This window comes from Saccostrea cucullata, unplaced genomic scaffold (genome assembly GCF_032062105.1).
Source record: "Saccostrea cucullata isolate Sc308-1 unplaced genomic scaffold, CSIRO_AGI_Scuc_v1 ctg1429, whole genome shotgun sequence".
In the NCBI taxonomy this organism is placed as follows: domain Eukaryota; kingdom Metazoa; phylum Mollusca; class Bivalvia; order Ostreida; family Ostreidae; genus Saccostrea; species Saccostrea cuccullata.
Window position 1 is genome coordinate 1 of NW_026930191.1, and position 110,354 is coordinate 110,354.

The 110,354-nt window shown below is 34.1% G+C and overlaps 8 protein-coding genes across 9 annotated transcripts; 4 read left to right on the forward strand and 4 right to left on the reverse strand.

The window, feature by feature from the left end:
- Positions 1-13,689: 13,689 nt before the first annotated feature.
- LOC134283198 (ceramide kinase-like) lies at positions 13,690-16,652 on the reverse strand (the record flags this gene model as incomplete). The annotated part of the gene is made up of 7 exons (XM_062765647.1): positions 16,010-16,652; positions 15,683-15,862; positions 15,401-15,526; positions 15,225-15,288; positions 14,916-15,061; positions 14,028-14,249; positions 13,690-13,908 (listed from the first exon to the last, which is right to left on the reverse strand). Coding segments are annotated over exons 1-7 (1,033 nt in total), but the record flags the coding sequence as incomplete, so codon positions are not given.
- Positions 16,653-26,191: 9,539 nt separating this feature from the next.
- On the reverse strand, positions 26,192-31,391 carry LOC134283202 (uncharacterized). Its single transcript, XM_062765651.1, has 7 exons — positions 31,344-31,391; positions 29,939-31,088; positions 29,563-29,708; positions 29,122-29,312; positions 26,973-27,127; positions 26,716-26,821; positions 26,192-26,349 (listed from the first exon to the last, which is right to left on the reverse strand). The coding sequence occupies exons 1-7, from the start codon at positions 31,389-31,391 to the stop codon at positions 26,214-26,216; spliced, it is 1,932 nt and encodes a 643-aa protein (XP_062621635.1). The 3' UTR covers positions 26,192-26,213.
- Positions 31,392-41,898: 10,507 nt separating this feature from the next.
- LOC134283196 (arrestin domain-containing protein 3-like) lies at positions 41,899-46,581 on the forward strand. The gene is made up of 8 exons (XM_062765645.1): positions 41,899-41,949; positions 43,033-43,152; positions 43,410-43,577; positions 43,941-44,164; positions 44,863-45,042; positions 45,408-45,710; positions 46,012-46,177; positions 46,421-46,581. The coding sequence occupies exons 2-8, from the start codon at positions 43,035-43,037 to the stop codon at positions 46,573-46,575; spliced, it is 1,314 nt and encodes a 437-aa protein (XP_062621629.1). The 5' UTR covers positions 41,899-41,949; positions 43,033-43,034; the 3' UTR covers positions 46,576-46,581.
- Positions 46,582-52,032: 5,451 nt separating this feature from the next.
- LOC134283203 (uncharacterized protein K02A2.6-like) lies at positions 52,033-71,380 on the reverse strand. The gene is made up of 3 exons (XM_062765652.1): positions 67,342-71,380; positions 66,207-66,978; positions 52,033-52,070 (listed from the first exon to the last, which is right to left on the reverse strand). Exons 1-3 carry the CDS (start codon positions 71,378-71,380, stop codon positions 52,064-52,066), a joined length of 4,818 nt encoding a protein of 1,605 aa, XP_062621636.1. The 3' UTR covers positions 52,033-52,063.
- A 4,230-nt stretch (positions 71,381-75,610) lies between these two features.
- LOC134283199 (cholecystokinin receptor type A-like) lies at positions 75,611-77,063 on the forward strand. Its single transcript, XM_062765648.1, has one exon. The coding sequence runs from the start codon at positions 75,794-75,796 to the stop codon at positions 77,018-77,020; it is 1,227 nt and encodes a 408-aa protein (XP_062621632.1). The 5' UTR covers positions 75,611-75,793; the 3' UTR covers positions 77,021-77,063.
- A 1,416-nt stretch (positions 77,064-78,479) lies between these two features.
- On the forward strand, positions 78,480-79,850 carry LOC134283197 (cholecystokinin receptor-like). Its single transcript, XM_062765646.1, has one exon. The coding sequence runs from the start codon at positions 78,518-78,520 to the stop codon at positions 79,712-79,714; it is 1,197 nt and encodes a 398-aa protein (XP_062621630.1). The 5' UTR covers positions 78,480-78,517; the 3' UTR covers positions 79,715-79,850.
- A 3,559-nt stretch (positions 79,851-83,409) lies between these two features.
- LOC134283200 (cotranscriptional regulator FAM172A-like) lies at positions 83,410-92,507 on the reverse strand. 2 transcript variants are annotated; one of them, XM_062765650.1, is made up of 12 exons: positions 92,365-92,452; positions 91,901-91,985; positions 90,639-90,678; positions 90,246-90,299; positions 89,729-89,829; positions 89,399-89,464; positions 89,071-89,195; positions 86,511-86,649; positions 85,663-85,782; positions 84,969-85,085; positions 84,628-84,712; positions 83,410-84,375 (listed from the first exon to the last, which is right to left on the reverse strand). In XM_062765650.1, exons 2-12 carry the CDS (start codon positions 91,919-91,921, stop codon positions 84,128-84,130), a joined length of 1,116 nt encoding a protein of 371 aa, XP_062621634.1. In that variant the 5' UTR covers positions 91,922-91,985; positions 92,365-92,452; the 3' UTR covers positions 83,410-84,127. The 2 variants fall into 2 exon arrangements, with proteins under 2 accessions (XP_062621634.1, XP_062621633.1); XM_062765649.1 differs by lacking the exon at positions 91,901-91,985 and having other exon boundaries at positions 92,365-92,507.
- Positions 92,508-93,874: 1,367 nt separating this feature from the next.
- LOC134283204 (uncharacterized) lies at positions 93,875-96,598 on the forward strand. The gene is made up of 5 exons (XM_062765653.1): positions 93,875-94,400; positions 94,601-94,778; positions 95,009-95,118; positions 95,244-96,022; positions 96,239-96,598. The coding sequence occupies exons 1-5, from the start codon at positions 94,022-94,024 to the stop codon at positions 96,596-96,598; spliced, it is 1,806 nt and encodes a 601-aa protein (XP_062621637.1). The 5' UTR covers positions 93,875-94,021.
- Positions 96,599-110,354: the final 13,756 nt, after the last annotated feature.

Genomic DNA, 110,354 nt, shown 5'->3' on the forward strand with positions numbered 1-110,354 from the left:
ATATATTGGATACATTGCATAATAGATATACTGATTTATCATTACATGATGGTCAGGATGCACTCTTCACCTCGAGAATAACCAAATTAATGTAAAGATGTCTTTTTTTTAAAGCAAGAAAAATTGAAACAAAAAATATATCAGTGATGTGACACTTTTCAGACGAGGGAAGACATATGAACCTCTAATAAATATGGTGCACATGCATATGATCATATGATCGTTGGCAATCTAAATAACATTAATTCTTCTCCTTATTATAACTTCAAACAGCACACCTATTTTTTAGAGAATGTTTGTACAATAAAGAAAATCTTTTAGTGCCTCTATCGTCGAAGAGTTACAGTATCAAAACTCGCATGTTGTGTCCCCGCACTAACCACCTCCCCCCCAACCCCACCCCAGTGACCCCACCCCACATCCCAGAACTTTATTGAAATAAATTAAAAATCTTCACTACTTGCAAATGCATGCTTACATGTCAATTTGACTAAACTAAACTTTACTGTTCTGGAAGAGATTTTTACCTATGTATTCTTCTGAAAAACTTTGATCCCTTTTTCTGAACTCACCCTGACCCCGGGGATCATAATAGACCATTTCATGGTAACTGCGGTACTGCTCTTTTGCAGGGCAAAATGATATATTTTGGTGAAATATGATGTAAAAGTAATTGTTTAAAATAGGTCATTTAATTATCTATCAATAAAAACTCTGCCAAACGTTATTATTTTGCCCTGCAAAAATGTAGTACCGCAGTTATCGTGAAGCGGCTAATTTCAACAAACTTAAATCAACACCACCTGATCGGAGGATGCTTCGATCTAAAAATTACTAATAATAGAATTGGGTGTTCACCAGAGAATTTTTAAAGATATTTTAGTACTAGTATATATTGTTATGTAAAAATTAATCCCACATTGTGTCCCCGCCCTAGCATGAAGAAATCTGATATGAAAAATCTGAAAACTACAGTACCTAAGGATGCTTTCACATTAATATGATTAACCATGTCATGGCTTTGCTGTTGTTGGGATGAAAATTTTCAGATTTTTTCCTATACAGCATATAGGTCACAGTCAAGGTCAGAAGGTCATTGACCTCGCTGTCATCTGAATGACCTTTATTAGTGCAGTGTGCATACTAAATATGAAGTAACTATCTCCTATGGTTCCAAATTTATGGCAAGAAGTCAAAAAAGCTATTTTAAGCATATAGGTCACAGTCAAGGTCACAAGGTCATTGACCATGATGTCATTTGAAAGAACTTAATTATTGGAGTATGCAAACCAAATATGAAGTCTTTATCTCTAATGGTTAAAAAGTTATGGTAAAGGTTAAAGTTGACAATAGACAGACAGACAGATAAACAGACAAACGGATAAACAGACAAACAGGACAAAAACAAAATCAACCTGGATCTATCCATCAGGGTGCTTAAAAAAATTGGTTGAAATTGGCCCAGTGGTTTTTGAGACGTAGATAAATATGCAAAGTTTACAACGCAATGACACCAACAACAATAACGACATTGACAAACAATGTAGAAGATTAAATCAGAAAAGCTCGCTTGAGCCTTCGGCTTATTAGAACCTATGGTTCCAAAGTAATAGCAAAAAGTCGAAAAAGCTATTTTTAGCATATAGGTCACAGTCAAGGTCACAAGGTCATTGATCTTGATGTCATTTGAGAGAGCTTTATTAGTGCATACCAATGCATTCCAAATATGAAGTTTCTATCTGTTATGGTTCGTAAGTTATGGTGAAGGTTAAAGTTGACAACAGACAGACAGATAAACAAATAGGACAAAAACAATATACACCCTGGATCTTTTGATGGGGCACATAAAAATTAACAGCAATTCCCTATTCTCTGTTTGACTTTTCATTTTAAACAAGTTTAACTTCATATTATGGACCAAAGTCCACTCCAAAGACAGTAAATGTTATGATTAAATCAGTTACTTGTATTTACACCTCACAAGGACACTTACATTATTTAAACTAATTATTTCTTCTCCCATCCTTACCACAGGACCAATTCATTCTTGCGGCCCCATCCTACCTTTGGGAGCAAGACTTCAATCAATTTTAAAGTACAGTACCTAAGGATACTTCTATATATTATTATATAATATATATGTCTAATTATGGCTTTGTTGTTCTTAAGAAGATTGGGTTTTTTTTTTATTTTTCATAATATATTCCTATGTAAAACTTGATTGTTCATTGTGGCTCCATCCTTAACCCAGGGGTCGTGTTTTAAACAAATTTAAACCTACACTACCAGAGGATGTTTTAAGTTTCATCAATACTCTGATAAGAGAGATAATTCTTAATGACATAAACGTTTATTGTTCCTTTAGAGATCTGCCAAGTTAAAGTCTTTTCTGTATAAATTTGTCTCACAAGCTATGCTATAATTGTTTGCATTTCACTAATAAACTAAAAATACATTTCTTTTATAAAACCATAATGGTTCAAGATTTTGAGCAGAGAGGTCTAGTGTCAGCACTGGACCTGTTATGACATACATATACAGAACATGCCCAAGAACTGGGTTTTCAACTAATTTGTAATCCTTGATCAGCATGTGGGCTACTACAAAACCTTGCAATTCTGGGGCCCACATCAAAATTTATCCGCTTACAGATTATCACCTCTTCTATTGATTAAAAATACAACAAACCCATTTTTCGTTATTTTTTTTTTCTATCAATGCTTCGTGTTTCTATTCTATCCGTAGAAAGATTATGCACCACTTATCTAAATTTGAAGTTGAACTCTTTTGTTTAAAAAGTTTTACATGGTTATTAAACATCATATATTCAAAGAACATGGCAGATACAGCAAAGATACTTTTTGGTTTGTTGGGCAGCTCACTGACGCGTCTATGCCACATTGTGTCTGTTACAATCACTCAGATGCTTTATGTATAAGTACTACTCAATGATACATATAAAACACTTTACTTATTGTGAAATTTTCCAAAAGGAAAATACAGAACCTTGGGACAAAATTGAACTAGAGGCCCATGGGCCACATCGCTCACCTGAGTAACTTGGGTGATGCAGATCTCTTTTAAAGATTCGTTCTATATAGATATTTTTATGTAAAACTTGGATTCCTTACTGTGGCCCCGCCCTACCCTTGGGGGTCATGATTTTAACAATTCAATATCTACACTACCCAAGGATGCTCCCACATAAGTTTCAGCTTTCCTGGCCCAGTGGTTCTTGAGAAGAAGATTTTTAAAGATTTGTTCTATATATTCCTATGTAAAAATTTGGATTCCCTATTGTGGCCCCGCCCTACCCCCGGGGGTCATGATTTTAACAATTTAATATCTACACTACCCAAGGATGCTTCCACATAAGTTTCAGCTTTTCTGGCCCAGTGGTTCTTGAGAAGAAAATTTTTAAAGATTTGTTCTATATATTCCTATGTAAAACTTGGATTCCCTATTGTGGCCCCACCCTAACCCCGGGGGTCATAATTTTAACAATTTAATATCTACACTACCCAAGGATGCTTCCACACAAGTTTCAGCTTTTCTGGTCCAGTGGTTCTTGAGAAGAAGATTTTTAAATATTTGTTCTCTATATTCCTATGTAAAACCTGGATTCCTTATTGTGGCCCCGCCCTACCCTGGGGGTCATAATTTTAACAATTTAATATCTACACTACCCAAGGATGCTTCCACATAAGTTTCAGCTTTCCTGGCCCAGTGGTTCTTGAGAAGAAAATTTTTTAGGATTTGTTCTATATATTCCTATGTAAAACTTGGATTCCCTATTGTGGCCCCGCCCTACCCCCCGGGGTCATGATTTTAACAATTTAATATCTACACTACCCCAGGATGCTTTCATATAAGTTTCAGCTTTTCTGGCCCTGTGGTTCTTGAGAAGAAGATTTTTTAACGACCCCACCCTATTTTTGTATTTTCTTGATTATCTCCCATTGGAAGGGGTCTTGGCCCTTGATTTTAACAATTTACATTCCCCTTCACCCAAGGATGCTTTGTACCAAGTTTGGTTAAAATTGGCCCAGTGGTTCTTGAGAAGAAGTTGAAAATGTGAAAAGTTTACAGACGGACGGACGGACAGACAGATGGACGACGGACAACGGTGATCAGAAAAGCTCACTTGAGCTTTCAGCTCAGGTGAGCTAAAAAGAAATATTCATTATCATAATTCTTTTTAATCCCCATGTGGACTACTTGAACATAATTGTAATTAGTCACCCATAAGGAATATGGTGCAAGGAATATTGGATGCAAATTGCGACTAGGCAACTGTTAATTTCAAACCGGCCTAATATCTACCTTATTTTCACTGTATGGTATGTGGCATTTACCCTGGGAAAAAATGTCCAAATACAACACAGTATCGGTGAATAGAAATCACTGTTGTTAATACTTCCATAGAGAAAATACATGTAAATAACATGATCAATTAATTAATCTAGGCCTTTTAAAATGTAAAGAATATTAGCAAATCTGCAATGATTAAAAATTAAATAATATACTGTAAAATAATTTTTTTTTCAAAGAATTAGGATCTAAGGGCTGATCACTCTAATTGCAGAAAAATAGCATAGAATTAGAACTCTTCAGTTTGCAGTGTAGAGAGGGTTCTTAAATAAATTCATTCACATTCCCTACCATTGAATGGTTCTTTTAGTCTGTAGGTCTGTTGCAATAACTACATTTAGCTACACAGCTTGAAATTACATACTTATAGATTTATGCTTTAGGCCATAATACAAAAAATTGCTAGATTCTCATCCGATTTTTCTAAAATAAACAAGAGGCCCACGGGCCTTATAGGTCACCTGAGTATCATGTAACAACTTTCCAGCGATTGTATTTGGTTCATGTTTTAATCCCAAAGCCATGAAATTCACTAATTTTGAAGGAGGTACCATTGCTTTTCAAAGGACAGATTTCAAAGCATTAATTTATTTTTAGTCAAAGTACCCCCCTGGTACCCCTGACCCAACGGCCCTGAAATTATCTATTTTGAAAGAGGCCCCTTTCTTCATTATAAGGCCAGCACTTTTTTTAATGTTCAGGTTTAGTTATATTTTTTTTTAAATATGTGTTAGGTAAATGTGTAGACATTGTTCTAAAATTTACTTGATGCCTAAAATTATCATTCCTATCATAAAACAGACAGGGAGAATTGGGGAGTAGGGTGAACATTTTGTCAATTAAGTGTAAAATAATTTTTCTGGCTGATACAAATGATACTACATGCCTGTATATATTTGTATATTCTTGCCTTTTAATAGTTGAATTTTTTTAAATTTCTTCAGGTTATTGTTTATTTCTTCCTCAAATGGACTTAACTTCTCCCATAGTTTTATTCATTACATCTGATGCATAAGCAACCCTTTTCTGAAGAATGATGCTTAGACTGTAAGCTATAACAGAGTCCTAAACAATGTCGCTGGCAATATGCAATAGCTACCACGAGCAGTTTAAAACCTGGGGGAGGAAAATAATTTACAGACAGATACTTTTGAAACGAATACATAATTATCTCACCAGCATGTCATTGTGCAACAAAGTCGTCAGCATTTTATTTGTCCTTTGAACGGGTGAAACGTTTTGAATGGCACTCGTATTGAAGAATTTTACACTAAACCAAGCTATCTTCTAGCTTTATTTACCTGCCGTTTCATCTTAAAATCGGAAGTGCGAGTTCGTAAATTTGAAATCTCGATCCCGACTCAAATTTGACATCGGAAAGAAAAAAATTGTTTTATTTTTTTTCTGAAAATTCAAAACCTTGAGCGGAGGGTTTATAAAACTCAAAATAAAATAAATCCTGGCTTTAAATATGTAATTAGATCATTAGTATTTTAACAAGGAGCAAAGGATAAGATGTTCAAAGAATTCATGCATTTCACTATACAATCATTAGAGCCCCCCCACCCCCCCCCCCCAAAAAAAACAAGAACCCCCTGGGGCCATAAAATTCACAATTTTGGTAGAGGCACTCTTGCTCATCATAACTATGTACTTAGTTAGTTTATTTAATACCCAGGAGCAGAGAAGATTTTCAAAGAAATCATGTATTTTCACTATATATAATCAATAGAGCCCCATCCTAACACCAGAACCCCTGACCCTGGGATCATAAAATTCACAATTTTGGTAGAGGCACTCCTGCTTATCATAACTATGTACTTAGTTGGTTTATTTAATACCCAGGAGCAGAGAAAAAGATTTTCAAATAAATAATGCATTTTCACTACCTACTTATTTAGCCCCGCCCTAGCACTAGAACCCCTGACCCCAGGGCCATGAATTTCACAATTTTGGTAGAGGACTCATTGCTGATTACAATCATGCAAAAAAGTTTGACTGCTTGATGTCCAGGAGTAAAGAAGATTTTTAAAGATTGCATTAATTTTAGTGGTTTTGGTCCCACCCCTCAAACCCCAGGGGGGCAAGGATCATGAAATTCATAATTTTTGTTCATCTTCACCCCTAGATGCTTTGTGCCAAATTTGGTTGAAATTGGTTCAGTGGTTGCAGAGAAAAAGAAAATGTTCAAATGTTAACGCACAATGGAAGACGCACGGCGACGGACGAAAACAGATAGCAATAGGTCACCTGAGTTTACTAAGGTGACCTGAAAAATGAAGGCGAGCGGGCGTCTTTTATCTTATAATTGTTATTTTTTCAATTTTGCATTTTTCTATCGACCTGGTCAATCGGTGTAATTTTATTTACAATACCCAAATAAAAATCATAGTAAAGGTTCAATTATCTCTTACTTCACATCATCACCAATCTTTTTTAACCAATGACCCTTGTTTAAAATATATATTCATGTATTACAGCAATTATCATCTTTTCAGCTGTCAAAATTAAATCCAAAAGTAGTCCCAACCATTCCATAAAGGTGAAAGGGTATGCACAAACTTGAATCTACACTACCTGATAACTTCCATATAAATACATGTATCACCAATCATGATTTTGCTAATCTTGAGAAGATTCTTAAAGAATTTTCCTATGTATTTCTATGTAAAAATTTGGTCGGACATTGTGGCCCAGCCCTACCCCCGAGGGGTCATGATTTGAACAAAGTCTAATCTACATTACCTGAAAACGCTTCCATATAAATATGACCAATTGTGGCTTTGTTATTCTTGAGAAGATTTTTTAAGAATTGTCCTATATAATTTGTCCTATGTAAAACTTTGGTTGGTCATTGTGGCTCCGCCCTACCCCTGGGGGTCATGATTTGAACAAACTTGAATCTACACTACCTGAGGATCCATAGAAATATGATCAATCATGGCTTTTTTTATTCTTGAGAAGAAGATTTTTAAAGACTATTCTATATATTTCTTTGTAAAACTTTGGATCGCCATTGTGGCCCCGCCCAACTCCCGGGGGTCATTATTTGCACAAACTTGAATCTACACTACCTGAGGATGCTTCCATATAAATATGACCATCCATGTCTTTGCTATTCTTGAAAAGAATATTTTTAGAGAATTTTCCTATATATTTCTATGTAAAAATTTGATCAGCCCCGGGGGTCATGATTTGAACAAATTTGAGTCTACACAATTTGAGGGTGTTTCCATATAAGTTTCATCTTTCCTATCACAGTGGTTCTTGAGAAAAAGATTTTAAAGAATTTCCCAATATATTTCTATGTAAATCTTTGGTTGGCCATTGTGGCCTCGCCCTACCCTTGAGGGTCATGATTTGAACAAATTTGATTCTACACTTAGTCTACCTGAAGATGATTCCACATCAGTTTCATCTTCCATATGGCCCAGTGGTTCGTGAGAAGAAGATTTTTTAAAAATGCTGTTAATTTTTTACTAATCGAGGTGGGGGTATAAAATCGGGGCGAGTGGGGATGAGAATCTAGATATATTTTTATTATGGCCTAATTCCTACCTGAAGTAGCTTTATTTAGATACTAAATCAAACATTTCTTTAAAAAGATTTTTTCTGGATGTGCACTCGTTACATATTGATACTGATATGCATACTTGCCAACCTCCAGCATGTAAAAATCTGGTCATGACCAGATTAGGAAAGTAAACAAGAGATGTTTGTAAAACACTTATGCCCCACTCTCCCCAAATTGGAATTTTTACAAGTCCAAAGGGCATAACTCTGTCAAAATGGCATGATCATACACAAAACAGAGCTTGACCAAAATATTTATCTGATACATTTGTATACCAAATTTCATTTCAGTATGTGCAACCTCTGCAAAGAAAATGAAAGGAAACTGCAAATAATTGAAATTTTTTCAAAATCCAAGGGGCATAACTCTGTCAAAAATGGTGCAATCGTACCCAAAACAGAACTTGACCTAGATATCTATGATAAATCTGTATACCAAATTTCATTTCAGTATGTGCAATGGTTGTGAAGAAAATGAACGGAAACTAAGTGGACCGACAGACCGACGGACAGCAGCAAAGCAATATGCCCTCCCTTCTTCGAAGGGGGGCATAAATATATGGTCATAACGCGTAACGACATTCACGACATATTTACCATGATTAAATTTTATACATATATATACAAAGTATTTCTGTATTGAGAATTCTTTTATTGAAAAAGGATTTAATTTACTATGACAAAGAATTCATACATAATTTGATTTAAATTCACATGTTAAAAATGAGAATTGAAGGTTTCATGTATCAGTATTGACCTGAAGTAAGCGTGCATTTTTTTTTAAAGCCTTTTCAGTTTCTGCTAAATTTGAAAGTATACCATTTTCAGTTTTGAAGTTATTTTTCCTCTCTCTTAATTAATTAACTACTGCAATATGTTTTAAATGTGAAGTTAGGCCTACACTGTCTTCGATCACTTTATTTTATCTAGAATGAAAGGTTTTTTTTCCAAGATTCCTTGATATGTACATAAATATCGTTTCTCTTTTTCTTGGTTCAATCAGAGAAAAGTGTTTGGTTCAATTTGTTCCTGTTGGCCCTGATAACGATCTAGTTCTATTGGAAGCCATTTTAATTGACTTCAAACATTGATTTGTTAAAACAACACCCAGTTAATTGTTTACACCTGCACTGATAATTAATCCATCGGCATTGTTTACGTAGATCTAAGCTTGGGTTGTAACTGGAAGTTAAAAGTGCAACCTAATTTACGAACCAAATCCGGAAAATCGGGACATTTTCGGGTTGATCGGCAAAAGTCTGGTGATAAGCATGACCCGCCGGGTCAAAAAAAATAATCGGGTTACGGGTTGAAAAATCGCGTGTGACCCAACGAAATCGGGTGAGTTGGCAACTATGCTGATATGTGATAATTTTGAATTTTTCAATGCTTGTCTCATCTGAAAACAATTCATGGATAAATCACTGTGGAGTATGTGCCTTTTTCTGAATAATTGCCTTTAGTTTTAAAAGTTCAGTAGCTATATCAAACAGTTTTAAAATTTTGACCATGCAGTTACTTCGTCAATCTCAAATGAAAATAACAAGACCAGTTTTAAGTAACTTAATATAAAATAAAATCAAATGATTGATTATTAATTAACACATGAAGTACAAAATTTTAATCCAGACCCCACCACACACAAAGTGGTGCACAGTTATATACCCAAATAAAACAAATACTTCTTGTGCTTGTTTAAACATCTCTCTTTGGATTGCTTTTTAAATAATCCCTAAAATAATTATTCAAAGACATGAACTTACGATTCTTTGTCTTTTTTAAATAAAATGCATAATGTATAAAAATAGGAATAGCTAAATTAAGCAACCTGAAGTAGGTAAATAAAGCTTTAATACCTAGTTCTAGCTCCTTAACTAAACGTACTGATTGGAGTACCACTAAACAGAGTACGCTAGAGTATGATAGAGTACGATAGAGTACTCTAGGAAAATTAAGTTATTTAATGCAATAAAATTGTTTATGGATGTAAACATTCTCATAAACGTGTATTGCAATATTTGTTTCAAATATTTGTTTTTAGCGATACTTTGACAAGAAACTAACATCCATAATTCAACGCATTAAAATTACTAAATAATACCCCAATTTCGATTACTATTTTGTTTCCGACATACTTACTAAAGACTTGCATCTAAATTTTATCAGATATTAAATTAATTTCAGGTGTAAATATTTTGCACACTCATACATTTCAACATGTTTAAGTTAAATTAGATCGGGATCAAACGATAAAGCGTAACCCGAAATAAAAAATTGAAATAACTACTAAAATAAAGAAAACATACAAATTTTATTTATAATATATATTCAATATGTTTAAATAAAGTGGAAAAACATACAAAGAGTAGTTGAATTGCATTAAGTCATAAAACATTACTAGCGTACTCTAAAGTACTTTATCATACTAGCGTACTCTGTTTAGGTACACCCTCTGTATAGTAGGACCGCATTGATCGTACAGGACCTGTCTATGCATTTATTCGTTCCCCTTAAAACGATATGTACATTTCTGTATTTACGAAAACAAAGCACTCAAGTTGCAAAAACAGATTTATTCACTCACAGTCAAATTTGATTTTAAATAGAACACGTTTTCAACAGAGAACTGTATTCCTCTCGATTCTCCACACACTGAGGTACTGTACCATGAAAATGGCGCGAAGGAAAAAAACCATCGTAAACTACGAGGAAGAAATACACAATATATACTTACAGTGACTGTTACCCGTCTCGTCTCAATCTTTTCCGCACTTTCTTTGTGATGGTGTGAATAAAAGCAGTATTTCGAATCGATGAATGTCTTTATGAGAACTGTAAACAACTCTGCTGCGAGAAAGCCAATGTAGGTCGCCCAATAGTATGTAAACAGTATGACGTATGTTTAAACTGGTTCGCTATAAAGGAGTACCAGTTCGGTGCGCATATTTACCCAATAGGACCCAAAAGGAATTAAAAACAACCCAAAGGGACTTTAAATAAAGAGAATAAATGGAAATTCAGTGAAAATTTTCTTATTTCTTTTAAAAACAAAACTTATTTGGTGTGTGTATGTGTGATATATGTGTTTGGGGTAGGGTGGGGTGGGGATGGGTCTCCCCACCCAGGCACGTAGCATCGTTTTTGAAGGTGTGGTGGTGGTAGTGGTGGGGGGGTGGGGGGTAAGTGCAAATTAATATACTATATTAATAGCCATTGTCCAGAAGTACTGAAAATAACAAAATCATTTATTAATAAATGTATTACATCTAGAAATGACTGCATAACCTAATTATTTAACAAATGATGTGCAATATAGAGGTCTATCATCATTTAGCCTTATATTCTAAAAAGTTACCAAATTATTGTTTAAATATAATGAACAATTGATGATGTTGTAATTGTGTTTGTGCCAATTTTTGACCAGATTTTGTGTTTGATGTGCTATATAAGGCACATATTATGATATAACATGTTGATTCATGTTTCAAGATTAAATGATTTATTTAATGGTAAACATTTATTTCTGAATGGAAAACACAGCATGGATTGGGTGAATCATACTTATTATACAGAAAATCCCTAATACCGTGTATTTCTGTGTATTGCTCAAACGTCAACAAACATCGCATTTACTCCCCAGGAAAGCAGAATGAAAGATTCTCGGTATTAAAATATATCAGAAGATTTTAGTGCAACTAAAACATTTAAAGAAATGGGTGACAAAAGCTTATAATGTGACATGTTTTATTATTTGCACTGGAGATTTCAATAGCGACAAAATTAAATGTTCATGCCGTAAAAATTGATAATTTCTGTATTCCATAAAATCACGCTGTGAAACTCCACAGAAGATATTGCTGTGGTCTGTTCTACATGTTCATGAATATTACATGCAAGTCAATCGGGATTTCGATTTGGCCTGAGTTTAAAAGAAATATTCTACGTTGCTGGTACGTCGTTCCAGGTTTGATTTTTTCTATCAATTGCCAAGAAAATTTATATTTTGTATATAATAATGTGAAGAATCATAGTAAAACTTTAAATACACTTTCTTTGAGGTCTCTTTTCCATGTTTCCGAAGTTTTATGTGGATCCCAGCTATGTTAATTAATACAAAAAAAGAGTAATTTTTTGCTACTTCCGGTTTGACTGGAAGTGACGACGACGTAGGGAAAATTAATTTTTATGCTCCACATGATACATGTTACCAAAAAACTTGTCAAGACTGGCCAAAATACACGTTTCCCGACTACTTCCGGTTTGGCCGCAAGTGACGTCGTTGGTGGTATTTTGACGACGCCAGTAGATTAAGATTGACATTTTGAACAACTTTGCTTCTTTGACGTATTACAAATTCTCAATACTTTTTGAGATATAAAGGAAAAACTTTCGGCCCCAGTACTCCCTTTATTTTAGGGGCAAGCCCTTTCTTTTAGATATCATTTGAAAGATCTTGGAATTCTACACTTCTTTTGTTCTATATGTCTTAATAAAATATTTCCAGGTAAAAAGATAACGTAGAAAAGGTGTTACAAATTTTGAAATCTTCCGTCCTGTTTGACCGGAAGTAACCGGAAGTAACTTTCATTATTACAAAAATGAATAAAAACGCCCAAAAAAGTATAAATCACCTTAATTTATGTTGATTAATGCTAAAATAAGCCATTTTTGCTACTTCCGGTTTGACCGGAAGTGACGACGATGGACGGAAAATTAATTTTTATGCTCACAGAGAGATATGTTACCCAAAAACGGGTTCAGAACGACAAAAATACGCGTTTTTCGACTACTTCCGGTTTGGCCGGAAGTGACGACAACGGACGTTTTCTAATGGCTTCTTTAGATTGAGCTTGACATTTTGAACAACTTTGCTTCTTTGACGTATTACAAATTCTCAATACGTTTTGAGATATAAAGAAAAAACTTTCGGCCCCTCTAGTCCCTTAATTTTAGGGACCAGCCCTTTTTTCGAGATATGATTTGAAAGATCTTGGAATTCTACACTTCTTTTGTTCTACATGTTTTAACAAAATATTTCCAGGTAAAAAGATATCGTAGAAAAGGTGGTAAAATTTTTGAAATTCGCGATAGGACTATTTTTGCGCCATACCGAGCGCCGACGTGCGGCACTTCAGATAAAAATGAAATCAATTTTACATATCTATACACTTTGGACTATCATACCTGAAATTTTCACGTTTCTATCTATAGCCATTTTTTAGAACGTTCGAGGACAATCTGACCCTTCAAAAATCATAAAATCGACAATATCTCCGAACCGGAAGTGACGTCATCAAATCGGAAAAAAATGCATAAGGTTCAAGTAATGTTACATAAGTCCTGAAAGTTTCATGGAAATCCATCGAGCCGTTTCCGAGAAATCGCGTGCACAAAATCGGTAAGAAAAAAAAGAATAATAATAATAATAATAAAAGTGAAAAAGAAACCTAAGAATAACAAGAAGGTCTTCCGCTGAAGACGGAAGACCTTAATAATAAGAAACAGTAGAATCACTATAAGGTCTTCCGTGAAGACGGAAGACCTTAATGATTTCCTATGATCAGATAGAACTCTGAATCAATGAAAATAAAAAATTCTAGTGAACTTCATTATGGCACCTGATCCCACCTCTGATGTTTCGGAGGTCCGTGTTTGCTCTGCTTCTATTTTGTATTGTTTTATGGACTTTGAAATTGAATACTGTTCGTTATCTCCATATCCTTCCTTAAGAATTTATGTTAATACCTGAAGGTGCTTCAAGAATGTCAGAGGTAGAAAATGTTCTCTTCTTGAAAGACTCTACAACGGTTTTAGATCTGGGTGGAGGTACAGATGTCTGGCGATGAAATTCTGGTTTGGGAGCTCTTTCGTTCCTGACCTCACTGTTAACGTTAGATTCGGCGGGAATGTAAGATATTGCTACCTTCACTGGTCGTCTGCTCAGCACTGTACCAACCGGAATCACTATTAAATGTACAACAAAGAATTTTTAAAAATTATTTTCAATTTACTTTTTATTTACATGAGTGCCAGAAGACTCAACCTTTAAAACAGTTGGTGAATGTTATGGGTTTTTTTTTTACCTTTGAATCGGCTTGTTCCCATCCACCTGTATTTCTCACAATCTCTCATGACGTCTCCAAACAACCCGAAACCGAGAATGAGACTGGAGTAGCCCGCGCACCTGTTGCCTTGATGAAGGCTTGCAACATTGGTAGCAACACAGTCACCCATCATGATTCTTATCGCAGCAGTTTTTGGACATTTTGTTCCATTGAGGTACCAAGCTGTATAATTTCCTGATCCTATAAAGAATGTTTATATATGTATTCATTTTTTTCTAAACACGAACCTAGAGGAAAAAAAAAAGGAAAAAGAGTATTGCATATGTTCCGATTCCTTTTAATTTATTGGTTTATTTCTATTCATGTTTCGCCTTGTGAAATGATAACGCAAACATAAGAATTTCTTTCGAAGGATGTGTGAACATAAGAATACTAACTAGTATCCCTCGAGAGATCCATGTGGAGACAGTCATACTCTGTGTTCTCAAACGAACAAAATAAACAGTCATAATTTTCTGTTTCACAATAAGAAGTAGAGGCTCTTAAGATAATGTCAATTTCATTGTCGTGTTAAACTTCCTGCTGTGCTTAACACTTCAATTATGCTGTAAGTTGATTTAACACTCCAACAATTTAAAATAGGTCGTTCATTGAAGGCTTGCATTTCCGTCTAATCGTTTTAGAAATGATGTCTTGTGCTTTTGCTTCTTTACACTTTGTGGCTTTTAATCTTACCAACTTCTTAATTTCGTTATGAAAACAAGGTAATTTTTTAGTGTCATAATTAACGCATGGAGTCTTATGTTCTTAAGGGGAATAATTGTACAAGTTTCATTTTGTTTAAACATGTTTTCTAGTAATGTATTACTCTTCAATAATAAAACTAATTTATTTTTAATGTTTTACCTGCTGGAATTATTCCAATAGGAAGGTTGAGTTGTGGAAGTTTGGACTCTGGATCATCTGGGTTTAGTCCAACATCCCGCATTTGTCTATCTACTAATCCAGATAAAACCTCATTGTAAATTCCATCCCCACCCACGGCTATCACCCTGAAAAAACGAAAATTTTTAATCAATATTTATTACTAATTATGACAATTTCTACATTTTTCCATTTTGTACTAAAGCTCAAATGTGCCGTACTATTAGTGTTATTGGGAGGAAGAGAGATGATTGGTGGGTAATTGATGTGGACAACTTGAGAAACACTTACCCGTCATATAAATCCAATTTTTCACTGAGTAAACAGTCCCTCACTTCGTTGGCTCTGTTTGTCACTAAAAAAGAAGAATAACCGAGAATAAGGAAATGAAAAGTCTATCGGAAGTCATGCTTTCCTCTCTTCTTAAAATTTGCAACATTGAAGAATAATAATTATATTATGCTTACCATATTTGTTTATTTCAACTTTACACAGCTGAAAAATAGGTAGTACTTTCTTCTTGTAGATTTTTTCAGCTTCTCTGCTCCCACTTCTAGGGTTTATAAAAACCAGTAAACGCTTTGGTGTCTTTCCTGCAAAAAAGTTAATAAAAAATGGTTAATATTTTTTTTTAAATAGAAACTTCAAAATTTTTATATGAAAAAACAACTGAAAGCAATAGGTGAATTTTTTTAATTTTATTTTTAAAAATCTGGTAACAATGCAATTTTGAGAAAGAAATTATAAACCTCCAATTGATGATTCAAGAGCCTTTTGAATTTCGAGACATTTTTCTTCGGTTCCTGGAAGTCGAATCGTTCCCACGGCCAGTTTCGCGTCTTTCTCAATGACGTAAACGATTTCCAAAGAAGCACTGCCGTTATGTCTTTGTACTTCACTTCGCAAAATTAATCTTTCCTCAATCTCCCCTATAAAATGAAAGAGAAAAAAACATTCACATTTTACAAGTTCTTAAGTTTATACCAATATTACATTGATATTTCATGTCATTTACACATAGTTATTGCATTCTGGTTTAAAAAAAAAAGAAAAGAAAAAGAAAAAACTTTGCCTACAGTTTAAAGAAGACGATTTGTAACATAAACGAGCGTTGCGGAAGGTGAACCGATCATCTGCATCGTTCAACCACATTTTTAATACTATTACCAAATAATTTGTAAAATACAATTATAAACAAGTACATTGTATTTGGTTTTTCCCATAATTCACTTCAGCCATATAGTGCCCACTTGATGAGTTTTCATGGATTTTAAGCTTTGAAAATTATCATTATATGTTCTAATGATGACTCTATTGATTAAAAAAGAACGGAGGTTTATTTATCAATAATCCCACGAAATCAATATTAATCATTACCTATGATACTAGATATGCATCTTGAAGAAATCCCTTTTCTTGTTTTCTGCGTAATCTAGCCATGCATGCTGAAAATTTTTTAATGCGAGATGTATAGATTATTAGATAGATTTCAATAGTGCAGAATTTGACATATTTTCGACGTTGAAGTAAAGTTCTCTTCAAGTTAATATCAAAATTTAGTCAAAGTACAAGACATTCATTTCTGCATTAAACATTGTTTTCTTCGTTTTTCTTCAAGTAGATGAATTATTCGTCATTGAGTTTCATATACCATTTTTCCTCAAAAATCATTTGTCGATTACTGTCAAACATAAATTGACTATCATATAGAGTTTCATTCACATTAAACTACAACATTTCCTTGTTTTAAATTCTCTCTTGTATTTATCAATGAAAATATAGAAGGAAATTAAGTTTTAATAACATCAAGGCCTAGTATAACATTTTACACAAAAGCGGCTCTAAGAGTCCTTCATTTTTTTCTACCCTTGTAAGAATTTTTATCTTTTCAAGAATACATTTTTTTCTTTGCTCACTTGAAGACATTACTTATATATATCTATTCATAGTTCGTATTTCTAGTTGTTTTAAAGCAGAAGGAAATATTAATGGGAACATAACAGATAACATTCAAATTCAGATTCAAATAACTGTCCTCTTATGCAAAGATAATGCATGAATTTTTGATGATTAATTTTTTTTTTATTTTTATTATTATTTTGGTGAAAAGTATTTGATATTTTTCTACTTCCTGCTCCTTGGATTTATTGATTTAATTATTATTTCTTCCACATCTTTTTTTTAATTAGAAAGCTCTAATTAAAAACAAAATTATATGTATTGACATGTAATTGAAACCTTTATGGTCATTTAGACTTTTTAAGTATTATATTGTTTAGGAAAAAATACTTCTGTTCAATCAAAGCTTAAAAATATTTCTTCCATCGCAATTATGAACTATAAAAGTGTGTAAATGTTCTTTTTTTCCTCGCATTGAAAGGAAAAATTACAATTTTGCTGCAAAATTTTTTTTTTAGAAAATTCCTCTATTGCTTTAACATATCAGTAAAATGTTACCTAAGCTCATTAAAAGATAACTGTAAAAAGTTTTAAACTCAACAAATGATGATGAGATGTTACGATCATTTCATTGAAAAGGGGATTTCTATCGCCAATGTTATTTTTAAAATTAAGACTTATTCCAGCAATTCTTCTTTCTTTTAATATAATCATTTTACTGGATTTGTATTTTAACTTCTTGTCAATCATGTTTTCTTCGCTCTACATTTTTTGTATAATCTTTTCCAAAGAATCACATTTTATTTCTTAATGAAAAAGTAGGATTTAGTATCTTTATAATATTCACTTCTGTAGATATATTTTGACTTTGAACGTCACTTTAGTACAAATAATTGTCCATCAATCGAACTGCAGATGATAAATATATTTTTACTGATGTATGCAGATGATACTGTTTTGATATCTGACTCATCTGAGAGTTTACAAAGAATGTTAGATGCATTATATACATACACAACGGAGTGGAATCTAACTGTTAATGTTGAAAAAACAAAAATATTAATTTTTCGCAACAGTCATAAAATACTGGAAAATGAACGTTGGACATACAACGGTTGCAATGTTGAAGTTGTTAATCAGTTTAATTATCTAGGTATGTTATTTAATTAGAATGGAAAATTTGCTGAAATACAGAAACATTTTTCATGTCAAGGTAAAAAAGCTATGTACGGTGTAAATAGTAAAATCAGGGATCTGCATTTTAACGTAGAAACACAATTAGCTGTATTCGATACTTATGTTAACAGTGTTATGAGTTATGGAGCTGAAGTATGGGGATTTCACAAGGGTCAAGACGTAGAAAATGACTTAAATTATTATTTCAGACAAAGCACCAGTAATGATGCAGTTTATTGTGAATCAGGTAGATTTCCACTTATACTTGAAAGGAAAAAGAAAATTTTGAAATATGAAGTTAAAAAACAGTGATAATTGTATATTACAAGCATGTTATCAAGATATGGTTGAAAATAATGATGAATGGATTGTAAACATTAAGAAGGAATTCCAAAGGCTTGGTTTAGCTGACATGTATAGTAGTGATTGTATTGATAATAATACTCTGAACATTATATTTCAAAGAATGTATGACTGTTATAAACAAGAAATTATGGCAAGAATTTGTAATTCTCCTAAATATTTTCTATTCAACATTTAGTGGATAATGTTGTACTACAGACTTATTTAAGAAAACCATTGCATTCTAAGTATAGAATACCTATCAGTCGTTTAAGGCTATCAGCTCATGATTTAAGAATAGAAAGGGAAAGGTATAGTAATATAGAAAGAAAAGATAGAAAATGTGAAATATGTATGTCAGGTTAGAGGACGAATTTCATTTTGTATTAAAATGTCCTCGATATGAAGAACTTAGAATTAAATATATTAAGTGTTATTATTTTAAAAAACCATCAGTATTTAAATTAGTACAGCTACTGAGTAGAACTATGTAACCTGGGCAAATATTTGTATTTTTCTCATCTGTTCTAAATAATAATTAAATGATATTGTTATGTAATTAATACATGTATATCGTATATAGCCTGTACAAATCTTATGTATGAATATTGTATACCTATGAGATGTAATGTCTCCGGTTCAAATAAAATACAAAAATATTTGCTTCTACACATCATTATATTTTCCATAAATGTAGGATGTGATAAGGATGTGATTACTGGCATAAATCTAGGAGAAAACTAATTAATCTTTTAAATATTGTGCAATTTATATGTAATATTGTGCAATTTTCTCAAACCTTTTGAATAAACTGCTCTAGCAATTTCTTAATTAAAACATCAACTTTATAGAGGGAGTTGGGACAGGTGATTTTTTTCATTAAATATTAATAAAAAATACACTCTTATATGAAGAGGTTGACAAAAATCGTGAAAAAACATGTAGATTATGTTGAAAAATAATACATTTACCAAAACATTTTGCACCACATGATTTGTATCAATATTTAAAGAATTAAACCACAATATTTGAGAATTGATTACAGGATAATTTAGCTTTAATTTAGCTTTAAAAATTAATGACACTCCACGGATTTAGATAACATCTATTTTTGAATTTAATTATGAATGTGAATATAGGTCATGCTTTGGATAATCCACTGTGAATGGGTTTTTTTTCCTATCATTGTGATCATTTTCCTTTAAATTGATAAAATGCGAACAAAGGAACAATATTTTATTGACAGAATGGTAATGATAAGAAAATTACCCTACTAAAACTCAATAAATCATTGATTTAAATGTAAACCTTTCAAAGGTGTAGGTATATTACATCTATTTGCCTCTGTTTTAAATTAAAATGAGGGGGATATGTCCCTCAAAAATAGAAGAAATTGATATTTGTAATGTCAGAAATATTGAAACATCAATTTTTTTTAATCTTACTAAATCGCATACTAGAGACAGCTTATCAAACGTGTATTGCTTCCATTTATTTTTTTATTCCTTATCTTACACTTTTTTTTTTTTACAATTAACATATATGGACTTTATTCAGTTTTTGGCAATGCCAGCGTCATCAAATTAAATCAAAGCACTCTTATTTAGCAGAAAGCGTGAAAACCAGTGAAATGTTTTCAAAAAAAACACTTGTATATCTTTGCTGATTTATTACTGATTATGCAGTGCAGTATTGTATTTTTTAGAAGTGAGATTCCATTGGTAATTTCCTTCCAGGTACTCTTAATACAATTACCATAAAAGTGTAAATCTTCATGTTTCTTTTTTAACCTTTTTGAAATTAGATACTTGTCTTAACTTTTAAGGGTTGGCTGTAAGAACATCTTTTTCTGAAAAAGGAAAATGTGTGCTTCTTTTGAAAATGAATTATTCAGTGATGTTTTGAACCGTTTTCTGAAAAAAGTAAAGGAGCTTCTTCTTAAGTGCTTGTATCCGTAGCTTATATGCGTACACTCAGATAAATTTTCAGAGAATTTGAAAGTATTTGGTGACATTTTCCTCTGAAAGGAGTTCTTTGTATACTCTGTATTTCCATATTTTCAGAAAACAAATTAGTATAGAGGTCTAAGATGCTTTATATTACCCCTTAGGATATCGTTTACTCTGTGGGTTTATAATAATTATACAATAAGAGCTATAAAGCTAACAGACAGTAATTGTGCTCAAAGTACATTAAAACAATACGAATTTATTTAGGAGAATATCAAACACAGAACTTTAAACACACCAGAAGAGGGATTAGGTGCTATGGAGGAGTATGCATGCCCTGTCAACTACTCTCCACGTGTGCATCTTGTCATGTTCGGGTAAATAAAAATTTCATGGACAATACCTATAAAGCTAGTAAATTATCTAAATATGAAACAAATCTTCCATATTCTGTGGTGTTTTTATTTTCAAGTTCACTGAAATATATTGAATCGACATACGAATGAAAATAACTACTGTTAATTGATAAAACGTCGATATGTCTTTATGGCAATTTGAAGGTAACAGGTTTTCCTCTTCTCGTGTATATTTTATTTAAAAATAAATTCTGCTTTATATAAATATAAAACAGGTCAGCTTAAAAACTATTTCAGCGCAGTACATGCACCTGTTCAACATGAAGTTAAACGAAATTTCATGGAAAATTTTGCACGAAAAATCTCGCCGTTTGACCATGAAGAAATTACATTTGACAAAACTCTAAACTTGCGTATGCTTTGAATATTTTAAAATACTGTTTTTAAAGTTTGATGGAATACTACAATTCAATGCGATTTATTATTTGTACCTGGAAAGAAATAAACTTGATTTGCAATTTAAAATACCACCAGGTTCATTTGGAATTGTTAATATTACTTTCATTTATTTAATCTATAATAGTTGAGTGAAAATTATCAATCGGAAAATTCACATCCGGTAATCAATGAAAACCTGAATCAATAAGGAAATTGGATATTTGAAATTGGAAGAAATTTCTCTCCCTCGCATATTTGGCATATTGACATCAAAAAAGGGAAAAAAATATAATAATTTTACGTCGATTTTCTTAGTATTTGCAAAACAAAGAGAAATATTTCATTTCTTCGTATGCTTGCAATACAATTAATTCGAGCTAAAATATAGATTTGAACTGAAATTGTTCTTATAAAATATCTCAACTTTATTTCTACACAAAAATAGGTTGTATCAAAGCAACTAGGTCAACTGTTTGAGGAATAAAGCATTGTTTTAACCTATGTCAGACGATATAGCATAACTTGGGGCAGTTTGCGCTTTAAAAACCGCGAAGTGGTTCATAAAAAGCGTACATTGTTATATGTTATATCGTATAGCATACTGCACTCATAATGATTTAATTTCAGTGTAGATAATGGCTTCATATTGAGCATAATTTAAAAGTAACGTCAAGCGGAGTAATACGTTTTGACGTAACTCATTGTGGCGTAGGCAACTTACTAGTATGTTATACGATATGATGTACGATATATTCTAAATCTTTTATCCAATCAAATGACGTGTTACAACTAAAATTAAATTATATTATAATGAACGCTTGAATCAAGTTCCATGTAAATACGTTGATTCCCATTAAAACTCCCCCATTATTTCCACTTATTTATATAGTTTTATAAAGTGAATAAATGGGTAAATTTACAACTGATGAATTAATTAATGTTTTATCCCAATTGCTGATGTTATTCAGTGTAAGTCAGAGTTTCGATTGAGATATCAGCATCCGTATGTTTAGAGCGTTTAATGTTTATATACAAAAACAAAATTTTCTGCCATGATTAAAAATATTTTTTTCTTTTAATTTGTTGTGAATCATTAGATGGAAAATGGTCTAGAGAAGATATTTCCCTATATTTCAATAAACTGCCTCATACGTATAATTTACCATATTACTTTGCGTAATAAAATGTAGATCTTATTACAAATTAAACACCACCCTCCCCCCAAAAAATAATAATAAACAAAATAAAAACAAGAACAAGAAGAACAACAAAAGAAAATCTAGTCATGAGAAGCCAGTGATAAAAGTGGATTTTTTACTGTAACCAAAAAATCTGCTTGCGCAGAGTGAATCTTAATGAGGTCATATAGAAAATATGACCACTTGACAAACCAGTTTCCGTTGCTATTCCCATCCAGAGAAGTGTCCAATCATCCGGCTTTATAGCAAGAGACACTTTCCTTGATGATATTAGTGAATTTATTTTCAAACAAGAGGAACTGTGATGTCACATTGCTAAGATTATTTCTGTGAACTTTTGAACTTAACTAATTTTCAATGTAGACTCTGCGAGTGTAAAGAATAAATATTACGCCTATGTACACCAATAATTCGGTAATGCAAAGAATTGAAATAAAAATTGAAAGAATAAATTTGAATTACAATATATGTTTATGTAAGTTTATATAACATAAGAAGCATGATACAAACAAAAACACTATATTTCTCCTGGAAATGATTTTTTATATTCTATAATTTTCCATTCGTGTTGTATATTTTTTGTTGTTGTATTTAAAATTTATACGTTTCCATTTGTAAATTTTTTCATTTGAATTCTGTATTTTCCATTTGCATTATATAATTTCTTAATTATTTAATTATTTGTATTGTATTTTTTTTTATTTGTATTCGATAATCTTTCATTTGTATTGTATCCAAATGTTAAATACAAATAAGAAATTTTATAATACAAGTAAGAAATTAAAGAATGCAAATTAATAACAATACGATTCAAATGTTTTTTTTTTTTTTTTTACAATACATAGAAAATTATAGAATACAAATGGAAAAATATATAATACAAATAAAACTTATTCATGAAGGATATGGAGATAACAAACAGTATTTATTATCAACGTCCATAAAACAATACAAAATAGCAGAAGAGCAAACACGGACCCCCAAAATATCAGAGGTGGGATCAGGTGCCATGGAGGAGTGAGCATCGCCTGCCGACCAGTCACACCCGCCGTATGCTCCTTGTCATGATCGGGAAATAACGGGAAAATCCGTCGTCAGTTAAGTGTAAAAAATAATGGACTAACAATTAGTATGAAAAAGTCAGTCAGCATTTGACTTTATGATAAATTGTATTTGCTGACAAGGTCATTGTATCGACCATAGAACTTACGAAATGATGACTTTAAACGAAACTGCTGAAATCAACTTGTTTGTCAATAATTTACCTCGTTTTAGAAAGGCTCTTGCGAATCGTATCAACTGAGATATATAAACTCCGTATGCAGGTGATAAAGGTTTTATTAGAAATGAAAAATTATAGAATACAAATAAGAATTATATAATATAACTGGAAAAGATTGAATATTTCAACGTTTTACATGCCATACATATCAATTCAAATGTAGTCAGTCACGTAGAAAAAAAATTCACATAATATAAATTTCTTGTCAAGTTTGAAAAAAATAATTGTTGTTGATTTGCAGAGCAAAGATGAACAACTCTTGCGTGAAATATATGGAGATATCGAACAATTTTCAAGCTCCGAAGTCCATTAAACAATACAAAATAGGAGCGGAGCAAACACGGACCTCCAAAAAGATCAGAGGTGGGATCAGGTGCCATGGAGGATATGATGAAGCCCAAAGGTGGTAAAACACTTGATCGGTTGCTGTTTAACTATATTAAACACTAAGACAAATTAAAAGAAGCTTCTGTTTTATTTTTTATATATTGTGCATGCAAGGAAGTATAACATATATATGCGTAATACTTGATATGACTGGAACATTTTTTATTATGTAATAATTACATAAATGGATTGGGCAGCAGGCATAGCCTATATAAGCCCTCTCCACATGCATAATACTTCACTATCAGTCCGCTGTCTTGGGTTTGACATAGGTGCCTGAGCAGAGAACCCTACTCCAGACCTTCTCGACCTTTTTTCAAAAAATAGATTTGCTATGAAATGTTTGGGATTTAATCCATATGATGATCTCAATAAAATCTAAATACTCTCATTAAAAAACTATTTTTTTTTTTACTCTTTCTAGTCAATAACGCTATTTCATATACACTTTGAAAGTAAATAAATTGCTTGTTTTTGGTGATTTTTATCGGATCGATGGTAGTTTGAACAATTTATGATTATCACTTAGCCTAACATTTTACAGTGTTCAATCAACTGCAAACCATAACTGTCCTATCAACTTTTGATAATGGAGTACTGTACTTTATTAACATTTAATGTATGGTACCCGGAAAGAAAAGGTCGTGATTTGCAGATGAAATACATCAGGTTATTTTTGAATGGATGATTCAATGGTCTATTTTTCAGGTTTTTTTGCAATCGATGTGTGAAGATTGTCAATCGAGAAGTCCGCAACCAATAATCAACAAAACTTAGAGCAATAAGGAAATTCGATAATTGAAAGGTCAAGGAATTTCTCCCCCTGCATACAAGTAAAAAAGAGTAAAAGTATTTTCACTTGCATTTAATTTATACTTTCAAAACAGATAGACATTTGATTACATGTATTTGTAATTTATACTTGCAAAACAATTTTCATCAACTTTTATATTTAAACTCTAAAAATAGGACACCTTCCTCCTCACAACAAAAATAAATGAACGCATGATCGGATTATACCTTAATTTCCATAAAAAAAAATTTCCCCAATATTTACATTTTATCAAAGAAATACAGAACTTGGTTCATTTTATGCATTAAACTTTTGGGAAATTTTACAACTGACAGATCAATAAAAGTTTTCATCATAGAGATCTGGTTTTTGTCACACTTTTTATTGTCATACAGAATTAATAGAACGCAATAGACGATAACATGTATTTTTATATCAACAATTTTCTTGCCAACCTTGTTTGAAATCATTGTGCATTTTTAAAATGTTGTTTTTTAAAAGTTCAATTTCTTTTTAGAGTGTGATATCTTTAAAAAATATCACAACAAATGTATTTTATACATTATTAGTTGGCTGTATTAAACCACATAAAAATGGAAATTAATGCAGTCATGTGCTTTGAACCACGATATTGTGCAGACGGAGATACATTTATATTGCCATTGCCTTTTCAATTCCCGGTGAAAATACCGTAAAATCTCCGATTTTATTTATTAAGTCTGAAGGATTGGTTGCTTGATTGTCTTCGTCACCCAACGCATTAGGAATGTTTTAAAAGGTTTCGCTTCGTTTTGTTTTTCTTTCTTTTCATAAGTATTTGAATGACTAATTTAGCAATTACACCAGGGATCGCTATTCTGTGTGTATTGATAATTAGGAAAAGAAATACCCCAATAATGTTGGACGCTTGTGTTTCGAAGAAAACCGGTTCGGGTTGATGAAGTTTCTGTATTACTTTTACATAGTTGATATAATGTTATATAAATTTTGTCTAAAAGGAGAAGCGCCACTATTAATGAGACTACACTGTATCTTAGTCTTCTTTGACGGGCTTTATACTAACTTTGTAAAGAGATACACGAAAAAGATGGAACAAGTCTTTATTATTTCATGATCAGGTGACATATAGCATTATCTAAAAGAGATACTAGTATTTGAAAGAGTCCAAGTCCTTTTCTTTTTTTTTTATTTTTGAATCACAGGTGAATAAAAAATGGAAGTGCTTTGGTACAAATGATAATACAGTGTACTAGGAAACTAAAATCTATATAATGTTACATTCAAGGTGCATTTCTCAATATAAGAGTTGATCAGAATGAAAGAATTGAGAAATAAAGTCAACTCTTGCATTATGGCACAGAACTGGTCAAGCAATGTTAACATATCTATTGTCATTCACTGTATGTAAGTTCACAAATCATCCCGTCTCCTTCTTTTCCAATTAAAATTCGAAAATATTTCATGATTTTATTGTCAAATAGACGTCGTTTTTGAATGTCGGATTCTCTGGATTTTCGTCAAAAGTCACGGATCCCATCTTTAATACGACATCCTCGTCCTCGTCATCTTTTAACCAAAGAGAGGACTGCATTAATCTGAAAAATATATAATATTATATATGATTCGTATGCATACATATATCATTAATTTGAATATTCATATTTTCCTTGGAAAAACAAAGTACAATGTGAATTGAAATGATTCAATTGCAGTCTATTTATTTGATATCTAGAAATCGAAAATAGCAATACACATATAATTGCTTTAAACGAAAGCCCTTGAACTAGAGGTAGAGTAAAGTGCCTTCGGGGAGTAAGCATCCCCTGTTAATCGACAGACCCAACCAAAGGTATAATCTTATTGTGAGTCATGCAATACTTTCTTATTTAAATCCTTAATTCATTAAAACTTCTTTTTCACTATTCTAGAGAACTATGAGAAATATGTCAAATTTTATATACTTTATCTGTCGTTGCTTATGTTTAATCATCATGACGACGAAGAAAACGATGACAAGGAACAAGGCCAGACAGGACATCACTACTGCTAAGGTCATCTTCACGTTATCTGAAGAAAAATATTACTGTGTAGAGAAAAATAAATGTATAAAAAATCAGAATTTTCATATCTTTAAACTTGATTTCTTTTTTAGAATAACATGTTTTCATTCTCTTGTGTTTAAGGCTAAAATGCTTTCGTTCCTACGAATTTGATTTACCGAATGAATTACTGCTGGGTGTTGGGATGTTTTTAGGGCATCTCATGTTTCGGAATCCTCTTGTTGCCTTCGGTCTCGATAATTCCATAAAGTCCTGTGTGTCACGAACATGGTTTTCCGCACAGCGACTGATTGAACCACCATTCTTTAATGCACTGAAAAGTTTTTTTTTGTTTTTAGAAAATATTCAATAAAAAGCATTCCCTTTAATACGGAAGCGTAAATGGCTCTACACTTGTTGTGTTTTAACTTTGTATATAGTCTTACATTTTATCGACTTATCAACATATAATGTGTTTTACCTCCTTATTTATACACATATTTTGAATTGTGTTGAGATGTATTTACATACTTGAAGGCAACTTCTTTTGGTCATTAGATTTTATTGCTTAAAATTTTATCGACTGAGATATTATATTGATTTTCAGATATCAATCGAAACAAGATATTTTATCAAATCGATATAGTATTGTTGATATGAAAAAATAAAGATATAGTTATATCGATTTTAATTCATGAATATTTGCGATAAAGAAGTCAGAATACAGTTTTTTTTAAATAAATAACTTGGCGGGGGCGGGAATTCTAATGAACCTTCACAACACTCGGGATTCAGTGAAGGCTTATGTACCATGTATTTGCCAGCGTGTGCAGTTAAAGGCTGAATCAAATTAAATAGTATATTGTAAAAGGGGGATGGAGACACATTAAAAGTTAGATTCATGGGGAGGGGGGGGGTATTGTACCGATCACCAATTTGAAAAGGGGAAGACAAGGGTACCTTTTGTGTCTCTCATCCAGCTTTTTTCAAAAAGTTATATTTAATTTGTCTGACACTACACTTTCCTCTTTTATACTTTGTGACTAAGCTTTTACAGATTGGCTGAAATCACAAATTATTTTATTTCTTATGTATACCACAGAGTGAAACAACATCAAACATTTACAAAGTACATAATCAGTGTTACTTTTATAATATTTATTGGCGATTTACAATCCCCCACTGAACTCTAGAGATATAAGCAGTGAAGCAGGATAGAATATATCAGATTCCCTCTTCAAAAGGGGTGTTGGGTACAATAACTCCCTATGACAATGCATATAATCTAACTGTTGATGTCTCTCCCTATTTCAAATATTTATACCCCCGCTTGAAAAGTGGGAGGGTATATAGTAATCGGTATTTCCGTCCGTCCGTCCGTCTGTTACTCTTTGGGGTACCCATCTCTTATCCGCAACTCCTCTCATACCACTGAAGGAAATTTAATGAAACTTTCACAGATTCTTAATTACATATTGCCATTGCGCACCTCCTATTTTACTTTTTAATCTGACATATATTTTTGATTTTCCAGAGCAAAACATGGACACTGCCATTATATTCATATGGGAGGAGGGGGGGGTATCATTTTGTGAGCTCATTGCTCACAGTACCTCTAGTTATACCCCCGCTTGAAAAGTGGGACGGTATATAGTAATCGGGATTTCTGTCGATCCGTCCGTCCGTCCGTCTGTTACGCTTTATCTTTTATCCGCAACTCCTCTTATACTACTGAGTGAAATTTAATGAAACTTTCACAGCATCTTTATTACATATTGCCATTGTGCACCTCCTATTTTACTTTTTTATTCGACACGTATTTTAGGTTTCCCATAGCAAAACATGGACATTGCCATTATATATGGTACATAATATCTCCTAAGTAAAGTGAAGATTCATTAGATTTCCCGCCCCCGCCAAGTTAATTCAAAAACACTTTTTTTTCTAAATTCTTCTCGAAAGTATTCATATCTCTATATCGATATAACTATATATTTAATTTTTCATATCGACAATACTATATTGACATGATTTAATATCTTTTTTCGATTGATATCTGAAAATCAGTATGATATTTCAGTCGATAAAACTTAAAGCAATAAAATCTATTGAACAAAAGAAATTGACTTCAATTATGTAAATACATATCAATACAGTGTGTCAAAATATGTGTATAAATAAGGACTGATATAACACTTTATATGTTGATAAGTCGATAAAATATAAGACAATATACAAAGTTATAACACAACAAGTGCAGAGCCATTTACGCTTCCGTACCTTAACATTGTCATTTTTGTAATTGTAAGATTCCATCAGAATCCTTACCTTGAAGATACATGAAATGGTGACACATTGTCATTCATAAGATTCTGCATCAGCTGATTGGAAGGTTTGCCGTCATAGGCAGTCAGAACAATGGCGTCCATCACACCTTTACTGTGCATTGTAATATCACTGGATACCGACTCTGACCGGTGGTAAACAGCCACTGCAAGGCTCTTCCTTTCTTCTAGTTCCTAGAATTCAATAAATGCGTTAATAGTCTATAGTCTATGCTTAAACAGTTTTACTCCTCTTAGGCACCTGATCCCATCGCTGAAATTTCGTTGGTACTAGTATGTACCCTTTTACAGATTTGTATTTTTGATATGAATCACTGTACATTTTTGTATCGACATCTCTACCGACTGTTTTTAGTTAAAAAAGCAAAATAGCTTCTCGTTATGATTAACAAATTAAAAAAAAAATAAGTTATTCAGTAATTACTTTTCGAATGTTGACATGAATATCTTCATTCGCCAGGATTTTGTACTGTTTTCCGGTGTTGCCATGCATATCAATGGTAGATAGCACTTCGCCCCTTCCACTGAATACCACAACCTTATACGATCTAAGATCGTGAGTAAAATCACCTACAAATGTAAGTATTTGGTTTAGATACGAAAGATATTAATGCAAGTTTAATTCAAGATCTTCATAAACAATTATATGCGGCAGGTGGTCTTAAAACTTCATGGAAAATTCGGGATAATGATGCTGTAAAAATACTTTGAATAGGAAGAAAATGCTTTCATTTAAAATGGCTAATATATCAGAAGGTCTTGATATTCTTTTATTTGTATGAATTTTCAAGTTTCCTTACTTGAAATCTTAAGCTCGATGAATTGTTCGTTTGGTTTTGTCTGAGATATAACGATTTCGTTAATCAGAATCTTAGTTTCTCCACGGTACTGAGGCCTTAATGTCGTAAGAAAATCCTGACGATTTGTATGCTTCTGTGATCTGGTGACAATGCTTGAGATTGACTTTGTCTCGAAGTGTTTTCTCGTGCTTAAGATGTGAGGAATTCGACTTTTTGATGAAATCTTCGTGAAAACAACTGACGAATTCGAAGATACCGTGCGTGGCATTATTGTTTTCATGGTTGAGTAAACATGCTGTGAGTCTGGATGGGAAGTTTTCTCTTTTGATGTAGTTTTTTGTTCAAACTTTGGAGAAGTAGAAGAAAATTTGGATGTTAAGGATGTTTTGAAATGTTTTGAAACGTGTTTTTGTTTAGGGGTCTCTGTTGGGCCCCAAACTGTTTGCTTTCTGCCCCCTTTTGTAGTTTTTATCTTCTTCCTTGATGTAATTGTCAATGTTGAAGGAGTTCTTGTTCTTGTATCTGATTTGTGGTCGATTACTGTTGGCCGATATTTACCAGGGGTATTCTTCTGGGGCTGATTTGACGATGTGCTTGTGGTCGATCTTGTCTCCGATGTTTTACTTTTAGTTGGGATAACTGTCGAAATTTCTTTTGAACTTGGTGAAGAGGTTGTTGATTGTTCTAAGATATTGTTTCTTTCTTCAGTGTTATTTGCCTGCACATGGAGTGTTACCTTCGATAGCAAAGGAGAGGAAAATAATGTACTTAAAGGTTGACGATTGTTTGTATATTTCTCGATATCTTCTGTTATAATTTTTGAAACGTCAAAAGTTTTACCATGAACAATTGTCGTAGAAGAAGCTTTAACAATTTTGGTCAGTTGTACAGGGGATATATTAACGACCGAATGTGACAATGTTCCTGTACTGTCTTGAGAATTCACAGCTTCTGTCTCTTTTTGACGAACTCCTGAGGAAAATATTTCACTCACTGAGGCATGTGATGTTGAAAGTTGCTTAGGATTGTCTGTAATAATGACTCTGTCACTGGTTGATTTTGAAAAATTCTGTTGAATCAAATCTTCTGACGTAAAGGTAGTGACATATTTCAGCACACCATTGTCTTTCCAAGATTCATGGTATTTTTCCTTTTTATATGAGAAAAATATATAATTATTTAGTTGAAAAAAAAATTAGTAAAAATAGATTTGTACGATTTGATGTTTTTTTTTTTGTTTTGTTTTGTTTAAGTTTTGACATATTTTACTATTTTCGATTAGCAGTTTATAGTACGTGTAATTATTTCTTGAAATTAGTGTAAATTAAAATAAGGTTTGAAATTTTTTTCAAAAAATGTCCAGAAATAAGCGATACAAGTACTAGATATATGCCTAAAATATTACCCCAGAGACTTTAATTGTGATAAAGATGAGGTAGATTGCAATCTTCATTTTCATATATTTGAAAACTCAGGTAGCTAAAAGAAAAAAAAAATAAAATACAATGTACAAGGTCATGGTAAAAACTGTTGGTTCAATGAGTTTTCAGTCATCAATTCCTGAGAAGTGTCCACGGACGTCAATCGAATGAAACGAGAACGGTGGAACTTTATTCTCTGTTTATGCGTTGATGAAAGTAGTCTCCGGTCGCTTTTATATATAGGTTCTTGCATTTAAAGTGCAGACAAAAACTAAATGAGTATCAGACTAACAGTCAGGAAACGAACTTCACCGTTTAAGTAACGAGTGAATACTGTTTTAAATTGAATGCACGATCCAACATATTAAAAACGGACCGAACGTTTTTTAATCATAAAAGGCGATATCCAGAGCACTTCTGGATTATCCGTTTCACGACTGGTAATTGTGACAGGTCCAAAGGACAGAAGTAGAACGGTCAAAAGCAGAAAAAGACGAAACACATGGATTCCGTAAAAAAATAAAGGTGTATCTCCTTTAAACACAGGAGACTATTTTCAGCGACGTGTTAATTATCAGCGAAACGCGTTTTGTCTCCGTTTCTACACCAGTATGTCATTCTTAATGCTATCTTTGGTGTTAAGGTATGATTGAACCCTAATCGCCGAATAAAATGAGCATCATGGACCCTCTCCGGACAAAAAAGGCGAGAAACGTAACCGAATGAGTTGAAAACTTCGACTTCTGTTATCTCTGCGCTATCCAGTAAGGTGTGTTAAATACTTAAGATATTAAACATTTCAATTTGATGACCGACTAGGTTTGGCTGTATAAGGATAATAATAATTGTATTGATTCACAGATTTTGAACAGATCTTACTATGAAATCTATGGAGATAACGAACAGTATTCAAGCACAAAAGCCCATAAAACAATACAAAATAGAAGCAGAGCAAACACGGATCTCCAAAACATCAGAGGTGGGATCAGGTGCTATGGAGGAGAGAGCATCCCCTGCTGACAGGTCACACCAGCCGTGTGCTCCTTGATCGGGAAATAACGGAAAAAACCGTCGTCAATTCAGTGTATAAATAATGGACTAACAATTAGTATGAAAAACGTCAGTCAGTATTTGACTCAATGATAAATTGTATTTGCTGACAAGATCATTGTTTCGACCATAGAACTTACAAAATGATGATTTTAAACGAGACTGCTAATATTCTTGCTTCATCAACTTGTTTGTTAATAATTTACCTCGTACGTTTTTTGAAATTGTTCATACGTAGAGCATGCCCTTGCGTATCGAATCAATTGAGATATATAGACTCTGTATGCAGGTGATGAAGGGATATTGCTGCATAAGTAAGGGAAGTTGACAATTGTAAAGTCATCCCATTTATCATAGAGCTTGGTTGTTAGATTACTATTAACGTCCTTTTCAAGTAAAATATTCAAATATGAAACTGATGTCTCAGACAATCTAATAATATTCTACGTGTATATATATACACTCTCAATTGTGAACTATGTTTATAGAATTTTTGGATTTTTTAATATATTGTCAGTGCATTTTTTCAAGATATATTACTGTAAGACTCACACAAATTGTTCAACAGAAAATAGTTCCATCGTTAATAAGTAGGTACAACATAATTGTTCATGATAAGAATAATGTTGTGTATGTCATACGTAAAAGAAACAAAATTAATGTTATTTTTTCCAAAGATCACTTTCCCCCCTAAATTCAAATAAAAAATGTTAATTTTATTTCAGCCCTTTTTTTTTTTTTACATGTTTGATAACAGAGAATATATCACGGTTGATATTTTTTCACTGATGAATTGATTATACTATATCAACAACTGTAGTAAAATCATGTTAATTGTTCGTTAAATCATATAGTTTCCTCTTAGAGAAAAAAAATCATTCTGTGTGTGTAGTATGTTAAATGACGGAATTTTATCCCTAAGATTCCTGCACGTGTGTAGACAAACTACACATAGGGGGAGTACCTGTAAAATGTGTAACAAAACAACTGGCGGGGATTTCTAAAGTGATATCGTTTAATTTTTATTAATCAGAATTTGTATTCATGTGATCTAATTAAGAATGAAATCTTGCCATCGAAATGACAACTCCAACGTGTGTTTACTTTTGCGGACATAGGAATGTGTACTGTTTGTTAGCATGGTTACTGGGTGACCGTAATGCTACAGATCACGAAATTTACACAAGTTCTATATCTAGACAGTGCAGTTTTATTTTTATAAACGTCATTAAACACTGTTAAACATATTAAATCAAAAAGTCGAATATCTTTGGATATGGGGTAACCCATATCTATTCTTGTTAAAATGAAGATCAAAAACACATACCTTCCAAAACGTTATTGTCCACTTTTATTTGCATTGCAATATACAACGTGACGATAACAAAAGTTGCAATTTACAACGTGACGATATTAAAAGTATTATCAGCATGTAAACAATGGCTCTGATATCTTTATTTATTATCAATCAGCTGATAATCTTCCAAAATAAAACTTTATTTTCATGGTTAATGCAAGGTTATTCAGTGATTTTCTCACACTTGGAATTCGTTTTTAAAAGAATTTCTTTTTATTAAAAAAAGATTTGAAACATAACCTTTCAAGAAAGTAAGTAACATAAATATGAGATTGGCACGTTTTTTTAAATATGTCACAATCTTTTAAAAAATCTTAACTGGCAGCCAAAATGAAAAAAAAATGATCTACTTATATTTACTTTTCTTGAAATAAAATTTTTAATAGATCAAAAGTTATAAGGTCTTATGTTATTTGCCTTTTCTGAAAATTAAAAAAAATGAAATAGGAGTGTGTGTCTCTTTTTACTCCTTGAACGAGGAAATGTCCAATTGCAGAACTATGTTGCTTTCATTTTAAAAGGTTTTCAGCAAACATGTCAAAGCATTGGGGTTTCAAAATAGTTAGGCAGTATTTATGGAAAGAACCTTTGCAAATATGTAAAGAACATTAATAACCATATGATTTTACCAATATGATCCTTGTTCAGTGTAGTTTAAATAAAGCTTGATGACTTAGTCTAAAAGCGGACATTTTTAAGACATACTAGTAGATAAAATAAGTCAGTAATGCGTCTTTTTTAAAATGCTGATAAAAGAGATCTCTCTATTGGTATTGTTAAACTGTGCAGAATCAATAAAAAGATCTCTTCTGTTTTATCACCATTTTAAAAAAGACAGATTACTGGCGTTTTATAATGTAATTTTAAAAAATCAAAAGAGAAACAGTTATGACATTGTATATGTTGTTGATATTTTAATATGTGTTAAATATTTGCCCAAAATTACTATTACCAAAAGGAACGGTAAAAAAATTATTATCAACAAGTGAACAATAGCACAGATATTTAATAATTTTTGTTGATTTATTTTAAGTTCCTGTCATGTTGTAAATTTTGAATTTACCGGGTGGCATTAAATACAAAATTAACAACATGACAAGTTGTCATGTTCTTAATTTTGTATTTACTGCCAGCCGGTAAATTCAAAATTTACAACATGACATTTCTTTCTATTTATTTTCCAATCTAGGATTTCTAAGGCATCTACAGTAATTCTTCTTTAAAGACCTCACTTTAAAAAAGGTATAAATAGTCATGTACATGTAACTAGTCGTGTGATGGATATTATTTTCTATTTCTAAATTAAAATAGAAATACAAACATACAAGGGGTACGTAGGTGCAAACAATTTTAAAACAATGAATCTTTTTTAAAAAGGCTCTATATTGTGATTTTGTGGTGCAAGGGTGAAGCTTCCATAGTTTAAGCGAACAGAAGCTGATTTAAGTTAAGAGAAAGATGACAAGATTGTTTACTTATTAAATATGAAGATTACAATCAGCAATCAGGCAAACAGTCAATTTAAATACATGTAATACAAATCAAGATCAGAGCAAACATGGACCTTTAAAGACAATAGACGTGGGATCAGGTGCCAGGTTCTTGTCAACCAGTCACGCTCACGATATACTCTTTGTCATGATTGGGAAATAACGGAGAAATAGGAAGACAATTAAGTGTGTAAATAAATAACAATTTCATTAAAATCAGATCCTCGATGTTCCTTTTTTAACGATATGTCGCCTCTTAAGCGACATATCGTTAAAATAAAAATTGTATTGACCATAGAATTTGCAAAATGATGACTTTAAACAAGAAATTTTATTCTTATTTTGTCAACTTGTTTGTCAATAATTTGTCTCGTTTTAGAAATTATTCGTACGTAGTGCATGCTCTTGCATATCTAATCATCAATACATAAACCCCATAGAGATTACCTGCAATTGATAGGGGTATATTGCTACATAAATAAGAGGGCTGACGATAGAAAAGTTTAAAATATTTTAAGTTTTGTTGTTATCTTGTTATATCGCTTTTTTGTGAAATATCCATGTATGATTCTAGAAGAACTTGAACAGGCGGTATCATGATGCAAATACCAAGCACACTGTGTAGCTTTCGTTGAAGCGCGAGGTTAGGCCAGAAACGGTTTTTAAACTAATCAATGAAACATTGTGGTAGGGGTGAATAGTCAAGATCAATTGATCTAAATAACTGATCAATTAACTAATCAATGATTATATTGATCTCAAAGACATACGTAAACAGTTTGTTAAAAATGGAAACAGGAAGAGTGACATGATGAGACTTACTGAAGAAAAGACATATTAAGCCAAAATAGAGTACCTTTTGGGGAACAATTTTTCCAAGCACATAAGAAAAAAGCAGATAAATTCAGAAAGGAAGACATGATTATTGCAGTTAATTCAAATTTGCCGAAAGACAAAAATGAGTCACATGAGAGAGGAAAAAATCAGAGCTTGAAAAACTAGCATTGTTCCAAAAATGGGCTTTTAATTTCCTCTGGGCTCAAAAGGCCATCTGCAATTGATACTAGGGTATTTTACAAAGGAATCAGAAAAATGAAGGATATACTCTTTGTTTTCTAGTGTAGTAAACCCAAAATAGCTGGTCAACCTAGATAACCCTAGATAATTTCCATATTTATGCATACATATTCTTCATCTATTGCTGAAAGTGTCCTATGGATCATTCCAGTACAATACGAACTTTTGGTCCACAGTGCAATAGGTGCGGAGTCTATTCAAACGGAAAAGTGAACATGTGTGTTTAATAACTGTGCTCATAATTAACTTGATAAGTCACGAAGAAACATAATATTCCACAGAATATTCTACTTTTATTTATGGAATTTGAACGTAAACCATTTGCTCTCTTGACTGTCTCGAAAATTGTGTTTACCTTCAACGTCGCATAGACGCTTTCTTCCGAAAGGGAAAATCCAGGTCTATTTTTAGTACACGGAAAACGTGAACGTGTCGTATGTATGAAACTTAACACTGACTTTATTTGCAAATCTATCCTGAAATTTATAGTAATTTACTGACTCTCTCAATACTTATATGCTTAAGAATCATCTTAATCCTTTTGTGTGTATGTTTAATACTGGAGTCATGGGCTAGTAATTGTTGCTCGAATTTGTTTTGGAAACATTCAGCAATTCTTTTTGGGAAATTGCTTGCTTGGGTTTAAAACCTGTGAAATTTTACAGTACTTAAACAATAAACTATTGCATCCCAAACATCTATATGTGATATTCCTACTACAACTGTTTCAGACTCCAATAAATGCAGTGTGTGTACATATGTTAACACTTTTTGTTACAAAGTTTGTTTTTCATTTGCATATATTTTTTGTTCATTTTTTGTTTACTCAAATTCCATTTAGTTTTGTTTTATTTTTCTCCATTTAGTTTTGTTCCAGCTTATTACTTGCACACTATATTTCATTTCATTATTATCCTCCAGTTACATGTAGCTAGAGATGTCAGTTCAAATGTTTTTTCATTGATTAGTAACAAATACCAAAAATGTGAACAGTATCCTGTTTACTATATATAAAAATATATAATCACTTTAATGTTATTGTGATTACAATATTACTAATATGTGGATGTGTGGAAACAAACCCAGGTCCAGCAGATTATAAAAAACACATAAGTATTGTGCACAACAATGTATGCAGTTTACCCCCTAAACTTGATATTATTAGAAATGAATTTTCAGGAAATGATATAATTGCCATTACTGAAACTCACTTAGATCAGAGTATTGACAATAGTAATCTTTCACTTGATGGTTATTATCAACCAGTTAGAAAAGACAGAAATAGATATGGTGGAGGAGTTGCACTGTATATTTCAACTAGATTAAATTTTAAAGTTAGAAATGATTTAAATTTTTCTGATATTGAAATTTTATGGGCAGAGATCCAGTCACAAAATCAAAAGTTTTTGGTTGGAGTCATCTACAGACCTCCCAAGTGATTTTTGGAATAAGTTTACAAGTACTGTAGAGAGAGCTCTAGATACAGAGATGACATTGTTTTTGTTAGGCGATTTCAATGTAAACATGTTAGCTCCTGGGAATAATACATTTAAAAACCTACTACTACAACTTAATTTAAGTAATGTTGTCTTAGAGCCTACCAATTTTACAACTGATATTGGAACTTGCATAGACCTAGTGTTAACTAATGATCCATCCAAAGTTTCGATGAACCCATTTGTAGTTCTCATGCACCTGTCTCTATAGAAATCTCATTTCAAACATATAAGCAACATGCCTTCAAACGCACAATTAGAAATTATAATAATGCAAATTATCAAGGCCTAAACAATGACTTACAAAATGTTAATTGGGATGAAAAAGTGTTTACCTCTAATAATATGAATGAAGTCTATGAAAATTTTACATGCACTTACCTAACCTTAGTAGATAAACATATACCAAAAAAGCAAATTACAATTCGTCCATCAGATAAACCATATATTACCACAGAAATTCGTAGGAAAATGAGGCAAAGAAAAAGAATTCATAAAAAGGCAAAGCATACTAAAAATCCATTACACTGGCAAAAATTCAGACAAGTCCGTAACGAAGTAATAGACTTAGTACGGAAAAGTAGGAAGGAGTACAAAATTAAACTTGTCTCTCAAATCATTGACAAATCTATTCCACCAGGAAAGTGGTGGCGTATAGCAAAATCTGTTGCAAGGTTAAAGAAACAAAGCTCTATCCTCTATCAAATCACAAGATGGTAGAATATTGATTCATCCAATTGATAAAGCTGAAGAATTTAATAATTTTTTCTCTAATATATCACATATTGAAAATGAGCCAGATTTGCCCGAACATGGAGCTGGACCTCCAGACTACTTCTGTGATTTTGAAATAAATGATCAAGATGTTCTTGATCAGTTAAGCATACTTGATCCCTCTAAACCATGTGGACCAGATGGAATTTCTCCCAGAATATTAAAGGAAACCCGTTATTCCATATATAAACCTCTATGTAGATTATTTAACCTTTCACTTACAAATAAAGTTCTTCCATACATATGGAAACAAGCACATATTTCACCTATTTTTAAAAATAAAGGCTGTCCCCAACAACCTAATAATTACAGACCAATATCATTGACTTGTTCTATATGTAAACTAATGGAAAAAATACTTTTTAAATATATGTTTAATCATATTAAGGAACATGACTTATTGTGTAAATACCAATCTGGGTTCCAACCTGGGGATTCTACTGTTAACCAATTAGTTGAAATATATGACAAAATTATGTCAAACCTTGACAGAGGCAGAGATATACGCTTTATATTTTGTGACATTTCCAAAGCTTTTGATAAAGTATGGCATAAGGGAATGATTTTCAAACTTAAAAACTTTGGATTTAGAAATAATATACTGGGTTGGATTGAAGACTATCTTACTGAAAGACAACAAAGAGTGAATTTAGAAGGCTTTTCATCATCATGTAAAACAATAGATGCTGGGGTACCCCAGGGGTCTGTACTGGGTCCCTTCTTGTTTTTGTTATATATAAATGATATAGCTAAAGATATATCTTGTAATATTCGACTGTTTGCTGATGATACTTCTTTGTTTGCTATTATAGACAATGATATCAATGCTCCAACAATGTCCCTTACTCAAGATCTTGAAAAGATAAGAAATTGGTCCAAAGCTTGGGCTGTAGATTTTAATAGTGAAAAAACTGTTAATGTTGATTTTACTAGAAAACACATAAGTTATCCTAATATTCAGTTTGGATATGGAGGTGATTATATAAAACAATCAAATACTCATGTTCATTTAGGATTACAATTTCAAGCAGATGGTTCTTGGAACAATCACATATTGAATATATATGAAAAGGCATGTAAAAGATTAAATATAATTAGGTTACTGAAACATAGCATTGATAGAAATTCACTAATAAAAATTTATTTTGCCTTTATAAGACCAATTTTAGAATATGCTGATGTTGTATGGGATAATTGTACCCAAAGTAGTTCAGAATTGCTTGAAAAAGTTCAGATAGAAGCTGCCAGAATTATTACTGGGCTTATAGTTAATTCATCCAGAACTTGTTTGTATGGTGAACTAGGATGGGAACCATTATATCTTAGAAGAGAAAAACACAAACTTCAATTGATGTATAAAATGATTAATGGTTCTGCACCTGATTATTTGTATGATTTGATTCAACCTTGTTTTCCTGTTCAACATGCTTACAACTTAAGGTCTGGATGTAATAACTTATGTATACCAGTTTGTAAAACAATGTCATACTATAATAGTTTTATTCCATCAACCGTAAAACTCTGGAACAGTCTTAGTGAAGATGTAAAAAACTCTCCTTCATTAGCTATCTTTAAAGCAAAACTTAAGAACTGGGGAGCAACTAATAAACCTTGTAGGTACTTTAACTTTGGTAATAGAAAAGAAAATATCTTGCATTGTCAGTTGCGAAACAATGCTAGTAATCTTAATGCACATTTAAAAAATCATTTTATATCAGATATTCAATCATGTCAAAAGTGTGGATTTCATACTGAAGATACTGAACATTATTTTATCAACTGCCCATCGTATAATGTTGAAAGAAACATATTGGTAAAAAAATTAAATGATATTGATGTTGTTTTTGAACTCGGCGCTCTACTAAGAGGAAAATCTCAATACTCTTATCAAACAAATTGTAAAATATTTTCATATGTACAAGAATTTATTAAATCTTCTAAAAGACTAAATTAGGGACACTGTTATATCAAATATTCTATTAAATGCATAATTTTTTTTCAAATATTGGTATTATTTTTAAGCTGGAACATTATGTAAATACATGTGTAATATGCATACAGTTAGGGGGTTGTCATTTCTTTTTAGATATAATATTGATAAATAATACCTGATTGTGAATCTTTATTTTTCATTATAATTTTATTGGTTATCATGTTCATGTATTATTTACTACTTATTTGTATCTTGACCAATTATAAAAGGAGAGGGTTTACATAGGCATTGCCTGTTGCCCAATCCTGATTGAATTATACTCAATAAAAATATGTTTAAAGTAACTTTTGAAGAATTGCGATGAGACTTAATCAATGAGACGAGAATCAGCGGACGCGAATATTGAACATTTCATTAAGACACAGAGGACAAAAATGTCTTCTTCCCAACATTCTCCTTAATTCTTACGTTCGATGAAAGATAGAAAAACATCTTCCTAGTCTGATCTGAGGCAATATTACTCTGATTTTGATCGTGGGTCGATAGCCTGGGAAAATAGAAGGGCTTTGGAGGATTTCGTGATGATTGGCTTGATCGACATTGATGGGAATTATTAACCATTCCGTATTGTTATAACTCCTCAGAAAGATGGACAGTTTACTGGAAGCTACGGATTAAAATAGACAGACAAAGGAAAACGTACATGTACGTATCAATTATTTCATAAGAATTCATTATAATCATTGGTTCCGTATAGTATGTTAGAATTTTATTCCTAAAAGATGGTTTTAGTACTAACTCATGGTTTATTAACCAATAAACCAGCTGAAGGACATTGAATATTTCTGAGCATTTATAGACAAGGACGACTGAATATGTATTATTTATCCTATTTCTTTAAAAAAAAAGGAATAATCACAACATTAACCTTCTAAAAAGGCATCTTTCAGATGAAATTTAGAAATAAGAATTTTCATCTCTTTGAGAATAACCCATTTTCTCTGCATTTTTGCAAGATTTATAGAAATTAATGTAAAAATTTCGGGATTTGTTGGTAATTTGAGAAAAGGTGTATTTATATCAGTATATTAATGCTTTTTAGTTTAGTAAAATAATTTGGTTGTTTTCAAATTAAACTTAGTTTACGACAAAACCAAAAAATCATGCTTTGATGGTTTTTTAAAGTCGCAATTCACATCAAATCTTAGTTCATTTCTTTCAATCAAGAATTTAAAAGTCCTCTACATCCGGTTAAATTCTACAGGTTTCTGATTCTGGTTAGACTATTGATCAGTTGTAATTGTTCCTTCAGCGACATCGACTTTACCAGAATAGCAGACATTTACATGCTTCAGGGAACAGGAGAGAATAAACAGACGTCAAGAGATTAAAGCATGTAAACACATTGTTGAGGTAAGATTTCATCATTTCCCTCAAAATTTACAAATATCTAGAAAGACTAAAATGGAGGGTTTTTTTTTCAGTTCTGCATCATAATTTTAATGCTGTAAACTCAAAAATCGATATATTTTTGCTAAGCGACAATCTGCAGGTAACTCATCCAGGTGCAATTCGTGATGCAGTTAGTCAGGAACAAATAGAGGAACTTGTAAACCGTATTTGCTTCTTCATTAGTTGATGTACATTAAAGAACTGCGAACGATAGTATTGTTCTCCCGCCTACCTCCAAGTCAATTTTCAAAAGTTAACATATTCGATGAATTTTTTTATATTTTTTATAGATAATTATATGGATTTTCATAAAACATTACTTATTAGGGAAAACAAAGAGAGATAACTCTAAATATTGGTAAAACTTGTGTTTTTCACTATAGAAATCAATGGAAAATGGAAAATATTTTTAAAACATCCCCCCCGTCACAAAAATTCCTTTTTACAGGTAATATGGAATAGTATTTCACAAATTCATACTAAAGCTTTTTGTGTGACACGGGGGGGGGGGGGGGGGGACATATCTTTATTGACAAAAAACGACAAAAATGCTTATTTTCCACCAATTTCAAAGCGATATACAACTGAAACATTATATTTTATTGAAATATTTATGTTTTATTTATTTGCCTAAAACATAAGAAAAGATATAAGGAACATTTAATCATATCCAAGACTATTTCAAAATACGGTGATGCTTGAAACTCCGATTTCAATGGAAAATATCGTCTGCCCCCTTTTTTCAAGAGCTGGAATTATGGATAATTTACTGTTTAGCGCTGGTATTAGGACGATTTATCAATTACCATTGAACTGTTCTTTGTATTAAACCAAGATTTTATGGCCAAATTGCTATTCATATTGAATTAATTGGTTCCAAAATGTAGGCGGGAATCGAGAGTTAACGTGCGTGTTTCTTTGCAAAAGTGACCTCGAGAAAGATTTTATATTTTTCAAGCAATCGTATTTTAAATATATGTATGAGTCTATGAAATTATGGAAATTGAAACATTTTCATGGGTTATCCTCAATAAATTTCAATAGATATGGGGAAGATCCAGACATTCATCATAGAATTAGAAAATCACCGAGGGGTTTACTTCCCGGGGCAAATTGTCCGAGGTGAAATAGTACTGGAGTTAAACGAGGCAGTCAAAATTAGAGGTAGGAAAATAAATCACATGATCACGGACAACATTGGGTGTTATTTTTAAAGCCCAGAATGATTTTTTTTTTATGTCAGAAGTGTTTATCATATTTAAGTCAAATTTCACTAAAATAGGTATAACGATTATTTTCCTACAAGTCAAAGACTTTAAAATATATCTTTTATCTATATTGTAAAATTTTCAGTATGCAGTTTATTTTTCAACATTTTATAATCTTTAATTTTATGATTTTTTTTTCTCATTACCAAACAGAAATAAGGATAACTTTTCAGGGAGAAGCGTACGTTGATTGGCCAAGTTCATCTAGTCCTTATGAAGAAACTTCCGGTCCAAAGAAAGGAGGTTTCCGGTTACCAACGGATGAGCACTTTTCTGCTTCTGAAGTATACTTTAACAGAACGATACCATTATTTGGAAAAGGTGTTGATGAGATTTAAGAGTAGAATAGATAAGCATGTATTAAAATATGGCAGTCAGTGTTGGACTGCCCAAAAAAATCTTTAACGCTTTTGAAGAAACAATTGCAGATGAAATAAAATTCGTGTTAATTTGAGCTTGCAGGGATACTAAAAAATCATAAGAGACAAGGTTGTGGTAAACAGAATGGCAGTTTCTGTTCAAATACAATATGGTTGCCATTTGTGTTTCCTGATATTTCCTGTTCAAAATTGGACACAAAATTATTCAATGTTAATATATATGTTTCAAGCCACTGGACAGAAATAATATATCTGAAATGTGACAAATTCTCCCATCCTAGTTCTGAGCTTTTTTCCTTTGTAGGGCGTGGTGAAGGTGACAGTAACACCCTCCCTATCGGACGCCATTCTTTCCCCTTTGACTTCGGTCTTCCGGATGTTCTTCCGTCGTCATTTGAGGGCCCCTGGGGCTACATACGGTACTTCATCAATGCCACCATAGACAGACCATGGAGTTTTAACATAAACTACAAGAGGCCGTTTTCTGTCATATCACCAGTGGATCTAAATACCCAAAAGAACGTAATGGTAAACATAACTTTTTGCAGCATTAGTTTGGCGAAATCTTTTGAGATTTATTGGTCCAGCAATGACACACGGTCTTGATCTCCAACAGATAACCATGTTTGGAATACTATTAAATTAAATAAGCAATTTCAAATGGTATCAACATCCTGTAATTCTACAATTCCTTCGCAAGTAAAACTAGAATGTATAGAATGTTTCAATTTATTTTTTTAAAATCATGTACAGATTTATTAAAACTATATTCCATGTAAACAATGCAATATTTAGTAGACATTCGGTTTAGTACAATAAATCGTAATCATGTAACTAAATTTTAAGAGACAAAAGACCTAATATTTCCCAAAGCTCTTGATTTGGTCATTCACCCTCATAAACTTTATTTACCACACATTCAAAGAACAATCAGGAAATCCCTTGATTTTCCCCAGACAGCATTGTTTATAATAGAACCATTGCACTATACCAACCAGACTGACGTAGAAGTGTTCATTTAACCAAAGCCCGTATACTTGTTTTTGACAGTCTGATCAATAAAGGCAATAAAGTCTACTTTATGAATTTCCATTACGGCGTGAAGATGTAATTTTCCTTGCTAGAATTATAGCCCTTTTCACACGTTATTCAGACAGTACAAGAAATTAACTTCTCTGTAAAATTCCTTTCCTTTATTTTTTTTTTTTATATTTTATCTCCAACAGCATTCCACAAGTAACAGAGGGTCCAAGAGGATGTTCTGTCTTTGCTGTAAGTCGGGACCGATATCAGGGACCATTCATCTTGATAGGATTGGGTTTGTTCCTGGAGAAAGGATCGATATAAATGCCGAAATTCAAAATCTGTCCTCCTTTGAGTGTGATGTCTGGGCTATTTTGGAAATGGTAAAAGAATCCTATCGTAAAAGTAATCACTCTTCTATTGATTTCCGTGGGCAGCTGAGAGTTATCAAGTGACTGTGTAATACGTGGGAATATACTTGAAATTAACTTCTACGTTTGATTTCTGTCTTAAATTGTACTTGATTAAAAATTAATTAAGTTTTGGAGCAGTATTATTACTGTTTATACAACTATTGTTTTAAACTAGTTTTTCCCCATCTGGAACAGATTTAGGTGAACATGATTCAAAAACAATTTAATATGGAATATATTAAATGTCTTAAGTGTCTTTCAAAAGTATAAAAAAATTCTTTTTTCAAAAATTGTTTTTCAATGAATAAAAAACCGAAATTTTATTATTTTTCCAGAAGACGATATACTTCTCTAAAATATTCAAGGAACAATCTGTCACTAGCAGAATAAAAAATCCTCTCAAGCGAACACCCACAGAAGACAAGATTTCAGAGGTTTTAGTTTGCTTGCCCAAAAACCCGGCAAGAATGAAGACCTATAAAACACGTAAACTCAAAAAGGAGGTTACGAAAGTCATGCATTTAGGAGTTGGGGGCGGCGAAACACTTGTTTGGAAAGGAAGTGGCCTTGCTATCCCCCCAGTGCCTCCTTCCTTTCTGGAGGGTTGTAACATCATTGATATTCGATACTTTTTAAAGGTACTAAACTATTCCAGTCATTTTATATTTTAGCTGTAAAACATATGCCACGTAAAAATGTATAGTGTTAAATGGAAATCCACTCAGGAAATTAAATACCATTGTGTCAAAAAATTACTACATGCATAAATGTCAAATACGATCTTTATCATTTCAATATACTCTTCTTCAGATGATTGGATAATTCAGATATTATAAAGTTTATTCCACAGCATAATTTTTATTGTACGCTACACTAGAACTTTGAACGAGTACGTATTTCTTTACTAGCTATTTCTAGTTCTTTCATTTAATTCTACAGTTGATCATTAAAACCCTCGGCCCCTCGTCCAATTTAGAGATCCCCATCGAGGTGATCATTGGGACGGTGCCATTGCGCCCTCAGTTGGCGCTTCAGAACCACTGTGTCACCCTTCCCCCGTCAGCCCCGCCCATGCCAGTGCCTTCATTTGCCAATGACAGCCAACGTAAGTAAAAAATCTACTTAAGTCTTAGGTTAACTACAAAAGACAGATGATTTTTGTTAAGCAAATTGAAGTCTTTGAATATCTCCAAGTCTTAGGTCTTTTTTTTCCAAATAGAACAGGAAACAAAATTTTTATTCATGCAGAAACAAGATGAATGAGGCTCGATATACTAGTAATAACATAAACGATAAAGATTTGTCTCAACATTAACAATGTTCATTGTATGCATTTCGTCCTTTTTAGCACCTAGTTACTCAGAATGTGTCTTTGGACGTTATGACATATCGGACGAGGGAGATAATAAGCACACACAGGGGCAGCTGGAGTTCGCTCCCGTGTACACGTACTACAACAATGCTCACCCATCTAACATGGTGGAACCAAAGGTGTCCGTGTAATGGCGCAGAGACAAAGACTTTTAGCATTATATTGTGAAAAAAATTTTATTTTTGTATGAGAGATATAGATGATATAGATATTTATTATTTAATAAAACGCAATCAAGCTCTAAGGCATCATGATATGCTGAAATCCGCGAAAAAATAAAATTGGAAAATTGCTTCTTTTGGGATTTACTGCAAGACGCCATGTCTTCATTATGTATTATCAAGAGAATTGTTCATTGTATAAACTGAGCAGTACAGTTTATTGGATCATTATGACGGGGTTTATATTTCCGAGCCACACGAATGAGACATTCAGTGCATGAAATGTCATATTCCCTTTTAAGATCTGGTAAAAGAAAATCAAATCAATTGCAGAAAATAAACATCTTGTGGACGATTGCAATGATTTATTTTGCTTGAATTGCAAAGTTATCTATGCAAGCGCCTCTAATGTCAGCCACGAAATGGTTATATGTTGAAAATACATGTATAAAGCATACAAAATCTATCACTAGTTCGTATTTTCGCTGACACGGTCATAACAACTGCTAGGCCTTTGTGTTTATACTGAATTGACTACGGAATGTCCCGTCTTCCTTATCAATATTTTATACTTAGATGTGACCGATCAACAAGAGGTGTTTACTCCTCATAGGCACCTGATCCCATCTCTAGAATTTCCAGAGGTCCTTTTTGTCCCCCGCTTTCGCAAAATCAAGGGGACTTTAAATCTCATTTTTCTGATCGTCTGTCACGCCATATAAAGGGGCACATATGTGGGGTTTCGGTTAAGTACCATATGGGGTTTCAACTCCGAAGCCGTGATTTCTTGCGTTTTGAAAATATATGTGTAAAAATTCTTTGCTAATGAATTCTTTAGGTCCAAACGACATGCACACGGGTTGTAAGAATATATTACCTTCCAATTTGGTGCAATAGGCTGTTTGAAAGTATTGCGGATTGTGCTAACACTTCTGGACAGTTCAGTCAACTGGAAAAAGTTGTGGCGTTGCTGACATTCTTTGCTCTTTAATTTATAAAAACGGACGTTTAAAGCTTACCGAGTATTTTAACCCTTTCTCTACCGGCACATTTTAGGTGATTTTGGAGACCTTTTGATATGACATCATTAAATTATTTCCCACTTTTTTATTCAAGGAGAAAGCTAGGTGTATTGCATACCATTTTGTAGGGGAATTTCTTAGAGATGATATTTTATGACTATTCAGATACTCAACAACTGACCTTATTAGTAAAAATGGAGGTCAAAGGTCAATTAAGTGCAAAATTTTATGGAATTTTTCGATACTTTTTAATCTTCAAGCTAAATATTTACTATGATGTATGCTGAAATAGGAAATTTTGGATATTCTCTCAAAAGAGCATGATACTGTACTACATGAAACACATAAACTTTTTTTTCAATTCTGCATATAACTACTTAAAAGCGGTTGCTTAGCAACCCAGAATTTTTTAATTTTCGGGCAAGAATTTTCGTTTATTACTCATCCTACACACATTTATGCACCCCAGCACATATGAAAATTAGATATGAGGTCATAAAATTACAAGGGACGAACAGCAGATAAATTGTCTTAAAGTTTGACCTCATTAGAACTATTTTTAGGAAGTCAAAGGTCAAATAAGTGCAAAAGTTTCATCAATTTTTTTCAACACTTTTCAATATTCTTGCCATAATTTTACACAATGGATGCTGAAATGGAAAATTCTGAATATACTCTTGTAACGTGCGGGACCCGAGCGATCTACCTTGGGCCCGTACTTGGTTATGCCCAAGTCTTATGAGGACAATATGGAATGCAAAATATACAGATTATAAGAAATGCAATATATACAAATACGGACGACACTTGCCTAGTGTCAAGTTGAAGCAATATATACAAATACAAAGGACACTTGCCTAGTGTATAATTAAACAATAAAGAGATTCCTGCCACTTGGCTATATCAACGCCACTTGGCTATGCTATACGAACGACTGATTACCCACTTGGCTTGGCTAATCTCCAAAGCCACTTGTCTATACCGGCCACCTGGCAGTAGGGCCACAAGGTGTTCCTATCAACTTAGCTAAGCAGGCGCCACTTGGTCACCTCTAAGTCCTTTTGGCTTTCACAAATGCCACTTGGCTGTACACGTCTACTGCCTACACAACGTTTTCTCGACCTATGCTACAAGTATCTCCTCTTACTTGTAGACTACTTGGGCTATACTGTGAGCTTACAATTCTCAATCACTTCTCAGTCAGAGATTCGTCTTCGTCGACTTTTGAACGAAGTGTATAGACACCTAACCCACTGGCCATTTGCCTACTTATAAAATCTTAGCAGTAATACTTTTTAGTGGCTAATTATGCAGGAATACGTTTCCGAGCATACTTTGCTCATCTTAACCAAAGTTATGTTTTTGTTGTATTTTTATCTATATAATATCCTTTCTTGTAAAGTCATTTAATCAATAACTCGTTAATTACACTATTTACAATTATTTATTGATTAAAGCATTGAAACAAAAGGGAGATAACTCTAAGCCGTTTCACTCTCAAGAAGGGATCAGAACTGCAATATCCATGCATCATTTTAGTTCAAATATCTGTTTAATGACCTTTAAGTGATTGCTAAGCAACAACATTTTAAAGTTTTTGGCTATATACATGTTTGTTATTTCACATTCTGGACACATTCTAGACACTTTTTGTATATTTCATGATATTGTATGTAAGATATGGGCCATAAAGATGAAAGACCATTTTTGTATTAAAAATTGACCTTGAAACTCTTGTTCTTAAGGGGGTCAAGGTCATATCAGTACAGAATTTTGCTTTGAACTGTAAGTAAATATCAATTTCGAAATGCTTCAATCATGGATAAATCATCTAATAGTTGATGTAATAAAAATGGCGAATGACAAAATTTGCAAGCAAAGAATTCTGGTCTGCTTCTTACAAACCCCTAGCAAAACATGTATAGAATCTTTTTGTTAAACAAAAAAAATACATTCTCTTGATGCCATTAAAAATAATTTTTATTTTCATGGATTTAATCTAACAAGAAAAAATAACTAAATAATTTCATTACAAGATTTTTCTGGTATAACAGAGCTTAAGGGGTACAATAAAGACTTGACATGTTATCTTGGAGGGAAATAATAATAACAGATAGCATTGGCAATATTTAACGCAAAACTGTTTAGTCAATAAGTTGAAAATGTGACGTTTATATCCAAATATACAAATCAAGAAATATTGCAAGATGAATTCCAAATCAGACTGAAATCTTCAACAAAATGTTGAAGAGCACTTTTACTTTGTGTCCACCATTCCTTTATCAACTGTCATTTCTCTGTAAGACTGGAGGAAGTTCTTTGACTTAATTGTCCAAGACATTATTATTTGCTGTCATGTACAAGTGATCAGCTTCTATCCTGTAAAAGATTTAAGTATTTTGAAACAGATACATGTCATTGTGTATATGGATTTACATTTATAAATAAAATTAAGAATGCTACAATTACTACATTTATTTGATTTTCCTTTTAAAATTGTATTTACTATGTGATTCAAGTAGTTAAATGACATTGTTAAGTCAATGTATCAGGACTGATAATTCAACAACCTTGTAGTAAATCATGGTAAAATTACTGAACTAAAACAAATAGCATATTTGGCAATCTAACTAAAGCCAGACCTCTGTTTATGCTATCGCAACATATAAAAAAAACCTGGCAGTGGATGGAAGATCTAATTTTAATTAGATTGCTACGAAAGCCATGAAGGGACACATCAATTTTTCAAAAAAGTAAAAAATGAGATCTCGAATTAGACAATCCAATCCCACGGATTACTAATTTAAAATTGTTCCCTCGATTTATAATTCGAGATCTCGAATTACACAATCCGATCTTACGGATTACTAATTTGCCCCCTTAATTCATAATTTGAGATCTCGAATTACATACCGGTAATTCTTTCTCACAGATTAATAATTCGAGATCTTGATTTTTATAACGTCAGTCTTATGATTTTGGCAATCTGTGCTCTTGAATTTTATTACAATGTATATATGTACAGATACATCCAACCATTTTAATCAATTAGTGCGTTCTGTTTATTTTGTTTCAGCAACCGGTCGTTTCCAACCTCTTTCATAACTAATTCAACGTATATTTATTTTAGAAATATTATGATTACACAGGACCCATATTCACTTTTACTATTTAGGACTTTAATTATTCTAATATACATGTAACACAAAAACCTCTAAGATTTTTTGTTGTACAAATATCAGTATTAGCATATGGATTTTAAAATGTTCATGTATTTTTCTCATTTTGGACCCTAATATGTAATAAAAGGTAGGATGTAAAATACTACAATATTCTATTCTTTAAACATGTATTACCATATCCGATATGTACGGATAAATAATTTTAATGAAATCATGTGAAGGGTTTACATTCCGAGGAAACGAATTGTTTAAACTAAGAGAATAAATTATACAATCTGAGATAGCGGACTGTGTAATTTGAGGGAAGGAATTGATAATCTGTGAGAATGAATTGGCAATTTGTTATTACAAATTGTCAATCCGAGAGAACGGATTGTATAAATCAAGAACTCGGTTTACTTTTATAAATTTTTAAAAATTCTATGTCCCTTCATGGCTTTCATAGATTGCATACCTGCATGGCTGCCAATGTTGTAAAAAGAAAGGAGACAATTGACTGCAAATGTTACTTCAGGGCAAATTCCTGGGGCAAGGCTGTTCGTGAGCATGGGAGTGTTGATAAACCATCCAGTGAGTTTGACCACCCATGTATAGGAAAGTGTCTGAAAAATTGAGAAAATGGAAATTCTAACCACATACTTTACGCAGATTGGAAATACAACAGCAGTCTATAAAAACAGCTTGTTTCATATGTCGGCATTCATTCAAAAAGATATTACGTGTTTAAATAATGTGTTTGTATGAATAATCAAGCATCATAAGTACACTGTATTATGTGTTTCAAACACTTATTTTTCAAAATATAAATCAAATGTTTATAAACTTGTATGAATGCAATATCATGAGAATGACACAAATGAAATTTGACTTTATTTTTTTTAAATTTTAGAATATACAGAAATTTTCAATACCAAAACAAAAATTTACCTGTTAATTGGTGTCCTTACATATTAATTGTAGATTTCATAAGCACACGTAGTGTGTGCAATGGAATCCTAATTTCATGAATAACCTGAGATAAGATATGAAAGTGTTCTCTCCGCTTGACTCGCCGCTAGGTGACGTTATGAATAGCCATATAAAAAGTCTCCCTATAGAAATTTACTCATTCTTCGAATTGGTGAGGGAGTACAACGTAAAACCTTACATTGTAAGGAAAAACTAAAATGAAGTAAACTCTTAGATTGATTTATTCAATTACAATTATATTCAACAAAAAAATCTCTTTTCTTTCTTTATAATTGTCCAGTCTTCTTATGATCTGAAAAATATCAGATAGTGATGAGTTAATATCAGACAATGATATAACCAATGGAATACAAAAAACAAAAAAGTAACAGGAAGGGTGGGTGGGAACACTTTCATATCTTATCTCAGGTTATTCATGAAATTAGGATTCCATTGCACACACTACGTGTGCTTATGAAATCTACAATTTCATTTCATAACCTTCGATAAGATACTTAGTGTTCTTTTAAAGCCCTTATTATTACCTTTTCAATACTGAATTTTGAAAGCTCGACTTGTGTACTGGTTTACAATAAAACCTGGCAAAGGTACTCTCCTTAGCCCAATGAGCTTGTTGCATAATTTCAGAAACAGAAACTCCTGCCAAATAAGCTTTTGATACTGAAGCTGACCTAGTGGAATGAGCTTTAAACTGGTCAGTGTTAATACCAGCTTCAGCCATTATGGTTTTTAACCATCTAGAAATAGAACTAGTTGTCACTGGGTGATGTGCTTTTACATAACTCAGTAACAACCAGGATCTGTCTATGTTGTCTGAAACATCTCTAAAATCAACTGTTCTTTCTATATAAGATCTAATACATTCTACCACACATAAAGTGTTCGTCTCAAAAGCATTGAATACAATAGAATGTAAAGGATTCCCTGGCTTGCAAGTCTTTGTAGGTTTAGACAATTTAAATGAAATGCAATCACCAGAATCTATCATGAAATTCACATTCAACTGGTTAAGTTCTGAGGCTCTGCCAGCTGAGGTCAGAGCGAGTAATGCCACTAATTTACAAGATAACTTTTTCAGACAAAGGCTTCTGTTATCACCTAAGTTATCAATAAACTTGAGTAAAATGTCTACATCCCAAGATTCTTGATATCTTGGTTTTGGGGTTCTCATATTGAAAATAGCTCTCATATAAGTAACAATTAAAGGATGTTGTCCTACACGTTGACCCTCTACAAGGGCATGGTTTTTGGAAATTGCAGATCTGTAGGTATTAATTGTCCTGTACTGTTTGTTCTCATTGTACAAAACAGTTAAAAACTCTAGAATAGGTTCCAGAGGGGGGTGAATTGGATCAAACGATTTTGAACCACACCAGCCAACCCACTTTCCCCAGGCACTTTTGTAAGCTGCTCTAGTTCCTGGTCTCCATGCTTGGGAGTGTAAAGAGGCAGCTTCTCTAGAAAGAGACCTTGTTTGTATGTGTTTCCCGAAACCATCCATGCAGCTAGATGAAGGGATTTGTCTGAAGTGAGAGGATGAGGTAAGCCTGTTGGAGATGTTAACAGATTGGGATATGGTGGAAGAAGGACTGGGTTGTGAATCAACATTTCTAACAGAAGAGGATACCAGGGTTGACCTTGCCAGACTGGTGCTATCAGTACTACTGATTCTATCTGTTCCTCCCTTATCTTCCCTAAACATTTGCCTATCTGACTGAAGGGAGGAAATATGTAAGCTTTCATTCCCTTCCAAGAATGTAGAAAAGCATTGATCCCCCTGGCCCCTGGGTCTGCTTTCCAACTGTAATATTGAGGAAGTTGATGGTTTAGACGAGAGGCAAAAAGGTCTACTTTGCACCACCCTAGAAGATTCATAATTTGATTGAAAATTGGTTTGTCTAACATCCAATCCCCTGAATCTTGCTGATTTCTTGACTCCCAGTCTGCTTTTGTGTTCAGAGATCCGGGAATAAATTCTGCTATTAGGGAGATTTGATTTACTTGACACCATTCCCATATTTGTTTTACCAGATGATTTAGTAATGCAGATTTTGTTCCGCCCAATCTGTTTATGTGTGCTACAGCTGTTATATTGTCTATTTTTATTAATATTTGAATATTTAGGTCTTTCCACCTTTCTGTGGAAAGACCTATTGAAATTCTTCTGTTTATTATTATTAGGTCTTTCCACCTTTCTGTGGAAAGACCTATTGATATTCTTCTGTTTATTATTATTCTTTTTTCTTTTTTTTATTATTTTTCCGCCGCATGTTTTTGAGTTTCAAGATTTATCGAAAAGATTTGTAGACCAAAAAGATGTACTTCGTAAATGATTTTCGCAGTTGACCCTGCGTCTAAGAACTTTGACGTCTCAAGGAGTTATGACCCCTTTCGCAATAAATGTTTGTTATCGCTACTTCTCCGAAACCATAAGACGTAGAGTCACAAAACCTTTATTAATGTCTACGACTAATTTAGTAGATGCTTCAATCTGTCTTTTCAAAAGAATTCGTAAACTCCTTTTATGAATTGTTGCCCCTGAATGATTGCGGTGTTTATGAATGTCGAGATCTTTTCTTAAACAACAAGTCGTAGAGACATGGGACCAACTGCAAAAGGTTCATTGACCCTTGACCTTGAAATTTAGGTCAAGGTCAAAGGTCAAGGTCATTCAAAGTTTGAAAAATTAAGCTCTTTTAATAACTCTTTTGTTCTTCACCAAATTCTTAACATCTTTGCATCTTTAATATGTACTTTTAAAACCATTTTAAAGATTTCAGTCTTTTCCCCTAACATTGAACCCCCTAAAAGTTAGTGCCTCTTTCAGTGTAAACCCTTGTTATCGCTACTCCTCCGAAACCGTAAACCGTAGAGGTACGAAACCTTCAACAATGTCTGCGACTAATTTAGTACACTTTTCATTCCATAAGTGCGAAAGAATTCGTAAACCATTTTAAGCAGTTTTTGACACTGACAGTTTCTCATGTTTACGAAAAACTGAAAACTTCTTAACGACAAGTCGTAAAGACATGTGGACAATGCATGAGATCTTTCGACCTTTGACCTTGAGGATAAGGTCAAGGTCAAAGGTCAAGGTTATTGGAAAAGTATCCAAATTGCTTATAAACTTTTTTTTTTGGGGGGGGGGGGGGTTTAATGATCTTGACCCTTGATCTTTGATCTTGATCCTAACTCAGATTTATTTCAATTTGATTTAGATTTAATATCAATCGAATAATTCCAAAAAAAAAAAAAAAAAAAAAAAAATTAAAGCGAATTTTCCTCTCAAATAAATTTCCACGCTCTCAGTGACACAGTTTTCTTCATGAAATGCATGTTTCAAGTTTAATTTATGCTGATAACTATTAAAACAATCCAAATACAGATGATTATTTAATCTTACCTATGAGTTCACCATATCTGTCAAAACGAACGCGCCTATATTTTCATAAATAGTAAACACATTGCCGACACGGAAGTTCAAATGTATCATAAGCTCTGTATGATTAACTCAATCTATTCAAAGTATAAACAAACTCAAATGATTTTTTTTAATAGGAATTCGGCATTTCCATTATACACCAATCGTGTTTCTCAGAACTATTCATTATTCTTCTCTATGTTCCATCACAAACAAATAAAATACACGTGTTTCTGCACTATTTTAAAATGCACGTGTGTCTATTTTTGTTTAAATCCATGTGCTTTCATTTCGCCTTTCAATCTGAAGGTCCCGAGTTCGAATCCGGCAGGAGGCACATTTTATTTGGAATTTTTTTTTTTTTTTTTTTTTTTTTTTTTTAACCCAAAGGACACGGGACCACCAAAAAAGGTGGAAAGACGTCTCATTGTTCTCTGAACAATTAGTTTACTAGTTCTTTTTTATTTTTAGGTCTTTCCAGCTTTCTCTGGAAAGACCTATTGATATTCTTCTGTTTCTTCTTTTTCTTATTTTTTATTATTTTTCCGCCGTGTGATTTTGAGTTTCAAGATTTATCGAAAAGACTTTTAGTCGATAAGAATGTACTTCGTAAAAGATTTTCGCAGTTGACCCTGCGTATATGAACTTCGACAACTATCGGAGTTATGACCCCTTTCGCAATAAAAGCTTGTTATCGCTACTCCTCCGAAACCGTAAACCGCAGAGATTCCAAACCTTTATTAATGTCTACGATTGATTTAGTAGACTCTTCAATCAAACATTACGAAAGGATTCGTAAACTCCTATAATGAATTATTGCCCCTGAATGTTTGCGATGTTTACGAATATCAAGAACTTTTCTAAAACGACAAATTGTAGAGACATGGGGCCAACTGCAAAAGATTTCTTGACCTTTGACCTTAAAATCTAGGTCAAGGTCAAAGGTCAAATTCATTCAAAATATGTAAAATTAAGCATTTTTTATAGCTCTTTTGTTCTTAACCAAATTCTAAACTTCTTTGCATTTTTAGTATGTACTCTTAAAACCATTTCAGAGATTCCATGCTTGTCCCTTAAGATTGAACCCTCTAAAAGTTAGTGCCCCTTTCATTGTAAACCCTTGTTATCGCTACTCCTCCGAAACCATAAACCGTAGAGGTATAAAACCTTCAACAATGTCTGCGACTAATTAAGTACACTTCTCATTCTATTGATGCGAAAGAATTCGGAAACATTTAAAGTAGTTATTGCCCCTGGCAGTTTATGATGTTTACAAAGAACTAAAAACTTCTCAACGACAAGTCGTAAAGACATGGGCCCAACTGCATGAGATCTTCTGACCTTTGACCTTGAATATAAGGTCAAGGTCAAAGGTCAAGGTCATTGGGAAAGTATCAAAATTGCTTATTTACGGGCTTTTGGTTAAAATGACCTTGACCTTTGACCTTGATATTTGACCTTGACCTTTGACCTTGACTTTTTCTCAAAAGTTTAAAAAGATATATTCATTTTCTTTACCTAGATTCAGCTTCAAGTGTAAAACTCAAGTTTATAAAAGTGTTTTTTTTTTTTTGCATGACCTTGACCTTTGACCTTGATAAATGACCTTGACCTTTGACCCAAAGGTCACATTCAAGCTTAAGTATGTGGAGGTATTTATAATTCTCACGTCAACAAACACTTATATAATACCCCCCCCCCTGATTTCTCTAAAAAAAGAAAATCAATAGCGGCATAGAACATTTTTCTACAACTCAAAGGACATAAAAGATCAAGATAAAATTCAGTTTAGCATGTAGAAGACACCTCAAAGAAAGTGCCCTGAGAGTTTTACGGTGAGTCTCTTAAGTACAATTAAATTCTAGTGAATATCGGCGAAATCTACATTTTTTTCTGTCTGAAATTTAATTGTTTCTGAGTATAAAAAATAATTTAAGCTTGTATTGGCCATTTCTTCGATTGTTGTTAATATCACTCGATTCTCCTGCTCCAATACGATATTTCGATACTAAATATTCGTGCTTTCTTTAGTATGTGGAATTTATTTCAATTTTATTTAGATTTAATATTAATGAAATGAATATCGAAAATAGCGATTTTTCCTGTCAAATAAATTTCCACGCTCTGAATGACACGGTTTTCTTTTTCCCCCTGAGATGCATGTTTCAAGTTTAATTTATGCTGGTAACTATGAATTCAATTCAAATAGAAATGATTATTAAATCATACCTATGAGTTTACAATATCTGTCAAAACGAACGCGGCCTTTTTCAAATACATAAATTGCTACGCAACCTCAAATGCATGTATCCCCGTTAATAGCAATATCATAATTGTAATCAGACAATATCCCTTACATATTAACTCGAAAACAATCTCATTCCAACTCACATATACAACCAGGAGCTTGTCAGAAGTTTATTAACTGGATCTCTTTGACTAGTCAATGAATCAAGGAAATTCCGGTAACTTTAACTCGACTATAATACAAGACAATTTCAACGGAATCCGTGGCGTAGTGGTTAGAGCGCTCGCCTGCTAATCAGAGGGTCCAGGGATCGAATCCTGCTGGAGCACTTCATGATTTTTTTTTTTCAATTTTTTTTTTTTTTGTGTGTTTTTCTTCTTTTTTTCAACCCAAATGACACGGAAACACTTAAAAAGCTGGAAAGACCTCTTATTGTTCTGTGAACAATAAGTCTCCTAGTGTTTATTAGGTCTTTCCAGCTTTCTCTGGAAAGACCTATTGATATTCTTCTGTTTCTTCTTTTTCTTATTAGGTCTTTCCAGCTTTCTCTGGAAAGACCTATTGATATTCTTCTGTTTTTTTTTTTCTTATTTTTTATTATTTTTCCGCCGTGTGATTTTGTGTTTCAAGATTTATCGAAAAGACTTTTAGTCGATAAGAATGTACTTCGTAAAAGATTTTCGCAGTTGACCCTGTGTATATGAACTTCGACAACTATCGGAGTTATGACCCCTTTCGCAATAAAAGCTTGTTATCGCTACTCCTCCGAAACTGTAAACCGCAGAGATTCCAAACCTTTATTAATGTCTACGACTGATTTAGTAGACTCTTCAATCAAACATTGCGAAAGGATTCGTAAACTCCTATAATGAATTATTGCCCCTGAATGTTTGCGATGTTTACGAATATCAAGAACTTTTCTAAAACGACAAAGCGTAGAGACATGGGGCCAACTGCAAAAGATTTCTTGACCTTTGACCTTAAAATCTAGGTCAAGGTCAAAGGTCAAGGTCATTCAAAATATGTAAAATTAAGCATTTTTTATAGCTCTTTTGTTCTTAACCAAATTCTAAACTTCTTTGCATTTTTAGTATGTACTCTTAAAACCATTTCAGAGATTCCATGCTTGTCCCTTAAGATTGAACCCTCTAAAAGTTAGTGCCCCTTTCATTGTAAACCCTTGTTATCGCTACTCCTCCGAAACCGTAAACCGTAGAGGTATAAAACCTTCAACAATGTCTGCGACTAATTAAGTACACTTCTCATTCTATTGATGCGAAAGAATTCGTAAACATTTAAAGTAGTTATTGCCCCTGGCAGTTTATGATGTTTACAAAGAACTAAAAACTTCTTAACAACAAGTCGTAAAGACATGGGCCCAACTGCATGAGATCTTCTGACCTTTGACCTTGAATATAAGGTCAAGGTCAAAGGTCAAGGTCATTGGGAAAGTATCAAAATTGCTTATTTACGGGCTTTTGGTTAAAATGACCTTGACCTTTGACCTTGATATTTGAACTTGACCTTTGACCTTGACCTTGACCTTTTCTCAAAAGTTTAAAAAGATATATTCATTTTCTTTACCTAGATTCAGCTTCAAGTGTAAAACTCAAGTTTATAAAAGTGTTGTTTTTTTTTTGCATGACCTTGACCTTTGACCTTGATAAATGACCTTGACCTTTGACCCAAAGGTCACATTCAAGCTTAAGTATGTGGAGGTATTTATAATTCTCACGTCAACAAACACTTATACAATACCCCCCCCCCCCCCCCCCCCCTGATTTCTCTCTAAAAAAAAAAAAATCAATAGCGGCATAGAAATTTTTTCTACAACTCAAAGGACATAAAAGATCAAGATAAAATTCAGTTTAGCATGTAGAAGACACCTCAAAGAAAGTGCCCTGAGAGTTTTACGGTGAGTCTCTTAAGTACAATTAAATTCTAGTGAATATCGGCGAAATCTACATTTTTTTCTGTCTGAAATTTAATTGTTTCTGAGTATAAAAAATAATTTAAGCTTGTATTGGCCATTTCTTCGATTGTTGTTAATATCACTCGATTCTCCTGCTCCAATACGATATTTCGATACTAAATATTCTTGCTTTCTTTAGTATGTGGAATTAATTTCAATTTTATTTAGATTAAATATTAATGAAATGAATCTCAAAAATAGCGATTTTTCCTGTAAAATAAATTTCCACGCTCTGAATGACACGTTTTTTTTTCCTGTGATGCATGTTTCAAGTTTAATTTATGCTGGTAACTATGAATTCAATTCAAATAGAAATGATTATTAAATCATACCTATGAGTTTACCATATCTGTCAAAACGAACGCGGCCTTTTTCAAATACATAAATTGCTACGCAACCTCAAATGCATGTATCCCCGTTAATAGCAATATCATAATTGTAATCAGACAATATCCCTTACATATTAACTCGAAAACAATCTCATTCCAACTCACATATACAACCAGGAGCTTGTCAGAAGTTTATTAACTGGATCTCTTTGACTAGTCAATGAATCAAGGAAATTCCGGTAACTTTAACTCGACTATAATACAAGACAATTTCAACGGAACCCGTGGCGTAGTGGTTAGAGCGCTCGCCTGCTAATCAGAGGGTCCAGGGATCGAATCCTGCTGGAGCACTTCATGATTTTTTTTTTTCAATTTTTTTTTTTTTTTTTTTTTTTTTTGTGTTTTTCTTCTTTTTTTCAACCCAAATGACACGGAAACACTTAAAAAGCTGGAAAGACCTCTTATTGTTCTGTGAACAATAAGTCTCCTAGTTAGGTCTTTCCACCTTTCCGTGGAAAGACCTATTGAAATTGTTCTGTTTATTATTATTATTTTTATTATTTTTCCGCCAAATGATTTTTTGTTTCACAAGTTATTGAAAAGATTTATAGTTCATCAGAATGTACTCCTTAAATGATTTTTTCGTTTGACCCTGCGTTTATGAACTTCGACCCCTTTCAGGGTTATCGCCCCTTTCGCAAAAATGTTTGTTATTGCTACTCCTCCGAAACCATAAATCGAAAAGGAATTAAACCTTCACCAATGTCATCGACTAATTAAAAAAAACTTAAATCCTTCATTGCAAAAGTATTCATGAACCCCTTCGATGAGTTATTGCCCCTGAAACTTTTTGAATTTTACAAATAATTAAAAATTTTCAAAACGAAAAGTTGTAGAGACATGGAACCAACTGCATAAGATTCATTGACCTTTGACCTTAAAATTCATGTAAAGGTCAAAGGTCAAGGTCATTCCAAAAATGAGAAATTTAGCTCTTTTTGTATCTCTTTTGTCTTTCAACATATACTTAATGCCTATGCATCATTACTATGTACTTTTAAAACTATTTTAAAGATTTCATTCTTGTCCCCTAACATTAACCCTTTTCAAAGTTATTACCCCTTGTGCGAAAAACCTATTTTTGGCTACTCCTCCGAAGCTATAGTCCGTAGAGTCACCAAATCTTCACAAATGTCTTCAGGGTCTTTACGCCTAACTTCACTGTATAAGTGCAAAAGGATCTCATGACCCTTATATGAGTTATTGCCCTTTAACTTCTTTGTACTTACTATTAAACCTTATAACTTGAAAACTATAAGTCATAGAAGCATGGGGTCAATTGCATTAAGACCCTTGACCATTGACCTTGAATATTTTTTCAAGGTCAAAGGTCAAGATCATTCTTTTTTTCTTTTTTTTTAATTTTCATTTTTTCTATGCTTTAAGAGAGTTCTGGTTTCTTTTTCATGGAATTTAATTTTTAGGAGTCAGGTATAAAACAAATTTAAAATTCAAAGAAGGTGGAAAGACCTCTTATTGTTCTGTGAACAATAAGTCTCCTAGTTAGGTCTTTCCACCTTTCTGTGGAAAGACCTCTTGAAATGCTTATGTTTATTATTATTATTTTTCTTCCCGGACTTTTGAAACCGCAAGACTTATCGAAAAGCTTTATAGTTCATGAAACTGGATATCAAAAGTTATTCTGAAAAACGACAGCCCTTGTTTGAACTTTGACCCCTTTTGAAGTTATTGCCCCTTTCGCTAGAAATGCTTGTTATCGCTACTCCTTCGAAACCGTAAACCGTACAAATATGAAACCTTCACTAAAGTCTTCGACTAATTGAGAGGACTCTGGAATCTATTCATTGCGAAAGTATTCGGTGACCTCTTCAATGAGTTATTGCCCCTGAAACTTTTTGAATTTTAGAAATAATTAAAAATTTTCAAAACGAGAAGTGATAGAGACATGGGACCAACTGCATAAGATTCATTGACCTTTGAGCTTAAAATTCATGTAAAGGTCAAAGGTCAAGGTCATTCCAAAACTGAGAAATTTAGTTCTTTTGATATCTTTTTTGTCTCTTAACATATACAAACTGTCTTAGCATCATAAATAAGTACTCTTGAAACTATTTTAAAGATTCAATTCGTATTCCGTAAGATTGACCCTATTAAAAGTTACCGCCCTTTGTGCTGAAAACCTTGTTATCGCTACTACTTCGAAACCATAAACCGTACAAATATGAAACCTTCACTAAAGTCTTCGACTAATTGAGAGGACTCTGGAATCTATTCATTGCGAAAGTTTTCGGTGACCCCTTCAATGAGTTATTGCCCCTGAAACTGTTTTAATTTTAGAAATAATTAAAAATTTTCAAAACGAGAAGTGAAAGAGACATGGGACCAACTGCATAAGATTTATTGACCTTTGACCTTCAAATTAATTTCAAGGTCAAAGGTCAAGGTCATTCCAAATATGAGGAATAAATTTCTTTCAATAGCTTTTATATCCTCAAACATATACTATCTATCTTCTGTCTGTAACATCCACTCTTAATACTCTTTTAATGATTTTTTTCTTGTACCCTAAGATTGACCCTTTGAAAAGTTATTGCCCCTTGTGCGAAAAACCTTGTTATCGCTACTCCTTTGAAACCATAGACCGTAGAGACACCAAACCTTCACTGATGTTTTAAGGGTCTAAAGACCTAACTTCACTGTATCAGTGCTAAAGAATCTGATGACCCCTTATATGAGTTATTGCCCTTTAACTTCTTTGTACTTACTATTAAACATGATAACTTGAAAACTATAAGTCGTAGAAGCATGGGGTCAATTGCATTGGGACCCTTGACCTTTGACCTTGAACATTTTCTCAAGGTCAAAGGTCAAGGTCATTCCATTTTTTTTTTAATTTTCATTTCTCTATGCTTTAAGACCATTTTGGATTCTTTTTCATGGAATTTAATTTTAAGGAGTCAGATATATAACAAATTTGAAATTCAAAGAAGGTGGAAAGACCTCTTATTGTTCTGTGAACAATAAGTCTCCTAGTTATTTTTTATTATTTTTCCGCCGTGTGATTTTGAGTTTCAAGATTTATCGTAAAGATTTTCAATTCATAAGAATGTACTCCATAAAAGATTTTCGCAGTTGACCCTGCGTAAATAAACTATGACCCCTTTCGGAGTTATTACCCCTTTCGCAAAAAAGCTTGTTATCGCTACTCCTCCGAAACCATAAACCGTAGAGAAATGAAACCTTCCCTAATGTCTTCGACTAATTTAGTAGACACTTCATTGATTCATTGCAAAAGTATTCATTGACCCCTTCAATAAGTTATTGCCCCTGAAAGTTTTAGAATTTTACAAATAATTAAAAATTTTCAAAACGAGAAGACGTAGAGACATGGGACCAAATGCATAAGATTCATTGACCTTTGGTCTTGAAATTTATGGAAAGGTCAAAGGTCAAGGTCATTCCAAAACTGAGAAATTTAGCTCTTTTTATATCTCTTTTGTCTTTTAACATATACTTAATGTCTATGCATCATTAATATGTACTCTTAAAACTGTTTCAAAGATTTCACTCTTGTCCCCTAATATTAACCCTTTAAAAAGTTATTGCCCCTTGTGCGGAAAACCTTGTTATCGCTACTCCTCCGAAACAGTAGACTGTAGAGACACCAAAACTTCACTAATGTCTTCAGGGTCTTTAGGCCTAACTTCACTGTATAAGTGCAAATGGATCTGATGACCCCTTATAAGAGTTATTGCCCTTTAAGTTTTTTGTACTTACTATTAAACCTTATAACTTGAAAACTATAAATCATAGAGGCATGGGGACAACTGCATTGTGACCCTTGACCTTTGACCTTGAATATTTTTCAAGGTCAAAGGTCAAGGTCATTCATTTCTTTTTAATTTTCATTTTTTCTATTCTTTAAGGGAGTTTTGGTTTCTTTTTCTTGGAATTTAATTTTTAGTAGACCGACATAACAAATTTAAAATTCAAAGAAGGTGGAAAGACCTCTTATTGTTCTGTGAACAATAAGTCTCCTAGTTTTTATTATTTTTCCGCCGCATGTTTTTTTGTTTGAAGATGTATCGAAAAGATTTATAGTCCATAAGAATGTACTCCGTAAAAGATTATTGCAGTTGACCCTGTGTAAATGAACCTTGACTGCTTTCGAAGTTATTGCCCCTTTCGCAAGAAATGCTTGTTATCGCTACTCCTCAGAAACCGTAAACCGCAGCGGTATGAAACCTTTACGAATGTCTTCGACTAATTAAGGGGACTCTTCAATCTATTCATTGCGAAAGCATTCGGTGACCCCTTCAATGAGTTATTGCCCCTGAAACTTTTAGAATTTTACAAATAATTAAAAATTTTCAAAACGAGAAGTCATAGAGACATAGGACCAAGTGCATGAGATTCAGTGACCTTTGACCTTTAAACTTATGCAAAGGTCAAAGGTCAAGGTCATTCCAAAAATGAGAAAATAAGCTCTTTTTATATCTCTTTTGTCTCTTAACATATACAAACAGTCTTTGCATCAATAATATGTACTCTTAGATCTATTTCAAAGATTTCATTCTTGTCCCCTAACATTGACCCTTTTGAAAGTTATTGCCCCTTATACGAAAAACCTTGTTATCGCCACTACTTCAAAACCGTACACCGTAGAGACACCAAACATTCACTAATGTATTAAGGGTCTTTAGACCTAACTTCATTGTATAAGTGCAAAAGAATCTGATGACCCCTTATATGAGTTATTGCCCTTTAACTTCTTTGTACTTACTATTAAACCTTATAACTTGAAAACTATAAGTGGTAGAAGCATGGGGTCAATTGCATTGTGACCCTTGACCTTTGACCTTGAATAATTTTTCAAGGTCAAAGGTCAAGGTCATTCTTTTTTTTTTTCAAATTCCATTTTTTCTATGATTTGTGAGAGTTTTGGCTTCTTTTTCATGGAATTTAATTTGTAGGAGACAGATATAAAACAGAGTTCAAATAAGGTGGAAAGACCTCTTATTGTTCTGTGAACAATAAGTCTCCTAGTTCTTTTTGATTTTGCAAATGATTGAACGGCCAAAAAAGCTGCCAAAAGTTTTTTTGCATTTATGTGATAGGATTTTTCTACTGAGGACCAAAACCCTCCTGTGCTTTGAGTTTCGTATGTGGCCCCCCATCCTAGGTCTGAGGCATCTGATGTGAGAATCATTGAGGGATTTGAAGCAATGATTGATTCCCATTTGAAATTTCTAACTGATCTATCCACCATCTTAGTTCTGTTTTTACCCCACTTGATATAGGAATCATTGCTTCGTAATGTTTGTTTTCTAGTAACCCCTTGATCTGAGTCATTTGCATGCATCGACAATGTAATTTTGCTGGAATTATTGCCTGCATTGTTGAAATTAATTTTCCTATCAACTGGGACATTTCTCTGACAGACAGACTTTCTTTTTTCAGAACTTGTGTACAGTTTTCTTTTATTTTTTGCACTTTTTCTTCTGGTAATCTGAAGAGCATATTTACGGAGCTTATTTCGAACCCCAGAAAAGAAATTTCTTGGACTGCGTCTAACATAGATTTTTTCCAGTTTATCATGAAACCAAGTATCTGTAAGAGAAACAGTGTTGTATTTCGACTTAGAACCAATTTCTCTCTGTTTCTGGCTAGAATAAGTATGTCGTCTAAGTAGATTATGAGCTTTATTCCTAACCTTCTTAGAAGACCTACTACTGGTTTTAAAAGTTTTGTGAATATTCTTGGAGCAGAGGCCAGACCGAATGGAAGTGTCTGGAACTGAAACATCTCCCCTCTCCATAGAAATCTCAAAAACTTTTGATCCCTTTGATTGATTGGGACTGTCAGATATGCATCTTTCAGATCTATTTTGCACATGTAAAAACCCCTTTCCATTAAATCTTGAACCATGAACAGACCTTCCATCTTGAAATGTTGATAAAGAAGGAATCTGTTTAATGGTTTTAGATTTATTATGGGTCGATGTCCCCCGTCTTTCTTTGGGACTGTAAACATGTTGCTGACAAATTGATATTGATGGGAAGTAACTCTTACTACTGCATCTTTCTGTAGCAAACTTGTTATTTCTTCTTGAAGAATGTTTTCTTGCTCTGGGCTTAAAACTGGGGGATGAGGAATTTTTTCTTGAACTGGATGACTTATCCAATCTAAAGAAACTCCCTGAACTGTTCTTAGAATTGTTAGATCTTTTGTTATTCTTTGCCAATTGTTTATGAAATACTTTAGCCTCCCCCCAACAGGGATTACATTTTCTTGATCTACCAACTGTAGATTTAAACCCAGAATTTCTGGAAAAATTTCCGATTTTTGTAGAACTACTACAGAAAATGAGCTTAACGCTTCTTTTGCATAAGTAAGAGTTCTTTCCCTTTCTAAATTTTGAGGTATATTGTCTATACCTGTCTGACTTCTTTCTGTAACCCTGGTTAGGTCTGTTGAACCTGTATCTTTGGCCCTCCGAAAATCTGGCGGAGGGCCCATCTTGAAAGGGCTGTCTGAACCTTTGCTTATTCCCGTAACTGGTATAGGAAGTAGAAGGTCGATTGTAAAAAGTTGACTTCTTTCTTTTCTTTTTCTCTGGCTGAAAAGCATCAACTACCTCGCTAGCCACTTTTCTTCTTTTCCCTGTCTTTTTTAAAATCTTTATAAATTTATCACCAAACAGTTTACTCCCGCTTGTTTCTAAAGCTTCAGAATTTTCATCCAAAATGGCCTTAGCCTTCTTGTAATCTCCTGTAATTTTCACAGTCGCATTTAACCTGCGATGGTGATCAACTGCAACACTTGCTTGGCCAATCAAACAAACAGACTGTTCTAGCAAAGAACACATGTGGGTCACGTCAACGTTATCAACTTCATGAGACTCCCCAGAGGCAGCACGCAGATCTTCTAGAATGCCCCACAACTTAGAAAGAGGCCCCAAAGTTTTGTAAATTCTCGACTGAATATTTTGTGCCCCTTTGTCAGCTCCTTTATCAAACTGTTTGTTTTTCTTTTCCAGTAAAGGACTGATAAAAGAATCTAATTTTTTCACTTTGAAAAGATCACCTGCATCGGGTATTGGATACTTGTCCAAGGTCTTAGTTTTAAGGGTTTTGTTATGTCTTTTTAGACAATGGGTTCGGACACAGTCAAAACACGTGTGCTCAACAGCAGGTTGCCATTTTGGAACTATTTTATTGTATCATTACGCAACTGTTACAGTATTACAAAACACAAAACCAACAAAAGATTATATAATTCCGGATAACAATATCAGCTTAACCAAATCATAACATTCCTCCCCACTAAATTTTGACTTCCACAAGAATTAAAATCAGAACTTAAATTGAATGAAATTTTGGGCAATATACACATTTCAAATATTAAACTTCACAGACATGTTTTACCAGGCCAATACATTCAACACAATACAGTATACAAAGTGAAAATGACCTCTTGGTCAACACAAAGGCACGGGGATTATTGTGCCCCAATACTGTGCCATAATACACAAAACAAAATGCACAATTCATTTGAAAGTAACATAGTCACTGAAACGTTTGGGCGGTCCAACATTTCGTCTTGGATTTTGTCTGGCTAGTATGGTAGGCTCGGTCCTAACTTCTGGCTGAGATTTCTGTTCCTGGATAGGACTATTAGCTTTCTTCCTGTTGAAGACCTCTGGAGTTGACTGCCTGACTTTCGTACCTTGCGGAAAGACTTCTGGACTAGACTGTTTAGCACTAACTGTAGGAGTTGGTACATGTACCTGTGGCACAAACTTCTCAAGATCACTGGGTACAACTTCCTGATTCTTTAGTGAAGAATCATATATCTGATCTACGTGTCTTCTCCAAGTATTGTCCCCAACTTGCACTCTGTAAGAAACAGGTCCTGTCTGCTCTTGAACGGTTCCTGGTACCCAGTCCGACTTTGAACTGTGACGGTAGTCCCTAACAATTACACTGTGCCCAGGTTCAAACACACGCAATGAACTTGATCTCTTAGATGCGATGTGAAACTGTTTGTTTTTAACATTTTGTTCAATGTCTGGTTTTATCAAATCTAGTCGTGACTGCAATGAACGACCAATGAATAGCTTTGCAGGTGACTCTCCAGTAGTTGAATGTGCTGCGTTGCGATAGGCTAGTAAAAAGTTAGATAACTTCGTTTCCACAGAACCTCCATCCTTCTTGCTTGACTTCATTGCAGACTTGAACGATTGTACAAAACGTTCCGCTAATCCATTTGAGCTAGGATGATATGGAGCTGAAGTCACATGCTTTATTCCATTGGTACGAATGAAGTTTCCAAACTCGTCTGACGTAAACTGAGGTCCGTTATCACTGACCAACACTGTAGGAACACCATTTCTAGCAAAGATACTTCTCAAGACCTCAATAGTCTTGTGGGATGTCGTCTCGCGCATCATTATGACCTCAGGCCATTTTGAATGTGCATCTACTGCTACCAGGAACATCCAGTTCATAAAAGGCCCAGCGAAGTCTATATGGATACGTTCCCAAGGTTTAGTGGGCCACTCCCACGGATGAATGGGGGCTGCTGGAGGTGCACGCTTGAACTCCTGACATCCTGAGCATGCTTTCGTGATCCTCTCTATATCAAGATCGATCCCGGGCCACCATACCACACTTCGAGCTAATGCCTTCATCTTCACTACTCCAATGTGACCTAAATGAAGCTCCTTAAGTATGTGATCCCTAAGCTTTGTTGGAACAACAACTCTCATTCCCCACAACAAACATCCATTGTGAATTGTTAACTCGTCCTTACGCGTAAAGTAGGGATACAAGTCCTTATCATCTGCTTTGACCGAAAAGCTCCATCCATTCATGGTATAACCATATACCTTCACAGTGACAGGATCACGTCCAGTTTCCTGTCTAATACGGTCACTGGTGATTGGTAATGTTTCCAATTGTGGTAGGTACATCAAGTCAATATCTTGATAATCATCATCAGATTCACAGTCAGACAGTGGTAGCCTCGATAAGCTATCTGCATTTCCATGCGCTTTGGTGTTTTTGTACATAATGTCATAATCATACCCTGATAAAAACAGAGCATATCTCTGCATGCGTGCTGCTGTTGTAACTGATACACCTTTGCTGGGGCTGAAGATGGACACAAGAGGGCGATGATCCGTCAATAAAGAGAAGTGTCTTCCATAGAGGTATGTGTGAAAACGTTTCACACCCCATACTATCCCCAGAGCCTCACGATCTATCTGTGAATAGTTCCGCTCTGCTGACGACAATGATCGAGATGCATATGCTATCGGTCGTTCTGATCCGTCATCCATGACATGGGATAATACACACCCTAAACCATAAGGTGAAGCATCACATGCTAATCGCACCTCTCGCTGTGGGTCGTAATGAGTCAAAATCTCATCAGAGGTAATAAGCTGTTTGACTTCAGAAAATGCCTTGTCACATTCGCTAGACCAGGACCACTTTCGGCTCTTTGACAGTAACTGGTGTAGCGGGTACAAAAGACTTGAAAGGTTAGGCAAAAATCTGGCATAATAGTTAACAATGCCCAGAAATGATCGCAACTCTGAAACATTCTTCGGCTTCGGCGCACTGACAACTGCTTCAATCTTGGATTGCGTTTTGTGCAGACCCTCACAGTCTATTTCATGTCCACAATAAGAAACACGTTCTCTGAAGAATTCACACTTATTCAAGTTCACACGCAAGTTGTATTCATCCAGGCGCGTTAATACAGCTTCCAAATTCTTCAGGTGTTCTTCCTCAGATGAGCCCGTTATTATCATATCATCAATGATACATTTGACGCCGGTGAGACCCTGTAAGACTGTGTCGATGGTCCTTTGCCAGATTGCAGGAGCTGAGGCCACACCATAAACTAAACGGTTGTAGCGGTAGAGTCCTTTCTCTGTATTTATTGTCAATAAGTTGCGCGACTCCTCATTTACTCTCATTTGTAGATATGCATGTCGTAAATCTAACTTGGTGAATCGCTTACCACCTGCGAGTGCTGCAAAAATGTCTTCAATGCGGGGCAGCGGATACTGATCGATTTCAAGAACAGGGTTCAGTGTCACCTTGAAATCACCACATATGCGCACATTTTTATCAGACTTGATGACAGGGACAATAGGCGTTGCCCATTCGCTGTACTCCACCTTGGTTATGATACCATCTCTGACTAGTTTGTCCAGTTCAGCCTCGACCTTAGGCTTGAGAGCATACGGTACTGAGCGGGCTTTACAGAACTTTGGTTTAGCGTCCGGCTTTAAGTTGAGTGTAGCTTCAATACCCTTAACCGTACCTATGTCACTCTGGAAAACTGAACGATGTTTTTCCAACATGTGTTTTAAGTCCGCTTTCACATTATCAGAACAAGTGTCTGAAATCTTGTCTGTCACACACGACATGGACTTGATGGACGGCCAATCGAGTGAAATCTGCTGAAGCCACTCTCTTCCGAAGAGCGTTGGTCCTGCCTTCTGCATCACGTACAAGTCTAGATCCTTTTTCTGGTTGTTGTGACTCACATTTACACGTGCCACTCCACAAGGCTTCAAGATTTCACCAGTATATGTCTTTAAACACATATTTGATTCAGGTAAGTTCTTAATCCTTCCTGGAAAATACTCACAGAACTTTTTCTTTGACATCACGGAGACTGCTGCGCCCGTGTCGAGTTCCATATCAACATCTACACCGTCAATGTTTGTGTTGACTACGATTGCTCCAGAATGAGTCTTTTCAACTGAATTCACATCTAATGATCCAATGAGATTCTCACTCCAGTCCACATTGTGTACCTCCTTTGTTTTCCTACATGCCTTTTTACAATGTCCAATTTTTGAACAATTATAGCACTGTTTATCTTTGTAATAACACTGACTTTGATCATGAGCTGTACTGTTACAACGGAAACATTTCTTTGAATTCGTACCTCGTTTCACCTTAGGCATGTTGGGTTGTGGCGACCTTACTCCAGTTCCAGCAGAGTGATATCCCTTTTTCTGTCTCACCCCTAGCTTGTTTACCATTCCAACGTGTTTGGACTGCAGCTCGGTTGCATCCTTGAATGCGGTCTCCATAGCCTGTGCTATCTGCGTCGCCTTCTCTAATGTCAAGTCTTTTTCTGCTAACAGTTTATTCTGAATTGCCTCGCTCCGAAGGCCACAAACTAATCTGTCACGCAGCGATTCGTTCAGACTGTCTTTAAATGCACAATGTTCTGACAATCTTCTAAGATCCGCTATATAGTCTCTAATAGACTCACCTTCCCGCTGGTCCCTTTTGTAAAACCGAAATCTCTCGGAGATTACTACAGGAGGGGGGTTCAAGTGATCACCAAGGATTTTCACGAGTGCGGCATATTCCACGTCTGCCGGTTTAGTCGGTGCTGTCAAACCTCTCAATAACTGGTAAGTCTTACCCCCTATGAGGCTTAGCAATGCGGGAACTTTCTTTTCCTCCTTGACATCATTGCACACAAAATACTGGTCAAGGCGCTCACTGTACGAGTTCCAGGTTTCGACATTGTTGTCGAAGATGTCGATACGACCAATGGCTGCGAATTTTGCCATCCTGAACGATCCTCGTCGCCAATGTTATGTCTTTTTAGACAATGGGTTCGGACACAGTCAAAACACGTGTGCTCAACAGCAGGTTGCCATTTTGGAACTATTTTATTGTATCATTACGCAACTGTTACAGTATTACAAAACACAAAACCAACAAAAGATTATATAATTCCGGATAACAATATCAGCTTAACCAAATCATAACAGGTTTCGTCACTGAAATATTTAGTAAAGAATGGATGACAAAACTGTTTCAACTCATTGTCAAATTTTTCTCCTTTTACATCGTTATTAATGTCAAATCTTTCGTAAACTTCAATCGTTTCTGACGTTACACTTCTTTTTGGTTTTGGAAAAACCCCTACATAAACAAATAAATGGGCGCAGACATTTTGGACAGACATTTTGGACACCCAAACTTGTGCGGAGGAGAAAATGCTAGCTGGCGCGTGATTGGTCAATAAGAGAAAAGATTTGTTATGTATTTGACAAGTGAAATAAAGTTGATAAAAATCTCATATCAAGACTTGGGTTTCTTTGAGGTATATAGGAGTTACAGGTAAAAATTTGAAGGGAGGAATGCACTTTGGTTAAAGATTTTCATTTGGTGTCAAACGCACCTAGTTGTAAACAAATGGAAATTGAAAGTAAAAGTGCAACGGCACGGTATATTTTTTCTGGCATTTTTTGTTTTCCAATATCTCGAACTTTCAAGACAAAAAGGTCATTTGCCCGAAATTCAATACATGTATCAGTGAGAAGGGCTAAAGTTTGTATGGAAGTCTATGGGAAAACATTTGGAGGTGTTTGACAGTGAGGTGCTACTTTCGTTTTCTCTAGTTCCGGTGTTGGAATTAATGGATTCCGAACCCGACTTCTGTGACTTACGAGAAGAAGCTCTAGAATCACTGCTACTCCTAGAACCGTCAGAACTTGAAGAATCTGAACTGGAGCCAGAACTCGAACTAGAGTGTCTCCTTTTCTTCGCTCTATTCTTACTGTGAGTTTGAGCTTTGGTGTGCCCACTACTAGGGGTTTCACCTTTATCAAAATGGCGACCATGTCGAGAAACGTGTTCTCTTGAATTCGCCGGCGAACTCGACCTAGAACGCCTAGTCTGCTCTCTCGACCAGTCTGAGAAGGACATGGAACTGTCTGGTATGCTCAATACATCCGAATGTTTTCTCATAAAACCAAGGTCGAGGGAAAAACGTAAAAAACAAATGAACACGGGCACCACGAAGTGTAGTGGACCGTAACAATTCCAGGTAAGTGTCACTCACGAGCCAAATCGAAGAATGAGTAAATTTCTATAGGGAGACTTTTTATATGGCTATTCATAGCGTCACCTAGCGGCGAGTCAAGCGGAGAGAACACTAAGTATCTTATCGAAGGTTATGAAATGAAATTGGCCTTCGTAGTTCATGGTGGGCTTAGCAAGTGGGTATTCACAGATGAAAGTATTGTTGCATATGGTGCCAGCACCCTAAAAATTCAATGTGAAAGTGGTACATGTACACACTGGTACACACATACTGAAAACAACTACCCATTATTATGGCAACTTTGATTTTACTTTGAACTTACGAGTGATTGTCAAAAACATCAAAGTTCGAAAGCAGCACAAAATTGGCTGAACAATACGAAATACGCACACTGAAACATGAAGATCTAGTATTTTCTTTTGAACGTGAACTAATGCGTTTTAAACTTAAACTATTCAGTTAATATACACGTATTCTCACCTGCTAATACCAAATGCATGTCCGTATTATTTGATTCATTGATGTGATGATCTTCCTCGTGAAATAATCATAAAAATTGACGCTCAGATTTCGGATCACCATCATGTTTACACCACAGCGGAAACACGTGGCTATTTCAATTCGTATCTCATACAGTGATGATGAGTCGTATTTATTTATAAATGCGAGTTTTTGTATTGTTAAATTTCGTGCCAATATAGATTTAATTAAATTGCAAATTAAGTATACAGTATAACAAGATACAACAATATTAATATCTGATTTTTTTAAAGTAAAGATCAACGTTTAGGGAATCTACAATTTTTATCAACATTGTATAATCATTACATGAAATATACATCATTACATGTTATTGTAGATGAATAAATTAACATTTCACTTCACAAAAGGCAGAACGATAGTATATATTTGTTTTTTGGAATCTATTTTTTTTTTTTTTTGTATTATGCATTTATTTCAGTAAAAAATATATTCTAAATGGTCAAAAACGTCTTATAAAGGAATTTGTTGTTTCGAGTAAGACGCAACAATATCGACCTTGACGTTACATGTAAATATTGACCGATTTTTCCATAAAAACTATGCGAAGGTCACAAATTCAAATTATCGTAATTAAGAAAATACTGAGCGTAATAAGCCCTGTAAGGGCTGGTTGGAAAGGAAATTTTCTCTACTTTTACTAGCTTTAATTTGTTTTCCCTATTTCAACACAGAAATAAACTTAAAACTGAGCTCTGTTAAAACATAACGAATAAAATCGAGAAAAAACACATAAGTGCAAGAAAATTCATGTTTTTAAAATATACTTTAAAGTAACAACAATAATTTTTACATATTTTAAAAGCAGAGAAAATATGCTTTAAAAATATACTATACTTTCCTTATAAAGTTAATCAGGAAAAAAATGTCAATCGTCTGGAAAATCGGCAATTGCTTTGGAAAATTACGCTATTTTCAAAAAGTCACGTTTGCCTTCACAACGTATAAATACCGGCAATCAAGACATAATCTTTTTAGATATTTTAAAAGTAGAGAAAATTTCCAAAAAGATGATATATAGTTTATATACCTTCATGCTACCATAAAATAGATACGGAAATCTTATTTTTGCGAAGTCGTGTTTTAACGCGCCACCGGTCAATTTGACCGATACGGAAGTGAAGGGGTTAAGGATGATAGATAAAGAGTGATACAAAAACAATCCATGCAAACTCTTTTCTCCTTTAACAATCTCAATTTCTGTAGGGAATAAAAACTTTTGTGGCCAAATTCTACGGTGCCTGATGGGGTTTCAAGGTTTGTTACAAAAGGGGGTTTTAAACTCAAAGGTTTTTTTTCCACTTGCCGATGGACAGCTGCAAATTTTGTCCCATACTCAGCACTAACGGCCATTGAGCAGTGAGGTATCCTTTTTCGTGTTGCCACCTACTGCGACATGGGGTCTCGGTTTAATACGATTCATCCGAAGGACCGGTCTCCACGTCCCTCAATTGGATTCGAATCCGCGACGTGAGGATCGACTCCTTACTTCTATTGTAGTATCAAGTTTATCATCAAGTCGAATGCTGACTGACGTTTTCATACCAATTGTTGGACCATTATTTATACACTAAATCGTCTACGGGTTTTTTTCGTTTTCCCATCATAACAAGGAGCGCACAGTTGGTGTGACCGGTTGTTAGGGGATGCTTTATCCTCCATGATACCTGATCCAACCTCTGATGTTTTAGAGGTTCGTGTTTGTTCTGCTCCTCATTTAAATTGTCTGATTGGACTTATGAGCTTGAATACTGTGATCTCTCTCTATATATATATATGTATGTATTTCATAAACTTGTGTGTAAATGGTGATTATAGACGGTGGTCGATTTTTAAAAAAATTATAAACAATCCAATTGTGTGAAGAGGGAATAAAACACGGATCCTTAGAAATTCTTTAGGTGATATCAGGTGCCTAGAAGTTTCCCCTGTTGACGGGTCACACACCTGTATTGATCAGGTAAACGGAATATTCCGTAGACAATTCAGTATAAAAACAAAGGCCTTACAAATGGTTTGAAATAAGTCAGCCAAAACACGACCCAATGATAGGTCATGTGTGCTAACAATGTCATTTTAATCACCATAGAATTTATGAAATGCCATACGTATGTATTGAATGAGTTCTACAGTGAAATACGTCGCATTTTTACGTTCTTTAGTCATAAATATTAACCAAAACCTAAAATATCATGCAATAAATATTCTGTGGATTTTAAGTATGTAAACAAAGTAACGAATATTTGTTCTCCATAAATTTAAAAATGAGCCAAAAACATTAATTGTCAAGGCACTATCCCTTTTAATTCCACACCTTATTAAGATTTAGTTGTGTCATCTTTCTATCCCGCAAGTACTTAAATATTAAGTGGTACTTTCAAGTCAAGTAGTCGCTAATGCTCAACAGGTTTCATTCGCTGATACTATGTTCCATCATTTTAAAGTATTCATTTTCAAGTGTTGTTAACAAGTACGCAGTAAAAATTATTCGGAAATCCCACTTGAAAACATAAATGAACATTATCTACAGCCAAAATTTATGACATGGTCATCATAACATGATTTAAAACTGTCTAAGGATTGTTCTCAGTTATATCGATAAAGAAGCATCATGGAAAACATATTCGAAAATTCAACTCAGGACTATGAAAATTTAACGAACACCTCTACACCTCACGATGGGAATTCAACAACAAAATCATCTGTGGAATTGAATACATTTGAGGTTGTTCTGACCCTCGAGGAACTGAACCAAATTGAGGTTCACAGACGGTTGGCTCCTATGATTTACCTGGGAATCCTCATGCTGCTTGGTGTTCCAGGAAACCTTACAGTGTTGTTCGTCTATTTGTTCAAATTTGGCAGCAGTACCCATAGAACCTTCATTGTGGCTTTGGCCATCATAGACTTGGTGGGGTCCGCGGTTTGTATGCCGTTCGAGATTATCGAAATGAACTTTCAGTACACATTTTACGCAGTTGGAGCATGTAAGTTTTTCCGCTTCAACAATACCTTCGTTGCTTTGACATCTATCTTCGTAATGATTGGATTGTCTGTGGACAGATACAGAAGAGTATGTAAGCCACTCAAAACACAGCTGACTGTGTTTATGGCGAAGATTGTTTGTGCTTTAGCAGTGTTTCTCTCTATTTTGTTCTCATGGCCTATATTATTTTTGCTTGGAACAAGGCGTGTTGAGCTTCCTTATAATGTCACTGGTTACGATTGTTCAACTGACGACAAATATAGAAAGACAATTTACCCAGTTGTTCACAACGGTATTCTTTTCCTTATCTTTGTTTTTGCGATCGTATTTTTGACTGTGATTTATATTCTCATTGGTAGAAAGATCTTCAAGCACATAAGGTTTCGGAACACCTTCAAATCCTCTCAATCGTTGTCTATTTCCTCGAGAAAAACGTCGTCTACTAAAGATCATCACAGTAACGAACAAGAAGGGATTGTTCTTGTGAATGTTAACAATAAAATATCTCCTAGAGAGGAACCGAAGCCCTCAAAAGAAACTGAAAGGAAAAGCTCAAGAAAGCGAAGTGAAACTACACCAGAAGATAATTCCAAGAAAAAAATCACCAGAATTGCCTTTGCTATTTGCCTGGCTTTCATTTTAAGCTATCTTCCACACCTAGTAATCACTGTGTGGACGGCCGTTAAGGGCGGGTTTATCGTCAAACCGGGACCAGTAGCCTCAGCAGTGTTGCCTATAGTGACGAGGTCCATTTTCATCAATAACATTGTGAACCCTTTCATTTACGGTTTTCTTGATAAACGATTCAGGAGAATTGTTCTCAGTAGTGTATGCAAGAAATATAAAAAGTGATACATTGTAGAAAAATGAAAAGGGGATTCTAATTTGCTGTGTCGATCGAAAATTTAGGAACATATTTCTGCCCCTATTATGTTTACTCATTTTTAGTCCTATTTGTATTATTATTATTGATCTCACTATCTCAAATAAAACTAAATTGACAGAGACACTATAAGTGTTCGATTAATATGTTGATGAATATATTGTATATGGATGTCTATCTAAAAGAATTGTACTTTCGTCAGAGTAAAGTCATGAGACCAGACCTTGGGGAATTCGTTTTAGAATGACCTCTTTTGTGGTGTTTGACTTTAAGTTAATGCTCTAAAGAAGTACTACTATTCTTTTGTTGAATTTCTCGTTGATCATCTCGAGAGTTACTTTACCATCCCAGATGAAACACCAAGATGTGTGAGACTTTTTAAATTAAGACAAAGAACCCATTGAATCTAATGGGTGTCAGGTTGTCCTGCAGGTCGGAACGGGTTGTTAGCTAACTTTCCGTTGTTTGCTTGATTAATTGTATGCTATTTTATATCACTTATGATGGTCTGTACATGCAACAATATCTATTTATGAAATTTCACAAAATAAGAATTTAGTATGTTGTGAATAATTACTGATGAAATGAAAAAATATGGAACTGTCACAACAAAACAGCACCGAGTGGGAAAGGCTAGATCTGTCCCCACTTGTAAATTAACCCAAACTGCTTAATGTATATAAACATGTAGTGTACATGTATATACACAGTTAAATATATAGACCACTAGTATTTAAATGTATTTTATGTAAAGTACGTAAACATTACTTATATTGTCATTGTATTTTTCCGTATTTGAAAAGATCGAATCTATTGTGTAGCATTTAGAGCGTTTTGATCATAAAATTACAAAAAGGAAACTTGAAAGGCAAGAAAAAATTACTTTAAAAACATACAGTTGTACCATGCACAAACAATCAAAAAAATAGTGTCCTGTTATACATCAAAAAAGTTTTACATTGTAAGCATTCCTTCAATGGAGGAAATTGAAATTTGATACAGATTAAACATTACCTTTCAACAAATCATATTTGCCTGAGGTTAATCCATTGTGTCATCCTATCACACCCTTATATACATATTCTGTAAAAGTGAAAACGCTTTTTCTTTGCTAATACATGGTTATCGGTGGTACTTTTTTATTCTTAGAATATACGCGTTTGTTCGAAGTGATTGATAAAAAACGGGTATATTTAAACTTTGAAAAACTACCAAGTCCTTATTAAAGTGTAAAACAGAAGGAATTTTTAGTTCAGTTTTTAAAGTGTAAATTTTACAGATTTAAAGTGTAAAATTTACAGATTAAAATTAGAAAAAAAAAAGTAAAGTGTGCAGTGGAAGGTAAAATGAAAAGCTTTTTCTTTGAAGACTGCTGTATTTTCCGCAAATAACACTTGGTCGACTACTTGGTCGCAAATTTTAATATGAACAAAAACGGAATTTCAACTAAATACAATACAACGTTGATGGTCGTTTCAAAGGATTATGACATACATTTCACTACGATGTTACCACCCATGGAAACAACAAATTTTGGAAAGGAACTTTCACTTGAGGAACTGAACCAAATTGAGGTCCAGAGACGCTTAGCTCCTATGATTTACCTAGGAATCCTGACTCTGCTTGGTGTTCCAGGAAACCTTACCGTGTTGTTCGTCTATTTGTTCAAATTTGGCAGCAGTACCCATAGAACCTTCATTGTGGCTTTGGCGATCATAGACTTGGTGGGGTCCGCGGTTTGTATGCCGTTTGAGATTATCGAAATGAACTTTCAGTACACATTCTATGCAGTTGGAGCGTGCAAGTTTTTCAGATTCAATAATACCGTCGTCGCTCTGACTTCCATTTTCTTCATAATTGGATTATCATTTGACAGATACAGGAGAGTATGCAAGCCGCTCAAAACTCAGATGACAGTTCTGAAGGCAAAATCTTTCTGTTTCGTTGCTGTAATAATAGCTATTTTGTTTTCTTCGCCGGTTTTCTTTTTGATAGGAACAAGGCGCGTTCAGCTTCCACACAATGTGACGGGTTACGACTGTTCAACAGACGACAAATATAAAAACACAATTTACCCTGTAGTTCTCAATGGGGTACTTTTTCTCTTCTTTGTTTTTGCGATCATATTTCTGAGTGTGATTTACATTCTAATCGGTAAAAAGATCTTCAAACACGTTAAATTCCATACCTCAGTCGCATCTACCAACTCGTCTTCAATTTCGTCAAAGAAAACCTCTTCTACCTCACTGCAAAGCAACGGACAAGAAGCCATTGTTCTGGAAAATATCTCCAACATGGCGTCACAGTCTGAGGACCTCGCAACCAAACACTCGAAGCAAAATCATACACAAAAACAAGGTCAAATTAAAGAAGAGCCTAGATCAAAGACCAGAATCACCAGGATTGCCTTTGCTATTTGCCTGGCTTTCATTTTAAGCTATCTTCCACACTTAATAATCAGTATATGGACGGCCATTAAGGGCGGGTTTATCGCCAAACCAGGATCAGTAGCTTCAGCAATGCTACCTATAGTGACGAGGTCCATTTTCATTAACAACGTAGTCAATCCCTTTATCTACGGCTTTCTAGACAGGCGCTTCAAGAGAATAGTTCTAAAAAGTCTTTGTAAGAAAAGAAAATGGAATATAGGGAGTTCTCTTTGAAATGTTATTTTGGGGTTGAGAAATTTATTCTGATACATGTATTATGTGTGATTATACTTCAGCATTGAATTGTAAATTTTGAACAAGAGCAGTTGTCCTGGCAAATTGAATAATGTACATTAGCTTGGTATGACATTTCGTTTGCTTAATTTACAATGTCTTTTTTGATTGGATGCACGGCGCTGCTGAAGGGCCAGGTGAAAAAATATTTTTGTTCGGACGAATAAAAAATTCGTTCGGAAATATTAGTTATTTGTTCGAACAAATTAGGTATTTAATCGGACGAATTAAATATTTGTTCAGACAAATTCGAAATTCGTCCGGACGAATTAGAAATTCGTTCAGACGAATAAGATATTTGTTCGAACGAATTAGAAATTCGTTCTGACAAATTAGTTATTTGTTCAGACAAATTAGTTATTTGTTTTTAGCGTAAATGGTGAGAGAGTTTACATGGAAAATTTAACAGTTATTTGAATTAAATAAAAGTTTTTAAAAAATCTATACTTTATATTTAATTACCAGGGTTAGTCAGCATAAATAAAGTACACTTTTAGACGGTCAAGAAAAACTCACAAGGAAGTTTAAATTGTCAAATCACGCATATTATTTACTTACTCTTTCCGGCAAACTGAGCACAAACTAAAGATAAACAGAATTTGAATAAACTACAATCTACACTTCCTGTCTTTTTGTTTTGTTTTTTTTGACAATAATTTTAATGGTTGTTCGTATATAAAAAAAACTCTAAACGCCCATAGTGGCTCATATTATCCACAGGGGTCATGATTTGGACACTTTTGAGTCAACACTCCTTGAAGATGCTTCCAGCTACTTGACGTGACCTTGCTGTTCTTGAGAAAAGAATTTTAACGTTTTTTCTATTAATATGTTTTTCTTTGTAAAACATTGATCGCCCAAAGTGGTCCCACCCTACTCCCGCAGGCACGTAGCAACAGGGGGGTCCAGGAGAGGGGGAGGGGGCTTGCCCCCACCCACTTTTTTCCCCAGCATTACTTTTACTATTGAAAATGTTCATTGAAAGGAAGTGATATCAAGGAAATGTACTATTGTATGCCAAAAAATTGGTACAGAAAGAAGTTGGCCTTGAAAAAAGTTGCCCTCTACCCCCCACCCCCCACCCACCCCCACGAAATAGGATTTTTGTGTTTGGGCAATTTCCTTTTTTTTTTTTTTGCTTGTCAACCTTTTCAGGTAAGTGAAAAAAAAATCTCCCTGGCTGCCGCCCACCCCCCACTTTCAAAAATGATGCTACGTCACTCCCGGAATTATGATTTGAACAAAGCTGAATCTATAGTATCTGAGGATGCTGCCAAATAAATTTGACAAATCTTGGCCTTATTGTTCTTGAACAGAAGTGTTTTAAAGATTTTTTCTAATATGTAAAACGTTGATCGCCCAAAGTAGCCCATACTATCCCAGTGAATCATAATTCGGACAAATTTGAATTTTCACTTGTCCCGAGGATGCTTTCTTGTTTAGCGGTATATAAGCAATATATTATTTTGCTATTCGTAAAACCGGATTTTTAAAGATATTTCCGAAGGGTTTCTTGGTAAATTAAACGTTGATCACCAAAAGTAGCCAAAACTATCCTGGTTCTTCACTGCCATAGAAATCTTTCACGCATGTTTCAACTTTCTGGGCCAGTTGTTCCTGAGATTTAAATACTATCCAATTTTCATATTTCTTAATATCTCCCCCTGGAAGGAGACGCGGCCCTTCATTTCAACCAAAATTTAATCCTAACTAGAGCAAAGCTCGTTGCAAAGCAACGAGAAGGTCTTCCGTCCTGTTTGTCCGGAAGTAACTTTCATTTTTACAAAAATGAGTAATAGCGTCCTAAAATTGTTTAAATCCTCTAAATCTATGTCATTTAATGTAAAAATCAGCCATTTTTTGTTACTTCCGGTTTGACCAGAAGTGACGACGACGGAAGGAAAATTAATTTTTTTGCTCCCAGTGACAGATGTTACCCAAAAACTTGTCAAGAATGGCAAAATATGCGTTTTCCGACTACTTCCGGTTTGGCCGGAAGTTACGTCACCGGACGTACTTTGACTTTAAGCTTGACATTTTGAACAACTTTGCTTCTTTGACGTATTACAAATTCTCAATACTTTTTGAGATATAAAGGAAAAATTTTGGCCCCTCTTGGCCCTTAATTTTAGGGGCCAGCCCTTTTTCTGAGGTATCATTTGAAAGATCTTCTAATTCTGCACAAATTATGTTATATATATTTTAACAAAATGTTTTTAGTTTAGAAGATAAAAAGCAAAATATGAGTAATTTTTGGCTCTTTTAAGCGTTCTAATTTTTGACCCTATATAGCGCCATGTTGAATAGAGAAATCGAAAAACAAAAACCGATGTGCACAACTTCAATCCTTCTATTATCTAAAATCAGTAAAATTTTTGCTCCAGCTTTAGCCGTCTCTGAGCCTTTGTCTGGAAAGGAAAGCCTATAAATTTTCGTTTAAAGGGAAATAACTCAAAACCGGAAGTGACTTTTTGAAATTTTTGACAGCACTTTGATAGAGTTTAGTAACGTCTAGTACCTCTGAAAACTTGAGCGAAATCAATTGAGAACTGAGTGAGATATGATGCTTCAAAGTTGGCGTCTAGGAAGTAGAAGAAAAAAAAAGAATAATAATCTTTACCAACAGAATCAGTAGAAGGTCTTCCGTTGGAAAACGGAAGACCTTAATAGCACACAGGCACCTGATATTACTTATTTTTTCTTTTAATAAAAAAATATAACCCCTACATATTAAAAGAAAAATAAGTAAACTTCAGGTACCTGTATGTCTTTGATATCATGATATTAACTTTTCACATTCTTATATCTTCTTCACAAAAACCACTGGACCAATTTCAACAAAACTTGGCAGAGTATCCTCGGGTAAAGGGCATTCAAGGTTGTTCAAATGAAGAACCATATTGACTAATGTCTTCCAAGGAAAGATAACTAAGAAACAGTGCAACTTGGGTGGGGGTACTAGTATTCAAAATAATTCTTAAGAACCATTGGACCAGAATTGATAAAACTTAGGGGAAAGCTTCCTGACAAAATATACCTTCAAGTTCATTCAAATCATAATCTCTGGGGTTAGGATGAAGCCACAGTGGGCAATCAAATGTTTTAAAACCCTTCTCAAGAACAGAAAAGCCATAATATGTGATATTTTAAAAGAAACACCCCATGTTGTGTAGATCAAGAATGTTCAAATCATGACTACCTGGGCTAGGGAGGGGGTCATAATGAGTGAACAAAGATTTACATAGAATTATATTGGGAAAATCTTCTCAAGAACACAAAGCTATGATTGGTGATTATACCTATATAAAAGCATCCTCAAGTAGTGTAAAGTTTATGCAAATTACCACCCCTGGGAGTTGGGAAGGGCCACAATGAGTGATCAAATCAAGTCCTTCCCCATCTTTCTCAGGGAGAGGGGATTGTATATATGTGATCACTTTTATACTTAGTTAACTTTTTCAATACATCTTTCTCAGGGAGAGGGGGTTGTATATATGTGATCACTTTTATACTTAGTTAACCTTTTCAATACTAAACGATTTCTGCCTTTTTCTAGCCAGTGTATTCAGGTGAGTGATGTAACCCATGGGCCTCTTGTTTTAATCTGAAATACAGTGTGTTAAGAAATCAATAAGTTTAGAAAAGTAATCATGATTTTATAAATTACTTTCTAAAATGAAAGTAATGGTAATGGTCATACGTGGAAAAATTTACATGTTCAAGTAATTTCATGCATTTCAGACCCCCGGTCTGCACAAGTGACACGAGATGATAAAAAAAATTCCTGACACAAAGCAAGAATTAACAAAAGGTTTGCATTTAACATGCATGTTTCTCAATCCAATCATTTGAAAAAGTGTGCAGATAATATAATACACCATATAGATGACTTCCAAAAGCAATAGAGATGTATTGATTTTTGTCTTTAAAAATTAGTTATCATCCTTTTTTTCAAATTAAATTATTTAATTTTTAATTTTAAGAAGTATACTATTTCTCAAAAACAGCAGAACTTATTTTTCGTTAAATACAAAAATATTCTCTCTCTCTCTCACTCTTTTTTTTTTTTTTTTTTTTTTTTTAAAAAATATTTACATAAATAATTATATATTAAAAAACGGTATGTATTATAAAATAAAAACAATGTATTTTGTAATAATATATACATTCATTTTAAGCTCTGAAATGTAAAGAAAAAATGCCAGTGTCAAGTAATTCCCGACAAAATGTAGAGTTATGTCACATCACACAGTATGAAAATGCATGAAACAACATAAAGCAATGCAATTAATTACAATTTGATGCACAAAATAAATATCTCATGAATATTTAACACAAGTCATCAATGACCAATCAAAGTTCATCTTTCATACTTTCTTCAGGATTTTGTGAGTTCATCTCTACATCAATCTGACTGGCTGTTACATCCTGTGACATTGCTTCCTCTTCTGAACCTTTCTCTGTAGAGGCCATGTTTTCTGAGTTTTCTGTCTTTTCTTTCTTCTCCTCTGAAGGTTCTGTCATCTCTTTGTATTTCTCAGTCAAAAATTTGAAAATGGAAGGCATGCTGCTGTAGCTTGTGTATTCATGTTTGTCTGTACCTGAATGGAACAATTATTTCCATCATTTAATTTAAATAAAGATTTGACTGAATAAATATTGTGATATGTATGGCATATCAGCTCCTCTCTTTTATGTAGTACATTGTATAATTAAATCTACAGTAAAAATTTAATTCTAGAGAAAACTTAAAAAGAATTGAAGGACACATATATGTAGAGACAAGTACAATTTATTGAAAAGTGCAGAACTCATTAATTAACCCAAAGAAATAACTGATTACAGAATTTTACCTGCTGCCACCGTGGGACAGAAATCTGACTGGCTCTCTAGGGGAGTGTCTAACTCGTCCAGACATGAGGCCCAGTTCTTACCACGCTGTAAATGTCAAAGAAATCAGAAGTCAGCAAGTTACCAAGATGACAATGAGTAGTTTTAAAGAAAAACACTTAAAAGTGCTTTCCGTTTATTTTCTGTTAGAATGTAAATATCATCTTTTTTTTTTCAAAAAATGAATTTTAAATCAAACTAATCCTAATATTGTCTTCTATGTAACTGTGATTTCTGTGGAATCTATATCAAATACTATTATATAATTTTCAAATCTTAGGGAACTTTATTTCCAAAGTCTTACCTGTCTGTAGAACTCGATGACCCGTTCATCTCCGTTCTGATGACTAAAGCTGTGGACTGAGTCTGTCAGGGCCACAGCAAACACTCGCTTAGAAAACTCATCTATGTGGTTAATAGCCTGAATAGATAGAGATGGTGTAAATGATTTACATCATTCTGAAGTTTTTCATAAAATATTTATCCCAGCCAATTGAGTTGAGTTCATCGAGATGTTCAAGTATTACATGTATAAGCCTTAAGGAACATTCAACAAACTTTAATAGAATAATTATTGTTAATATTAATTCAAAATTATACTATGTGTAACTTTTTATATACCATATCTTAAAATAATGGATACAGAAGTTTCAACAGTGAACTTGTGTCATGCGGGATTTTTTTTTCTTCTTCACACAATTATGGCTTAGGAGAAATAAGAGATTTCTTTTTTTTTGTGAAAGTTTTTAGATCATTTATGTGAAAGATTGAAATGGAGTTTAACCTTTATTTTATGACACAAGTTATCCATCTAGTTCATGTACACTTTACATGACCGAACCACTCACTTGCTAGACAGGGTTGGTCAGAAGTGCCTTAAATACAGGTAATGTCAATTAAATCCCTGTTTTCTTTGTCTCTCTCAATAATCTACCCTTTCCAAATCAATTTACAATAACAAGTTTGAATATTATTTTCAGTAAATATTAAATTTCTACCAGATCAAGTGTGACAACTCCGCCGTAACTGTGAGCCACTATCCCTATGGCACTAGCTTTAGATTTCTGTACAAAATTTTTCCATACACATTCCATGTGATCCTCTGGACTTTCACTGCACTGTCAAGGAAAAATACACGTATAAGCAGTGGTATATGCAATTTACTTTAATACGTTTATTATAATATCCATACGGGTAGATTAGTCAACGTATACCATATTTATGCAAATGGTTTATAGTCTTTGAACTGACCGGTTGTGAAGTGATCTAATTGGGAAACAATGCTCATGCAGTGGTAATTCTGAGTTTACAAAATGTACTTCATATAATGTTTTATGCTTCCATGGTTGAAGCCTTCATTGCTAGCAAAAGGCTAATGACCATTTTACTTTCACTTGTAGAATGGATACCAGCCATACCCTGGCAATAGGTTGAAGAATAACTGAGAATAAGAATGGTATGAAAGACTATTGGACAATGCACAAATGTGAAATGGATATTTTGAACTTGCAAAAGGAAATTTTTAATATTTTTGTTTCAATAAGCCTTTGTTGTCTTGTTTATTCCAATAAAGACTATAAAATACAACAGTTGTGAACCTTGAGCCGAGGATGTTTATTTGATTTGATTTTGAGCTGTGTTCACTATAGAAATTTGTTATATTTTATCAGTAAATATCAAACTCAATTTTTGAACTTAAAGTTTAAGATTGTAGAATTTTGCACAAATTTTTGCTGCTTGGAAATGTGAAATCTACAAGTCGAGCAACTGGGAAAAATGCATTAAAGGGAGCAAACTCTTGCTTGATTTGTTATGCATTAGATGAATGTTTAATTGCATGTCTCACCCTGATTTCCTCACCATCGTTGTCATCGTTAGCTTTGTTATAATTAGTGTTGGCTACAATTACTCCATATCCCTCCTTGATTCCCCAGTCAATGAAAGGAAGCTGTGTCCCCGAGTCCAGACAATCATTAATGATCAGTCTGTAAAATATCACAAATTCTGAAATACTTTTTTTTCATATATCTAAGCAGCTAATGTTCAACAATTTATTTGCTGAATTTAATAGGGGCACAGAGCACCTAATAATTTAAGGTAGACTTGAATAGGTCAAAATAAATATGATCTCATGATCTCAACAAACATTTATAACAGCTGAATTGTACAACATCCTGAAATTGATTATTTTGTTTACCAGTAAATATGACTGTAAAATGAAACAAGAGGCCCACGGGCCTTATAGGTCACCTGAGTATCATGTAACAACTTTCCAGCGATTGTATTTGGTTCATGTTTTAAGCCAAAAGCCATGAAATTCACAAATTTTGAAAGAGGCACCATTGCTTATCAAAGGGCAGATTTCAAAGCATTAATTTATTTTTAGTCAAAGTACCCCCTTGGTACCCCTGACCCAGCACTCCTGAAATTATCTATTTTGAAAGAGGACCCTTTCTTCATTATAAGGCCAGCATTTTTTTTTATGTTTAGGTTTGAGTTATGAACATGAGAATAAAAAAGTCCCGAAGGAAAAGGAAATAAATTTTTTTGATAAATCAATTATTAACATTTGTACATTCTTTTTTTATGCTATCCTAATAGGCTCTTTACGACTGGACACATAATGCTTACAAATAGGAAAGTAGAACATTTAATTGCTTATTTCATCATCTGCCAGTTTGGGCCAGTTATATAAATTTTGTGATGTTGATCAAAATATATTTTTAAAAATCAGTTCTTTAAAAGTCTTTCAATACATCTTCATTTTCTTAATATGTGTTAGGTGAATGTGTAGACATTGTTCTAAAATTTACTTGATGCCTAAAATTATAATTCCTATCATAAAACAGACAGGAAGTATTGGGGAGTAGGGTCAACATTTTTTCAATTAAGTGTAAAATAATTTTTCTGGCTGATACAAATGATACTACATATATTTGTATATTCTTGCCTTTTAATAGTTGAATTCTTTTTTATTTCTTCACTTCAGGTTATTGTTTATTTCTTCCTCAAATGGACTTCACTTCTCCCATAGTTTTATTCATTACATCTGATGCATAAGCAACAATTTTCTGAAGAATGATGCTTAGACTGTAAGCTATAACAGAGACCTAAACAATGTCCCTGGCAATATGTAATAGCTACCACGGGCAGTTTAAAACCTGGGGGAGGAAAATAATTTACAGTTACTTTTGAAACGAATACATAATTATCTCACCAGCATGTCATTGTGCAACAAAGTCGTCAGCATTTTATTTGTCCTTTGAACGGGTGAAACGTTTTGAATGGCACTCTTATCGATGAATTTTACACTAAACCATGCCAAATTCTTGGATCTAGCTTTATTTACCCGCCGTTTCAGGTCTAAAAACCGGAAGTGCGAGTTCGTAAACTTGAAATCTCGATCCCGACTCAAATTTGACATCCGAAAGAATTTTTTTTTTTTTTTTTTTTCTAAAAGTTCAAAACCTTGAGCGGGGAGTTTGTAAAACTGAAAATAAAATAAATCCTGGCCCCAGATATGTAATTAGATCATTAGCATATTAACCAAGAGCAAAGGATAAGATGTTCAAAGAATTCATACATTTCACTATATAATCATTAGAGCCCCACCCTAAAACAAGAACCACTGACCCTGGGGCCATAAAATTCACAATTTTGGTAGAGGCACTCTTGCTTATCATAACTATGTTCTTAGTTAGTTTATTTAATACCCAGGAGCAGAGAACAAGATTTTCAAAGAATTAATGTATTTTCACTATATAATCACTAGAGCCCCGCCCTAACACCAGAACCCTGACCCTGGGGCCATAAAATTCACAATTTTGGTAGAGGCACTCTTGCTCATCATAACTATGTACTTAGTTGGTTTATTTAATACCCAGGAGCAGAGAAGAAGATTTTCAAAGAAATAATGCATTTTCACTACCTACTTATTTAGCCCCGCCCTAGCACTAGAACCCCTGACCCCAGGGCCATGAATTTCACAATTTTGGTAGAGGACTTATTGCTGATTACAATCATGCAAACAGTTTGACTGCTTGATGTCCAGGAGTAAAGAAGAAGATTTTTAAAGATTGCACTAATTTTAGTGGTTTTGGCCCCACCCCTCAGGCCCCAGGGGGGCAGGGATCATGAAATTCACAATTTTTGTTCCCCTTCACCCATAGATGCTTTGTACCAAATTTAGTTGAAATTGGTTCAGTGGTTGCAGAGAAGAAGCTGAAAATGTTCAAATGTTAACGCACGACGAACGACGCACGACGCACGACGAACGACGACGGACGAAAACAGATAGCAATAGGTCACCTGAGTTTACTCAGGTGACCTAAAGATGGAGGGATCCTGAAGAATCAGGGAAATGTTTCAGCAATTCCCTATGAAATGTAACCTGACCCCTAACCTACCTCCTGGCCCACTGTCCTGCTCTTACCACTCCGTTGCCATGAATCAGGATCAGAAGTTTGTCTTTGTCGAGGGCATCCTCAGACATGTAGAAGAAAGAAGTGGGCTCATCAGGCTCCGCATCCACCTGTACACAACACAGAAAATACAGTAGGTAGAAGTAATCTGATTGTCAAAGGAATAATGGACAATGCTTAATATGCTCTCAACCGAAGATTGCTAAACAGTCATCTTTCACCAATTTTATATCATTTTTTCATACATAAAGATAGTGTGAAAATTTTAACTCAAAACCCCATTTATATTCATGCATTTGGTTGTCATACTCACTGGAATTGTGAATTTCTTTAGATTATGTTTGTCTTCTAGTAATTGATACACATATTCAGTTATTATCTGTAAAGTAAAACAAATCAAAATAAGTCAAATGACCTACACTCAATGATCTGTATCTCTTGACTTCACCATGCAAACTTATCATATTCCTTCTAGACCAAATCATTATAACAAGTGTACCAAAGTGCAACCTTTTATAATCATTTATCTTGCCATCTAATCATATCAAATTTGATATAGCAGCCAAAAAGACTAAAACTTAAGTCTATATAAAATATTTATGTTAATTAGTCTACTGCATTTATTTCTAAATAATATTCTTACATTGCCTAAAGCTTCATATCTCTTCTGGTTGAATTTATGATTGTCTTCATCCACTACAAATTTGAACGGCTCCTCTGTCTTCACATCTCTCAACTTTCCATCTGAAGAAAAATTAAAAGCTATATAGGGAGAAAAAGTTGATGATATCAAAATACATTTAAAACATACCATCATAGTTTACTAGTTACCTTACAATACTAATGTTGTATGTATATGAATGAAAACTGAATTTTACAGTAAATATTAGTAATTATTTCAAAATTATTTAACCTAGAATGCTTACAAACATTTAGTATTATTATTTGCAAAACATCTTACTATATAAAGGCACTACTTTTGTGTTCAGTAAAAACACACCTATAACAAAGTGCCAATGACGAACGATTTGCTTTGTTGTAGGCGTAATTTGCTATCTATTTTAAAGTCATGGGGAATTAATGAAAATCACTTTACTTTAAGTGTTAATTCATTATAACCATGTTTGCTATGAGCGTGTTTCAATGTACCTAAAAATTACCTTTGTTAAAGTAGTAGCCAAATTCCTCCAAAGTTTTGGGGAACTGATATTTTCCTATAAAATAAAATTGAACACTTCAAACATTACATCTTCTTAGTGGCTTTTGGTCACATACATCATTGATGGTTTCAGAAAAAGGTTTCAATTCTCAAAGATAAGAATCTACAAAAACTTTTACACGATGAAAAGAAAATTAAGCCCCCCTTCCACTCCAGTTGGTAGTAGGTAAATTTCTATGGCATACACTTTATACTGAATTCTTTATAAACTGATTTCAATTTAATATTTATGTACACTGACTTTATGCTCATAATAAAGTAAAACTGGCTTTCATCTACACTAAAAAATAAATTTCAAAAATCATAAAAATACTAAATCAAAATGCTTTCCTACCATCATCTTCTTTTGCGTCAGCCATCAGGAATGCCTTCAGCTGCAAATGGAGAAAAATAGATATTTCAATCGTCATATCTGTTTTTTCTTGATAGATTATTTTCATATTTTGAATATAACTATTATGAATCTGTGGAGCATTAATGAATTAATATTCACTCTCTCCCTTTGATAAAGTGCATATCTACTATCATTCCAGTACATGTAACAGTGTGTCACTTTGCTAGATTAAGCAGGATAATAAAAGTTGATTACTAAGCAACTGGATGTTTGATTTCAATGAAAGTGATTCGACTTTGCATATGAAATACATAACCCAACAATACCACTTACAATACTGACCAATCGTATTGATTGATGCATTCACGAGAATGCTGTAAACAATAACCGCTTGTGGACAGGCAAAGCAATTTTAATCCTTAAAAAGATTATATTGATCACTATATAGTATAATAGTAGCAGAGTATAACCTTACTTCTTTCATCCTTTTAATTTTCTCATACGTATTAACTCCATTCGGTCAAATCACAACAAAGATTTGACACGTGCTATTATGAGGACGGAAAACAGGCTTTGACTGAAAACGTTACTGCTGACATAAATACCGCATTGGTAAATAATCATTCAATATGCTTGGCCAGTGTTGTCGGGATATTGTTGGATTCTGTATTTCATATGCAAAGTAGCATTGATTTCATTCAAATTAAACATCCAAACTATGTTTCATATGGTAATCATTTTGTGAAATTTTGCTACGGTCGATCAAGCAAAGTGACAAGCTGTTATTGGAATGATAGTAAAACATTTTTTTTGAAAATTTCTTGCATTCCACAGTTGACAAATTTATCATTATTACTCATTTCAAATGAAGATAATATCAGTTTGCTCTTTGATCCCTTAAGCAAATTTCATTCAATATTTGTGGGTTTTAGCTTTTCTCTTTTTGAGAAGCACCAATCAAATTAAATCTTTCATAAATAGTTAAATGTAAACAGAAAGGATTCAGCTGAAATCTCAAATGCATTAAATACAAGTTGATTATCATAGAATGGCATAATGTGATTGTTGAGAGATAAGAAAAGAAATCAAGATTTGTCATTTTCTGAAAGACCCCACTGCAGTAAGCCCACGATCATTGAATTAAATCTGCCAAGGGTCCAACGGCAACATGTTGACTCCAGCCTCCTGGCATTGCAAGGATGCTAAATGAGTAACTCACTTTAGCCAAACAAATAGTAACAGTTGTATAATGAGCCATGTACCTTTCTGAAGAAATTTCCCATTGGACCTAGAATTGAGACATGGGTTACTGCATGGTATCCCCACTGATGGTATAGGAACTTAGGTCTAAAAAATTAATTTACCTCCCATATAAATTTGGTACATATTGAATTCATTGTTAGCAATAATTCATTAAAGTTTTCGTCTTGACAGTACAAGTAACCTAAAAATTTGTACACTTGTAAACTGAAGTCATTTCTTGCAATGTTTTTAAGGAATATGGCATATAGACATGATTTAAAACTTGATTAAACAAGTACACTGCAGACCATCTTCTCAAAATGTATTAAAATAAAATTAAGTTCTTGACTGGTTGTCATGTTCAAGGAATAGAACTATAACAACTATTCGTATTTATTTAAAAAAAAAAAAAAGTCACATAAAACACTGGTTGGCATCACATATGCAGCAGAAGTAACAGCTGTTTTTAAGTTTTATCACTTACATTAAAGGTGAAGAAAATAAGGATGCCTGCTTCAAAATGCCTGTAATATGCTTTCATGGAAAAAGAAACTCAGATTTCTGGAAATCCATAACCACGACGAATATTTAGTCTACTTTCTTTTTTGCGTTTCCTAGACATAAGGTAGACAACTCTTGATAAAATAGAAAAGTAGATCGTACCTGGACTTATTCTGCAAGGCGTTTGTCAGAAGGTCTCGGGTTAGCTTTCCATCACGTTACACACTGATCATTTCTACAAGCATGATTAGAGCGCTGTTTCAAACCCCTCCTACATTATTAATTGTTCCCGGCTTTCAAACATTGAAAATCAAAGTAAGAAATCAAAGATTCAGGATAAAGGTTTTGTCATGTTAGTCCGTCTGTCTGTCTGTCTGTTGATATGTTAATTGTCTGCAAAAACTAAATTAACCTCATGCAATATGCCAATTAATATTAATAACTTTTGCTTGATTGATTGTATGTTAATTGTTTTAGGTTAATTCCTGTTAATATTAAGAATTTTTCATTCATACATAGAGTTGTCATGTACCATATACTGGTGAAGGGCTTCAAACAGTCATTGGCATTGAGCAGTGCATGATGTTGAGGGATCCTTTATCGTGCCAGTTTAACTCCTGCAAGTGACATATGGGCCGGACATTGGTTTTTAATCTGAAGGACCCGCAACATTCACTTCAAAAGCAGAGCAGCTAGATAGTGAAGTAACAAATTGATATTGCATCGTACATGTCAAATTGATTAATATATTTTCCAATGATAAAAAATATCATGATCTGAGTTGTGTCAACATTAATTGAGCATACATACAGTAATATGTCAATCAAACATATATAATACCAAAACTTTTCCTCTGCTTTAAAGGGCTTGGAACCTTCTGCTTGAAGAAACATGCAAATATCCTAATTAAGGTAACCAACATGTTACTTCAAGCAGGCAGCATTAAAAGTTTTTTGTCTTTTTTTGGTTTGCTCCTTTAAAATTTATATTTACAGTTGAACTTTGGTATCTCAAATAGATGGTTTTCCTTTGACATTTTGCCTAGAAGTTATTCTGCTTAGCCGCCATCCTGTAGGGCAGAGCAGTGAATTTTCCTCTTTGAGCAACCAAGTGGCCATGGGGAATAACTCTTGCTTAAATTATCTCAGTGGAAATTTGGAAAACCATATTCTATACCATGGATATGTCGAAGTGATTTGGAATTCCCAACCACATATTCTTTAAGTATTAAAAATTTTAACCTTTGAGATCGAATCTTCAGATATCTCGAAGTTTTTTCTCAGTCCCATCAGGTTCGAGATAACGAAGTTTGACTGTATGTATATATATACATAATCACAATTTAACATGTTCATGCAAATCCACACCTTCAAATGCAAATCTTGATTTACATGAAAATTTATCAATTATAGTACTTGGAATTCATATTTACTATAGTCACATCAGTATATAAATAAATACATTTAAGGTCAAGATCTAGTAAATGATTTCTGATTACATCTCATGACGTTATGATCTTTGTGACGTCATTGCTGTTTCCCGCAAAAATTGATTGCCAAATTATCGGGAAATTCTATATCTCCGAAAAATTACGTCACATTTACATTCGTGACGTAAAAATCATGGTGCTTTATTAAAATATGGATTCTAAAATTGTTCGCGACAAAAAGGGTCGATTTACATCGACAGGAAAATTTCAAAGATATGAAAAATTTATCGAAAAATTTAGAATTCCTAGTTTTGAGAATGAAGAGGAGATTTGTGACGACTGGGGAGACGGGCGAAGAATAGTGGAACTGAAATATCTATCAGAGCAGTTAAAATCATGCCCGAACTGTTCAACGCCACTTCATCTTCATTTTTGCAAGAAAGAACGCATGTACGGTTTGGGGAGTATTTTGTACATTGAATGCGAGATGTGTAAAAATGAAGTTAAGATATATACTGGAAAGCAACATCGATCAAATGGCACCGTCAAGGGAATGAAAATATGGGACGTAAATACAAAGTGTGGCCTAGGTTTGTACAATTAAAAAAAAGTATTGATATCTTATTTGAAATTTGATTAATAAGATATCTCTATTGTGTCAAGAAGGATAAATTTTTTTAAAAAAGCAAATTATTTATTACATTTAATGTTTGAGATGAATACCCGTATAGTAAACTTGATAAATAATACTAGAATTAAAAAAAATGAAATTAATTTAAAAACATTTTAGCTATGGATCATGCTGGACTAGGACCTTATCAAGTTTCAAATTTTCTAACCGCTCTAAATTTGCCTTCCATTCACCCAAGCACGTTGCGGGCTAGAGAAAATGAGATTGGCGCAACACTGCGAAATTATACACAGGAATCGTGCGATGAAGCTTTATTAAAGGAAGCAAACTTGACATCGTATGTACATGTATTCATTGGAATAAAATGATTAATATGGAGTTCTAATTTTTATATAAAGATATAAAATGATTTAGTTCTTTCGTTTATTATAAAATAAAAATGGAGAAAAAATAGTTTAGGCAACTGAACATCCCCCCCACTTTTTTTTTTTTTTTTTTAGAAGAAATTGATTTTTATAAAAATTGGATGAAATAAAATTGTACAGAAACTCACAATTTAAATTTTAGTAAGTCAGGAGAAGATCATGAAGATGAGGACGATACAAGTCCGATAAATATTTCCTTCGATGCTGCGTGGCAGAAACGTGGAAGCGGAAGGTCGTACAATAGTCATTCAGGTACTTACTAATTAGATTTCAGATTTAAAACCTCCCAAAAATTATCAAATAAACACCTAAGGACAATTTCAATTAAAATATTTCATTTATATATTTTTATTGATTTTTTTTTTTTGGCATTGAAGCAACTGCTACGATGATCGGTATGGAAACAGGTAAAATCGTCGCATTTGACCTCAAAACCACGGACTGCAGAAAATGTTTATTTACCCAAACTGATGATCATGATTGCAATAAAAATTTCAACGGCAGCTCAAAAGCAATGGAATCTGCATTAGCTATTGATATGGCTCAATCTTTGAAAGACAAAGGTTTTAACATTTCGAAAATTACTATGGATGACGATTCAACTACAATTTCAAGGATGAAAAAAACTGTAGATCCTAATATAGCAAAAATAAGTGACAAAAATCATGTTCGCAAAAATATTTCAAATGCGCTTTATAAACTTCAAGAAAAGCACAAATCGTTATCTACAAAAACGATCAATTATTTGCTCAAAGATGTTTCATACGCAATTTCCCAAAATAAAGGTAATCCAGAGGGTTTGCAGAGTAACATCAGAGCAATTATTCCACATTCCTTTGGCGATCACTCCCTTTGCGACTCTCATTGGTGTGGATACTTAAAAGACTCATCAAATTATAAACACAGATCTTTGCCCTATGGAAAAGATCTCGTAGGTGATGACTTGAAGAGAGACTTACAAGAAATGTTTTGCCATTATTCAGAAAATTCTCAGAAAATGGCAAACTTGGGCAGCACTCAAGCTAACGAATCTATGAATTTTCTTATAAGTACTAAGGCCCCAAAAGCTAAACATTTTGGTGGGTCTTCTTCTCTCGGACACAGACTGGCAGCAGCAGTATCACAGAAAAACTGCGGTCGAAAATACATCAGTCAGGTACAGAAGTGCTTGCCCCTTGGGTTGTTAAGTTTATTTAAAAAAATGAATTATTAATTGTAATATTTTAAGTTTTAAAAATTTTATAAAACTCGAAAAGAAGAAAAATAATTACTTCCGTATCCAAATTACAAAAACATTTGATATTGTATTATTATTTATTTTATTAGCATAAAATTCATAATATACAAAAGCATGAAATACCTCTTAAAATAGGTTCATAATCGTCACGGCTTATCGCCCGGGAACTTCACAATCAGGCACAACGATAAAATGGATAAGAAAAGAAAGGCAGAAAAAAATCGAGAACAAACAAAGGGCGCAAAGAGACGCCGACTGGTAAAAAAATCTGTCCAAGCGAAATGTACAAAAACCAAAGAAATACGGGAGGGTGTACAATATTCAACATCGGTAGACCTAGTTGCAGATACATGTACCGATTCAATACAGACAATTCCTGACAAGATGGAACCACCAACTCAAACATGCATTGGCTTAGAATCTGCCAAGAATTCGGAAGTGGTGGTTTTTGATCTGGAGACCACAGGATTCGGTAAAGCTGTATACATGAATTAAATATAATTACACCCCCCCCCCAACACACACACAAATCTCTAAGAAATTATATGCTCGCCCCTCTTAAGTCGTTGCCTCGTTTTTATTTATTTATTTACTCATTTTTTTTGGTATGTCGGCAAGTATATTATTTCATGAATTCAATATGAAAAGAAGACATTGCACATTGGTATATCGATTTCAAATCTCCGTTTATTTTTAGAGTTGTCTCCCGTTTGTCTTAAATGTGTCTTTATTAAATGTGGAAAATTCAGGAAAACCGCGAGAAAAGCAGTTGGGGGATATGAGTTTTTAGGGGAAACGAGCAAAAAAAAAACAGTATAATTATTTTACATTCAACAAAGCATTATAAAAATTTACGGGATGTTTTTGCGTTTAACAGGAAAACTTTAAACAGATTGCTATGGCGAACATAATTTCGGTTTATTTGATACTTACAGACCAGCTTTTTTTTTTTTTAAAAAAGAACCAATGTCAATTTAATATAGCAAATCCAAATTTAAACTTTTTACGATTTTACTTCCATAAATCATTTACATTGTGACAAATGATTTCAGGTGTGAGCACATGTATTTTGTAGAGAAGAATTTGTAAATATTGAGAGAATAGATGCAAATTATATTCCATATTGAAGTAAAATTATTGTAAGAATTTTATATAAAAATGAAACGTTTTTATTTCAAAATTTAAAAAAATGCCCATCCGCCTCGAATTAATTTTTGTAGCAATTTAGGAAGAGAATCTAAAGTTTGAATTGATCTGGCCTTACTGTTTGGTTAAGCTTCTTCTTCACAGTCAAGGACTACTACCCCCTCCCCTTTTATATTGTATTTTGGAAATATTTTGGAAATCTAGTGACAATATATTTCAAAATTATATGTACTTTTTTTTCAGGATATGATTCAGAGATCACCCAAATATCCGCAGTACATGGAGAAAGACAGTTTAATAAATACATTTTACCACAGAAACAAATTTCTGTCGCTGCGTCAAAGGTCACTAAAATTGTAAAACACGGAAAAAATCTGTATTACGATGGAGAAATCGTAGATACAGACAATTTAGAGGACACTTTATCTGAATTTTTACAGTGGTTACCCGAAAAATCCTTGCTCTTTGCGCACAACGGAAAAAATTTTGATTCGAAAGTTTTGATGCAAACTTTGTTTTCAATGAAGGATTATCAAACTTCTATGATCTGTTTGAGGGAAAGGGTTGTTGGATTTGTAGATACCCTCCCATACTTCAGAAAAAAATATCCCGAATATGAAAATCATACCCAACAGAGCCTATCCAAGATAATTCTACAGAGAGACTACGATGCACACAACGCTTTGAGTGATGTACTTGTTCTCCAGGAGCTCATATGTAATGAAAACACACCACTCGAGCAATTCCTATCATTTTCTTTCCCGTTATCGTATGTGGAGGAAAGTTTAACATACTTTCATAGGAAGAAACAATGCTTGGCGACGTTATCACCATTATCCAGTGTAACAAGCAAATCAATGCAAGAAAAAATCGCTGGGTCAGGGTTGACTCTTGAGGATTTGATCAAAGCAAATAAACGTGGGGGATCAGATGGAGTCGCGTTGCTCCTCTCGGAAAAAGGACAGAACGGAAAACCCAGAGTTACTAATAGAATTCAAATATTAGAAAAGATTACGCAAAAAATAAATTTGTTGTCAGCCAAATGAATATATATATGAAAACTTCTACAAAGTGTTCTCGTTTTTTAATTAAAAAATGCAAACATTTAAATCGTAATCGGTAATGAACTTCATTTTAAACGTACATGTACGGTATCTGTGCATTGACGTAACGTCAAATTATAACTATACGCGGCGTAAATCTTGACGTCGAAAATACGTTGTGAATTGAGGCGTTTTGAACAGTTTTAAACATAGATATCTCAAAAAGTAACCCGGATACCTATGTTGAGTTTAACCTTGAAATAAAGTAAATTGATAAGTCTTCATTGTGTTCGTTTTTTGGAAAGTTGTAGGCTTTCTGGAATTGTTTAATTCAGACAAGAATGAAAAAACTTATGTTTTAGAAATGAATTTCTTACGTTATTTATAGACCAAATGTGATATAATGGCCATCGCTTGATGGCGATTTTCTAAAAAACGAGACCCGATTGACCCTTTTTGATTTTAATCAGTCTATAGAGGGAACAATAATGTATCTATACGCAAAGTTTTAAAAATCTGTAGGCACCTGCCATTTACTAGATCTTGACCTATGTTAATAATCAGAATCAATTAATGATACAAATTAATATTACATACTGGTACAGTAGCTGATCATGACAGAATTTGTATATTCCAGAATACATGTACCACTTTATTATTAAACAATTATTACATCTGCAGTATATATAATTTATTAGGTCACCTGAGGTGACCTATTACTATTCGTATTCGTCCGCCGTCTTGCGTTGTGCGTTAACATTTGAACATTTTCAGCTTCTTCTCTGCAACCACTGAACCAATTTCAACCAAATTTGGCACAAAGCATTCATGGGTGAAGGGGAACAAAAATTATGAATTTCATGGTCCCTGCCCCCCTTGGGCCTGAGGGGTGGGGCCAAAACCATTAAAATAAATGCAATCTTTAAAAATCTTCTTCTTTACTCCTGGACACCAAGTAGTCAAACTGTTTGCATGATTGTAATCAACATTGAGTCCTCTACTAAAATTATGAAATTCATGGCCCTGGGGTCAGGGGTTCTAGTGCTAGGGCGGGGCTAAATAAGTATATAGTGAAAATGCATTATTTCTTTCAAAATCTTCTTCTCTGCTCCTGGGTTTTAAATAAACCAACTAAGTACATAGTTATAATGAGCAAGAGTGCCTCTACCAAAATTATGAATTTTATGGCCCCAGGGTCAGGGGCTGGTGTTAGTGCGGGGCTCTATTGATTATATAGTGAAAATACATGAATTCTTTGAAAATCTTCTTCTCTGCTCCTGGGTAATAAATAGACTAACTAAGTGCATAGTTATGATAAGCATGAGTGCCTCTACCAAAATTGTGAATTTTATGGCCCCAGGGTCAGGGGCTGGTGTTAGGGCGGGGCTCTATTGATTATATAGTGAAAATACATGAATTCTTTGAAAATCTTCTTCTCTGCTCCTAGGTATTAAATAAACTAACTAAGTGCATAGTTATGATGAGCAAGAGTGCCTCTTCCAAAATTATGAATTTTATGGCCCCAGGGTCAGGGTCTCTGGTGTTAGGGTGGGGCTCTATTGATTATATAGTGAAAATACATGAATTCTTAGAAAATCTTCTTCTCTGCTCCTGGGTATTAAGCAGATGAACTACCAATATAGTTATGAGCAAGGACCCTAATCTTCCAGAATTGTGAATTTCAAGGCCCCAGGGTCAGGGGTACCATAGAGGGGGGCTGTACTTATATACTGAAAATGAATGAATTGTTTGAAGTCTTGGTATTAATCAAATATTTTTGAAAAGCAAGGATGCCTTTTCAAAAATTGTGCAATGTGTGGATCTAGGCCTAAGGGTCAGGGGTTCATGTGTGATAGGGGCACTACTAATTATTGCTGAATATTACTGATTAGTTGAAATGCATTTTTTGTTCCCCTACCCTGCCTATGGGTATTAAGTGACCAAACTAATCAACTTCTTAATGTATAGTTATGATGATCAATGGTACCTCTTTCAAAATGCTATAGTATCTGGCTTAAAACATGAATCAAATTTAATCACTGGAAAGTTGTTGCATAATGCTCAGGTGACCTATAAGGCCCATGGGCCTCTTGTTTTAAAAGGATTTAATTATTTTAAAAAGACAAAGCAGCCTCCAACTAGTCCCTTTTAGAAACCCATGTGTCTGAGTGGTCAACCCCAAACCCTCTTATAACTAAGACACCCTGCTCTAAAAAAAAATGTTTTGGATGTGTGCTTCATAGATCTGGCTTTCTGCATTTTCATCTTTCTTTGTCTTTCTCCACATATGATCACAAGGATAGTGCCTATACTTTTATTTTCTATCAATGAATGAGAAAGGTTATAATTAAACAATAAGACCAATAAAGTAAAATGAATGAAGAACAGTTTCACAGAAAAGCATACCTACAGGTAACTTGTTTCCAGACCTGAGACCTGAGAGCTCCATCAAAGCCGAAGCACACCATCATGACTTCATCCTAGTCTCCAACTGGGTACACTATCACCAAATCATCAAAGCACATATACTATAAACAGAAGTTAACATACTTCAGCATCTGTGCAAGTATAGAAAAAAAAATAAAATAAGAACCGTTGTATCTGAAATATTAAATAGCTCTAAGAGGATATTTTTTTTGCTGAGGATCATTGATTATATTAGATACCTGATCAGTGACACTTATCCATTGTGGCAAGTCTTGCTGTTGGTAAGGACAATGTCCAATAGTCTGGTCTTCTCCACTTGTTTCCTTCAATTTCTCCCTAATTGTGGCTATACTAATTTCCACATCTTGGAGAGTCAACAACATCAATCTTGTCATTTCCAGGTTTTCAATTCATGTCTAGCTGTAGCTGCTCGTTTCCAAAATTTAGAGGGTCATCATTAATCTGACAGTCATGTTTTCCAGTTAATTCCTCCAATTCCTGTTTGGTTGTGACTGCCTATTCCTGTATCACAGGTCAATGTCTATTAGTCTTGCCATTTTCCAGGTTTTTCCACCAATTTTTATGTGATTGTAGCTGCCCATTTCTACATATTGGTGTCCAAAACCCATCATCTTTGCATTTTAAACCAGTTGTTTCTACCAATTCCTGTTAAACTACAAATTATCTTTTTTGCAATGTTGAATAAAAACTTCATCATCACTATGCATCCTTTGAAGTGTCTTCTTCAACCTGTCGTATGCAAAAGTCATTTTTCAAACATTGCCATTTATTTTACTGACAGCGTTAAAAAAGAGTGCAAATTGACATCCTCACAGTGCCAGGGCGTCCTGATTCAGTTGCTGTTGAACCCCTGGCAATTATTTCATTCAATATATCGTGGGCTGTCTGTAGCAACGTCTTTTGGAAAAATTACAAATCTTGATTGCTCTCAATTTTCCGAAAGGAGTCGCTACAGACAGGTCCCTTAATTATTGTAACTTAATTTAATTAAATAATTATATGTCTTTTGTATTTCTCAACCAATCATATTAAGCCATTCTATGATAAACAACTTTTTGAATCCTTTTTGTTAACATTATCTGTTTTATTTTCATACTCCCTAATTAAATTAAGGTACAATAATTAAGGGACAAGTTACCGATTTTATGATGTCTTGTTATTCCACTCACCTCACCTTGGATGAATACTTGCCGAATATCTTTTTCTTAATTTTTCTTAAAAAATAAGAAATTATCAACATTTAATATCTGTTCAAAATTCTTGAAGATGTGCTGTGAAATCACTAATTTTTGTGGGGTTTTTAATTTTCGTTGTTTTCGAGGCGTGGAGAGGCCCAGGAATTTATGATCACCACGAAATATAAAATTACATATGCATTACTATGGTACTTAACATTCTCCAACCAAGAAATCAAGTCCCTACGAACCAAAATTTTTTTTCCTCAAACCTTAAAAATTTGACCCCATATAAAATACATGCACGTGATTTTACAGTATGCTGATTTATTTGTCCAAGAACATATGATAGTTTTACCTACATGTATATATTCCTCTGTACATTTTGATCCCCCATTGTGGCCCCACCCTACCCCCAGGGGTCATGATTTGAACAAACTTAAATCTACACTACCTGAGGATGCTTCCATATAAATATCACCAGTCATGACATTGTTCTTTAGTTTTTTTTCTATATATTCCAATGTAAAACATCGATTGTCCATTGTGGCACTAACCTACCTCAGGGGTGCATGATTTAAATAAACTGGAATCTTAACTACCCAAGAATGATTCCATATCAGTGTGAATTATTGTGGATTTGTTTTTCTTGAGAATATTTTTTTTTTTTAAAAAAAGTATGTGTCCTTTATATTCTTTTTTTTTTTTTTGATCCCTCATTGAAGCCTCATCCTATCCCTGTGGTCTTGATTTGAATAAATTTCAATGTACACTATCTGAGTGTCTTCTTTCCTGTCCCAGTAGTTCTTGAGAAGATTTTTAAAAGATATTAATTTTTCACTTATTTGTAATAATCTCCCCTTGAATAAGGGTGTGGGCCTTTATTTGAATAAACTTAAATCCCATTTACTCAAGAGTACTCTGTGTCAAGTATGGATGTTCTGAAGAAGATAATTAAACTGTGAGTTTACAACAAAGATGAAGACGATTCACTTCTATTTTCATAGGCATAAATAGCCAGCACTTATATCAATTGAGTTTCCTACTACATCGGGCTTGTGATCAGTTTTCTCATCTAGATGATGAGCCAGCCAAGGCTTTCAAGATTCGTCTTCCCAAGCGCCCTTGCGAACTTAGCCTGGGACGGAAAGGTGCCCAGTATCCATCTGCTTCCACGTGGAGGCATCGCATAGGACTTGTTGTGGAGAGGCTTTGTACTGGCAGGGGAAGACATAAAAATTCCTCCCTTTTCGCATTGCTGCTAGCCAGCGGTGAAGGCTGAAAGCGAGAGGTGACAAGCACACAGACACTAACACCAACACACTAGACGCGTCACACAACATTAAGCAGACTGTTAGTAGTTTTAGTATTGTTAGGATGATTTGTTACTGGTTGGTTACGATGATTTGTTGGTAGTTTGTTACGATGATTTGTTTGAAGTTTGTTAGAGTTATTTGTTATTAGTTTGTTAAAGTTATTAGATCCCAGCCCCCTCCAACGATGAAGAACCAGCTATCTCCAAGTCCACCATTTCCAACGATGAAATCCCGGCAAAGACAGAACAGAGAAGAGTCATAAGACAAATGAAAACAACAGAATAGAAAACAAAACAAAAACAACTATTTAAAAAGAGGTGCTGAGAGTGAGGGAGGGGAGGGAAATGTTAGTACTTAGTAGGAGTGCCAAAATAACAATGAAATGATCTTACCTTGACTTTTTCTTAATGACTAAGAAATACCTCCATTCCAGCGCTGTTGGCATGCTGTTCCAATCCAATATGCCCAGCCCCCTCCAAATCCTCCAACGACGAAGAACCAGCTACCTCCAAGTCCACCATTTCCAACGATGAAGTCCCGGCAAAGAGAGAAGAGAGAAGATTAGACAAATAAAAAACAACAGAATAATAGAAAAAAAAACAACTATTACAGAAGAGGTGCTGAGAGTGGGGAAGGGGAGGGAAATGTTAGTACTTAGAAGGAGTGCCAAAATAATAATGAAACGATCTTACCTTGACTTTTTCTTAATGACTAAGAAATACCTCTATTCCAGCGTTGTTGGCATGCTGTTCCAATCCAATATGCCCAGCCCCCTCCAAATCCTCCAACGATGAAGAACCAGCCACCTCCAAGTCCACCATTTCCAACGATGAAGTCCCGGCAAAGAGAGAACAGAGAAGGTTAGACAAATAAAAAACAACAGAATAATAGAAAAAAAAACAACTATTACAGAAGAGGTGCTGAGAGTGGGGGAGAGGAGGGAAATGTTAGTACTTAGTAGGAGTGCCAAAATAATAATGAAACGGTCTTACCTTGACTTTTTCTTAATGACTAAGAAATACCTGCATTCCAGCGTTGTTGGCATGCTGTTCCAATCCAATATGCCCAGCACCCTCCAAATCCTCCAACGATGAAGAACCAGCCACCTCCAAGTCCACCATTTCCAACGATGAAGTCCCGGCAAAGAGAGAACAGAGAAGATTAGACAAATAAAAAACAACAGAATAAAAAAACAAAACAAAAACAACTATTACAGAAGAGGTGCTGAGAGTGGGGGAGGGGAGGGAAATGTTAGTACTTAGTAGAAGTGCCAAAATAATAATGAAACGATCTTACCTTGACTTTTTCTTAATGACTAAGAAATACCTCCATTCCAGCGTTGTTGGCATGCTGTTCCAATCCAATATGCCCAGCCCCCTCCAAATCCTCCAACGACGAAGAACCAGCTACCTCCAAGTCCACCATTTCCAACGATGAAGTCCCAGCAAAGAGAGAGCAGAGAAGATTAGACAAATGAAAAAACAACAGAATAAAAAAACAAAACAAAAACAACTATTACAGAAGAGGTGCTGAGAGTGGGGGAGGGGAGGGAAATCTTAGTACTAAGGAGAAGTGCCAAAATAATAATGAAACGATCTTACCTTGACTTTTTCTTAATGACTATGATATACCTCCATTCCAGCGTTGTTGGCATGCTGTTCCAATCCAATATGCCCAGCCCCTCCAAATCCTCCAACAATGAAAGAGCCATCTGCCTCCAAGTCCTTATTCCACCATTTCCAACAATGAAGTCCCGGCAAAGAGAGAACAGAGAAGATTAGACAAATAAAAAACAACAGAATTTAAAAAAACAACTATTACAAAAGAGATGCTGAGAGTGGGGGAGGGGAAGGAAATGTTAGTACTTAGTAGGAGTGCCAAAATAATAATGAAACAATCTTACCTTGACTTTTTCTTAATGACTAAGAAATACCTCCATTCCAGCGTTGTTGGCATGCTGTGAAAATCCAATATGCCTAGCCCCCTCCAAATCCTCCAACCATGAAAGAGCCAGCTGCCTCCAAGTCCTTATTCCACCATTTCCAACGATGAAGTCCCGGCAAAGAGAGAACAGAGAAGATTAGACAAATAAAAAACAACAGAATAAAAAAAACAAAAACAACTATTACAAAAGAGGTGCTGAGAGTGGGGGAGGGGAGGGATATGTAAGTACTTAGTAGGAGTGCCAAAATAATAATGAAACGATCTTACCTTGACTTTTTCTTAATGACTAAGAAATACCTCCATTCCAGCGTTGTTGGCATGCTGTTCCAATCCAATATGCCCAGCCCCCTCCAAATCCTCCAACGATGAAAGAGCTAGCTGCCTCCAAGTCCTTATTCCTCCATTTCCAACGATGAAGTCCCGGCAAAGAGAGAGCAGAGATGATTAGACAAATAAAAAACAACAGAATAAAAAAAAACTATTACAGAAGAGGTGCTGAGAGTGGGGGAGGGGAAAGAAATGTTAGTACTTAGTAGGAGTGCCAAAATAACAATGAAATGATCTTACCTTGACTTTTTCTTAATGACTAAGAAATACCTCCATTCCAGCGTTGTTGGCATGCTGTTCCAATCCAATATGCCCAGCCCCCTCCAAATCCTCCAACGATGAAAGAGCTAGCTGCCTTCAAGTCCTTATTCCTCCATTTCCAATGATGAAGTCCCGGCAAAGAGAGAACAGAGAAGATTAGACAAATAAAATACAACAGAATAAAAAAAAAAACTATTACAGAAGAGGTGCTTAGAGTGGGGGAGGGGAAGGAAATGTTAGTACTTAGTAGGAGTGCCAAAATAACAATGAAATGATCTTACCTTGACTTTTTCTTAATGACTAAGAAATACCTCCATTCCAGCATTGTTGGCATGCTGTTCCAATCCAATATGCCCAGCCCCTCCAAATCCTTCAACGATGAAAGAGGCAGCCGCCTCCAAGTTCTAATTTTACTATCTCCAAAGATTAATTCCTGGCAAAGAGAGAATATTTCAAATATTAGGAAGAAAATAGCAAATAAATTATTCTTTATTAGAGGCCAGCTAATATTTGACTTTATTCAATGTTTACCACATTATCCTGTTGATATCACTCATCGAATATTTTATTTCGTTATCCAATAGTTTTGAAGTCACAATGGGTTTGCAGAGAGTGATGATTAAGTAAAATGAAGTAGATTCCATCTATGTTTTAAAAAACAGGGTAAAACATGGATTGTTATGTATAAAACATATCAATATCATTAAATTTTAGTCAGCGGTATAGGAGGAGTTTCAGGTAAGAGATGTGTACCCTTCAATATTATAGAAAGAATAAGTCTCATTATATTTCATTTAGTGGCATAGGAGGAGACGCAGATAAGAAATGGGGAACCCAAAAGCATAACAGATGGACATACAAACGGATGGACAGACATCCTGATTACTGTAAATCACTTTTTATTCGCGAGAACTTTATTTTCGCATAATTACGCGATACAGTGTGCTCGCGAAAATTTAATTCTCGCGTATAATAGTATTCCTTAAGATTATATAGGGCAATAACCACAATTCGTGAAAATTTTGTCTCGCTAATCAAGAGTCAATGACTATCTCGCGAAAATAAGGTGTCGCAAAAATTTAGTGATCTACAGTACTATGTACCCACCTGCTTTTAAAGTGGGGGTATAACAAAGGAGAAGAATTATATTATAGTAACATCTGTATATTGAACTGTAGGTGGAGAAGCATTTTGAAAGTATTCCACAACTAGAAATATGTCCATAGGACATGAATGCCCCGCCAAGGATATATTAGTAAAACAACATGAAAATTTGTATAAAATTTGATCAGTTTGGTTCAGGTAGGGCTTATAGTTACTAGGGAATAAAAATGTAGGTCAAATCCAGCATCCGAAGCAAGTCTGGTAGTGTCCATCCCTAGATGCATCATCCATGCAAGTTTGGTTCAGGTAGGGCTTACAGTTACTTGGGAATGAAAATATAGGTCAGATCCAGCATCCGAAACAAGTCTGGTTAGTGTCCATTCCTAGATGCATCATCCATGCAAGTTTGGTTCAGGTAGGACTTATAGTTACTTGGAAATGAAAATATAGATCAGATCCAGCATCCGAAGCAAGTCTGGTAGTGTCCATCCCTAGATGCATCATCCATGCAAGTTTGGTTCAGGTAGGGCTTATACTTACTTGGGAATGAAAATATAGGTCAGATCCAGCATCCGAAGCAAGTCTGGTAGTTTGCATCCCTAGACGCTCATCCATGCAAGTTTGGTTCAGGCAGGGCTTATATTTACTTGGGAATGAAAATATAGGTCAGATCCAGCATCCGAAGCAAGTCTGGTAGTGTCCATCCCAAGATGCATCATCCATGCAAGTTTGGTTCAGGCAGGGCTTATATTTACTTGGGAATGAAAATATAGGTCAGATCCAGCATCCGAAGCAAGTCTGGTAGTGTCCATCCCAAGATGCATCATCCGTGCAAGTTTGGTTCAGGAAGGACTTATAGTTACTTGGGAATGAAAATATAGGTCAGATCCAGCATCCGAAGCAAGTCTGGTAGTGTGCATCCCTAGATGCATCATCCATACAAGTTTGGTTCAGGTAGGACTTATAGTTACTTGGGAATGAAAATATAGGTCAGATCCAGCATCCGAAGCAAGGCCGGTAGTGTCCATCCCTAGATGCATCATCCATGCAAGTTAGGTTCAGGTCTGAACTTATAGTTACTTGGGAATGAAAATATAGGTCAGATCCAGCATCCGGAGCAAGTCTGGTAGTGTCCATCCCTAGATGCATCATCCATGCAAGTTTGGTTCAGGCAGGGCTTATAGTTACTTGGGAATGAAAATATAGGTCAGATCCAGCATCCGAAGCAAGTCTGGTAGTGTCCATCCCAAGATGCATCATCCATGCAAGTTTGGTTCAGGTAGGGCTTATATTTACTTGGGAATGAAAATATAGGTCAGATCCAGCATCCGAAGCAAGTCTGGTAGTGTCCATCCCTAGATGCATCATCCGTGCAAGTTTGGTTCAGGTAGGACTTATAGTTACTTGGGAATGAAAATGTAGGTCAGATCTAGCATCTGAAGCAAGTCTGGTAGTGTCCATCCTTAGATGCATCATCCATGCACGTTTGGTCCAAGTTGGGCTTATAGTTACTTAGGAATGGACCTGCTCCAAAAACTTTAATCTGGTCACTCATCTGGAAAATGTAGGTCAGATCCAGCATCCGAAGCAAGTCTGGTAGTGTTCATCCCTAGATGCATCATCCGTGCAAGTTTGTATCCACTTGTGAAGTTTGATAACACCATCTTGAATGGTATGTTAAAAACTGAGCTAAACACTAATTTAAGAAAAGTGAGGTCAAGGTCAAAGGAAAGGTCAAGGTAAAAAAAATGTTGATGCAGTTGCATAGCTCTCATCAGTATCTATCAGCATATGAAGTTTGATGAAAACATCTTGGATAGTTTCTTTGAAACTTAGCTTTGAACAGAGCTAAACGCAAAGTGTGACGGAAGGACGGAAGACGGACATGACAAACACTATATGCCCCGGCCATATTCATGGCGGAGCATAAAAATTTCTATAATTTTCCCTATTCCTATGGAAAACTTAAATTGATCCCGCATCGTGGTCCCACCTTACCTTGGGGTCATGATTTGAACACACTTGAATATACATTATCTGAAGCTGCTTCCATATTAATATGAATGATCATCACATTGCTGTTCTTGAGAAGAAGATTTTTGAAGATTTTTTCATATGTGATTCCAATGTAAAACTTTGATCCCCCTCTGTGGCCTCACCCTACCCCCAGGTTCATGATTTGAACACTGTTGAATCTACACTACTTAATCATGTCCTAATTGTTCTTAAGATGATTTTTTTGAAGATTTTTTCCCATATATTAAATCCTATTTAAAAATGTTATCCCTTATTGTGGCCCACCCGACCCTCAAGGGTCATGATCTGAAAAAAAATGAATCACATTTTGTAAAGAAGGAGTCATTCCATATTTGGGCGGAGTGGTTTTTAAGAAAAAGATTTTTCAAAGATACCACCAAATTTTTAATAATTCTTAATTATCTCCCTTGAATGAGAATATGGCCCTTTATTTGAAAAATTTGAATCCCTTTTACCTAAGGATGCTTTTACTTTAACCTGGTCAATCATCTGGAAAATGTAGGTCACATCCAGCATCCGTAGCAAGTCTGGTAGTGTCCATCCCTAGATGCATCATCCATGCAAGTTTGGTCCAGGTAGGCTATAGTTACTTGGGAATGGACCTGCTCCTAAAACTTTAACCGGGACGCCGACGCTAACGCCGGGGGTATAGCATAAGCTCATCTCGACTTCGTCGAGGTGAACTAAAAATGAATCTACATTTTGTAAAGAGGGAGTCGTTCCATTACTTCCATATAAGTTTCAACATTTTGGGCCGAGTGGTTTTTAAGAAAAAGATTTTTCAAAGATACCACCAAATTTTTACTAATTGTTAATTATCTCCCTTGAATGAGAATATGGCCCTTTATTTGAAAAATTGGAATCCCGTTTACCTAAAGATGCTTTTTAGAAAATTTGGTTGAAATTGGTCTAGTAATTCCAAAGAAGATATTGAAAATGTGAAAAGTTTACAAATTTGGATAGAAGGACAATGGACACAATGTGATCAAGAAAGCTAACTTGCTAGCTTTCAATCAAATTTATACAAGTTTTTTGGCTACAATGGGTAATTGGTTACTTCTTGAAAATTTTCGGTGCTCTATTTTGGTTCGAAAGAGAGTGAAGTATATGTTATTCATACTTATTCATGCCTTACTGCACATATGGTGAACAGTTACTCATCTTTTCATTAAGGACACACGAGACCTTCCTCAATTACAGATAAATTTCCATAAAACTTCATGCTTGAACTATTTGCATATAAACCTGTTCATGCCCAAAAAATTGGGGTATGTCACCAGGCTATTTATAGAGTTAGAATAAATTGGATAATCCTTATTATAACATGCAAAAAAAGTATTGAATGCTATTTATAAAGTCATAAGTAGATATTTTCCATTGAAACTGTATATCCAGATGGTAAAGTATGATAAAAAATGAAATTTATTTTTTGAAAACCATGTTTCCAGGC

What these genes read in the sequence shown, in the direction of transcription:
- LOC134283202 (XM_062765651.1), bottom strand. Translation starts at nt 31,391, where the DNA reads ATGAAGATTGCAATCTACCTCATCTTTATCACAATTAAAGTCTCTGGG. An exon ending in TTCATGTCAACATTCGAAAA is followed by an intron (nt 29,313 to 29,562) that starts GTAATTACTGAA and finishes ATTGAATTCTAG; the next exon opens with GAACTAGAAGAAAGGAAGAG. An exon ending in ACCCAGCAGTAATTCATTCG is followed by an intron (nt 26,822 to 26,972) that starts GTAAATCAAATT and finishes ATTTTTCTTCAG; the next exon opens with ATAACGTGAAGATGACCTTA.
- LOC134283196 (XM_062765645.1), top strand. Translation starts at nt 43,035, where the DNA reads ATGGGGAAGATCCAGACATTCATCATAGAATTAGAAAATCACCGAGGG. An exon ending in ATACCCAAAAGAACGTAATG is followed by an intron (nt 44,165 to 44,862) that starts GTAAACATAACT and finishes TATCTCCAACAG; the next exon opens with CATTCCACAAGTAACAGAGG. An exon ending in ATTTGCCAATGACAGCCAAC is followed by an intron (nt 46,178 to 46,420) that starts GTAAGTAAAAAA and finishes CGTCCTTTTTAG; the next exon opens with CACCTAGTTACTCAGAATGT.
- LOC134283203 (XM_062765652.1), bottom strand. Translation starts at nt 71,380, where the DNA reads ATGGCAAAATTCGCAGCCATTGGTCGTATCGACATCTTCGACAACAAT. An exon ending in TGGACCGCCCAAACGTTTCA is followed by an intron (nt 66,979 to 67,341) that starts GTGACTATGTTA and finishes ACAATAAAATAG; the next exon opens with TTCCAAAATGGCAACCTGCT.
- LOC134283199 (XM_062765648.1), top strand. Translation starts at nt 75,794, where the DNA reads ATGGAAAACATATTCGAAAATTCAACTCAGGACTATGAAAATTTAACG.
- LOC134283197 (XM_062765646.1), top strand. Translation starts at nt 78,518, where the DNA reads ATGGTCGTTTCAAAGGATTATGACATACATTTCACTACGATGTTACCA.
- LOC134283200 (XM_062765649.1), bottom strand. Translation starts at nt 92,421, where the DNA reads ATGAAAGCATATTACAGGCATTTTGAAGCAGGCATCCTTATTTTCTTC. An exon ending in TGGCTACTACTTTAACAAAG is followed by an intron (nt 89,830 to 90,245) that starts GTAATTTTTAGG and finishes ATTTTTCTTCAG; the next exon opens with ATGGAAAGTTGAGAGATGTG. An exon ending in GCAGGACAGTGGGCCAGGAG is followed by an intron (nt 86,650 to 89,070) that starts GTAGGTTAGGGG and finishes GATATTTTACAG; the next exon opens with ACTGATCATTAATGATTGTC.
- LOC134283204 (XM_062765653.1), top strand. Translation starts at nt 94,022, where the DNA reads ATGGATTCTAAAATTGTTCGCGACAAAAAGGGTCGATTTACATCGACA. An exon ending in AAATACAAAGTGTGGCCTAG is followed by an intron (nt 94,401 to 94,600) that starts GTTTGTACAATT and finishes AAAACATTTTAG; the next exon opens with CTATGGATCATGCTGGACTA. An exon ending in GTCGTACAATAGTCATTCAG is followed by an intron (nt 95,119 to 95,243) that starts GTACTTACTAAT and finishes TTGGCATTGAAG; the next exon opens with CAACTGCTACGATGATCGGT.